The following is a 144,179-nucleotide window of genomic DNA, read 5'->3' as shown; positions in this document are numbered from 1 at the left end:
GGGGGGGGGGCAGCTGCCCCCCCCCTCCCCCCCCCCCCCCTGAAGGCTACGGCCCTGTGTTTTTTTTAATAAAGCAAACGTTTATTATTTATTTAATACTAATGTACCTCTATATCTATTTATTCGTGTCATTTCTCGGTATAAACTATATAGGACATGTATTACCAAAATGGTATTTGCACGATCTTTTCTGATTGGTAACTTGCAGGTAAAACTGTTCACTGTATAACTCACTCTGATTGGCCCACGTGAACATAGCTGAACCTGTATATAAGAGGGTTACATAAAATGAATCGTTCTCTTTTCCATTCTGACAGAAAACTATCCGGTGAGTGCTTAGAGATATTCACAGTCATTGCGTAAATTATTTCGATGCTTTTGCCCACTACCACGTCACTGAATTAGCCAGAATTTCTGCATAGAACTGATGTCAACACCCAGCTGGACTTTGGTGTAGAGAGTAGCCCATAATAAAGTATTGACACGAGGCAAAGTGGTTTGAATATTTGCCTCAGTTTTCAACCTTACCTTGTTCTGGTAAGGCCGAAACCTGAGGCAACCTAAATATAACGGTGGTCGGACTGTGCTCGGGCAGGACTGGGCAAAATAAGTTGTTTTTAGACGAAATGCAGTGTTTTCAAGTATATTTATTGACGGCTAGATAGTAACGAAACAACAACTCCGCATGTACTCTCAATGCTATATGTATTTACTACCTTCTCCATAAGTGCAGCTAGGGCTACGTTTCATTGTTCATACCTTTTAAATAGAGTACTCTTCGGTGGTATTCAATACGTGTAATTTATGTTGCCAGTACTGAAATATACACATTAAACTGTGCGGGTACCTGTCTGAGTAGGTCACTGTAATCACACTGGGCTGTCACCTTGATTGGTTAGAAAAGGATTGAAATATGCTTAAGATTGAGGCAGTTGACACCGGGTTATTTTAATAACCCGGTTATTTAAAAAATGCATATTAAGCGAGTGCCTGAATTATTGCCTTTAAACTCTACAAGCAAGACAACCCGAAAATACCACATGCTTTCATTTCATTATTTCCAAAAAATGATATTTGAACATGCTTACACAAGTATATTTGAATAATGTTTTCTCTCACAGTGATGAGATCTCTAGACTACCGTAAGTCTTTCTTAGGACATACATGTACATGTACCTAGACTAAGACACAACACGCGAGGTTTTTTTACACTTGAAAATCAAATAAATCTTGGATACATTTTTCAGATAATTTTACATGGCGAATAGAAAGCGCCCCAGTGGATTTGCACAAAATTTAGACTTGGTGCTGTCGGAAATCGATCTTTCCATCCGGGAAAACACGGACACGTTGCAGGATAGCTTAGAGTCAGAAGAGGAATGCGACAGAAACAAAGAGAGCACATCGACTTCGTCCAACTCTTCCAGCAACGGCGACACGGATAGAAAGGGGGTCGGTCAGTGGAAAAAATGGCCTTTTAAGTTAAAAAAAGAGCCCAAAAAAAGAAAAAGAAATAAAGATGTCGAGGCGGCGGAACTGGGAGAAATGAGGCTGACACGTGTGCAAACCAGATATAAGGCGAGACTGGCTCCATCACGAGATGTTAAAGTCACACAGGACAGTGAGAACAAAATCAGCTGCCCGAGCATTGCTGAGGGACAGGGGACTAACCAGTTACCAAACGAAAACACTGCTATAAGCAATTTCCATAATATTGACTTTGCAGACACTGACGCTTCAAAACCGAGAGTCAACGGTCACATTCCAACCGCGAAATCGTCGAATTTGCCCAACTTTGACATAGGGAATAACCCGTCAGATTCCCCTTTGCAGTCCCCAGGACATGACAACGCCAGTGCCTCTCTTCTGTCACGATCTACCAACGCCAGCCCCACGAGTAGTACAGGCCGCGAACGGGGAGACACAAACGGTACGCCACACCCTTCCTCCCCTCATAATGACACAGCAGAAATGGCCAACGGAACCATCCCAGCCTCGACTTCAAAACCAACTCCTGCTCTTCCCCATGCCCCTCCATTATCGTCACCACCACCACCACCACCACCGCCACCGCCACCACCACCACCACCTCCGCCGTCAACACCATCTAGCCATGACTGGTCACAGACTTCAAACGACCATACCGCGACGTCGAAGCCCTCAGATCAGCCCTCGGCGGAAAAGAACGTGGACGTGCCGGACTATCCCCTACTCACCAACACCACTTTTCATAGTGGGTTACCCAAGGATATATCCGCCACTCTTTGTCACGGGGAGACGTACTGCAATATAGAACCAGGGTTTCACTATGCCAGAGATATAAAGAAAGGGAGTAAGTAGGTTATTACCAATATGATGGTCAAGCTTCGTTTTATTTCAGTTTTCTATAACCATCTACAGGTACGCGTGCAATTCTAATTATCTCTCTCTCTCTCTCTCTCTCTCTCTCTCTCTCTCTCTCTCTCTCTCTCTCTCTCTCTCTCTCTTGCTCTCTGACTACCTAATATATTGTTCCTTCCTTTAAATCCATACGGGTCTTATAAGGCATTTTCATTTTGTGTGCTTTTTGTGCTTTTCTCGGTCCATCTTCTTGTCAGGTGACTTGGGTTGCACAGTATAAGTCTGTTTTGATGTAGAATAATTGAACGCTAAATACTATAAGCAACCCTCTGTATATTAATTTTATATATGCGTCCTCGATTGCTGCACGAGCGGCCCCCCAAGGCTAAAAACAACATCCTATATTTCAGGATTTGCCCTCTGCTGTGACTGTGCTTCGTCCTCAAGTTCTGAAGATGAAGGACCACAGCAACCTTCCCACCACTCTGTAGAGGGCAAGCCATTGGCAGCAATGATCAGCAGAGAAACCCTTCGGAGGGCGATAGTCGACGGGACGAACATGGACGAGATCAAGCGAGCACTAAAGCAGTGGTTATCCTTCTCAGAGAAGGATGTTAACTACATGTACAACCCAATGCTACAGGCAGCGATAAAAAACGATTTCCAGGTTTGCCTATTACTGAAGGAGGAGGCGCAGTTGAAAATCGCCGACCCTCACGATTATTTCTGCAACTGTTATCTCGACCGAAGTGACACGCTGAATCACGCGCTTTATCGTGTGAACGCGTATAGGGCTATGACGTCATCGGCCTATCTTCTCACGCAGGAAAACCCTGTAAAGACGGCTCTGGAGCTGAGGAAAAAGCTTTTCACCATGGCAGAACAGGATAAAGAATTCAAGGTACTTTGTGAAATAAATGGTTAAGGATGAATCATTAAATGCAAATTAAAGTAGATGAATGTGGATTTGTGAAATTATTTAATAATGTCGGATAGTAAAGATACATGGAACCTTTTGCTAGTTTAAATATAATCTGTAGTATTTGTTTCAAATACCGACCAAATTCCACGATATACCGGGGGTAGTTTCAAATGCATGTTGTATAACTTGTAGCATCCTTTCATTTGACCATTAAAATGAGATTTGAACGGACAGCATCTGCTTACTTGCTGTGCTGTATATAAGCACGTAAGACTCGGATATATTTGTCAGTTTACGACCAAACATTTGAAAAAAAAAACGTTTTAAAGCTCTTCTATGGCTGGTTGAGTGATTAACTCGGTTCATCCTTTGTCATGACAATCATATTGAGTCTTGTAGAAAACTAGCGAAAATGGGTTCCCAATACATGTAAATGAGTACTGGAAATCCACGCTCGCATGATATGCATTGCTGTGTGTGGGTATCAAAATGATGTGTCATGCGTGAATCGGAGGGCTTTCTGATGTCTCAAAACGCTAATCTTCAAGTGATAAAGAGAAGTAGGTGAACTTCAAATTGGTAAAATGTGATCACGCACACATACACTCACGCCTCCTTCCCTCTTACATACAGAAACGGAGTTTGTGTTTGGCAGTCGTGACCATAACTTATTCTGTGTCACTGTGATTATGCAGATTTTCCCTTTCACACAGTCAGAATACCTTGAACTGACCAAGAAATGCGAGATGTTTGCCTGGGAGATGCTGGACCTGGTCCGGGGGAGAGAGGAGCTGTCCTTTATCCTGGATAAATCGACCAATGAGTGTTCAGAATTAGCGTTAGTGCGGGAAGTTATGGATGAAGGACCCAAGAAGGTACAATGTAGGATGAGCTTTAGTCACGATTATAGCCTTTCCCCACCAACAAATAAATTGTCACTTGCATAAGGCGTTGCATTGTCTATCATAGTAGAAACTCGAGTCAGTCTGAAGAAGGCGTACTGGCTTACGTTCAGGTTGGCCGCAAGCTAACGATCTAGGCTTCGTTCACATGCAATGTCTATTTTCTAAATTCTATTTTCTATTCGCGCTATCTTATGATCACGGTCTGTGCACTGAATATCCCGCCGCGTAATTACTGGCAGCGCGAGCCAGTTACTTATAGTAACTTATAGTAACTGGCTCACGCTGCCAGTAATTACGCCGCGGGATATTCAGTGCACAGACCGTGATCATAAGATAGCGCGAATAGAAAATAGAATTTAGAAAATAGACATTGCATGTGAACGAAGCCCTAGACTTCTTTTCGTTTTGTGTTAAATAACTGTCACACATGATCCAACTTCTGAGCTTATGACCATTTTCACTTATTTATGAGAATAAACAAGCTAACAACTGCAAAGTGCAACGGCAGTTGAGTACAAAGTCACTTCTTTAAAACCGTATTTCAGATTGTAGCCCACCCATACGTCCAAAGGCACTTAAGTATGCTGTTTTATGGCGTAGATCCGAATATAAGACGCCGAATGCTGACCACACACAATTTTCTGAAGACGATCTTAATCGTGCTGGCGTTGCCAATTTGGATTATGCTGTTCCTGATTTACATTCTGTTCGGAGCCTTTGACACACTGGAGAAAAAGGTATGTTTAACAAGTGAATACGTTCGACTGATTAATTTTAATATATTTGGTCGAGCAATGATTTAATAATTCCTTTTGATCTTTAACATCGGACAGTGTACTCGAGGCATATATTATCTACCGTAACAGTAGCAATAAAAGCTTAATTAGAACGGTTCCGAGATTTAATTGCCAGCCCCGTGCAAGGATCGTACGTGTGGTAGGCGTGGAGGTCATTAGGGATTGTACGCCCTTGTTTTCAAGTGGGGTCGGCCATATTTAATCCGGCAACTAACTGCATGTTGTCAAAACGCATTTAGAACAGCGAACTAACACATCGGCGGATCAAATATGGCGACCCATTTAAAAAACGAGATCAATAGGTTCCCGGCGGGGATTACTCAACAACCATTCAAGTGGGTCGGTCATATTTGTTCCGCAGATAAGTTAGTCCGCTGTTCTGAATACGTTCTATAGTCTGCGGATTATCTGTTCTGATTGCAGCTTTAATTCTTTCTTTTTGTAGAGTAAACTTATCAAGTGGAACAACATGTTCTTGCAGACTCCTTGTGTCAAGTTCTACACCGGAAGTCTCTCCTATTTCACATTTCTTCTGATCCTGACGATGTACTTTTTGCCCCATGATAAAACGAACGTCGTCCATTCCACAGATTTCCGATGGTCCGAGTATGCAATATTTATCTACGTGATAGGTAAGGTACAAATGCATTGAAAGTAATTCCAACAATTGGCAAGGTGTCAATATATCAATATGTACCAGTTTTTTTATATACAAAATTAAGGGTATTGTAACCCTTCATTATCACCCAGATACCGAAAATGAGTTTTTTTTCCTGAATCTAATTATTCAATAATACACCTATCTCTGTGATGATTTAAAAAATTTATATTTTCTGTTAAATGTATAAGCATAGGAAACTCGACGTAGTAAATGTCAATTGAACAAAAATCTATTTTGATGTGAGATAGCAATCGGTAGAGCGTAATTTCACCCCTGAACATGATTTTATCAAGAAATTTAGCGTAATTGACCGTGCGTGTATCGGCTACAATCCCGAACCATTATATTGATTTGAATGTTTTTGTTAAGTTATGAGCCCCCAATTACGGATTTACATTAAACAAAGTGATAATTTTGCTTTATCAACAATAAACTCTGAATTGAGACTTTAAAAAAAGCGCTGGTGTCATTAAATCAGCGTTGCAACCGTGATCAAGGGTGACCAGGTAAAAAGAGAAATATGAAAAACCGATTTTTTTAGTTTTTATTTTATCGCATTTATGACGTCGCCTGTAAGATGACAGTATAATGTTCATTAATTTCGTCAGTGGACGTTGAAGATTTTCTATTACCCAAAAGAATGTATGTTAGGTAGTAAATAGGGAATTTTGGGTGAAGGGTGACAGTATCCTTAAAATACATCATGATTGTATTAGTCTATCAAAGTTCTGCTAAAATTTCAACAATTGAAGTATGTTCAAAACTACCAGTGCTTTCTTGCTATATATATTATGTCTTGAGTAACCTCTGAATAAAAATGCCATATTTCTTTTTATCAATCCTAACTTACACACATGTACCCATTGGATTTCTTTAATACGAATATCATAATAAAATATTTTATTTTATAGGTTATTTTGGGGCTGAGATGAAGCAGTTGCGTCACCAGGGAATACGTTACTTCCACAGCGCCTTCAACATTTTGGATATCCTCTTGATTTTCTTCTATTTTGCCTCGTTTGTCTGCCATTTAGTGTCGGTTGTCAAGACAAGGCAAGCTGCACTGGGTGGTGACCGAGAGATAACAGAAGCGTACACATATTATTACAAGAAAGGTTGGTTGGACTGAATTAATTCCATTATGCATGGCTCTAATTGTGTTATCTGCGCAGTACGTTTCAGCTTCGCTCACCCAAGTGATAGTGATAGTTTAAGTGATCTCTAGTCGATGCTCTTATTTTCCAGTAGTAGTAGTAGTAGTAGTAGTAGTAGTAGTTTTTAAACTGATCTATCTTGTATCACATTTAGTCGTGTCAGTCTCAGATTTTTTTTCTTATTTTAATCTAAGTTACTTGCTTCTAATATTCTATTTATAATTGTATAAAATAGAGTATATGTGTATTATTTAAGCCTTTGCTTTTGCAGGCCGGTTCGAATGGGAGCCAAATGATCCAGAAATAATAGCAGATGCCCTGTTTGCGTTGGCGAACACCATAAGTTTTTCAAGACTGGTATACATTTTACCGGCCTTTGAGTCTGTCGGTCCACTTCTAGTTGTTTTGGGTAAGTGCGTATACTTTGATTTAAGCAACAATGATTTTGTTACAAATGAATCTACATGCATAAGCATGGGTAGAATAGGCAATAAGGTAAATGAGGTCACGGTTTGGTAAAACAGTATGCTTCTCCTTTCTTTAACTCTATACAGCTAGTAAATGTTGAAAAATTTTGAAATCAGATTCGCCTTGTCTGTCAATTTTTTCTCGTTGTGACGTAATTGTGACGTCATTAGTGCTCTGAATAAAACGTGGCTTGACAATTTTTAGGCAAGATGATCAAAGATGTCTTTCGCTTTACTGCCTTGCTGCTGATTGTATTCGTTGCCTTCACGGTTGGACTGCACAACCACTACCACTTCTATGCGGGCCAAACACTCCCAGATGGGTCGGAGACTAATTCTGCATTTTACGGGTAACTAGTTACAAAAACCATGCTTTATAAATAGGCTCCCTCTAGTACATATGGGCAATGCGCTCTCCTCATATTTGCTCATCAATTCCCTAAATTATGATTATTATTCTCTTTTAAAGTAGGCATATGTTTAGTGTATATGGTAGAATCTTAAAATATCATGATACCGGTGTCACCCATGATAGAGAGCCGGCTTCCCATTCAGGTGAGCCTCGCCCTAAAGTTTGACCAACTTAGGTGAGACTATAACCCAAATCATTTTAACTATATGGAGGGAGGACTGTCTGTTACACGGACCCTTTGTTTTGTTTGTTTATAATTTGAGATAAAAACATTTACAAGGTACCATAGTTTTGGTTGACAGATGTTAAATTAATGTGTATTGTTAAATCAAAATGTTATATTGCCTGCAGAGCGTTGTCTAAGCTTAACTGTTGAACCTGCTTATTTGTTCATATAGCCCCAAGCGTGTTTTTGCAGGTAGTAGTTTCAGTTTTATTCAGTTTTTCAAGGCCTCCGGTCCATAGTACAAAATAATAATAATAATAATAATAATAATAATAATAATAATAATAATAGTAAAGTCCATGAGAAGTATTAAGTATTATTATTTTTTGTCAGTGACCCAAAATTTCTTTTCTTAATAAAAAAGCATTAAATATATAAGCAGCTAGATATAAATATATTAAATATTAAATTTGTGATATTAAATTAAATTTGATATTAAATTTGTGTTTTTTGTAGTCATTAATCTTAATAAACTTTCTTTAGTAGGTTTATTCACTGGCAGATATTTTTCTCTTAATTCTGTATATGCTACACGTGTCATCAAAAATGGTATTCGTCTTCAACATTATAAATATTATGTTTTTTACAGATTAAACAGAGTCTATTGCATCTTTCTATACCTCTCCATCTACCGTTCTCAATATTTAGTAGGTGATTTGTGCATCTGAATCTTGCTAGTGAGGTTCTATGTTTTACATTTTTAACGCTTAATAAGTAACACTCCAGTGTTAACGTACGGTGGCCCACAAGTGCACTCCAAATTCCAAACGACACTCCCAATTCTAAACCTCACACCGAATACTTAAACTTCACTCTCAATTCTTAAACCCCACTCCGAATTCGTAAACCCCACTCCGAATTTGTAAACCTCACTCCAAATTGAAAAAGCTCACTCCGAATTCGCAAACCTCACTCCAAATCCGTAAACCCCACTCCGAATTCGCAAACCTCACTCCGAATTCGTAAACCCCACTCCGAATTCGCAAACCTCACTCCGAATTGAAAAAGCTCACTCCAAATTCGCAAACCTCACTCCTAATTCGTAAACCCCACTCCGAATTCGTAAACCTCACTCCGAATTGAAAAAGCTCACTCCGAATTCGTAAACCTCACTCCGAATTGAAAAAGCTCACTCCGAATTCGTAAACCTCACTCCGAATTCATATTTTAATCCCGTTCACTGCCGTATAAAGTCGGAAGTAATATTCTAAGATGGGCTAGGGGATTTTGCCAAAAGAGGGCTTCGTGTGAAAACTAGTTATTTTTCATACTACTTGGTGCGCTGTATTCCCATTCACAAAATGATGACGTAGACGTATGACCCTTTTAAGCTCAAGGAAATAGAAGAAATGAAGAAAATAGGGATTAACATACATGTACTTAACAGCAAGTCACAATTAAAATATATTATGTTTACGTGTTTTCTTGTGTGTGTCGTTTTAAGGAATTATACATGTATTATGAATATGAGAACAGAATTACGAGTTGAAACAGCGTTGGAAGGAACAGATTTATGCACTACATGTATGTAAATAAACGTGCGTTATTTATTATTTACAACTTCAAGCATTTTCACATGATTATTTTGAAATGAATGTTTAATACAGATAACATGTTTCAGGGTGTCGACATTGGCTTATATTATTTATAAATGGGCAAAACAATCCGTATTATCATATACTGTAGGCCTACACATGTACCTGTTATAAAACCGAGTATACTTGATAATAGTAATTAGTAGCCCCTCACTCTTTTGCAGCTGAAATATTCATCTAAGATCATAGATAATCTAATAATTGAAATTAATCAGATTAATTACACTTTATTAATCGATTTCGAATGAATAACATGCAGTGGTGGATGGGGGGGGAGGCGTGTGAGGGGGGTCTTGACCCCCCTTTTGAATTCTGTAAAAAAAATCACACCAATGTTAAAATTAGAATTTTGAATAATAGTTCTAAAACGTACCAAATAGCACTGTTCGCCCTATAAGGAAGGGGGGGGGCAGCTCTGCATGTGCAGCCTGCCATTCCAAAAAAAAAAAAAAATCAAAACAAACAAAAAAAAAAACAGATCCCCCTTCAAATAATCCTGGATCCACCCCTGACATGTATGGATTATTAGTAGTATCAATCCTATGTTGAGAAAATTGGGAGCAGTGTCACTTAATTTGTCCTTTTATTTATAATGGTAAACCTGTAAATTGCTTCTTGCCCCCAATTTGTGTCCCTGGCGAGAGAGAGTGTGTGTATGTGTGTGTGTGTAATTGTGAAAAATACTGAAAATAGCTGGAGAAGTCAATTGACCTTGTGACGTAAACTGATTTCTCGAAGAGAACTTTGATGAGAATTGGCATAGTGGAATTGGGAGTGAGCTTTTTGAATTCGGAGTGAGGTTTGCGAATTCGGAGTGAGGTTTACGAATTCGGAGTGGAGTTTAAGTATTCGGTGTGAGGTTTAGAATTGGGAGTGTCGTTTGGAATTTGGAGTGCACTTGTGGGCCACCGCATTAACGTACTCTTAAATAATGAATAAGTGTCCAGTTTGCTGCCCTTACGTATGTCACTGTGCCATATTTGGCTAGCATTATCTACTAATCTTTCTCTGAAAACTTTAATAAATAAAACAGAATTTCCCACACCCTGAGCCTCCCAGAGATATACAAATCCATATCTGTATAACAGCATTTTAACATCTGTGGCCTAAGTGTGCCTTCCACTTGAATCTAATTTAAATAGCATATCATATACATGAGAGGACAGCGATCTTCATTCATATGTACAAGCTTTAACCAATATTTAATGCTATTACCATATAATTGGTACACAATTAATGGATATCTTCCGCATTCGCCTAGTACAGCTTCCGTCACAGTATTTGAACTAACACATAGTAAATATCTACAAAATTTTGCTTGGAAGATTTCAATACTTTCCACGGGCGTAACCAGACCTTTTAAAATTGTACGGACAGATTTTGAAAATTCCCAGGTACGATTATATTCCGTGAAAAATACACTGAATTTATGGAGAATAATATCATGGTTGGCTCAAAAAATTGTACGCACAGTGCATCCGTGCATATGCCTGGTTACGCCCCTGCTTTCTACTTGTTTATAACCCCATATCTCAGCACCATAGAAAAGAATGGGTGTTATCATTCTATCAAAAAGAAAGAAAGCTTCCTTAAAGGAAATGCATGCCTGGTTTTTTTTTTTCAAATATAACTTAACAACAAATAATGCTTTTTTGGCTTGGTTGATTTGATGTTGGATAGTTTTACCCCAACCGAGGAAGGCACCAAAATATGTTCCTAAGTATTTATATGCAGGTACTGCTTCTAATTTTTTGCCCTTGAAAAACCACCTTTCATTTTTCTTTATTTTCCCACCTCTCCTAAATACTACTATTTTTGTCTTTTGGACATTTACTAGCATGCCATACTGACTGCAATATTTTTCTAATTGATGAATTTGTTTCTGTAACCCCCCGACAGTGTCTGAAATGCATACAATGTCATCAGCATAAAGCAAAGACATGAGATTTGGAAACACCGCATTTATGTAAATACCCTGACATCCAGCCTTGTTCAAACAATGATAAAATTCATTTATAAATAATGTAAATAGAAAAGGACTTAGCATGCATCCTTGTCGAGTGTCCATGTTACATTTAAAATACTGAGTAAGGCCTAAATTTGTTAGAACACATGATTGCAGTTGGGAATACATAGAGAGTAAGACTGTGAAGACATGTCCATTTACACGATTTTTTGCAAGTACATACCATAATGATTTATGTTGAACACTATCGAAAGCGGCTGAGAAATCTATAAATACAGTAGCATCTGCCTTTTCTTCGACAAAAGTATTTTTGTACGCAACCCTGCAATGTAAAAATGTGATCGACAGTGGAGTAATCAATTTTATAGACAGCCTGAGCTTCGATCATTGTATTATTTTCCACTGCACAATTATTAAACCTGTTACTCAAGATTTTCATAAATATTTTTCCCATGACATTCAAAAGCGCAATTCCTGTATAATTTGTTGCCACATTTACATTTCCTTTTTTGAGCAATGGGTACAGAATGGCATTGCACCAGCTAGAGGGAAATTTTCCACTAAATAATACATTATTATAAAGATTTAACAACAGTGGTGATAAATGGTTGAAGCCATATTTAAACATTCCAATCACTAATCCATCTGGACCTGGAAATTTTCCATTTTTCATGGTGCGTACAACATTTGATAGTTCATCCATAGTGAATGGTTCATTTAGAGTATTGCAACTGTTTAAAGGCTGTATGTGCCCAAACCATTCAGTATACTGTTCGATATACGTTATGAAGCTCTTTTATGTCATTTACATTTTCATTTAATAACTTGTAAAAATGATTTTGCCATGTTTGTGGGCTGATATTATTCTTTTTAATAGACTGAGCACTTTTCAGAGACTTTATGTAATTCCACATTTCCTTTGTGGTTTTTAAAGCGTGCAATTGCTCAACTTCCTTTGCAGTGTAAGAATTTTTCTTTGTTTCACAGAGTGCCTTAAACTTACTCTTACCTTCCTCATATTTTTTAAATCATTTTGATTATTTGACTTCCTGAAATTATTGAGATATTTGAATTCAAGCTGTTTTAATAGATCGCATTCTTGATCCCACCACCTAGGTTGATTTCTTTGAACTTTGCTTTCCCTGGCTAACCCACTTTCCTTTGCAGGTTCTTCAACACATTTCGCACACTGGTGTGGTCCATCTTTGGCTTGGGTGACTCCAGTTCCGTAAAAATCCACATGAAGCACGAGTTTGTGGAGATTGTTGGATTCATCATGGTGGCTATATTCCATATTGTTATTGTTATAATGTTGATGAATATGCTCATTGCTATGATGACAATCTCTTTTGAAGCCATCAATGTAAGTAAAAGATGTTGAGTAGAATCATACATACCTTAATTGTCTAATATATTCATTTCAATAAACAGAAATAAATAAATAAATAAATAAATAAATAAATAAATAAATAAATAAATAATAATAATAATAATAATAATAATAATAATAATAACAACGCCTTGGAACAGTTCACATAATGCGAAAAGTGCTGTGTGTCTAAGTTGCATGGAGCAGCTGACACAGAAAAGACCCAAAAGAACATCTTAGAGCTGTAGAGATTCAAATAATAATAATAATAATAATTATAATAATAATGACAATAAACCAAGCGAAACAGCGTTATACATTCTCTGTATTCAAAGCAAAATATTTTTGTGCTTCCTACACCAAGCACGCTGAAATTCCTTGCTACTTTATATTTACAGGACGACGCAGACATCGAATGGAAGGTTGCCAGGACAAGGTTATGGTTAGAGTATGTAGGGGAAGGATCTCCTCTCCCCATCCCATTTAACTTAATCCCTACCCCCAAATGGTTGCTTTTTCTTTTTATCAGAAAGAAATGCAAGGGACCCAGTGAAAAGGTGCGTTATGACTGAACCAGCAATGTAAAATGATCGAAAATAAATGAAGATTATGATATTTGAAAGGGGTAGTGTTCTATCTTGAATCATATACCTGGATTTCACTGTCATATCAAGGTGAACATACAGTAATTTTTTTCACTCACGGTTAATATTGATGGCTAGTACTACCCCTAATATGTCGATGTCCCACAGAGTATCTTCATCAGACAAGGAGGCCATACCCAGGCGAATAGCCTCTATTAATCACCCCACACGTTCTGTCTTAAGAAAGCCAGGCATAGATCGGGGAGAAAGGAACCATTATATCTGTTGAGACTGACCCCTGTCTTCTGCATATGGCTTCCAGGACTTGCCTGCGTGTTCTCCCGGTTCACTGTCAATTAGCCGCGGCCATCGTTTATATTTTAAGGCATTCTAACATCTTTTTGCTTCAGGAAATTAATGGAAAGGATAAAAAACGGCGCCACTTCGACATTAGATATCGGGCCCTCATGGCTAAGCTCATAGCAAGGTACAGCAAGAAAGCAGCAGAGGGAGAGAAAAAAGATTATTTGACACCAACACAGACGGAGGGACCAACAGGTACTTATGAAAGAAAATATCGAATGGGGAATGAGTTTCTTTCTGCATGAAATCATCATGTCCCTGATTGCACGGGTGCTCTCTGGCAAATTACACGTTTCATGTTATACACAATACGCAGTATTGCAATTATGTGAACTGCTGTTACTTAATTTTGTTTCAAAATGGACTAGAATTTCGATCTGAAAGCCAAGTCCAACTTTTTGGTCGAAAGTTTTGTTGTAACATAGTTTCAAACTTATTCTTACTGTATAGTGTAGACATTTGCCGTAAAGTAAGGATAAATTATCTTGTGTAACTGACCACTACCATTTCTACCCATTTTTTTCTTTCAGCCAATGGAAGAGCGGGTTGAAGAAGACTCTATATCTTTTATGGTCAAAGCTTATGCTCTGCAGTTTTGATAATTAGCAAATTGTATTTACATTCGGATAATTGCTTTTAAGTATTGCGTTTATATCATCTGTAGATAATGGTCCAGTTTGGTTTAGATGACATAATTTTAATTTATTTTTATCTTTTCGTGAATATGCTCCTTGTGAAGGAAATTTTAGTTGTTTATGTAGCGATAGCATTGTATATTATCTGTCGATAACACGTTTCTATTAACATGCTTTCATGCTTTTACTTTATTGGCTGGAGTATTTTAGTGTATTCATAGTATTGGTTCGAGTAAATATCTGCTTTTCATGTATAGATGAAAAATTAAAAAAACAAACAAAAGCACAACCATTGAATGTGGAACTGCTATTTAAGTTTTTGAAGAAAGTTTCTACATGATGAAGATTTTGAAACTTTAGGCCTATACTTTTTAGTTCTTAGATACATATACGTCACATGTTACTTTTAATCAGAGGTCCTATTGTCACACTTGTGAGAGTGGACAGCAATTTGATCTTTAAGTGACCACAATCCCGGTCTCACAGTGGCTTCAAAGAATTTAATTCGGCCCGTTGTACGGATGGGGATTGACAAATTTTATACAATATATACATTGATTTATATATTGTTTTAAGCTGAATAAAAAATGTTGATTATTTTACCCTGTTTGTTTGTTAGTTTACACCATTTTATTGCTGTTTTATTCCGTAATTGCTTTTTCGGTACTTAATTTTAATTAAAAATATGAACATTAATTAATTTTAATATAAAAATATGAACAGTTGTGCAATTTTACTCAATCACTGGTGGATAAACGTTGGTTGAGGAACTAACACTTTTTTCACCGCATATGGTTCCCATTAGAACGTTTTTACTGAAGGTATAGTGAAATAGTGAAATATTTCTGACGGGAAAAAGGCTCATTTCATTTCATAAAGATAAGAAGTGGCCATCTGCAATAACAAGTGCAATAACAAGTGGGCGGATTATATCCGATATGTGGAAACACTAAAAACTCTATTCAAAATGAACAGCTTCACAAAGTAAGAATGAAAAAAAAAATTCGCAATGCGTACGCTGTAATACGATAATTCTCGTATATATATATATGTGTGTGTGTGTAATTCCTTTGCATATTAAATATTTACAAAAGGCAGTTTCTTATGTCGAACAACAGCATTTATAATCTCTCTTACAACAAAAACGTTAAGTTTTAAAATCTCAACGGTTCTAATTGGATGTCATTTCTAAATAAGAGAATTAACTTACTGTTCCCCGACCTATACTTTACCTGGCACGGGTCAGTGGCGACATATCGAAAGCTCTTGGTCAGAAGGTTTATTTAAAAAAAGGCTCAAATTTCAAAAATGTTGCATATATATAAATCCCGATGGTTCTATTCGTTGAACATTAGCACATTCCTGACCGAAGAACAGCCCCCCCTCCCCCCCCCCCCCCCCCCCCGGGCAGGCCTGCCGAAATCAATACTTTGCACAACACGAAACATCGATAAGACTTAATCAGACTGAACGATGATAATAATGGATATTGATACGTCTATATATCTTTTACGTCTTTGAAATTACATAAAAAAGTTCAGAAGACTGCATAATTTTACATTATTTTATGTCATTCATCAAAGCATTTCCAAATTTCTCAGTTAGCCCTTGAAATGTGTATTCTTTTTCGTCAGGTGATTATTATAGAAGACCCAGGTGCAACTGAAGCATTACACACCTTACCGAAAGTATGAAATGCTTTTAAAGTCTCAATTAACACTAATGTTAATCCCTGAGCCATTATGACTGTCTTTTGAAGGAAATGACAGAAGACATCAAAGGCAACCCAACACTATAACGTGTTGTGATTTATGGCATCCGATTCGTGATTTCCGTGAAATAATTAATGTCAATGTTAAATGTACTTCATCTTGTTCGTGTTACATTAAATAATAACATAAGTATTACCGATCAGATTGCCAAAGCTGGTATGTAGGACGCAGTAACAGAAGCACCATTGCAATAGAATCTACTGCGTGCCGACATGACATTGGGGGTGGATTAAACATAATTTTAATGCAGGAGTTATGTTTGTTAAAGTATTTTTTAGATACAAAAATAACCTTAATTTGATGGACACAACATGTGCTCGTGGTCTTAGGATTCATTCCCATTAAAAACACCGTTTTACGGAGATCGATTCAAATTTCGGGGACTCTTGCTGAATTACGCAATCAGATTGGAGATTATATCACGCCCCTTTTGTTCCTAATTTACATGTGTAATCACCAACTTTTTTATCATTCTACTCAAGGCCAGTGGAGGCTTGTCAATCTGTCAATCAGTTAATGTGATTGCATTCAGCGGCAAACCCTGCAGAAATGGATCTAGCTATGAAGAACAATAGTTTCATCGGCAATGAGCCCTTATTTGGAATTTAATCTACCATTTCCTCAATGCTGTAGTGTAGCATGAATCTGTGACTAACAGCTTTAGTTAGAAACATAACAGATCGCTAGAAACAGACAGTTCTTTATCAACGAAACAAATCGGTCCTTCAGAAGAGTAGATCGCCCTAATCCATTATCATACATGAACGCTTTAATCAGACAGGATTTAAGTCGTTAATCTGAAAAACAATTGAGCAACAAGTTCACCCGATAGGCTGTTTCCGTCATGCTGCTCACAGGACAGGGCGTTCTAAAGGGTGCTGTATTGTGTTTAGCCGTCCATGTGATGGTAGCAATGACCTTGGTTCAAGATCCTTGCTTGCCACCCTGTTCTTGTCAAAGCACCAAACTAGATGGGATACTGGGAATCCAGACTGATTGCAAAAATCTACAGACAATCCCAGTATTTGATAACAAAAGTGTTATCCTGATGCTCTCTATGTCCGGAGTTAAACTTGAAAACACGACAGCGTTGGCTGACTTGAAAGACCTAAGATCGCTCTCATTGTACGGCACTTTCCTCGAAAACGTGCCGCCACAGTTGAGAGGACTGGTTCATATTTTCTACCTTTCTCTCTCCATGAATTGGATACGCGATGTCGAACCTGGATTATTGCAAAATCTTCAGCGTCTTTATTCTTTGTTTTTCATGAGGAACAGACTCACGCAGGTGCCCTTTGATATTCGATACCTTACTAGTCTTCAGCGTTTATACTGGACCGGCAACTCGATCAAAGCAGTAGATCCACAAGCCTTTCAGAATCTCACCGTTTTACGGGATCTTAATATGGATGACAACTTACTTACAGAGGTTCCACCTGGAATAAAGTATTTAAGAGACTTGCAAAATCTGTTTTTAAGAAATAACTTCATCCGTCTTCTTAACTTTTCTCTTTTCCGCAGTCTAAAAAATCTTGAAAAGCTGTTTTTGGCTGGGAACATATTGATAAGCATACCGCCAGATATGTCACTGTTAGCACAGCTTGATTTGTCAGATCTCAGTCGTCAGGATTCAGAATCTTTAGATAAATGTCCACTATTTCAGATCAGTGTAAACTCTAAAAATACATTGTATCTAAACTTTGGACCCGGTGATAACTTGGACTGTCGTTGCAACGCGTCATTTTTGAAACACTTGGCGTATAAAGAGGAAGGAACGTGTGGAAACATCCATAATATTATCAAGAAAACAGACAGAGAAAACGGTATGCCAACAGTCGTGGTAGTTGGGGTGTTTTTAGCTGTGTTGATCCCCGTTGTGGCGGGAGTAACGCTGTTGTTCGTTTGCAAGAGAAGACAGGACCGATCTCGAAAATCTTCAACGGTACCAAACAGTATTCCACACCCGGTCCCCAGTATCAGTAAAGCAAACGATATTCCACCTCCGATTCCCAGTATCAATGACGATAATCCTGGCACTTATGATACAATATATGATACAATATATGATGACGGAGATAATGAAGAAGACATTTATTGTACAATTGATGATTTTATTTGAGTCCTGCTTGTGTTGACAATATAGTATATCCTTATCATCATTTGATATGCATACGCTGCCTGTTCGTTTTCATGGGTCAACGATACAAGACTCGTCGGGCAGCTAAAATATTTACATGTATGTAAGCCTTTCAGATCACCCGTCTTTTTGTTTTGTTCATGATTTCATTAACGGCAGTCTACAAAGACATACTGTACTTTGTACATATTATATTCTTTGTATTCATTTGCTCAAGTTAAACAACTGCATGTAGTTTGGAGTTGTAAGGGTGGGGTTAGTAAGATTTGCCCTTTTTGGCTGGCTAATGTCCACTCTCAATCAAAAATCTGTCTAGATTTTCTGCTATTTCTAAGGATGAACTATTAAGCAAAATGAACATTTGTTTCAGAAAAAGCCCCTGCCTTTTCAAATTGATTGCTACTGTATACCTGTACGACTGATGGATGGAATTATTTACAATGAAAAGGCGCACAGAAATCCTTTATTATTGTCTTTTATCGTGCTTGTTTGTTATATAATATGTGCATCTAATCTATACTGTGAATCAATCATAGTTTTGATACCCGAAGCGTCCATGTCTGGTGAAATTTACAAATTATACGCGAGTATCATATTCTAATATTCGTGACAGTGGTGCTTATAATGCGACGAGCAAAATCTATGGACAGCTATACTAACAAAGGTGTTAGCGACTGGTGGGGTTGGGTTGGGGGATTGTGTACATGCACCTTTATGTAACCACGACTTGTCCTAGTGTAAATTTGCCTTTTTAAAGTTCAAGCCCTCTCAGCTGCCAACACCTAAGGGTCGCAGATTGATTTTTTACTAGATTTTCACAGATCTTAGTCTCTGGCTTAATCATGACACGATTCTCTGCTGTTCGCACCGAAGAAAAATACACATAAATAGTCCGTGGCCTTAGCAGAGGGTTTATGTTGTATTAGGTCCTGTGTCATGTGCCGAGAAGTGTCGAGGCTGAAAACGTGTAATTACTGTCGAATTTCAAAAAGAACATTCATGTAAATTTGACATATCAGCATACCCAATCGATTTGTGGAGACGCCTAATATACGAGTGTGTGTGTGTGTGTGTGTGTGTGTGTGAGTGTGATCATTGCATCACTGTGTCTTTGGCAGTGATTTTGATATTTTTTAATCATGGTATGCATATTAACTGTATAATCCATTTAACAAATACACTTTAGATGCTGGTTATTAGGTTAAGAACACCTATGGTTTTCAGACTGATATTAACCCAAAGATTTGGGTGTATTATCATTCATATACCAGTAGCTTTGTATGTATCCGCAATCAATTTGTATAACGCAATGAAGGCCATCCATTTGAGCCCTAAGATTTACATTTGTTGTGCCCTTTGATGCCGTCTGTCATTTCAATACGAAAATCATGTCATATGAATTGAAATTAGTATAAGTGCTCACTGAACCTTAACATGTGGTTGTTATGTTCGATAGGACAATGGCACTGGATCTCTCCATAATGTTTTTTCTTGATGCACTGAATTCAAAAGCATAAAAAATAGATATGATACTGACCTAAATTATACCAACGCCCTTCTACACTGTGGAATATGCAGAACCCCATGAATATGAAGTGACCCCTGACATAATGACTTAATTGCTGTAGAATAGGCTGATGCAGTCTGTGTTATACTTAATAGTGTTTCAAAGTCCTGAGAACAGTACTAATGGTGATACACTAATACTAATGGCATTATTACAATCATAATTTTTTTTTTTAAGAAATCTTATCACAACCATTATGGAAAAACTCAAAAATTAAAACAAATGAAAAAACTATATTCTGTAAAAGATGGTGTAAAAATGATATTTTCTACATTAATGATATTATAAAATTGTTGGAAATTTCCTCTCTCTAGAGGAACTCAACGAAAAATTTAACCTAAACGGTAACTTTCTGGAATACTTGAGTATTCAAAAGAGCATACCATCTGAATGGCGTAAAACTATCTCCACTAATGGAAGAAATTACAAACCGTATTCCACGAAATAATTGATTCAATTAAAAAAAGTTACCAAACCATCCAGATACTTCTATAGAGAATTCCTCCAAGGACACACTATATCACCCAACAAAAATAAAAGTAAATGGCACGAGAATATTAAAAAATCCTTAAGTAATGATGATTGGCAATTAATATTTAGATCCCCCTTCCAAGAAACAGATGACACGAAACTGCAGACGCTTCAATTTAGAATAAATCACAGAATATTTAGTACAAATGTTTCTCTTATGAAAATTTCTAAAAAAGAATCAGAACAGTGCGAATTTTGTAATGCTGCCAGGGAAACAATTCTTCACGTTTTCTGGGATTGCCCTCATGTGCAGAATGTTTGGACGTGTGTCATTTGTTCCGTAAAAGATAATTTAGATATTGTAATTGAGAGATCTCCCGAGATTTTTATACTCGGACTTGTGCAATCATATGACATAAAAGGTTTTTATCTACTTATCTTTATCATCGAGAAATATATTAGTTTATGAAGAACGAAAACAGAAATCCCAACATGGGAAGGAACCAAACATTAATTATTACAGAAATATTTGTTTATACCCTTTATATATGTATACCGACAAAAAACAACAACATGTTAAAAATGGGAAAATGGGAAAATATTGATCGCATATTACAACTTAATTGGCAAGCAACAAGCTAACGATATACCTCTTAGAATTTTAATTGTAAGGTTAACAACATGAATTGTCAAGATCTACTTTCTACCCGTTTATGCAATACTGTAACTGTGCAACCTTTTTTTTACTGAGAGAGAAAGAGAGTCCAAGTATGTAAATGTAAATGTGTGTGTGTGTGTGTGTGTGTGTGTGTGTGTCCGGTGTGATTCATAACCAAAAAAAAAACGTAAGATTATATATTTATTTACTACTGAAGAAAAAAAAAGAATGCAATCATAAAATTGATAATAATAAACTGAACATTATTACCCATTGTTGGGGCAATTACCGTAGTGAAGTTCATGACAAGACACACGTGATGCATAAAAATCCTGTTATCGCAAGCAGCATTTCGTCAGCTTGGCTACATGCAGTCACCGCGTCCAAACGGAACTTATATCGAAATGGTGCGTGTATTCATAAAACTACTAATAACTACTAATACCAGTACAGCTGACACTGCATGAATCCACGTTATTTATGAACTACCCAAATATGACAATATGACAATGATTCAAAAGTTGAGCACTATTTAGAACTATAAACTGTGTTTTCTCTTTCGCATGTATAAATATTACCACAACGGTGCAATTAACATTCTTACCAGATAACAGCATGGCCCCTCCGTGCTACGTAACTACCCTGTTGGCTATAAAGTTGATCAAGAGAGATACATGTACAATAAAGAATTTAACAATAAATAATCCAGATACTGTCATACTATATCAACTTACGTTGATGTAGGCTATATAAACAAATGTCGCTATGCTCCAGAAATGTGGACTATGGAAAAGGACGTTACTTACTTATCCTGTTGTCCTCTCCACATTTGAGGCATCTTGTCAGTCGTGTATTCTTCTTCCCACAAATAAGGGTCCCTGCACACAGGACAAGGGCGATATCGAAGAGGCGCATACTGATATAGTCAGATTGGAATGTCGTCTCTGAATGAGCAGATGATATTTTATGTTGTATTTTATTTCCCGATTATGTTATCTCTTTGTTTTAATAATCTATATATCGTATTTACTTACACGTTGTTATGACATCTATTTTAATTTTTATCTATTATTTTCTCTACGTGACGGGGCGAGCTGGTCACTAGCGCCACCAAGTTTGTTGGAGGATTTTGTTCCACTTTTCTTGTCTCAGCTGTTGTTTATTACCTGGGCGTGGATTTCTCCTGTATACAGCTCTCCTCAGTTGTAAACGATTTGTCCTTCAGTGCTGTATATTCAGAGGAATTACTGCCGGTTATGATAGGTGCGATTCCTCACACATCTGTGGATTGTGATAGGTAAGATTCTTCACACATCTGTGGATTGTGATAGGTGAGATTATTCACACATATGTGGATTGTGATAGGTGAGATTCCTCACACATCTGTGGATTGTGATAGGTGAGATTCTTCACACATCTGTGGATTGTGATAGGTGAGATTGTTCACACATCTGTGGATTGTGATAGGTGAGATTCTTCACACATCTGTGGATTGTGATAGGTGAGATACCTCAAACATGTGTGGGATGTGATATGTGAGATTCCTCACACATGTGTGGGTTGTGATATGTGAGATTCCTCATACATGTGAAGGTTGTGATAGGTAAGATTCTTCACAAATGTGAAGGTTGTGATAGGTGAGATTCTTCACACATGTGTGGATTATTATAGTTGAGATTCCTCACACATCTGTGGATTGTGATAGGTGAGATTCCTCACACATCTGTGGATTGTGATAGGTGAGATTCTTCACACATCTGTGGATTGTGATAGGTGAGATACCTCAAACATGTGTGGGATGTGATATGTGAGATTCCTCACACATGTGTGGGTTGTGATATGTGAGATTCCTCATACATGTGTGGGTTGTGACAGGTGAGATTCCTCACACATTTGCGGGTTGTGATATGTGAGATTCCTCACACGTGTGGGTTGTAATATGTGAGATTCCTCAGCCATCTGTGGGGTTTGATATGTGAGATTCCTCACACATCTGTGGGTTGTTATAGGTGAGATTCGTCACATATCTGTGGGTTGTGATAGTTGAGATTCCTCACACATTTGCGGGTTGTGATAGGTGAGATTCCTCACACATCTGTGGATTGTGATAGGTGAGATTCTTCACACATCTGTGGATTTTGATAGGTGAGATTCTTCACACATCTGTGGATTGTGATAGGTAAGATTCTTCACACATCTGTAGATTGTGATAGGTGAGATTATTCACACATATGTGGATTGTGATAGGTGAGATTCCTCACACATCTGTGGATTGTGATAGGTGAGATTCCTCACACATCTGTGGATTGTGATAGGTGAGATTCTTCACACATCTGTGGATTGTGATAGGTGAGATACCTCAAACATGTGTGGGATGTGATATGTGAGATTCCTCACACATGTGTGGGTTGTGATATGTGAGATTCCTCATACATGTGTGGGTTGTGACAGGTGGGATTCCTCACACATTTGCGGATTGTGATATGTGAGATTCCTCACACGTGTGGGTTGTAATATGTGAGATTCCTCAGCCATCTGTGGGGTTTGATATGTGAGATTCCTCACACGTGTGGGTTGAGATAGGTGAGATTCCTCACACATATGTGGGTTGTGATAGGTGAGATTCCTCACACATGTGTGGGTTGAGATAGGTGAGATTCCTCACACATCTGATGGTTGTTATAGGTGAGATACCTCACACATCTGTGGGTTGTGATAGGTGAGATTCCTCTCACATGTGAAGGTTGTGATAGGTAAGATTTTTCACAAATGTGAAGGTTGTGATAGGTGAGATTCTTCACACATGTGTGGATTATTATAGTTGAGATTCCTCACACATCTGTGGGTTGTAATAGGTGAGATTCGTCACATATCTGTGGGTTGTGATAGTTGAGATTCCTCACACATTTGCAGGTTGTGATATGTGAGATTCCTCACACATCTGTGGGTTGTGATAGGTGAGATTCCTCACACATGCGTGGGTTGTTATAGGTGAGATTCCTCACATATCTGTGGGTTGTGATACGTGAGATTCCTCACACATCTGTGGGTTGTTTTAGGTAAGATTCCTCACACATCTGTGGGCAGTGATAGGTGAGATTCCTCACATATCTGTGGATTATCATTTGTAGATTATCGTCCAATTTGGTTTAGATAACGTAATTTTAAATTATTTTTATCTTTTATCTTTTCGTGAATATGTTCCTTGTGAGGGAAATTTTAGTTGTTTATGTAGCGATACCATTGTATATTATTTGTCGATAATGCACGTTCCTATTATTAACATGCTTTTATGCTTTTACTTTATTGGCTGGAGTATTTTAGTGTATTCTTCACATATCTGTGGATTATCATTTGTAGATTATCGTCCAATTTGGTTTAGATAACGTAATTTTAATTTATTTTTTATCTTTTCGTGAATATGCTCCTTGTGAGGGAAATTTTAGTTGTTTATGTAGCGATACCACTGTATATTATTTGTCGATAACGCACGTTCCTATTGTTAACATGCTTTTATGCTTTTACTTTATTGGCTGGAGTATTTTAGTGTATTCATAGTTTTGGTTCGAGTAAATATCTGCTTTTAATATATAGATGAAAAAAGAAAATAATAGACAAAAGCACAACATTTGAATGTGGAACTGCTATTTAAGTTTTTGAAGAAAGTTTCAACATGATGAACAATTTGAAACTGTAGGCCTATACTTTTTAGTTCTTAGATACATATACGTCACATGTTACTTTTAATCAGGGGTCTTATTGTCACACTTGTGGGAGTGGACAGCAATTTGATATCTAAGTGACCACATCCTCCGGTCTCACAAGGGCTTCAAATGACTTAATTCGGCCCGTTGCACGGATGGGGATTGACGTATTTTATACAACATATACATGGATTTATATTTTGTTTTAAACTGAATAAAAAATGTTAATTATTTTACCATGTTTGTTTGTTAGTTTACACCAGTTTATTGCTGTTTTATTCTGTAACTGCCTTTCCGGTACTTAACTTTAATTAAAAATATGAACATTAATTAATTCTAATATTAAAATATGAACAGTTGTGCAATTTTACTCAATCACTGGTGGATCAACGTTGGTTGAGGAACTAACACTTTTTTCACCGCATATGGTTCTCATTAGAACGTCCTTACTAAAGGAATAGTGAAATGGTGAAATGTTTCTGACGGAAAAAATGCAAAAGGCTTTTACGTTTCATAAAGATGAGAAGTGGCCATCTGTTTCAATAACAAGTGGGCAGATGATATCTGATATGTGGAAACACTAAAAACTCTATTCAAAATGAACAGCTTCATCAAGTATAAATGAGAAAAAAATCATACGGAATGCGCACGCAGTAATTCGATAATTTTCGATTATATATATATATATTGTGAAATTCCTTTGCATTGTAAATATTTACAATAGGCAGTTATTTATGTCGAACAATAGCATTTATAATCTCTCTTATAATAAAAACGTTAAGTTTTAAAATCTCAACGGTTCTAATTGGGTTTCAATTCTAAATAAGAAAATTAACTTACTTTTCCCCGACCCACACTTTACCAGGCACGGGTGAGGGGCGGTATATCGAAGGCTCTTGGTCCAAAGGTTTATTTTAAAAATGCTCAAAAAAAAAAAAAAAAAAAAAAAATGTATATATATATATATATATATATATATATATATATATATATATATATATATATATATATATATATATTTTTTTTTTTTTTTTTTTTTTTTTTTTTTTTTCGTGGCTCTGTTCGTTGAACATTAGCACATTCCTGACCGAAGAACAGGCCCCTCTGGGCAAGCATGCCGAAATCAATACTTTGCAAAACACGGAACATCGATTAGACTAAATCAGACTGAACGAAACTAATAATGGTTATTGATACGTCTATATATATTTTACGTCTTTGAAATTCCATAAAAAATATTTAAGAAGATTTGGCATAATTTTACATTATATTATGTCATTCATCAAAGCATTTCCAAATTTGTCAGTTATTCCTTGAAGTATGTATTTCTTTTTCGTCAGGTTATTATTATAGGAGATTCAGGTGTAACTGAGGCATTACACACCTTACCGAAAGTATGAAATGCTTTTAAAGTCTCAGTTAACACTAATATTAATCTCTGAGCCATTATGACTGTCTTTTGAAGGAAATGACAGACGATATCAATCACAACCCAACACTACAACGTTTTGTGATTTATGGCATCCGATTCGTGATTTCCGTGAAATAATTAATGTCAGTGTTAAATGTAATTCATCTTGTTCGTATAACATTAAAAAATAACATAAGTATTACCGATCAGATTGCCAAAGCTGGTATATTGGACGCAGTATCAGAAGCACCATTGCAATACAATCTACTGCGTGCAGACATGACGTTGGGGTGAATTTAACATAATTTTAATGCAGGAGTTATGTTTGTTAAGATATTTTTTTAGATACAAAAATAACCTTAATTTGATGGACACAAGATGTGCTCATGGTCTTTGGATTTTGGGGTCATTACCATTAAAAACACCGTTTTTCGGAGATCGATCCAAATTTCGGGGTCTCTTGCTGAATTACGCAATCAGATTGGAGATTATAACACGCTCCTCTTGTTCCCAATTTACTTGTGTAATCACCAGATTTTTTATCATTCTACTCAATATCAGGTGGATGCTTGTCAATCTGTCACTCAGTTATTGTGATTGCATTCAACGAAAAACCCTGCAGAAATGGATCTAGCTATGAAGAACAATAGTTTTATCGGGAATGAGCCCTTATTTGGAATTTAATCTACCATTTCCTCTATGCTGTAGTGTCACATGAATATATGACTAACAGCTTCAGTTAGAAACATAACAGATCGATAGAAACAGACAGTTCTTTATCAACGAAACAAATCGGTCCTTCAGAAGAGTAGATCGCCCTAATCCATTATCATACATGAACGCTTTAATCAGACAGGATTTAAGTCGTTAATCTGAAAAACAATTGAGCAACAAGTTCACCCGATAGGCTGTTTCTGTCATGCTGCTCACAGGACAGGGCGTTCTAAAGGGTGCTGTATTGTGTTTAGCCGTCCATGTGATGGTAGCAATGACCTTGGTTCAAGATCCTTGCTTGCCACCCTGTTCTTGTCAAAGCACCAAACTAGATGGGATACTGGGAATCCAGACTGATTGCAAAAATCTACAGACAATCCCAGTATTTGATAACAAAAGTGTTATCCTGATGCTCTTTATGTCCGGAGTTAAACTTGAAAACACGACAGCGTTGGCTGACTTGAAAGACCTAAGATCGCTCTCATTGTACGGCACTTTCCTCGAAAACATGCCGCCACAGTTGAGAGGACTGGTTCATATTTTCTACCTTTCTCTCTCCATGAATTGGATACGCGATGTCGAACCTGGATTATTGCAAAATCTTCAGCGTCTTGATTCTTTGTCTTTCACGAGGAACAGACTCACGCAGGTGCCCTTTGATATTCGAAACCTTATTAGTCTTCAGCGTTTATACTTGGCCGGCAACTCGATCAAAGCAGTAGATCCCCAAGCCTTTCAGAATCTCACCGTTTTACGGGATCTTGATATGGATGGCAACTTACTTACAGAGGTTCCACCTGGAATAAAGTATTTAAAATACTTGCAAAATCTGTTTTTAAGAAATAATTTCATCCGTCTTCTTAACTTTTCTCTTTTCCGCGGTCTAAAGAATTTGGACAAGCTGTTTTTGTCTGGGAACATATTGATAAGCATACCGCCAGATATGTCACTGTTAGCACAGCTTGATTTGTCAGATCTCAGTCGTCAGGATTCAGAATCTTTAGATAAATGTCCACTATTTCAGATCAGTGTAAACTCTAAAAATACATTGTATCTAAACTTTGGACCCGGTGATAACTTGGACTGTCGTTGCAACGCGTCATTTTTGAAACACTTGGCGTATAAAGAGGAAGGAACGTGTGGAAACATCCATAATATTATCAAGAAAACAGACAGAGAAAACGGTATGCCAACAGTCGTGGTAGTTGGGGTGTTTTTAGCTGTGTTGATCCCCGTAGTGGCGGGAGTAACGCTGTTGTTCGTTTGCAAGAGAAGACAGGACCGATCTCGAAAATCTTCAACGGTACCAAACAGTATTCCACACCCGGTCCCCAGTATCAGTAAAGCAAACGATATTCCACCTCCGATTCCCAGTATCAATGACGATAATCCTGGCACTAATGATACAATATATGATACAATATATGATGACGGAGATAATGAAGAAGACATTTATTGTACAATTGATGATTTTATTTGAGTCCTGCTTGTGTTGACAATATAGTATATCCTTATCATCATTTGATATGCATACGCTGCCTGTTCGTTTTCATGGGTCAACGATACAAGACTCGTCGGGCAGCTAAAATATTTACATGTATGTAAGTCTTTCAGATCACCCGTCTTTTTGTTTTGTTCATGATTTCATTAACGGCAGTCTACAAAGACATACTGTACTTTGTACATATTATATTCTTTGTATTCATTTGCTCAAGTTAAACAACTGCATGTAGTTTGGAGTTGTAAGGGTGGGGTTAGTAAGATTTGCCCTTTTTGGCTGGCTAATGTCCACTCTCAATCAAAAATCTGTCTAGATTTTCTGCTATTTCTAAGGATGAACTATTAAGCAAAATGAACATTTGTTTCAGAAAAAGCCCCTGCCTTTTCAAATTGATTGCCACTGTATACCTGTACGACTGATGGATGGAATTATTTACAATGAAAAGGCGCACAGAAATCCTTTATTATTGTCTTTTATCGTGCTTGTTTGTTATATAATATGTGCATCTAATCTATACTGTGAATCAATCATAGTTTTGATACCCGAAGCGTCCATGTCTGGTGAAATTTACAAATTATACGCGAGTATCATATTCTAATATTCGTGACAGTGGTGCTTATAATGCGACGAGCAAAATCTATGGACAGCTATACTAACAAAGGTGTTAGCGACGGGTGGGGTTGGGTTGGGGGATTGTGTACATGCACCTTTATGTAACCACGACTTGTCTTAGTGTAAATTTGCCTTTTTAAAGTTCAAGCCCTCTCAGCTGCCAACACCTAAGGGTCGCAGATTGATTTTTTACTAGATTTTCACAGATCTTAGTCTCTGGCTTATTAATGACACGATTCTCTGCTGTTCGCACCGAAGAAAAATACACATAAATAGTCCGTGGCCTTAGCAGAGGGTTTATGTTGTATTAGGTCCTGTGTCATGTGCCGAGAAGTGTCGAGGCTGAAAACGTGTAATTACTGTCGAATTTCAAAATGAACATTGATGTAAATTTGACATATCAGCATACCTTAACGATTTGTGGAGACGTCTAATACACTGTTGCCCAAAATGGTTGGTGCGCGGAAATTTTGGGGTGCATATCGCCCTGTTTCTTTCATTATTGTTGATATTATCAAATTAATACTGATTTTACCGTTAAATATGTGAAGCTGGAGGATTGGTAAAGTCAAGGAGAAACAAACAATGCAAATGTGATAAAAGCGTTAATCTATTTATTTTTTTTCTTTTCATGACCCCCAAAAGAGTACTTTTTTAACAGTAACAGTAACAGTACCAGGTGTTGTTTTTGTTTATTAAACCCTAACCAAGTCAACAGTGCGGCGGGCAGCACTGTCATGCTAAGGCCATGCCAATATCGCGCATGCATATTGGATAAAATTATTTTGAAAGATATCCCTGTGCCCCACGACGTTGACATTTTCATATACAGTGACCATTTGGCTGAAACCGATGGAACAAATAGCGCCCCAAACATGAACAGATCCGCCTCCAGCGACCTCGGTTTCTTGTACAATCAATTTCTTGTAACTTCTATTTTCCAGTAAGGCGACCCATTCGCAGACAGCCATCATATGGGTGAAGTAGGAATCTGTATTTATCTGTGAAGATCACATTGTTACAGGCACTACTATTACAATATATATATTCTTCATACATCAGTGGGTTGTGATAGGTGTGATTCCCAACACATCAGTGGGTTGTGATATGTAAGATTCCTCACACATCTGTGGGTTGTTATAGGTGAGATTCCTCACACATCTGTGGGTTGTGATATGTAAGATTCCTCACACATCTTAGGGTTGTGATATGTGAGATTCCTCACACATCTGTGGGTTGTGATAGGTGAGATTCGTCACACATCTGTGGGTTGTGATAGGTAAGATTCCTCACACATCTGTGGGTTGTTATAGGTGAGATTCCTCACACATCTGTGGGTTGTTATAGGTGAGATTCCTCACACATCTGTGGGTTGTTATAGGTGAGATTCCTCACACATCTGTGGGTTGTTATAGGTGAGATTCCTCACACATCTGTGGGTTGTTATAGGTGAGATTCCTCACACATCTGTGGGTTGTGATATGTAAGATTCCTCACATGTCTGTGGGTTGTTATAGGTGAGATTCCTCACACATCTGTGGGTTGTGATATGTAAGATTCCTCACATGTCTGTGGGTTGTGATAGGTGAGATTCCTCACACATCTGTAGGTTGTGATAGTTGAGATTCCTCACGAATCTGTGGATTATTATTTGTAGATTATCGTTCAGTTTGGTTTAGATAACGTAATTTTAATTCATTTTTATCGTTTCGTGAGTGGAAATTTTAGTTGTTTATGTAGCGATACCATTGTATATTATTTGTCGATAGCACACGTTCCTATTGTTAGCATGCTTTTATGGTTTTACTTTATTGGCTGCAGTATTTTAGTGTATTCATAGCATTGGTTCCAGTAAATATCTGCTTTTCATATATAGATGAAAAAACAAAAAAAGACAAAATCACAACCATTGAATGTGGAACTGTTATTTAGGTTTTTGAAGAAATTTTTACATGATGAACATTTTGAAACTTAAATTAGATTTTGATCAGGTATCCATTGCAGTGCTACCGTCACACTTGTGGGAGTGGACAGCAATTTGATCTCTAAGCGACCACAATCCTGGTCTCACAGTGGATTCAAAGACTTAATTCTGCCCGTTGTACGGATGGATATCGACATATTTTATACAACATGTACATATATTTATATTTTGTTTTAAACTGAATAAAAAGATGTTAATTTTTTACCATGTTTGTTTGTCAGATTACATCATTTTATTGATCTTTTTTCTTGTAACTGCTTTTCCGTATTCGGTACTTAATTAATATGAACAATTGTACAAGTTTTACTCACTCGCTGGTGGATCGACGTTGGTTGAGGAACTAGTACTACACCTTTACGAGCGTACAGTCATCCCAGTGCACGCGAAACTCCAATTTAACCAGACTTTGATCTTACCACGGTAGCTGCGCCGTGTTTTTTTTTTTTTTTTTTTTTTTTTTTTTTTTTTTTTTTTTTTTTTTCACCGCAAAATGAAAAAGGCTATTACATTTCATGAAGATAAGAAGTGACCTTTTTTTTCAAAACTATTGGGTGGATCATATCTGATGTTCCTGTTATCATTTGAAAACACTTAAAACTATTCAAAATGGACAACTTCATAAAGTAGGAATAAAAAAATTATCATTATTTTATTTGGTATATCACTACGCTCTATGTAATACGATAATGCCCGATCTTTTTGTATATTGTGTAATTCCTTTGTGTTGCATGAAAGATATAGTATTTATAATTTGTCTTACTAATACGTTAAGTTTTAAAATATCGACGGTTCTAATTGGCTGTCATTTATAAATAAGATAATTAACTTACTTCTCCCCGACCCAGACTTTACTATTCCGATGGCTTTATTCGTTGAACATTAGCACATATTTGACCGAAGAACACGCCCTCGCTGGGCATGCATGCCAAAATCAATACTCTGCACAACACGGAACAACTACGATTAGACTAAATCAGACTGAACGAAAATAATAATAAATATTGATACGTTTATATATTTTTAACGTCTTTGAAATTCCATAAAAAAAGCTCAGAAGACTTTGCATAATTCCACATTTTTTATGTCATTCATCAAAGCATTGCTAAATTTGTCAGTTATACCTTGAAATGTGTATTCTTTTTTTGGCAGGTAATTATTATAGAAGATTCAGATGCAATTGAGGCATTACCCACCGTGCTAAATGTAAGAAATGCTTTTAAAGTTTCAATTAACACTAATGTTAAGCCATTATGACTGTCTTTTGAAGGAAATGACAGACGATATCAAACACAACCCAACACTACAACGTTTTGTTATTTATGGCATCCGATTCGTGATTTCCGTGAAATAATTAATGCCATTGTTACATGTAATTCGTCTTGTTCGTGTTACATTAAATAATAACATAAGTGTTACCGATCGGATTGCCAAAGCTGGTATATTCCAAGCAGTAACAGAGGCACCATTGCAATAGGATGTACTGAGTGCCGACGTGACATCTTGGGTGGATTTAACATAATTTTAAGCAGGGGTTAAGTTTGCATGTTCTCTTATTTTTCTTGGATACAAAAAATATTCGTAATTTGACGGACACAGATTCTTTATGTGGCCTTGCAGGGATTTTCCCATTAAAAGCACCGTTTTACGGAGATCGATCCAAATTGTGGGGACTCTTGCCGAATTATACAATCAGATTAAAGATTATAACGCGCCCCTCTTGTTTCCAATTTACGTGTGTAATCACCAGCTTTTTTATCATTCTACTCAATGCCAGGTGGAGTCTTGTCAATCTGTCAATCAGTTATTGTGATTGCATTCAGCGAGAAACCTGCAGAAATGGACCTAGCTATGAAGAACTATAGTTTCAGTGGGAATGAGCTCTTATTTGGAATTTAATTTTTTATTTCCTTTATGCTGTAGAACCACATGAATCTGTGACAAACAGCTTCAGTTAGAAACATAGCAGATCGCTAGAAACAGACAGTTGCTCATCAACGAAACAAGTCGGTCCTTCAGAAGAGTAGATCGCCATAATCCACGATCATACATGAACGCTTAAATCAGACAGAATCTAAGTCATTAATCTGAAAAACCAATCAGCAAAAAATTCACCCGATAGGCTGTTTCAGTCATGCTGTTCACAGGACAGGGCGTTCTAAAGAGTGCTGCATTGTGTTTAGCAGTCCAGGTGATGGTAACAGTGACCCTGGTGCAAGATCCTTGCCGGCCACCCTGTTCGTGTCTCAGCACCAAACTAGATGGGATACTGGGAATCCAGACTGATTGCAAATATCTACAGACAATCCCAATATTTGATAACAAAAGTGTCATCCTGATGCTTTATATGTCCGGAGTTAAACTTGAAAACACGACAGCGCTGGGAGACTTGAAAGACCTGAGATTGCTTTCATTGTACGGCACTTACCTAGAAAAAGTGCCGTCACAGGTGAGAGGATTGGTTCATATTTTCCGCCTTTTTCTCTCCATGAATTGGATACGCCATGTAGAACCTGGATTATTGCAAAATCTTCAGCGTCTTGATACTTTGTCTTTCACCGGGAACAGACTCACGCAGGTGCCTTTCGATATTCGATACCTTACTAGTCTTCAGCGTTTATACTTGACCCGCAACTCAATCAGAGCAGTCGATCCGCAGGCATTTCGTAATCTTACCGTTTTGCGGAATCTGGAAATGGATAACAACTTACTAACAGAGGTTCCGCCTGGAATAAAGTATTTAAGAGGCTTGCAAAGTCTGGTTTTAAGAAATAACTTCATCCGTATTCTTAACTTTTCTCTTTTCCGCAGTCTAAAAAGGCTTGACCAGCTGATTTTGTCTGGGAACAAATTGGTAAGCATACCGCCAGATATGTCATTGTTGGCACATCTTGATTTATCAGATCTCAGTCGTCAGGATTCGGAATCTTTAGATAAATGTCCAGTATTTCAGATAAGTTTTAACTCTAAAAATACATTGTATCTAAACTTTGGACCCGGTGATAGCTTGGACTGTCGTTGCAACGCGTCTTTTTTGAAACACTTGGCGTATGAAGAGGAAGGAACTTGTGGAAACATCCATAATAATATCAAGAAAATAGACAGAGAAAACGGTATGCCAACAGTCGTAGTAGTCGGGGTGTTTTTAGCTGTGTTGATCCCCGTAGTGGCGGGAGTAACGCTGTTGTGCGTTTACAAGAGAGGACAGGACCGATCTCGAAAATCTTCAACGGTACCAAACAGTATTCCACACCCGGTCCCCAGTATCAGTAAAGCAAACGATATTCCACCTCCGATTCCCAGTATCAATGACGATAATCCTGGCACTTATGATACAATATATGATACAATATATGATGACGGAGATAATGAAGAAGACATTTATTGTACAATTGATGATTTTATTTGAGTCCTGCTTGTGTTGACAATATAGTATCTCCTTATCATCATTTGATATGCATACGCTGCCTGTTCGTTTTCATGGATCAACGATACCAGACTCGTCGGGCAGCTAAAATATTTACATGTATGTAAGCCTTTCAGATCACCCGTCTTTTTGTTTTGTTCATGATTTCATTAACGGCAGTCTACAAAGACATACTGTACTTTGTACATATTATATTCTTTGTATTCATTTGCTCAAGTTAAACAACTGCATGTAGTTTGGAGTTGTAAGGGTGGGGTTAGTAAGATTTGCCCTTTTTTGCTGGCTAATGTCCACTCTCAATCAAAAATCTGTCTAGATTTTCTGCTATTTCTAAGGATGAACTATTAAGCAAAATGAACATTTGTTTCAGAAAAAGCCCCTGCCTTTTCAAATTGATTGCTACTGTATACCTGTACGACTGATGGATGGAATTATTTACAATGAAAAGGCGCACAGAAATCCTTTATTATTGTCTTTTATCGTGCTTGTTTGTTATATAATATGTGCATCTAATCTATACTGTGAATCAATCATAGTTTTGATACCCGAAGCGTCCATGTCTGGTGAAATTTACAAATTATACGCGAGTATCATATTCTAATATTCGTGACAGTGGTGCTTATAATGCGACGAGCAAAATCTATGGACAGCTATACTAACAAAGGTGTTAGCTACGTGTGGGGTTGGGTTGGGTTGGGGGATTGTGTACTGTACATGCACCTTTATGTAACCACGACTTGTCTTAGTGTAAATTTGCCTTTTTAAAGTTCAAGCCCTCTCAGCTGCCAACACCTAAGGGTCGCAGATTGATTTTTTACTAGATTTTCACAGATCTTAGTCTCTGGCTTAATCATGACACGATTCTCTGCTGTTCGCACCGAAGAAAAATACACATAAATAGTCCGTGGCCTTAGCAGAGGGTTTATGTTGTATTAGGTCCTGTGTCATGTGTCGAGGCTGATAACGTGTAATTACTGTCGAATTTCAAAAAGAACATTCATGTAAATTTGACATATCAGCATACCCTATCGATTTGTGGAGACGCCTAATATACGAGTGTTTTGTGTGTGTGTGTGTGTGTGTGTGTGTGTGTGAGTGTGATCATTGCATCACTGTGTCTTTGGCTGTGATTTTGATATTTTTTAATCATGGTATGCATATTAACTGTATAATCCATTTAACAAATACACTTTAGATGCTGGGGATTAGGTTAAGAACACCTATGGTTTTCAGACTGATATTAACCCAAAGATTTGGGTGTATTATCATTCATATACCAGTAGCTTTGTATGTATCCGCAATCAATTTGTATAACGCAATGAAGGCCATCCATTTGAGCCCTAAGATTTACATTTGTTGTGCCCTTTGATGCCGTCTGTCATTTCAATACGAAAATCATGTCATATGAATTGAAATTAGTATAAGTGCTCACTGAACCTTAACATGTGGTTGTTATGTTCGATAGGCCAATGGCACTGGATCTCTCCATAATGTTTTTTCTTGATGCACTGAATTCAAAAGCATAAAAAATAGATATGATACTGACCTAAATTATACCAACGCCTTTCTACACTGTGGAATATGCAGAACCCCATGAATATGAAGTGACCCCTGACATAATGACTTAATTGCTGTAGAATAGGCTGATGCAGTCTGTGTTATACTTAATAGTGTTTCAAAGTCCTGAGAACAGTACTAATGGTGATACACTACTACTAATGGCATTATTACAATCATAATTTTTTTTTAAGAAATCTTATCACAACCATTATGGAAAAACTCAAAAATTAAAACAAATGAAAAAACTATCTTCTGTAAAAGATGGTGTAAAAATGATATTTTCTACATTAATGATATTATAAATAATGTTGGAAATTTCCTCTCTCTAGAGGAACTCAACGAAAAATTTAACCTAAGCGGTAACTTTCTGGAATACTTGAGTATTCAAAAGAGCATACCATCTGAATGGCGTAAAACTATCTCCACTAATGGAAGAAAATTACAAACCGTATTCCACGAAATAATTGACTCGATTAAAAAAGTTACCAAACCATCCAGATACTTCTATAGAGAATTCCTCCAAGGACACACTATATCACCCAACAAAAGTAAAAGTAAATGGCACGAGAATATTATAAAATCCTTAAGTAATGATGATTGGCAATTAATATTTAGATCCCCCTTCCAAGAAACAGATGACACGAAACTGCAGACGCTTCAATTTAGAATAAATCACAGAATATTTAGTACAAATGTTTCTCTTATGAAAATTTCTAAAAAAGAATCAGAACAGTGCGAATTTTGTAATGCTGCCAGGGAAACAATTCTTCACGTTTTCTGGGATTGCCCTCATGTGCAGAATGTTTGGACGTGTGTCATTTGTTCCGTAAAAGATAATTTAGATATTGTAATTGAGAGATCTCCCGAGATTTTTATACTCGGGCTTGTGGAATCATATGACATAAAAGGTTTTTATCTACTTATCTTAATCATCGAGAAATATATTAGTTTATGAAGAACGAAAACAGAAATCCCAACATGGGAAGGAACCAGACATTAATTATTACAGAAATATTTGTTTATACCCTTTATATATGTAGAACCGACAAAAAACAACAACATGTTAAAAATGGGAAAATGGGAAAATATTGATCGCATATTACAACTTAATTGGCAAGCAACAAGCTAACGATATACCTCTTAGAATTTTAATTGTAAGGTTAACAACATGAATTGTCAAGCTCTACTTTCTACCCGTTTATGCATTACTGTAACTGTGCAACCTTTTTTTTACTGAGAGAGAAAGAGAGTCCAAGTATGTAAATGTGTGTGTGTGTGTGTGTGTGTGTGTCCGTGTGTGATTCATAACCCAAAAAACCGTAAGATTATATATTTATTTACTACTGAAGAAAAAAAAAAAAAAGAATGCAATCATAAAATTGATAATAATAAACTGAACATTATTACCCATTGTTGGGGCAATTACCGTAGTGAAGTTCATGACAAGACACACGTGATGCATAAAAATCCTGTTATCGCAAGCAGCATTTCGTCAGCTTGGCTACATGCAGTCACCGCGTCCAAACGGAACTTATATCGAAATGGTGCGTGTATTCATAAAACTACTAATAACTACTAATACCAGTACAGCTGACACTGCATGAATCCACGTTATTTATGAACTACCCAAATATGACAATATGACAATGATTCAAAAGTTGAGCACTATTTAGAACTATAAACTGTGTTTTCTCTTTCGCATGTATAAATATTACCACAACGGTGCAATTAACATTCTTACCAGATAACAGCATGGCCCCTCCGTGCTACGTAACTACCCTGTTGGCTATAAAGTTGATCAAGAGAGATACATGTACAATAAAGAATTTAACAATAAATAATCCAGATACTGTCATACTATATCAACTTACGTTGATGTAGGCTATATAAACAAATGTCGCTATGCTCCAGAAATGTGGACTATGGAAAAGGACATTCCTTACTTATCCTGTGGTCCTCTCCACATTTGAGGCATCTTGTCAGTCGTGTATTCTTCTTCCCACAAATAAGGGTCCCTGCACACAGGACAAGGGCGATATCGAAGAGGCGCATACTGATATAGTCACATTGGAATGTCGTCTCTGAATGAGCAGACGATATTTTATGTTGTATTTTATTTCCCGATTATGTTATCTCTTTGTTTTAATAATCTATATATCGTATTTACTTACACGTTGTTAGGACATCTATCTTAATTTTTATCTATTATTTTCTCTACGTGACGGGGCGAGCTGGTCACTAGCGCCACCAAGTTTGTTGGAGGATTTTGTTCCACTTTTCTTGTCTCAGCTGTTGTTTATTACCTGGGCGTGGGTTTCTCCTGTATACAGCTCTCCTCAGTTGTAAACGATTTGTCCTTCAGTGCTGTATATTCAGAGGAATTACTGCCGGTTGTGATAGGTGGGATTCCTCAAACATCTGTGGATTGTGATAGGTAAGATTCTTCACACATCTGTGGATTGTGATAAGTGAGATTATTAACACATCTGTGGATTGTGATAGGTGAGATACCTCACACATCTGTGGGCTGTGATAGGTGAGATTCCTTAAACATATGTGGATTTTGATAGGTGAGATTCTTCACACATCTGTGGGTTGTGATAGGTGAGATACTTCACACATCTGTGGGTTGTGAAAGGTGAGATTCTTCACACATCTGTGGGTTGTGATAGGTGAGATTCCTCACGCATCTGTGGGTTGTGATACGTGAGATTCCTCACACATCTGTGGATTGTGATAAGTGAGATTCTTCACACATCTGTGGATTGTGATATGTGAGATTCCTCATACATGTGTGGGTTGTGACAGGTGAGATTCCTCACACATCTGCGGGTTGTGATATGTGAGATTCCTCACACATGTGTGGGTTGTGATATGTGAGATTCCTCACACATGTGTGGGTTGAGATATGTGAGATTCCTCACACATCTGTGGGTTGTGATAGGTCAGATTCCTCACACATGTGAGGGTTGTGATATGTGAGATTCCTCACACGTGTGGGTTGTGATATGTGAGATTCCTCACACATCTGTGGGTTTTGATATCTGAGATTCCTCACACATGTGTGGGTTGAGATAGGTGAGATTCCTCACGCATCTGTGGGTTGTGATACGTGAGATTCCTCACACATCTGTGGATTGTGATAGGTGAGATTCCTCACACATGTGTGGGTTGCGATAGGTGAGATTCCTCATACATGTGTGGGTTGAGATAGGTGAGATTCCTCACACATCTGTGGGTTGTGATAGGTGAGATTCCTCACACATGTGTGGGATGCGATATGTGAGATTCCTCACACATGTGTGGGTTGTGATATGTGAGATTCCTCACACATGTGTGGGTTGCGATAGGTGAGATTCCCCACACATTGGTGGGTTGCGATAGGTGACATTCCTCACACATCTGTGGGTTGTGATATGTGAGATTCCTCACACATCTGTGGGTTGTGATAGGTGAGATTCCTCACACATGTGAAGGTAGTGATAGGTGAGATTTTTCACACCTGTGTGGATTGTTATAGGTGAGATTCCTCACACATCTGTGGGTTGTGATAGGTGAGATTCCTCACATATCTGTGGGTTGTGATAGTTGAGATTCCTCACACATCTGTGGGTTGTGATATGTGAGATTCCTCACACATCTGTGGGTTGTGATAGGTGAGATTCCTCACACATGTGTGGGTTGTGATACGTGAGATTCTTCACACATGCGTGCGTTGTTATAGGTGAGATTCCTCACACATCTGTGGGTTGTTATAGGTGAGATTCCTCACATATCTGTGGGTTATGATAGGTGAGATTCCTCACACATCTGTGGGTTGTGATAGGTAAGATTCCTCACACATCTGTGGGCAGTGATAGGTGAGATTCGAATCCTCACATATATGTGGATTATCATTTGTAGATTATCGTCCAATTTGGTTTAGATAACGTAATTTTAATTTTTTTTATCTTTCCGTGAATATGCTCCTTGTGAGGGAAATTTTAGTTGTTTATGTAGCGATACCATTGTATATTATTTGTCGATAACGCACGTTCCTATTGTTAACATGCTTTTATGCTTTTACCTTATTGGCTGGAGTATTTTAGTGTATTCATAGTATTGGTTCGAGTAAATATCTGCTTTAAATATATAGATGAAAAAAGAAAATAATAGACAAAAGCACAACTTTTGAATGTGGAACTGCTATTTAAGTTTTTGAAGAAAGTTTCTACATGATGAACAATTTGAAACTGTAGGCCTATACTTTTTAGTTCTTAGATACATCATATGTTACTTTTAATCAGGTGTCCAACGCAGTGCTATTGTCACACTTGTGGGAGTGGACAGCAATCTGATATCTAATTGACCACAATCCCGGTGTCATGTACCAGAAGGTCCCCCATGACAGAAAGTCCGGGACCCGTTATTTCAGAAACCAGGGGTCCGTAGGACCCCTGGTTTCTGAAATAATGGGCCCCGGACCTTGTATCATGGTAATTGGATATAATATACAGGGTCCCCCGGACCCTGCATTTAACCGGACCCTACGTTTCATGACAGCTATCACGAAACACAGAGTCCGCCCGTCATACAGAAGAACTGGGTCTAAAAGCTAGGGTCCTACTGTAGAACAGTATATATTAGTAAAAGCGCTTTATATTGACAATATGGGTATAATAGAATTATAATGATGCAAGTAAATATAATATAACAAAACGGCGGTGGTTTGCACAACGACCTGGTGGTGTAGTGGACAGCGACACTGGTGATGAGTCTACTATGGTAACCAATGACATGGAAGTATGTAGTAATTTAACAATATGTTGGTTCGAGTCCCACACTGGAGCTGACTTTATGACGCCTCTATTTTCAATCTTGTTTTTTTTTTTTTTTTTTTAATTTATAGTTAAATATTCAAATTACTGTCCATTTATTGTGTTTCATTCCGTAATAATATGTTTTATACTCACTTTTTATTACATTTAATACCTTTTTTTAATTGGACTTACTTAAAATATATTTCACACATATCCCATTGCTTTGTGATGCTTAAGACTATATATGCATGTGACGTATTTGAATACCACTCGTATATGTGTGTAAGCAAGTGGTACACAATGAATCGATGCTAAACTGTGCAAAACGTTCCTTTTCTCTAGACTATACGCGTAACTTAGGCCACAATGACTACCACTCATAAATGTGTGACAGCTAGCGTTATACAGTGTATCAATGCCAAATTGTGCAAAATATGTATTTTCTGGAAACTGACGACATTAATTAGTTATTAAATATACATGCTTATGTAGTGTAATTGAAAATGTACTCATTTAATTTTGTTTAACAATTTATATAAAGTTTTAATTTAAGTTGCATACCCTAAATTAAAATGGAATCAACCCAAAAGGAATGTATTCCATGTTTCTCAATAACATTAGAAATCTTAATTAAAGTTTTTTCCATTGTGTATTATATGGACAACAATAAAACAAGATTGTATCAACAAGAAAGGATTTGATATCTACATGTACTTAAAAATATATTTATAATGTGAAACTATGGATTATATTTTTCTAATTTTAGACGAAGCACTGGCACAGATGTTTTATCAAGTTTGCATGATGATGGAAATGCGGGTGACAACGGACAATTAGGAGAAAAAACAATTACTATACTGATTAATAAATTAAATTTATTTGTAAAATCAGGAAGTTCACCAAAGGCACTTTTGTATTATGAATAAATTTATATTTTTTGAGTGATGTTCTTTCTCAATTGCATACAAAAGATAATCCTGCAAATTAAAGTTTATGAAATGCGAACAATGCACATTTTTACTCGCGTTACACTTTAACAGAGTTTATTAATGTTTTTTTTTAACCTTTAATTCTTATAATTCTTCCCTCCATATCAGTTAACATCATGTTCAATTTCATTTTTAAATTGCAAGTTTTAAGTGTGAGATTTCATTATTGCTCTTCAATGCGGACTTTCAGTATTAAAACGTAGGGTCCTAGGACTTTCCGTACTGAAATAGAGTGTCTAGGGGGCTCTACATTTCAGAACATAGAGTCCGGGACCCGTTATTTCGAGACAGGGAGTCCGCCGGACTCTCAGTTTTAAAACACCGGGTCCGCCGGACCCTAGAATGGTAGGACTCTGTGTTGCTTGACACCGGTCTCACAGTGGCTTCAAAGACTTAATTCGGCCCATTGTACGGATGGGGATTGACGTATTTTATACAACACAAACATGGATTTATATTTTGTTTTAAATTGAAAAAAAGATGTTAATTTTTTACCATGTTTGTTTGTCAGTTTACATCATTTCACTGATTTTTTCTTGTAACTGCTTTTCCGTGTTCGGTACTTAATTAATATGAACAATTGTACAAGTTTACTCATTCGCTGGTGGATCGAGTTGCTTGAGGAACTAGTACTACACCTTTACGAGCTTGCCGTCATCCCAGTGCACGCGACACTACAACTTAACCCGACTTTGATCTTACAACGGTACCTGCACCGTTTTTTTTTTTTTTTTTTTTTTTAATTTTTTTTCACCGCAAAATGGAAAAGGCTGTTACATTTCATAGAGATAAGAAGTGACCATTTTTTTTCAAAAACAAGTGGGTGGATCATATCTGATGCTCCTGTTATCATTTGAAAACACTTATATAAAATATTCAAAATGGACAGCTTCATAAATTAGGAATGAAAAAATTATCACAATTTTATTTGGAATATCACTACGCACTCTGTAATACGATAATTCCCGTATTTTGTGTATATTGTGTAATTCCTTTGTGTTGCATGATAGATAGTATTTATAATTTCTCTAACTAAAACGTTAAGTTTTAAAATCTCAATGGTTCTAATTGGATTTCATTTCTAACTAAAATAATTGACTTACTTTTCCCCGACCCACACTTTACCTGGCACGGGTGAGTGGCGGTATATCGAAGGCTCTTGGTCCGAAGGTTTGTTTTAAAAATACTCAAATTGTACAAAATTTACACACATATATATAAATTTCGATGGTTCTATTCGTTGAACAAATTTAGAACATTCCTGACCGAAGAACAGGCCCCCTCTGGGCAGGGATGCCGAAATCAATACTATGCACAACACGAAACATCGATTAGACTAAAGCAGACTGAACGATAATGATAATGGATAATGATAGGTCTATATATCTGTTACGTCTTTGAAATTCCACAAAAAAGTTCAGAAGACTTTGCATAATTTTACATTATATTATGTCATTAATCAAAGCATTTCCAAATTTGTCAGTTATTCCTACAAGCGGGTATTCTTTTTCTTCAGGTTATCATTATAGGAGATTCAGGTGTAACTGAGGCATTACACACCTTACCGAAAGTATGAAATGCTTTTAAAGTCTCAATTAACAGTAATGTTAATCCATGAGCCATTATGACTGTCTTTTGAAGGAAATGACAGACGGCATCAAAGGCAACCCAATACTATAACGTTATGTGATTTACGGCATCCGATTCGTGCTTTAGGTTCCGTGAAATAATGATGTCAGTGTTACATGTACTTCATCTTGTTCGTGTTAAATTAAATAATAACATGAGAAGTACCGATCGGGTTGCCAAAGCTGGTATATTGGACTGCGTGCCGACATGACACACACATAATCTTAATGCAGGAGTTATGTTTGTTATCGTTATTTTCATAGACACAAAAATATCCTTAATTGTGTCTGTGGGTCTTGGGATTCATTCCCATTAAAAACACCGTTTTACGGAGATCGATCTAAATTTGGGGGACTCTTGCTGAATTAATCAATCAGACTGGAAATTATAGAGCCTTTTGTTCCCAATTTACATGTGTAATTACCAGCTTTTTCTTATTTCTGCTCAACGCCAGGTGGATGCTTGTCAATCTGTCAATCGGTTAATGGATCTAGCCTTGAAGAACAATAGTTTTAACGGGAATGCGCCCTTATTTGGAATTTAATCTACCATTTCCTCTATGCTGTAATGCCACATAAATCTGTGACTAACAGCTTCAGTTAAAACATAACAGATCGCTAGAAACAGACAGTTGCTCATCAACGAAAAACATCGGTCCTTTAGAAGAGTAGATCGCCATAATCCACGATCATACATGAACGCTTTAATCAGACAGGATTTAAGTCATTAATCTGAGAAACAATTGAGCAAAAAAAAATCACCAGATAGGCTGTTTCCGTCATGCTTTTCACAAGACAGGGCGTTCTAAAGAGTGCTGCATTGTGTTTAGCCGTCCAGGTGATGGTAGCAATGACCTTGGTGCAAGACCCTTGCCTGCCACCCTGTACTTGTCTCAGCACCAAAGTAGATGGGATATTGGGAATCCAGACTTTTTGCAGTAATCTACGTACAATTCCAATATTCGATAACAAAAGTGTCATCCTGATGCTCTCTATGTCCGGAGTTAAACTTGAAAACACAAAAGCGCTGGGTGACTTGAAAGACCTCAGATCGCTCTCATTGCACGGCACTTTCCTTGAAAAAGTGCCGTCAGAGGTGAGAGGATTGGTTCATATTTTCAGCCTTTTTCTCTCCATGAATTGGATACGCGATGTCGAACCTGAATTATTGCAAAATCTTCAGCGTCTTTATTCTTTGTCTTTCATGAGGAACAGACTCACGCAGGTGCCCTTTGATATTCGATACCTTACTAGTCTTCAGCGTTTATACTTGACCGGCAACTCGATCAAAGCAGTAGATCCACAAGCCTTTCAGAAACTCACCGTTTTACGGGATCTTGATATGGATGACAACTTACTTACAGAGGTTCCACCTGGAATAAAGTATTTAAGAGACTTGCAAAATCTGTTTTTAAGAAATAACTTCATCCGTCTTCTTAACTTTTCTCTTTTCCGCAGTCTAAATAATCTTGAAAAGCTGTTTTTGTCTGGGAACAAATTGATAAGCATACCGCCAGATATGTCACTGTTAGCACAGCTTGATTTGTCAGATCTCAGTCGTCAGGATCCAGAATCTTTAGATAAATGTCCACTATTTCAGATCAGTGTAAACTCTAAAAATACATTGTATCTAAACTTTGGACCCGGTGATACCTTGGACTGTCGTTGCAACGCGCCATTTTTAAAACACTTGGCGTTTGAAGAGGAAGGAACGTGTGGAAACATCCGTAAGAATATTAAGAAAACAGACAGAGAAAACGGTATGCCAACAGTCGTGGTAGTTGGGGTGTTTTTAGCTGTGTTGATTCCCGCAGTGGCGGGAGTAACGCTGTTGTGCGTTTGCAAGAGAAGACAGAACCGATCTCGAAAATCGTCGACGGTACCAAACAGTATCCCAGACCCGGTCCCCAGTATCAGTGAAGCAAACGATATTCAACCTCCGATTCCCAGTATCAATGACTACATGTAATCTGGAGACTTAAGATACAATACATTATACAATATATGATGACGGCGATAATTGTACAATTGATGATTTTATTTGAGTTCTGCTTGTGTTGACAATAAGGTATCTCCTTATCATCATTTGATATGCATATGCTGCCTGTTCGTTTTCATTGGTCAACGATACAAGACTCGTCGGGCAGCTGAAACATTTACATGTATGTAAAGCGTCGGTCACAACCGGACGCCTTTTGGAGGCATATTAGAAGCTGAATTGAGCAAATTTTGAAATTTGTGAAATGATGTACACCTTGCACAAGCGACGTTATTTGCCTTGACATGAGCATGTATCGGGAGGACGCCTTTTATACTCCTGGCGTAGGGGCGACGCACTTCCGCGGTGCTTTTGTCTTTGTTAGCTGTGAGGGCGCGCGCCGCACTCAACACGCAACGGGCACTTGCTCTTTCATTGCTTGCGACGTGCGTCTTGGACCACGCACGTCTCACTTGCGAACTTCTCGCCATGGTCACTCATTATGTCCACGTCTCGCGAACTCCTTGCGAGTGAGTAAGTTGCGTTTGCGGCCTCGCTGTTCGCAAATTATTCGTAGAATCTTTTGGACATGTGCAACATCCTCCGTACGTGCTTACGGGCTGTCTGCGGACTTAAAATTACGCAAGAATGACTTGCGCGGCACTTGAGATTCTGCGAAAAATTTGGACGTAACCAGGCCGTAAGAGCCCGTGCGGCCGGTTGTGACCGAGGCTTAAGCCATTCAGATCACCCGTCACTTTGTTTTGTTCATGATTTCATTTACGGTAGTCTACAAAAATAATGCTGTACTTTGTGCATGTTATATTATTCGTATTCATTTGCCCATGTTAAACAACTGCATGTAGTTTGGAGTTGTAAGGGTGGGGTAAGTAAGGACTGCTCTTTTTTGCCGGCAAATGTCCACCCTCAATGAAAAAACAGTCTAGATAATTTTCTGCTATTTCTAAGGATGACTTATTGGGCAAAATGAATCTTTGTTTCAGAAAAAAAAGAACCCCAACTTTTCAAATTGCTTGCTATCACTTGCAGAACTGATGGATGGAATAATTTCAATGACGCGCACAGAAATTCTTCATTTATGTGTTTTATCGTGCTTGTTTGTTATATTATATGTGCATTTAATCTATATTGTGAATCAATCATAGATACCTGAAGCGTCGATGTCTGGTGAGATTTACAAATTATACGTGAGTATCATAGTCGAATATTCGTGATAGTGGTGCTAATAATGCAACAAGAAAATCAATAGATAACTGTATCTTAACAAAGGTGTTAGCGACGGGTGGGTTAGGGTGGGGGATTGTGTACATGCACCTTAACGTAACCACGACCCGTGGCGTTATATGTCGAAGTGTAAATCTGACTTTTAAAAGCCCAAACCCTCCCAGCTGACAACACTTAACCAGGGCCGCAGATTGATTTTTTACTAGATTTTCACATATCTATGTATCTGGCTTATTAATGACACGATTCTCTGCTGTTCGCACCGAAGAAAAATACACATAGATAGTCCGTAGCCTTAGCAGAGGGTTTATGTTGTATTAAGTCCTGTGTCATGTGCCGAGAAGTATTGAGGCTGAAAACGTGTAATTACTGTCGAATTTCAAAAAGAACATTTATGTTTTAACATTTATGTTTTAAAATTCGACATATCAACAAACCTTATCGATTTGTGGAGACGTCTAATATATGCTTATACGTTTTTTTCGGGGTTTTCAGACTGATCTTAACCCAAAGATTTGGTTGTATTATCATTCAGATACCATTAGCTTTGCATGCATATGCAATCAATTTGTATAACGCAATAAATGCCAACCATTTGAGCCCTAAGGTTTACATTTGTTGTGCCCTTTGATGCCGTCTGTTATTTCAATACGAAAATCATGTCATATGAATTGAAATTAGCATGAAGGTTCAGTGAACCTTAAAATGTGGTTGTTATATTCAATAGGGCAGTGACACTGGATCTCTCCATGTTTTTTCTTGATGACATAAGGAATGCTCCTCGTTTGGAAATGATAACAATTGATAGATAACGATTTTTTTTTTTTTTTTTTTTTTTTTTGCTAGTCTCGCTGTGGCTTATTTCGTTTTGTTCTTTTAAATATAAGAACACGAAACCTTTCTTTTTAATGTTCAATAATTTCCTCTCGATCTTCATTCTATGTTAAGGACGTTGTTAATTTCGGACTATCTGTTGGAAAAAAAAAGAATGAAACTTAACTAAAAGTAACTAGACTTTATTGTTAATTCAGGAATACATAATGCATACCGCTTTGTTTGACAAAAAGAAAACATGTCTGATAGATGCCGATGTATTCGACTCCATTTATCGCGGTTAATACGACACAGACAGAGGGTACATTTACTGCTGGGGCAAAGTTTCACCCTCTAAGAAAGCGTAGAAACATTCGTCATTCCTTGGGTTTTTACAAATTCCTCGACAACCGCAGCCGATACTGAAACGAAAAACCACACATGTGCAATGCCATTAAACGATCATAATAAATAAATGTGTGAATAAATATTAGAAGCGGAGAGACGGGGGGGGGGGGGGGGTACTTATTTACTGAATCATTTTCGACCCTTCACTACAGTTCAGTCATATTGCCCAAGCCGTCTCAGATACTACTGTCTACTTTTTTTCGGCTGCTTCTACATGTACTACTCAGGGGCCGTCTTCTGGCCTGCGAGGGTTTTCCGGAAGCCGGTCAGAATTTTAAAGTTTACAGTGTTGGGCATCTACTTTTTTTCTATAGGAAGACAGTCAAAAATGGGAGATGGATCAACAAAGATAATTTGGCGGACTGTCATAAAATATCTCTGGATCCGCCCCTGCTCACCCTGAGCTTCAGAGCTACCTTGACACTAACCTTTTATCTGTAGCCTATCTCCATCGTGTCAAGTAACCTCTGACCAGATTCGAGTGCCCCCGCGGCCCGCCAATCAAATTTAAAGCCCGCACTCAATGACTCATTGAACGATCTAGCCAATGAACGCGAACGAGTCAAAGCGCGCTTTGTTCAAATCCGGACCAATCAAAGATAAGGCTGAATATCAGGGACTTGCCGTAACCTGTGGGCAGCACGCAAAATACATCATCCCTCATCATACTGCTCTGGTTTCAATTCCGATATACTCCATGCTTTCTTTGTGTACGGTTATGCACTCGGAACCACTCGGCACTACTCGGATGTCTCCGCACTCGACAATAACTTTGTTGTTAGTATGGAGCTTGCGGAATCAGCCGAGGATTGCCGATTGACGATCAACCAATCAGCGTTTTCACCAAACTTTGGTGAAAAATTTTGAAACATGGATTCGATTGGCTTATATAAACTAGGTCAAACTATTTTCGTCAGAGGTTACTTGACACGATGGAGATAGGCTACGGTGAAAAGGTTAGTGTCAAGTTAGCTCTGAAGCTCAGGGTGCCCCTGCTACTTCTGGAACCAAACCGTAATTTGGATTTTTCGGAGAACGGACTTACATGCAATCAAACCCATCGTCAACGCAAATGTCCTCCACAATGGTGTAGTGACATTGATCAATGCTGCAGGCACCTTCCAGTCGCTGCCATCCCTGCACTGAAACGATAGTCATGAATTCAAAAGTATGAAATGACGCAGTCTCTTACTGATCTTAACAATACCAAAATCCTTCTACACTGTGGAATATGCAGAAACCCATGAATATAAAGTGACCCCTGACATAATGGCTTAATTGCTGCAGAATATACTTAATAGTGTTTCAAAGTCCTGATTACAATACTAATGATCATACACTAATACTAATGGCATTTTTACAATCATAAAATTGATAATAATAAATTGAACATTATTACCCATTGTTGGGGCAATTACCGTAGTGAAGTTCATGACAAGACACAAGTCATGCATTAAAATCCTGTAACCGCGCGCAGCATTTCGTCAGCTTGGCTGCATGCAAGTCATCGGGTCCAAACGGAACTTATATCGAAATGGTGCGTGTATTCACAAAACTACTAATACCAATACCGTTATCACTGAGTCCACGTTATTAATGAACTACCCAAATATGACAATTTGACATTTTAAAGTTTTTGCATGTATGAGTATTACCACAACAGTGCAGCATTCTTAGCAGACAACAGCATCCCAGCAGGCAAGTGACATTGATTCTACGTTGATTCAACGTTGATCCACCAAAATTAACGTTGATTTAACGGTGAATCAATGTCGTTTGTCTGCTGGGATGGCCCCTACGCGCTTTGTACTTACCCTATCGGCTAACAAGTTGATCAACAGAGATACACGTACAATAAGGATATTAACAATAAACAATCCAGATACTTTCACATTGAATCAACTTACGTTGATATAGGCTAGATAAACAGATGTCTATATACCCAATAAATGTGGACTATGGAAAAAAGGACCTTGTGAAATCACTGCGTGGTGTCAGGCGACAACCGGAAAATGTCCTTATCCTTATTTAAAACCTCGAACAAAGAAATAAATTCCTTACTTATCCTGTGGTCCTCTCCACATCTGAGACATCTTGTCAGTCGTGTAATCTTCTTCCCACAAACAAGAGTACCTGCACACAGGACAAGGGCGAAAACGAAGAGGCGCATACTGGTATATAGTCAGATTGGAGTGTCGTCTCTGAATGAGTCACTACGTTGAGATTAGTTCATTTTTTAGGCATCGTAGATCCGGGAACGTTGATGGGAACATTTCTACATACCGGATATTGCATATTGTTTTATTTTTTTCGGATACCTCCATTATAAGCAGATGATATTTTATGGTGTATTTTATTTCCCGATTATGTTAACCCAACCAACCAACCATATTACCTTCCCTGCCTTCCACAATAAATTTTATGAATGTCTGGATCTCGGCGTCTGTGAGGTTGAAATTCGTCGAATTCATGTCTGGGACTGGGTGTTGTTCATTAAAGGGATAATCACTCTTTGTTTTGGCCAAAAAATGAATTTTCCTGGAGTAAACAACAATTTTCCCATACTTACCAATGGTTAATGAATCCATTTTTGCATTCAAAGTTAGCCAGTTGTTTTTTTCTAAAAAGTTTGGTTTTTCATTTGGAAGTGATTCTGAGAATTTCATTCATCTGATTTACAAACAAACAACAGCAGGATGAAACCTTGGGAGTTTTAAAAGGGCAGGTGTACTGAATCTGAGAGTGAGCCAAAGTCTGCTTCTATTTTATTTGGATTTTATAGATTATTTTTGGAGATAATTGATCTCAAGCTTTCTTAAATTTATGGTCTATATGGGCGTATAGCAAATTTATGAAATTCATTTAAAATGTTGTTTTTTTGCGTTATGGTTGCTTAAAGTATGGTATTCTTAAGTCGTTTTTTTAAGTTGTTTTCATGTTTATTTGTCAATCAATGTACTCGTGTATTTCTTATGCTCAATAAAGGAACATACATTTATATATATGGTAATGCAAAATTAAGCTGGTTATTGAAGCACATTATTCATCAACTACATGTACCTGTATTTTTAGTGCATACCTTGGTTCTTCTAAGATTCTCCTCAATGGTTTCCATAGCTCGCTGATGTCCTAAAGAAGGTGTTACCTTTGGTGCAAAATTATTAATATGCAAAGCAGCCATCTTGTCTCTGAAATTTATTGGCGACAATATAATAATAATAATAATAATAATAATAATAATAATAATAATAATGTTTATCTGCAAATAAAATAGGGTGTGCTCATGCATATCTTATAACATGTGTTTATACCGTGTACTGTAGTTATCTCCTGTAGGCGACGCAGCTTGCCTTCACAAAAGTAACAATTCTGATTTGTGGGAATTTGTCCCAAATTCCCTAAAGAACTTGGCGAAGTTGGCCCAGTTTCGTAGGAGGTCAAATGCACACCCTAAAGCTAATTGTGAGTAAATTTGATGAATTTTGGTAGTGTCTTTTCAATTTAATGAGAATTAAAACACAACCAAATCTCAGTAAAATATCGGATTTGAGGAGGTTCATGTAATTTATTTGAATGCATGGTATAAAATAAGGATATTTTAACCGCTTTTTTTTGTATTTCCTGCACCATTAATCAGGTCAAATATGGTATAATAAATTTAATAACACGTGTGATGTGAACATTTGTAGATAAAAGCATATGAAAATTTTGGTGGGACAACCTTATAATGACCAATGGTGTGTGTGTGTGTGTGTTAAGTTCGCTGCTTTCAATACCTGAAATATAGGCCTAAGACCCCATTCCCAGAGATTAGATCGATCCAACTAGATCGACCTAACTCCCTGGGGGTTCACGCTAAATAGCTGTCTGCCGAGCGGGCACGAAAGTTAATTACGCCCTTACAGCTTGTAGTAGGCGGGACGGACATTTAAGCCGGATTATCTGACAGTAATCTAGTGAGACTCCCCACGGGGATAGATCGATCTAAAATATATGGGAATGCGCCCACACATCACCGTGAATTAATACACATCACCGTGAATTAATAGCGCTGCCACAGGAAGGTGCGTTTACAATTCAAATCTTCACGAACTCTTTATCCTAACTGCGGGCCAAGCCCAGATATATAGTATGGAGCTTGCGGAATCAGCCGAAGATTGCCGATTGGTGCCATAACCTATATAATACACAGAGCCTAAACCTGCGAAACTATTTTGCTTCGACCCTTATATGGGGCAAGCAAGCCTTTTGTGAGGCTCCCATAGGGTATTTTTGTTTCCTGTGAAAGCCTGTATATAAATGTTTCCTCCAGAAACGTTCATTTTCTTTTTGCGTGATTCGTGGAAAAACCCATTCTCGTGAATCGTAAATGCGGCTTCTTATTCTTCATCTTTTGTGTAACGAAATCATTATACCCGGTGATTCTTGATTTTCAGGATTATTGACGCGCATTATCAATGAGATATTATTTAAATTTTATTTCCCGCGATTTGTGAATTGATTATTTAGTGCCCGTGCCCTGTGACCACTACCCCCAATGGGACCCTCTTTTGTCTGCCAGATACGAAACAAAAAGCCCACAGAAAAAAAACCCAAGGCATTGAAGTTACAGGAAAAGTGACGCTGAGTCATGCATTTAACCTGGTTTTCCAGACAACGAACTTTTTTCAAGATTTGCCTCCCCCAACCCAAAGCATTAATTTCTCCCGAAGGCCTTGAAGATATAGAAAACACTATTCAAATTTACGACGGACACTAAACCATATAGCATTCCAACCACAGTAATACGATATTGATTTAGACGAAAAAATAAATTGTACATCCGTGTACAGCCTATATAACGTGTTCGGCTTTGAAATGGATTTTTTTTCAAATATCTTTGCATTAAAAAGTGCATACGAAACGAAAAGCCCACATAAAAATTCCAAGGTATAGTTGTAGAACAAGTACTGCTGAGTCATGCATTTAACCCGGTTTTCCAGAAAACGGACTTTTTTATAGTTTCACTTTCAATAACATTATTCGTGCCATTATTTCAACTGTAGTTAATGGGCTTGCTGATCGCTACAAATGTAAACGAACATCTGGTCAAGTACTTTGTACGGTGGAATTATAAATCAGTCGAAAAATATACAGGCTATTGAAAATCAGTAGTTTTTCTTTTGAAAATCAACAGTTTTTCTTTTAAGCAAAAAACGCTGGCGACTGCTGATAAATAAATGCATTTACCATCATTGTCAGGAAGGCTGGGGTGTAGACCGATACAAAAGAAAAGCAGCCGCCCTAAAAATATTTATTGCCTCATACAAAAAATTCAAAATATGACACTGAGCAAACAGTTTCTCTTCTCTCTTTCTTTCTTTAACGCCCACTTTGTTTAAAGACCAGAAAAGAATCTCTTTAATGGTGAAATCTAGCAGGGAGCAGTCCTATTCTGTATAAAACTACACATTTTTAAAATACTGAATGATTTGGTGTACTTATAGGGGACAGTTTGTATATGCAGTGGAATCACGGGTTATAAAATAGTCGCTAGGTGTACTTATGAGGCATTCTTTTTTCCAAAAACCCAAAGTTCAGGTACAATGTATAAGTATTTGGATGAACCAACCTCAATGTGGCAGATAATTAATATTGCTCATTATATTGAGGGCCTAATACACTATAATAACTTTTTAGATAACAATACTATTACTTCTGCTACTGGGCCACAGGTATCAGAGAGGGAGGGCGGTGGCTGGGGGGAAATTCCTTATCCTTTGTCTAAGCTCTTCGAGAGTCTCAAACACAGCACCTTGTCTTCAGTAGGCGTCTACATGTAGACGAACGTCATGTACAGTAGGTACTAATTGTCAGCATGCATTGTACATACCCCCCCCCCCCCCACACACACACACACACACAACACCAAGAATTAATTTCGCCTAAGGCCCTAAAGATTTGGAAAACACTCTTCAAAATTACGACGAGCACTTAAATATAGGGGCCTATAGAGTTACAAGCATAACTATAGGTTGTTGATTTAGACGAAAAAAAAAATTGTTCGTGCATATATTGCCTATGTAAAGTGTTCGGCTGTAAGATGGATTTTTTTCAAATTATCTTTGCATTAAAAAGTACATACGAAACGAAAACCCCACAAAAAATCACAAGTAAAAGTAAAAGTATTTATATATCGTTGTAGAACAAGTACTGCTGAGTCATGCATCTAAACTGGTTCCACTTTCAATATCATTATTCTTGCCAGGATATCAACTGTCAGTTCTAATTCACTACTGTGCGTCTATTATGGCTTCCCCAACATCTTCTATGGAAGGTACATAGTTGATGGAATCTATCACCCCCTCTTTGTAGAACCCTTGGAGAGCTTTCACGCGAAAGAAATTCTGAAGCAGTTGGACAGACTTAAGCCCGAGATCTCTTTCTACAATTTTCTCTTCGTGGGTGGTCCATTGGAAAAGACCAAAGACAGCGCTGTGATTCTTCTCCGTGACGATCCTCTGCGGGGCGATCTTGAAGTCCATTTTGTACAGGACGTACATACAGTCGACGGACTGACCGTCAGCGGACTTTCCGAAGGCCACCATCCCGTACCTGGCTCCCGACTGATCTTTCTTGTTGAACTTGAATTCCATGATCTTGTAGTGCCAGTCTTCGGACCAATGGATTCCGTTCATTTTCTCCCGCATGTCGGCGTCTATGCCTGTAGCAATAGAAAGATAAAAAAAGGCACATAGGCCTATTTAGTCTAAAAATGTTTTTGCAAGATCCATATTCATAAGCACTCAGCTATTTAGCTTGGCTACACGTACGAGAACAATTTATTTATTTATTTGTTGGTTTTCAACTACCTGTCCATTTATTTATCTGAAAACTTTTTGCTTGACTGCGATCTATCAATTTATCTATCTATTTAACCCCCCCCCCCAAAAAAAAAAAAAAAAAAAAAAAAGAAAGAAAGAAAGAAAAATCTGATATCACTGCTATGGCAGACGTACCTTCGTAGGCTTTCTGCATATGATCCAGATATTGAGTGATGTTCGCAATGGCAATGTTTTTGGCTGCCATCACCTCACATCCCTCTTCCCACTTTTCAAACAACTCTCCTTCGAGTTTTCTTTGCAGCTCGGTAGCATCCGTCTGGGAGACCTATAAAAGAAAGGATTTAGTCTGTAAATAGTAAATTTGCAATCACATGATAATTTATATCATTCTAGATTATTTACTATGATATGAATACTTGTAGAATTTATGTTATGAATTAGAATCGGCTTATCAGGCACCTAGAATACCCGTCGACGTGTCAGTAAGTTTTTTTTTTAATAAATTATTTTTCTTGAATTTTCTCGGCAGTTTCAATGTTTTGTCAACATTTCATCAACGTCCTCTTTTCCTTGATTGTCATATCAATAAGATTATGCCATGTATACAGTGAAACAACTGATATTGCTCAGGGAGGATTCACTGCCAGCGATGTTACAGGTTTTAATTTTTAACTTAAAAGACCGCGCACGGATGCACTGTCTTTATACAACGAATTAATATATTTGAATATTCACGAGTAAGCTTGGCATTTAAACACATTATTCAGCAATAGTCGGATTCCGCTATAACGTACCTTGACTTGATAAAGGCCTTCCTTGATGTTCTGCAGAGCTTTATTTGCCTCAGACAGAGCTGCTGCTGTACTGACAACAAAGTTAGCTGCCATCTTGGTCCTGTAACCCAATAGTGATCGTTTCAGTAAAATTAAAAAAATTAAATAAATAAATAAATACAGTAATAGATGAAGACGGTAATCACTTTTTACTCTATTGACTAATTCCCTATCCTGTCAATAAAGTACTGGGTAGTACTGTCACACCTTAGAAAAGACTTGTCAGCTTAAAAGATGGATCGATCGACGTCCGCCGCCCTCCCCCCCCCACCCCCGCACATATCCCCCCTCCCCCCTCCCTCTCTCTCTCTCTCTCTCTCTCTCTCTCTCGGCACCACCCTCAGCTGTGGGTCCCGATAGTCTACGCACAGACTGGTAAACCCTTCTTTCTTCTCTTCCACCGTCATCTCAACCGGTGGCACACGCCCGATTACATAGAAGGATCGACCTATGTTCAATGTAAACTCACCTTACTATTCAATGTCTTATTTTAGCAGTTGGTCGTACAGGTAGGTCTACTACGGGGTAATATAGCTTAGCTATGCCTTAATGTAGACCAACATTTACATGTAACTTATCAAATATGATCAGAAATGAAATGTTTAAATTGTAAGTTGTCATCGAACGCATAACGTATCAGTAAATAGCAAAATAGTATACCAAAATATGTGCTTACAGTGGACGTGTCGGTTTACGTAGGCCTACTGTTTAGATCGAATGTCGATGTCTATCCCGTTTTCCTTGTCTGATGACTTTTACTAATAAGGCCTATACATGCACTGAACTTATACCCGTATGGCTAAAACAAGCCTTTTGTCTGTCAGATACGAAACGGAAAAACCCACATGAAATAGAATATTTATTGACCTGGTATTTCCCGACAAGTTTTATTTTTAGTATCACGTAACTACTGAGTACATGTAGGCCTACTCATGATTGGATTAAAATATCTGTATTGTTAATATAGCTACGCCAAAGAACATTTGCTCAAATTAAACCTGAAGCAATGTGGACTGATACAATTATAAGCATGTTTTTAAAATGTCCCTTTCTGGAAACAGGCTTATTATATTTAATAAAATAACGTTTTATTTATCAATTAATTTGTATTTTATTATATTTCATTTTATTTTAAATACAAAACGCATCTGTGATATAAACTAGTGTATCAGCACTAGGGCAAGTACCCCCCCCCCCTCCCCCACAGACTACTCTGCTAACTAGCAGGGGCGGATCCAGGATTATTTGAGGGGGGAGTCCGGAACGACAGGCCTCTGATGCAAAACCGACCATCGCCCCCTTCGTTGGTGTGGGGTTCTGCTCGAGGACCCCGAGATTTTTTTGATGTTTTGGAGAGCGGTTTAGAACTATAATTTAGAACTATAATCAAAATTCTAATTTCAAGAGGGGAATATTGGTGAGATATAATATTTAGAAACGCCCCCCCCCCCCCCTCTTAAAATCCGCCACTGACGGCATCACCGCTGGGTACGTTAACGTTGTAGGCCGACACAAAAGAAAAATAAACACACGGCCTCATACACACCCTTGAAAACAATCTTTAAAAAATGGCACTGAGTAAACATTCCATTTTGCCTGATTTGTTTAATATGTATTGTTGTCCTTAATTAAGTGACGCGGTATGAGGTTATTACGGTGACCCTGCATCACAGAACCAATCACGACAGCGGGGAACTAGCTTAAACATAAACTTCCGGTTTGAAGGTCGCATTGATACTCGACCCACACATTAACCTGGGGTAATTGAAATTCTCACAGTCGGGCTGACATAACGTCTTAATCAGCGATTATATATAACATGCTGCAAATCTAAATAAAAGGGACATTAAACCGTGTAGGGAACTGAAGGTGAGCACGTAGACAGAGTCGTACAGTGAATGCAATAGGTAGGTGCTACTACCGCTCTCACAGTACTACATGTACATTTACACTAATACACTAGTGCATTTGTATTTGTACAGCCTTCAGGTGATAAAACTTATAGTCATGGCCTTACTTTTTGACTTTCTCTCTGCATTACCACGGGATTTAATGCTTTATCATTTCTGTATGCGGTCTCCGATATGCAGATATGTAAGTAAATAGAAATTGCAAATTAACGCATACAGTACATTTTCTTGCTTGAATTCCAAATTGTATTTATAAGGACATACATTCTTAAAACTGATCAAGCAACTAAGGCGGGAATTTGTGTGTTTGGTGTCTGCGCATGCATGTTTGGTGAGGGTGTGGCTTCTGGTTTTCTGATTATGCTGAGTGTGCATGCAAATACAGTACACATAATAATAGCTTTATGTGGGTATTTATAAATATACAATTAAGCTCAGAAAGAACGCTCTATATTGTTATCTGTTTGTTACCTTTTGTTACTAGAGCTGACACCAGTGTGGTCACAGTCTGTTTAGACAGGAGATAACACCCCATATGCTGCAATGAATCACCAAACCATTGTCTGTTGATAACGCAGCGAACAAACATGCATTGTGTTCATGTTACACAATCTGTTCAAAAAAGAGGGGTGGTGTTGTAAAAAGTTTCATTTATGTTATTCTAACACATTAATGAACACACAAATACAATGAAACAATAAATAATGTATAAATAAACATATAAATAGCATTTTGTACGTTCAACTACTAGTAACTATGGAAATATAAAACATTAATTACATACAAGTATAAATACTAGAATGCATATACAAACTAGGACGTTACTCATTATAAATGAGCACAATAGAGTTAAACCTTTAATTAGCTTGACTCTAGTGTTACTTCTTCATGATGGTCAGTAAATTAAAGTAATATCACCACAAGATTTTTAAGATATGATGTCCAGTGATTTAAGTCTCTCTCAAATTCAAAGTACATGTAAGTATTCACCGCTACTATTTTACCATCAGAGTAACATCAAGTGACACATGAGTCCCAATTCCTACTCTGCATTTAAGTGCCAGTTTTTTTAAGCACCAGACAAGTGCGGCAAGGTGGGGGTTCACAGAATTTGACCTTATTGGGCTGAAATACTTGCCTGAGGACCCTTTTAACTTCTGCCAAATGTTATGCCATAAAACTGTATTTCAAGGGATTTATGCCCAATTTTCTGTTTTTCCAGCTTTCGAAGCAGATTTTCAGTTATCATACACGTCACTCATATATATGCTTATTATACTCTTATCTAGCAATATATTTACTATGTACATGTATGATGTATTTTGTTGATCAATATTCTTCCCCCCAAGACTTTCAAACTAAAAATATAACCCACCTTGTCCACACTGTACCCACTTTTTTCACCCCACCCCCCAAAACTAAGTTTAAGCATGGCAATTTTCAGAGGGTCATATACCCACTAGTAGAGGTCCGATGGCTGTCAAACCTGTATGGGTTTGTAAAGGAACATTAAAAATATAAAGTACAAAAGAGATCCTCGTGGCCTTTTCTTTTGTTGGCGATATATTTTAATATTAAAATATCCGAAAATTGTAAAATTTGAATGGGTGTTGCTCTTGTCTTGGCCAGTAATACCTGCTCAATTACTCTAATCACGGCAGACATGAACAATAGACTTTACAAGAATAGGCAATTGCCCTATAACAGAGCCCACCTTTGGGATTTAAACCGTCATATTCATATTTTGATGACTTGTGATCGAAACTTATGTAGCTTTGGTTAAGACATAAACCCTTTTCAACCTGCTACTTGGCCTCAAGTTTTTACCCTTTGCTCAATAGCTTCCAACTCGATTGTACACCTGGGAATGGTATTCCCTGTAATACTATAGCTTACAAAATTAATTAAAAATACTTTTAGTCTAATAAATTTAATTATTCAGAAAATAAAACAACAAACAACCCACATTTTTATTACATTTAATCATATAAAGAAAACTGTTTTCCTTTAACTTTTCTTTTCATCTACTACTTCAACAATTATTGGACACAAGTGGGCACCAATCACACACACAGCTTTAAATCAATCAACAATGTTTCATTATGCATAATCATCTCTTTATTGGATCTTTAAAGTTTAAGTATAAATAAGCAAATTATTTGAAAGTGTAGCAAACAATTGAAATCTTCAAACTGGAAAATACTTATTACCAATAACTTAATAAATGGGTGGAAGGCATTGTAACTGCCATTCAAGACTACTCCTGTCACCCTTAACTGAATAAGACACCGACAAAGTTTTGACTCAAGATTTAAGTGAATGTTTCAAAAAAAAAAAAAGTACACTTCATTTTCATTCTACAAAAACATCAAAGTAATGCAAATCTATATTATCCAACTGAATCCCCTTCCTGAGAAGAATGAAGAAATAAGTTGAACTTATGTAATGGTGTAATTCATGGATTATTTTGCACTACTCAGGACCAGGAACATATATTGCTGCTTTCAAATATATAAGTCAAACTGATCTTTTGCTCCAAGGAATAAAAATATGATATTCAATATCAATATTTAAACCACGGCTAGCGCGTAGAACAAAAGACTCTGCCGTGCTGTATTCGACATACAAGCACGTCATGTACGAGTGCGTTCCACGGTCTGTTGCACTACTAGTGTAGTAGCCTATCAGAGGCCGTGGTTTAAGCCAGATACAACACTCGTCGCCGAGCTGTACGTGAAAATTACTCGTGTATTGTCTCGCCTGCGGCTCGCCAATACACTCGTAATATTTCACGTACAGCTCGGCGACTCGTATTGTATCTATCACCTCAGTAAAATCTTATCCCATTTAGAGGTGGCATTCACGGATATCTTCAGTAAAATGAAACAGAAAAAAAGCAGCCATGATCCTAGGTTTCAAAAAAAAAAAAAAAAAAAAAAAAAAAGAACTCCGAACATTTATCATGGGACTCAACAACTAAGCGGCCAGAGGTCCGGGACACCTTGAATTGAATTAAAAAATGCGGAATTCCACGTTTCTGGGGCAAAAATTCATGTCTGAAAAGCTCCTTGTAAAAAAAGGTCATCTAAAAGTGTCAGTTTTCATCATTTAATGAAGCTCCCATAAATTACTTCCTCTTGGGGGATCTCCTTGCTACTTGCTTGGATCATCATGGCTGACATTAGCTATCTGTCAGGTCATTGGTGTCCTTCCACTGTAGATACAAATACTTGTTCAAAGTAGATAAACATCAAAAATACATTTTAGTTTGTTGGCCAGTAAGTCAATCCTCTTCACAAAACTTCTTTTTCGGGTGCTTGGATTAATCACTGTTTTCTTTGCCATATATATCTGATTCCTGGCTGCATGCTCTTTCTGACCAGTCTCCAAATTAACATCTTCTAGCTAAAATAACAACAAAAATTTATTCTTTAATCAACTGAATGGTTTTAATTTTCAACCAACAAAATTTACCATGAAACCCCATTTTAGGCTACAACTAAACTTTATTTCATATATATATATATATATATATATATATATATATATATATATAATTCATGTAATTGTGATATGATTGTTACCCTTTTAATCACTAGCAATGATCTATAAAAGCAGTATTATTTAGTTGTGAGGGTTCTGTAACTTGTTGCTCATCCAAAAAAAAAGTTTACACTGCTAACATGTACAGTACAAACATAAGCTCTTTTCACTTTACGTAATAACAAATTTGCTGTGGTTCTGAGGGTCAGAGATAGCAGTATTTAGATGATGACTTAGCTTCACTTGTCTAATTACTATGCATATTTAATTCAAACAACACAGATATCATACCATTATCAACCTTCTGTCTGTATGAAAATTCGGTGTGTTAATTAATTATAAAGATGTGACGAATGTCAACTTTTTAATTACCTGGGCCCAACGAACTGAATATCTTGGCTTTGTCTTGATAAAAATTTGGATACACTGTGCATGAAAGCTCCCGCTTGGTCCGAGCAAGGAAAGTCCTACAATAATAACTTGGTTCGAAGAAGTAGTTGACGTGTTCTTGCAGCTCCCCAAAGTATCCATAGCATCTGACAATGCGCTGGACACACGACTGAGTCGAGCTCACTCTCCATTCCTCTGATCTGATGACATTGCCTCTCATTAGCCTCTCACTCTGCATGTAACTTTTAGCATCGGGAGGTGACCCCAATCATCTCAGTCGTATCTCCTGAGTATCGCACAACCTTTCCGTCTTTGTAACGGTCTACAGAACAACAAAGTATGCGCTTTGCTGCTTGAAATTCGGAAAATCTGCAGTGCATTCATCGCACGTTTTCCACCACTGCTACTTGAAACTGTCATGGCCGCCTACACGAATTTAGTTTCGAATGCATGTTTACCCCCATATTTGAACTTAGCATATACTTAATATCCAGGAATCAATAAATAAAAAGTACAGAAGACTATTTAAGTTAATTAGTCCCTAAGTAACGTTGAAATTAACTTAAACATTCTTGAATGCAAATCGAAACTGTGGGAAGCAAAAATGTTTTACGATAATGTAGCCAGAAAATAGAAGAATTTGCGTCGCTGTTGCAAAATTTGTAGGGAAAAGGCCACGCCAGTGTTTTAATTTATGGTAGGCCCCTTGTCCATATTTTCAGTAAATATCAATGATATTATCTAAGGTGCTCTACTAGTGGAGATATAAGGCTATTGACAGGGTGGGTATCTGCGGCAGTCATCAAGTGACCCCAAATAACCTCGGTAGTTTGTAACCATAGCAACGGATTTATGATATAAATCTCTGTCGTTATAAAGATTATATATCCATCTTTCAATTGTGGTATTGACCGAAGTAATGTACTGATCACTTGATGCACATTTGTGAAGCAAACTTCGATGAAAAATACACCACTCACACAGCTGAAAAGTGAGACGGGAGCCACGCGAGGCAGTGAAGTATGAATATGGCTGTATCTCGACAATAACGCAACGGAAAGCTTTAATATTTTACAGTTAAATTAAGGTCACAAAGGTGATTAACTGTGGGCAAAATGAGTATATTCTGTGAGAACCCCACCTTGCCGCTTTTTGGCTGATTTGCCTGGTGGTTAGAAAAACTTGCACTTAATAATTTTTATTGGCTGGCTTTTAGAGTCACTTTTCTATTTCAGGATGAAGCGTGGATTATGCTGCTGTTGTGTGGTGATCCCCATTGCTGTTTCCATAGCAACCACCCTTTTGTTGACAGGTTTCTATGACAGCGACCCTGACCCCCCAGAGATTCCAGATGGTTGGTGGGGAAAAGGCGAAAAGAAGAAAGAAGATGACCCGACCTTAAAAGGTATCAAGATAATGGTGTCAGACGTGATACTTGATGACTTGAAACAGAGGCTGAGCAAGACAAGGTATTTTGACGGTTTGGAAGGTGCCAATTTCCGTTACGGCTTTAATGTGGACTATATGAAAGAGGTAAGATAACCCACAGATAATGATAAATTCAAATCTCAGATTGCCCACCCCTACACACACACCATCACCACCACCATCACCATCAACCCCTCAGTTTTAAAGTTATAACAACTTTTCATATGAGATTCAAACTTCCACAATAAACGCATTAAAAAGAACACATAGAAATGTTATACATTCCATTTTTCATCAAAACATGGCTTTTCACAATAATTCTGAAATCTGTGCTTGCCTCTGGCTACCCTCTGTTATAATCTCTTGGGAGGTTTTATAAATAGGCACACTTAGATAAATGACTAACTTTCAATGCTGGTAAGGATTCATTCATCATAAGTATGTATGAGAACAGCACAGTTTAAACCCTTTTTTATGGCACTATGCCTACTAAAATGAAGAGTTGTTATCTCTTTAATTTTAATTACTAGTACAATATCAAAATATTCAATTTCATTCAGTCTCAATTGATGCTCTGTGAACATTCCGAAATACTTTTTATTTTTTTTTTTTTTTTTTTTTTTTTGTATAAAATAGCCATAAATTGAGAATTATATCTTTAAAAGTACTACAATAAGAAAAGTAATTATGCCATCAAGATTTTGTATGAATTCGACTGTTAATTTGTGAATTTATTGTTAAAATTTTGTAATTTTATGAACTTGTTTATTTGCTCTTTCATTCTTTCATTCTCCATTAATTAATGTATTTATTGATTGATTTTCTATCATCTACCATTCTATTATATTTTCTTCCAGGTTGTCAAGTACTGGAGAGAGGAATATGACTGGAGAAAAACAGAACAGAAGCTAAATGAATACCAGCACTACAAGACTCAGATTGAGGGGATATTTGTCCACTTTGTACACATCAAACCTGATGTCAAAGATAAAGGTCAAATTATTTAAAAGAAATTAAATGTGGAGGCACAACAGACATTTAATTAAGCATTTTTTTTTTCAGTTTTACTTTCCTTAGATTAAACTTGAAAAAAAAAAGAATTTTGTTTAAAAATATTTAATCTATTGTAATTACTGTACACGGTACACGTCATCATAATAGCCATCTCTGAAATTGTGAATGAACACAAGTAATATTATTTATCATCAAGATATCAACATAATAGTTATCATATATTTTTTTGAAACTCTTTATTCATGCTGTTAAAACTTATAAGCACATATGCATAAAATGTTCTGCAAGTAAACAATATTTTTTATTAATTTTTTCAAAATCTTTCTTCTTTCAGATGTTGTTGTTCGCCCCCTTTTGCTGGTTCATGGATGGCCAGGGTCATTTTATGAGTTTTACAAGATGATCCCACTGCTAACCAAACCTCAAAATGGGCTTGTCTTTGAACTGGTGCTACCATCTATCCCAGGATATGGCTTGTCAGAAGCTCCTAACAAGCAAGGTGAATGGCTATTTATTTCTATCATTATATGTCCCAGATCTGTAACTAGAAGGCATTAAAATTGAAGAGTTCTTGAGCCAATTTGAAACATGGGTCTTTCAAATTCTCCCATGCCTTCGAGCTCATTTTTGCCACTGACTTCCAGAGTGGACATGATTTATTTAAATTGTGTTCAGAGAGTTACCTGAAAATGATTGCATGGTAGCATCAGGAGGTGGTGAACTAAATAATTTTAATTTTGTGACATTATTTCACAGAATTTATCTGTTAAGATATATCTGTGATCAACACATATTGCTAACCTGTGCTCAATTAAGCTCTAATCAAGATGTGGTTTATATGCTTATGATCTGCCATTTAAACATGTTACATTCCTTCACTAGGCTTTAATCAGGTAGCAGCAGCAAGGGTATTCCACAAGCTGATGACGCGTCTGGGACACAAGTCTTACTATGTACAGGGAGGAGACTGGGGAGCAGTCATTACTCGGTTTATGTCTATCTTATATCCTCAGTAAGTTGTATTACTATATTATTATTATTATTATTATTATTATTATTATCCCTTCACTTTTGGGATAAAAGTAGGGGACCATGTTATCTTGCCCATTGGGAGTCTGTGCCTTAGTAATTACTGCTAACTCCTTGTCACTAGAGTTTGAAAGATGAAACTTAGGGGTTTAATAGACCTATTGTCAGGAATGTGTATGGGCATTTCAGAATTTGAGTGCAACAGGGGGAAGGGAGGGGGAGTTGATTCCTAACTCATTTCACATTGTTTTTGCTGTGAACTCCTGCAAGAAATGTAGTTTGGAAGTTGAAACTTTGGTGATTGGTAGAGCTGTCATCATGGATGTGCAAGGACACTTCAGAACTTTACTTTATTATGTCTGGGGGTTGAGCTGTCCCCCGGGGGGGGGGGGGGAATTCTAAATTCATTTCACACTGTATTTTAAGCTTTTTACTCCTAGACCATAGAGTTAGGAAGCTGAAATTTTGCTGATCATTAGACCTGTCATCAGGGATGTGCATGGGCATTTTGGTACACATGCATAATGTAACAGGGGGTTGGGCTGACCCTGGGGGTGGTGGTTGATTTTAACTTCTTTTCTTAAACCTTAGTGCTGTGTTCAATTCACATATCTTGAGAGGGTGGCAGTGTGTTATTTGACGTACATACTGAGAGAATAGTACATTCATCTCACTGAAAAACTCCCCTAAAACCCAAATAAAGCATATATCACCATAGTCACAGTGTGTACTGCTTCAACTGAATACTGCAAGAACTTGCAAAACTTTTTCGAATCCATACAGTGAATTATTATCATTTGTATTTTTATTACTATTTTGCTTGTAGTGAATGAATGAAAAAAAAATCCTGAGCAGTGTGATGAATATATCCCTTGAAAAAGTATTTCTGTTTAAAATATGAAAACAATTATATTGATATACATTATGCAGATCAGTTCAACATGATAAATTTATCCCTTTAAACACTAGTTATCTTTAAAATTAGTAATTTGTAAATTATTATATTTATCATGATGAATTTATCCCTTTAGAGAGAAGTTCCCTTTAAAATTTGTAAATTATTATATTTATCATTAAACATTTTGCCAGGTCAGTGCTAGGCTTGCATTCCAATTTCTTCCAAATGGACCAGGATACAAAAACACCCCTGAAGTTACTTCTTGCTGCAGTGGCGCCATCTGCAATTTTGGACGAGCAGGATATACCAAAGATCAGCCCTATCTGGGATAAGTTAGTGTACCTCATCAATGAGGCAGGCTATTTCCTACTTCAGCATACCAAGCCTGACACTGTGGGTGAGTCTTAGGAGTGTTATTATGGATGAAGTAAATAATAATAATTATATTCCCCAGTAGGTCTTGCAGTATGTGTCAAAGATGACTCCCCCCCAATTGGTATTTAATGATGTTAATGATGAAATATGATTTTCTGTTATATTTAGGAATGGCCATACAGATTCCCCAGTAGGTCTTGTCACATATATCTTGGATACCCCCCCTCCCCCATACTGTCTTTAAGTATTTTCTTAGCCTTTGCCAAAAACTCCTTATTTACAGCCTTACATACATTCATTGGGATAACAGAAAAATCATTAGTGACTTAATTAATGAACATTTACAAACATATCATTGGACCAACCTAGAATAGTCTTTAAGGATAATGATATATGATATTCTGTTATATTTAGGAACCGCCCTCACAGATTCTCCAGTAGGTCTTGCGGCATACATCTTAGAGAAGTTCTCCACCTGGACCAACCCTGGGTACCGAGACCTTCCTGATGGTGGTCTGACAAAGAAGTTTACCCTAGATGAGCTACTGACCAATGTGATGATCTACTGGACCACTAAGACCATCACATCTTCCATGAGGTTCTACAAGGAGATGTCTTTTGATGAGGATTTGGACAGGTATTTATTTATGTATTTATTTATTTATTTATTGTTTCAATTTATTTTTGCTTCTTTCAAAGAAAAAAATAATTTGACAGTTGTTGTATTTATTTACTTACTTTTTCTCAAAATGCTAAACTTTAAAAAGTGCCATTTTACTTAAATTTTATGCCAAAAAAATATATGAAAATTTGGAGTCAGATTAAATTATTTATGCACTTTGAAAACATTGTTCCAAAATTATATATATATATATATATATATATATATATATATATATATATATATATATATATATTCTTTTGACGAATTTTTACTTTTTACTCAGGTACAAAATACGTGTACCGACAGGTGTAGCATGTTTTCCCCATGAAATAGCTCTGGGCTGTCCTCCTCCTCAGTTCGCCACCAGTGCCAAACACCTCATCCACTATACCAACATGCCTACTGGCGGCCATTTTGCAGCCTTTGAGGAACCACAGTTGTTGGCTGCAGATATCTGGAAGTTTGTTGAGAAAGCAGAAGAGTTTCATAAAGAACGCAATGCAGATTCTGAATCCTAACATTTTTTACTGTTATAATATTAACTGTTACCATTAGTTTGAAATCTTAGCATAGCTTCTTAACTTGAATGAGAGTAATTTTTAGAAGAGTTTCATAAAGAAGGTAAATGCAGATTCTGAATTGTAACATCTGTAATTCTTTTCTTTATACTGTTATAATAATTGTTATTAGCATAATTTTGTAATCTTAGCCTTTTTAGCTTGAAGGAGAGTAATTTTTAGAATCCCGTTTTTATTGTTAATTTTTGTTAATAGTGGATATCTTTGAAGTTATTGAAAAATCATGAAAGTCTCATAACATTTGTGATATTGATGTGCTGTGATTTTGATTTGGGAGACATAACTTTGTTTTTTTTTATAACTGTGTAATACTGAAATAACTTATGTGTCATATTTTAGTTTTACCAATATAATTAATAATTTCAGTACTAACTAACCAGAAAAATTAATAATTAATTTATTATCACATTGGCCATTATTGGAATTGCCCAATCATTGTTTGAATAAATGGATTATTGAACTTGTTGCTATTTTTCACTTATCAATGGATTACCATAATCTGAGAATATCTTCCTTCTTCATTAATAGATGGATGGATGAATGGGTAGAAAATGAAATGTTTTCATGAATCTAATGAAGGTTTGATAATTCAACAGAAATAATGTGTCCGACATAAAAGATCAAAAAGAGGAGTTGCATGGAGACATACTCATATGTAGCTACCGAGCGTCGTCGAGTAAATCGTTTTACTGGGTATTATGTGGACTTGGGGGGGGGGGGGGGGGGTTCTTTGTGCGACCTTATATAAATCTGACACGAACCGTGTTTGCGTTATCCACTAAGTAGGTCGAAAACGTAATGTCCTGTTTCGGGTCCACGCTTGAATTAAGCGTGCTTAATTTACAAAAGTTAAGTACATTCTTAACATATGTTTAAAAAGGTTCATTACACAATTTTACATGATAGTTCTTTGAATGTCGTTAAATGTATTTGGATAAATCTTTATTAAAAGATGTTAGTACCATCATGCTGGTGTTTATTGATCATTAATTTTTACTGATTAATATTTTTATACCATTAATAAATATTAGCATATCTGTGTACCTTGTAGACAAGGTAACTGCATTTATTTATCAGTACTTTCTAAATCATGGTTTTACGTAAAATTTATATAGACAAGTAAATAAACTATTTAAAATGCATTAAAGTTACAGTTCTGAAATTCATCTAAGCAATATCATGGAGATGTTTCCTCTTCATATGGAATAAAAGATAAACTGGTATTGTTAGATGTAGTATGTTAGCAGCATTCTTGAACACTTCCGGTGATGGATGTTCGCAATGCATGGTCTTCTTCATGCACATGCTGCAAAAAATATTATTTGATGTAAATAATGCAGTCAACATTTATGGAAGTCAAAAGTGTCAACAGTGTAAATAAACTTGCACTGTAAGTCTGAGAGCCACCCAGTTTAAAAATGTGAATTTTCCTGGGGTGTTCTAGGCACAAAGTCAAAGTGAACTCGTATATTTATTTATTCATTTACCTATTTCTTTATTATTATTATTATTATTATTATTATTATTATTATTATTTAGTAGGCCTAAATATTGCTTATAAAGTTCGACCCTGACTGGAAATGCCCTACGGAAGTGGCTGTACCAACCTTTTGAGTGTTCAACGTTAACAAAGCCTTCGGGAGAGTTACACAGGTCCTTCGTTATCAACTTCTTGGCTTTCTTGAGGATGACCGGTGCCAAAGTGGGTCGACGGCTGTATATGAGGAAGCTTTCCTCTTTTGAACACGTCCCGTCGGCTTGTTTTCCGAGGCAGAATCGGTTCACCAAATAATGTGTGTAGTCAGTGTCCAAAATCATGTATACGTTGCTCTCGGCGTCTTCAAGGGGTACACCGATGTGCTCGTCGAAGGTAATGTCGCCAGACGATTCATTTTGGAAGACTGTTCATTAAAAAAAAAGAATGGCTTTTTGATTTAATGCGGTTCATTCTGTCTGTTTTTATGGCTTGTTTTCACAAACACGACGTGTGCGAATCGAGTTGTAAGCAAAATACAAATATCCTGTTTCGAAACTGTACATGGTTTTTCATAGTGAATTTGCCTTGCTATTATAATTGTTTCTTTTTTTTTTTTCATTTATTTATTATTTTTTTTATTTATTTATTTATTTATTTTTGACGTGTATTTTAATTAAATGTCAAAACTGAGTTTCATTTTATGGAACAAAAGAAACAAGATTCATGAACAGTTTAATTAGCATATTTTTAGAAATCTTTCAATTAAACTGTGCATAAATTTTGAAACCTAAAAACAAGTAAGAAATCCAACTCACTAAAAGCGTATTCTCCACTTCTGGCAGTTGGAACCAGGCGCTCAAAACCACTCACTGTTGTACAGTCGGTGTGGTTGGCATTTTGTCTAAAATGGACATTAAACACGTGTATGATTAATGCCTAAATTATTCTGTTTGATGTAGGACTAATGCACATGAGATATGCACATCCAGTATATGGGAAGCCTGGTGTAATATAAATGAATTGTGCGATTGATTTTGAATCTGAATTTTGAATTTTTGATTCCGAGATACTGTTTGAAAGTTTATCGTTGTCTCTGTCATCTAATTTCTAATTAACTTTCATGTTTTTCTAATTCTCTTAAATTAAATTATGTTTTTTTTTTTAATTTATGAAAAAACGTACGGTCTTCCTTCCATCTTAATTGACAAGGTCCCGTCTTCATTCTGCTGTATATCCAAATAAAAATCCGTGAAAATCAGTTCTGGGGCCACTGGAGGGTCGATCACGAAGGTTATTTCATACCACACGCCAGTTAGCTGTAAAACCAGTAAAAAACATCTTGAATATCACGTGTGCAAATTAATGCATTTAAGGTACACTCCTTGGGGTTGAAAATCCCACAAATGTTTATTTTTGCCATCCACAGGTTCTTACAGAACATTACATATGTAATGTTCTGTAAGCATAAAAAACGATTTGACCCCTTGAATATTTTTTTCTGGAGCGTACCTGATGTTGATACTTCCATTAGAGCTTAGGAAAATAGTCGATGGTTCTAATGACTGACCAGTCATTTTAAACTAAATCATCCTTTATAAATTTAAATATCAAAATCGAACCCAAGTGCTGAGAGGGATAGTAGTTGATTGCTTCTTGTTGATCGGCGAACCGAATGCTGAACCTAACACGAGTACATGCATAGTAATTTTTTTTTTTTCATCCTGATAACCTACTTTTCTTGTGCGATGTTACTGACCCAATTTCACGTTGTTTATGCAGTCAGCTGTACCTCGCGTAGGTCACATTTATTAGCTACGGGCAGAGGACACCGACAACTCACCTGTCTAATCTTCGCATCTCTCTGCCGTTTCAAGTAACACCCTGAGTTTCAGAGGCTTTTTTTTACCTCACCCGACCACTCTTTGCATCTCTCTAAGTATACTGTTTCCAGTGACACCCTCTGGGGACAATGAGAACTCGCCTTAACTATCGACCCCTTCTGCTGTAGAGACAGGTGCCCCCCTAACAGTAATATCCTCTGAATCACAGGGTACCAGTACGTACAAGTACATGCGGGCGGTTTACACGTACATAAGGCCCATCTACAATATTTCATTAATATTGAAACAGCCTTGGCGCATACCCCTTCTATGTACAGTATATTTTTGCTCACCTTGGCTATGTCCAGGTTCCTCATCCCCCTGGGTTCTGCGCATCTTTCTGGGGTTTTCCAAAGCCAGGGGAAGATTCCATATGGACATATCGACCAAAACCCTCCTCCCACGTGACCCAGAAGGACAGCAAAGAAAACAGCGCGCGTCCAGTTACTCATATTCAATCATTAACTATACCGTAACTTGTTTGTTAACTGTACGTTACTCTTCTGTGTGGTATCAGGAACGCTGTGGTGAAGTACAAGTACGTAAAACACACCAACCGACAACAGCCTGCATTCAGCGAAGTACAATGCGGTTTAGTGTTTGATGTCTTGGTGAAAAAAATAGTGCAGAAGGCTTTAATATGTCATAAACTTGTGTTGCGTTCAGCCGTAATAAGCAATAAATTAGTGGATGAAAGTCTACTAGATATAAGGCTATATAAATGACACATCACAAGCACATCAAGGTACGTTACACGTCAACAGTTCAAGACCAGATTTCGGACAACATACAGCAAGTTTTATCACTGCTAACCTTACATAGTACAGGCTTGACATTTAATATGGAGTATTTCAGTTTTAAAGGTATACCTAGGTAAAAATGCCTTCTTTTTTCAAAAAATTCAGATCTTATATAAGACATTGACTGGAGAAGTGTGAAGTCAGGTGTGTCGCTGCCAATTAACTGACTACCAAGTCTGTTGCTCTGTGGCCTTGTGTAATATGCATTAATTTAATTGGGGAGTGCTCCTTTGGCTGGTCAAAGCTTGGCTTTGGCGAAGCATGGTTCTGTCAAAAAAGTATCCATATATTGGCAACTACTGCATAGAAGAAATTGAAATTTTGTATGCAAGCGGTCGGTTTTGCAGTGCGTAAAATGAAGTAAGCAGTGTTTTACAAAATTGTTAAGCTGTGCCAGAATGGCGCGAAAAGCACAGACATTGCCAGACAGATTATTGTGTCAAACGGAATGGTCTATACAGTTTTATAGAGTAATGCCCAGACTAATGTAGCTACACAGAGACCACGCCCAATGCATTGACGTCTTACCACCAGGGTACAGGACTCACTGTCCTTCAGGATATGCTGCTGCAATTAAACCAAAACCACCCAGTCCGTTTTGAATGAGGGGTAAATTGTCACCAAAACGCGTTTTTCAAGGCTCTTAGCTAACACCAAACTGGTTTCATCAGGTTAAGATACCAGATGACCTCTGAGGAAGCCACTGTAAACAGCAAAGCAGCGTAGTCTGTTTCTCTAATGAATTGGGGACCATGACCGTTTCTGGGTAGAACACTGAAACCGCGTGGATTTCTTTATTGGGGTCAAACTTCACCTGTCCCGCTAAACTGGTCAAAACAGAGTTTACAGACATCCTGAAGAGGCCTACGACGAAACGTGTGCCACTTCTTACGTGACCAGGGTCATTGACAGTGTCAGTATTTGGAGTGGATACCACATTGGTGCCAAAACACCAATGGTAGTCATCGATGAAAACCTGAACCAGATCAAATAAATGAATAATCTGGGAACCACTTGACTATCATTTGATAGGGGGCAACTTAGGATCAATTTTAGGTTGCACGATGAGATTGCCGGTTCACACAGAGCACTTTTAATAGCAGATAACTTACAGAACCAAGGGAATGAGTAGTTACCTTGGTCATCAAAATCACCATAATTGAACCACATAGACAATATGTCCATAGGTCATTACTCGCCGTATCAACGGCCTGCATGTCCTACAACAAAACCGAACCAAATTGGACAAGTTTTAACCGTTGCCTGGAATTTTATTTCAGATTAAACTCTAAAAACCTATCATAAGGAATACCTTGCGGCTTGAAACCTCTGGTAGCAGCAAGATGAGGTCAAGCGTAACAGCGACTGTTGCTGTGACTAGACACTGACATGGGGGGCCTTTGTGGGACGTGTAACTCTTTTAAAGACAATAATTTGGAAAATATGGAGATCCAAAATATCGCTTTCAATGGTTGTCGTATGACTTAAAATAGGCAATGTATTTTTGTATGCTTCACTGGCGAATTCAGTTAATGAACTGATGTCACACTGACATCGAATAGATTATCAAAAGTTATTAAAACACGATTTTAATCCTTATTTTCATTTATCAGTCAGCAAAATAGGAAAAAAACTGATGAATTATGATTTGGAAAAAATATTCCATATTAAATGTCAAGTCTGTATATCATTTCACTAAAGACCTGTCGTCTAATGTCAACCCTTTAAACCCCCTTTACACTGGACGGCGTCCGTTCTGTGTCCTTTGTGCTACCATGAAACTGGCATCCCTGTGGTCATCAAAAGGAGGCGCAAGCATCGCTTTGGATGCTAAGTTAATCCTCAATGATCAGCCAGTTGTCGGCACGTAAAGTATTCTTATTTCTTATTCTCAAACGGGGCCGCACTACGTGGACGCAGAAAGGACGCCGTCCAGTGTAAAGGGGCCTTAACAAACATAAGGGCTGAATGACATCGTAGTGGGCTGCAGAGACGAGAGGGGTTTAGAGGGGGAAATTGCTATCCCTAAGTCAGAAGTCAGCCAGGTAGATATGTCATCAAAAGGAGGCGCAAGCATCGCTTTGGATGCTAAGTTAATCCTCAATGATCAGCCAGTTGTCGGCACGTAAAGTATTCTTATTTCTTATTCTCAAACGGGGCCGCACTACGTGGACGCAGAAAGGACGCCGTCCAGTGTAAAGGGGCCTTAACAAACATAAAGGCTGAATGACATCGTAGTGGGCTGCAGAGACGAGAGGGGTTTAGAGGGGGAAATTGCTATCCCTAAGTCAGAAGTCAGCCAGGTAGATATGTACCCGGCATATCACGTTTTTTCCGACAATTTCATATCAGAATTATAAAAGAATGGACATCAAGTTTCCACATGTTTCATAGTATTTACGCTTTTGAATCACGGGGTTACCTGATATTTTGTGAAGCCATAATTGCTGAATTGCCTCTCTAACACACTTAAACATGGAACTTAAAGTTTCTTAAAATGTATGTGTAATGCCTTGTTTTAACCGAAGTCATAGCCGCCAAACTTCTGGGACATAAGAGCTCGTGGGCGTTACAGTACTACTACTGTGGTTCACAAACTGTAGTGTACCAATGAAACGTGAGAGGCATGTGTTCCTAAATCGTGAGTTACTTGATCCTCACAAAATAATAAAAAGCATGCTCATTAAACAGATAATAGTTAAGGTTTTCTCTTCATTATTTTTTTTCTAATGATGAAATAGAAATAGGAATTCCGTGGGGTAGTGTGAGGCATAAAGCTATTTATGTTTTAATCAAGCAAACACGGTTCTTTTTATCACAGACAAAATTAGTAAATGGTGCCTTTTTTTTTCGATGTACACGTGTAGCAAACATATCTTGTATACATTGATACAACAAAGCAATTAAATGAGAAATCAAAAAATATTCCAAATGGATTGGGATAAATGCATATATTTCCATGTGTTGACCTCAAATTAAAGCCAGCAGACCAAAACACATAAACGAAGTATCTAGTACTTCGCTCTGGTTGGTCAAGCCACAACTCCTAGCATGGCTGTCTTTATATACGCCGTTTTTTTCGCGATGAAAATCCTTGCCGTAGACGGGGGATTGGGATACCCTGGGTTAGGCAGGCCTGGAAGACTTGACCCAGGTGCAGTGGCCGTGCCGTGGGGATGGAGCCGACTGATAGGATGGGGGTATAGAAATACCAGAACACCTGCATTACAACACCTGAATGTAACTAAAGTACGTGTATGCTTCGATGCAGGGACTATTTTGAGATGAATTGGCAGTTCATATGATAACATCCTAGATAAATAACCATTGTTTCTATAAAAATAGCTTTTCCTATACTTCAAGCACGTTTGTAATCAGTATTAAATAATTCAGTTAATACCCGTTTATTCTTTTTAGGGCTGTTGTCTAAAATTTACTGAAGGGTAATCATCTTCAGTGAAAACTGTATTCAATATTATAATTTTTTAAAATTTTTAGTAATTAAAATTACTATGCCGGTGTATATACAATGTTAATTTATATATAACTGCACAAAATTATTTAATAGATAAAAATAATAATAATGGACCCCTGAAATCTTATACCAAGTACTTGCATATCATTAACATTATCTTTCTAGCTTCAAGGTATCTGGTATTGTTATCTTTGGCGACAGAACCCCATGGTCAAGGACGAGGATGTTTTAACGGAATACGCTGCCTACGTGACCATTGGTGAAAACGGGACATGGGCCTTCCCTATCAAAGGCTTGCCGTACGCACAGTGTTTCAGCATGATGACACACACATGCTTACACAGCCACACACACACACACACACACATTGACCCACGCACACATGTTCATTCAACCGTACACTGTAAAAAGAGTATACATATTACAATAGTAATAATGAACTGACATTAATGATGTGATACGATAATGATACGACAACAACATTACATTACAAACTTAAAACAAATTTGCTTATCTACACCAAATCCTCTCTTAATGCTAGCATAATATACGTAAGCTGACAGTTTTTTCCTGTAAACAAACATAACACTTTCAGGCAAAAAAAAAAAAAAACGCAACAAAACTGAACTATATAAGTAGAGCTCGTGCATAATAAGGGATCTGCACGTTGTTATTAAAGCATAAATATTATTAAGTTGTGCATTTGTTTTCAACAGAACACCTCACCAAACAAATACTTATATCACCCCAAAACGTGTATAGTATTTTAACCGTCATAATTACTTTAGTTAATAAAGCTTTTTTGTAGATAATAAAATTAATTTATGGTCATTTAGTTATATGCAATCAAAAGACATATGTTCTATTTCATTTTGTTAAGAGTTTATTATGCTAACAAATACGATCAAAGGTGTATCTGCATGTTTTGTAGTTTGAAGCAAGAGCAGTTTTAAAATGCATAGAAATGCGTATGCGGTATACTAATACCATAATGATTTCCTCATTTTAGGATAGGAGCCCAAGGATGCGTAGAGCTAAATGATCTGTCTAGACTGGAACCTTCAAGGCAACAGGGAATATTCTCGTTTGGCTCATTGGAGAGTGAGCTCTTTTTTCATTATTTATCATAAAAAACTCTCTCTCATTTATATATTATTCATTAAAAACGTGCCATACCTTTAAAGTTTACACTATGTATATTGCCATAAACTCTCTCTCTCTCTCTCTCTCTCTCTCTCTCACACACACACACACTCACACACACACACCATAGCATCATTCAGCGTAGATACCTTAGTTTTAGTTCACAGAACTACGTGATAGATACAACACTCGTCGCCGAGCTGTACGTGAAAATTACTCGTGTATTGTCTCGCCTGCGGCTCGCCAATACACTCGTAATATTTCACGTACAGCTCGGCGACCAGTATTGTATTTATCACGTAAATGGTGGGCTTGCATGGGTAAGACTCATGGGATAGATGCAAGATACCGCCTGTGAGAAATTGATACTGGGACGTCTCGCTAAAAATTGTGACAAGCATCCCGAGTTGGACTACTATTAAAACTAAAAAATGCTTATAATTACCAAAACTATTAGCATATTGTCTAAACTGTTCAATTTCATTCAAAAGGAAGAGATGAAATAGGTGGCCTTTTAAAAATGTGAAGCACGTTGGTTGGGCGTTAATTATTCAAACTTAACTCAGACCAATCTTCCACATTATATCTTTCAAGGCACAAACCCCTTTTTCTCATAACTTTACAGGTAACAACAACTTTAAGATAATTGACACGGACTACACTAACTATTTGCTGGTCGTCATCTGCCAAGGTGAGGATACTACTGGGAGTTGTCAGACAGAAACGATCCAACTTTGGAGTCGCCGTGTGTACCTTGAGCCTACTTACGTGTACTCCACAATGAAGACGATTGACCAACGCCTGTGTAAGACTTTTGAAGGGTTCCGTTTCTCGGAACACGAATACGGTAAATATCTTTCCCTTTGGGCATATGAAAGAATCTTGTATGTTGCCGCCATAAGGGTTCATGAATATTTAACGTCAGAGTAATAAAATTTAAGTTTAAAGCCCGAAGGACATAAGGAAAAGCTTTCATAAATTCGAAAAGCTTCAAATATGAAATAATGTGAAATGGAATGATCTAATTATGTTTTCATGAAATGGCACTCAATTACATGATGAGTCTTTGGAATGAAAACCATACTCGCCTTCTCCTCGGAAGTAATAAAACAAAGTGTTTGCTGAGGGTACTCGTACATATATTGGTGTTTCAATGATAATTTTTGAAAGCTTCTGTGTACGTAGACTAAGCTCTTATCAATTTGACTCACAGCTGCACTTGTCTTTCATCTAATATGTATATATTCTTTACTAAATCTTTATTTGCATCCTATTTCAGCGTGCCACCTTCGAGAACAGGACACCAAGAAATAACCCGCATTGAGTCTCAAAGCCAGTAGCATATTATTTTCCATTGTGACTCTAAAGCGAGGCAAAACCGCATGTACGCAACTTATTTTGTGGATATTGTATCGGTTGGTCTTTTCCTACATCTTTATATATTCAATCTCTGTTTAATGTGTGGCAGTGTATATAATTTCTTTAATAAACCAAAACCATTGGAAAACGTTTGTCAAATTTGATTATTTATTTGGAATATCATTTCGGCTTTGAAATAAACACATCTTATTGCAATTTTCTAATTTTAATTATCATCTTTAGGGATAAGAAAATAGTCAAGATATTTGTAAGATGGTTGTGGCAAAAAGCGTATATTAGAAAAATCTTAACAAGCATATGGAACTGCCAATAAATCAAAACTGAATTTTAATTTATTTATCTATTGATCTTAATTTATTTGCACTTTGAATTGATCATTTTTGTCTTAATAATTCAATAGTTTGTCCTCTCTGATGTACTATTTTTTAGTCAAAGTGTGTACCACAATTACTGGCCGATGTCAATGTTGATCTTATGTTTGGAATTCCCTTTTCACTTTTTAATAAACAGCTAATTTCAAACCCCGAATGTTTTGCTTACATTTAAAGTGGTAAAAAAGGGCCCTCAAGCTTTTAAGTATAGCTGTTTTTAGCTTATTTTTATATGAGTGAAACAAAAGCATCCAATGCATGTACAGACATATCAAAACTAAATTTTCATGGACTTCATACAAGAAATGAAGCAGTAAGAAACGATACCTTCAAATCAAAAGTGTATTTGAAGTCATCATGCAGAACAGCGTCTTTCACAGACTTGTGACTTAAAGTTCGATAAACGCAAGTGATAATAACCACAGACTTCCGGCATCTGATTGCTAGTAGTGTAGTTATCAAGCCTTGTAATTTTTAGGCCGTTTGTTAAAATCGTGAACGACAGACTGCCTGGTTTATTTAATAATACGAAACAAAAGCCTGTTTATCAAATCAAATGACTCTTAAGTATACCCTCAACAGTCCTGTCAATACCTCGAATTATTTTTTAAAAAGAAAAAAGTGGGCCTCCTGGCCTTAAAGAGGTGTTGAACTATCTCTTTATTTTATTTTATTTTATTTTATTATTATTTTTCCTTTTTGGTTCACTTAAGCTCATACAGTTTCTTTATTGCTTCGGGTTTCATTTGAAAAAAAAAAGCTAATGCTGTTTTATTGTTTTTTTTCCTATGTATAACTTAACCTGTACACAACAGATATTTCTTGTTAAATATAAAAACCTGAGAACTTAAAGATACATGGAGTCGGATCTACACGTACAATTTTATTGCCTAGCCTCAGGTTCAATGCCCAGCCGACCATAGCAAATAAACGCGTTTTTAGACCGACGCTCTCTCTTCTTAGGCGGAGTCACAAGTCCAAGAATGACTGTCTTGGTATACGTTATTTTCTTCGCAATGAAAATCGCTGCTGTAGACGGGGGATTGGGTTACCCTAGCTTAGGCAGACTTGGTATGTTACACCCAGATACAGTTCCCTTGCTTTGGAGATGGAATAAGCTGGCAGAATGGTGGTATTGGCAACCCAGAAGACCTGCATTACGGAGCTTTGATGTAACTAAGGCAAGAGCATGTCTTTATATGGAGAGATAAATATTGCCATTCTCTGTGTCTGCCTGAAACGGGGGCCTCCCCGTATTTGAGGTTATAAGTAAATAAAGCATCACAAGCATCTGTTAATAAAACCAAAGCCAGGGTTGTCAAGGGAAATAAGCAAACGATTTTTGGTATCACTATACGTCGTTATTTATTTTTTTTAATCCGTGGGGAATGCAAAAGCTATCTGATTTATATGTAGATAGATTGCTCACTGTATAAGTTGTATGCTCAATAACATATTCCTTCCTTGCGACTGAAAACAGCCTGTCCGTATATCTCAAGCTTAATATTTTCCATATTGGAGTTATGTTACATTTTTTCCAGCTCTTGTGTACTTTTTACAATATGCAGTCAAATTCACCTTTTTTACATCTTCTTTGCAATTTTGTCTCAGCATAAGACATTTTCAATATCTGTATATGTAGTGACTGTAAGTTTACAATGTACACGTGATGATGAGACAAAATTCATAAAATGTAATTTCAAATGAGCATCGACAGAGATAAGGACCTTCTGCACACCTACATAAAGTGTCGCCCTCTGAATCAGAGTAATCAAAGTTATAATGCCTGGTCTACTTATAATGTGACTAATGAGTATAAAACCGCTGGTCTTTTTGTGAAATTTGATGTTAATAAAAAGATACCAGGAGCATAACATTCCGCAGTCATTTATCTCCCCCAAAGTATTGGTTCAGTAGGTTGACACTTCTATTGTCCAGTGTGTGTACATGCTGTATACGCGTGTCATTTATGTTTAATTTCTAGCTTCAAGGCAATTGGTACGGATATCTTTGGCGACAGTATCCCATGATTGAGGACGGGGATGTTTTTACGGAGTACTCCGCCCACGTGACCATAGGTGAAAACGGGTCATTGGCCTTCCTCATCAAAGCATTGCCGTATGTAAAAATCAATGGAATCGAGAGGAAGACATAACACCTTCATGAAATTTATAACGTAGCATATAGTAAAACAACAGCTTGGACATCATAAAGAGAGTCCCACGTTTATTGTTATTAAGTGTATATTTTGTTATCATAGTACTAGTACATATGTGTTCCAATCTGGATACCACTGTAAGCACCTGTTAAAAACATTAAAGCAAAACACGTGTACGTATTTAGAGTGACATTAAAGTGGGGCTTCAGATACCTGTTAAGAGCAGCAACCACTTCTTGTTGTACTGTATATGCTTTGATCAAATTTTTAGGAAAGGCGCTCGAGACTGCATAGAGCTCGATGAGTTTTCCAGACTTCGTCCTACACGGATGCCAGGGGAATTCTCGTTTGGCCCATCAGAGAGTGAGCGTTCTTCCCTTCTTCAACTAAGATTGTTTCTCATCTAGTTAATATTTATCCTTTTCACATTTCTTGTTAACACATCTTAAGAGCTCAACAATTTTAAGGGTTATGATAGCCCGGTACACTTAAAATTACCAGAGGAGATCCTTTTCTCTGTCTAAGTAACACACACACGCCCGCGCGCGCATCAAATCTTACTTACACGTAGACAGGCACATGTCTGCAAGAAATACTACTGTCAATGGGATGAACCACCAAGCTGAAAATATGTTGTACGTTGAAAACAAAGACGGGTCTAGCAATTACTCTCTTGAACACCACCTGGCTTCCTTTAAATATATCACAGGTAATGATCTTACTTATGGTGTATTTAGAAAATCATCCCCCTTACTTCTCTGTGACGAACACCCTGTTTCTCCTTTCTTTGCAGGCAACAACAAATTTGAGATTGTTGAAACGGACTACACGAACTACATGGTGATCGTTATCTGTCGTAGAGGAGATGTAACAGGAAGGTGTCAGAACGAAGGCGTTGAACTTTGGAGCCGTCGTGTTGATCTTGAGCCTATTTATGTCTACTCCGGAATGAAGACAATTGCGGAAAGATTGGGTAGAAGTTTTGAAGGGTTCCGTTTTACGGAACACGAGTTCGGTAAATATATTTCCTTTTAAACAAAAACAGAAGTATATTTGTCAGATTTATTCAGGTTATTGATTATAGGTGAAAACAATTAAAAAATAAGCTTTCAGAAACCTGTTCTTCCACAGTATGACTTTATCAATACTTTGTCACATCAAAAGTATCAGGGTATACATGAATATGTGTGTGTGTGTGTATGTGTGTGTTTGTATGCTAATTTTCCTTTTTCCTAATTGTTTATTCATTTATTTAATGACTTTTTGGTTAGTCAATTTTGACTTGTTGGAAAATTCCTCATTTAACATTATGTGCTACATGGATTGCTCTTTGAATTAAGTAAAAGTCATACCCGACTTCTCGGACTTGATCAAATACATGAGTACGAAGGGTGCTTGAACAGGCATTGATACTTCAATATTACTCTAAATTGTATAAGTTGCATTCACATTGGCTTATAAACGTTCCAAGAAATATACACATGTTAAAAGCATTGTAAATTGGAATCCTATTTCAGCCTGTCACCTTCGAGAACAGGAAACCAAGAAATAATCCGCATTGAGCCTCAATGTCAGTTCCATGTGATGACCCACGTTTTCGCCAAGGCGACGCAAATTCGAGTATGAATCATTATCATTAGTATTATTAATATTAATTTTTTTCACAAAAATCGAGCATGTATTTCTGAGTTCAACACATTGTTCTACCTGCTGCACACGGTGAAGCCTAATTAATAAATTCAATAGATGTGAACTAAGATCCATGAACCGTCAGTAACAATTATGATAATGTATTAGATTCCAATTCAGATTTAAAATAAACACACCTTACAGCAAATGCGGAATGTTTGCTTTATTCAGGATTTCAAAGACGAAATTTCATTTTTTATATATAATCTAGGTGCTTATAAATTTTGTTTTTGTATAAGTGGCACTTAAGCATGCATTAGAAATCCCTGCACATTGGCGACATCTTTATCCAAACAGAATAAAAATGGACCCAAGAAAAATTCTTGCAAATTTTATATCCAAAGATCACACCGCATTACCTTTCAAATTTGCTCTATTGAGTTTATGTTGCAACTGAAACATGGAGGTATATTTAAGTTCACATTCTGTTTAAATATATGTCAGGCAAATCACTCAGTCGTAAACATCAAATGTACAAAGCACCAGTAATTTGTTCCGCTTCCTTAACGTTCACAACGGGTCTGCATAGTCATAGTTTGTATAGTGAGGTATTTGTGAAAGTTGACACAGTAGAATGCCAAAAAATGGACTCCATTTCCTGAAATATATGCCATACTGATGTAGCAAAAACGTGCCGTCTGGCATCATTTTTGCAAACGTATTTAATGCATGTCCCTTATTCAACTGTAGTTAAAGCCTGCAGGCCAAGAGTACTTATATAACAATAACAACAGTAATAATGAGCTGGCCGTCATCAGTCATCAGCAATTTCATAAAGCACGTTTTTATTTAAAAATTGGGTTTCTAGTAGAGATACGTGTATAACGAAAGAGAGGAAGACCAAAAGAAAAACAAGTGTCTCTTTCTATAGAGAAAGTGGGCTGTTCTTCAAGGTCTTTCATATTATATAGTAATTACAGTTTAAATGATATTGTTATTGTTAAGTGTACAGACGCTGTCGTTCTCGGTCTTGGTGGCCCTAGCTGTCCACATGTTCGTTTCCCTAGCCCCAGTCAAACAAGTTTTGGTCTCCGGCTCACAATGCGCGCATGTACATTGTCTTTCACAAACAGGCTGGAACCAAAATATATATTTTGAAAATGAATTACTAGGCTTTTTGCCTTCCTTATTTTGGATTATAATGATATATACATGTAGAACATTATACTAGTTTAAATACTTGGGTTAGAAGTTCAATTAAAAATAAAGCAGTCTATGTTTATTAGATGTTGAACCCTTTCGTTAAAACGTGTTATAGGTAGTAAACGTAAAAATGCATTTGATAATGAACACACACTTGGGTTGTAAGACAAATTAGGTTTAGATATCAAACGATGAGTGCCGGTAAAACTCAAGTAATGTCCATACCATTGGATTGCTCGTGATTCAGAAACCCCACAAGACTTCTACACAGCACCTTGGCAACCACCTGCATGGCATTGTACAGGTGGATGGCCTCCAATACAGGATTCCGACTGGATATTGCCACACCCTCCAATTTGGAACACGTCCCGTCTTTTCTCTTCCCAAGGCAGTATTTGGTAACCAAAAAGTGGGCGTAATCGGTGTCGGCTATAATGTACTCATTGACCTCTGACTTGTCGAAAGCAGTGGTGAAGTGGTTTTCCAGGATGTCGTTTGCAGGACCTAGGAAATATAAGATTTTTTTCATCTTTTTTATAATAAAAATGGCCCTTATATCAATCTTTACGGAAATGCAAGTCAAGTTGAAACAGTATTGAGTATAATTAGAAAACTCAGCGAAATAAGGGAACCTACCTATATCCATTGTATACCTCCCGTTCATTTGAGTGGGGACCAAGTGTAAACGGCCAGTTTCCAAACATTTTTGGTTATCGCCTCGTTTTCTACAGTAATAAAGAGACATTGAATACTTAAATGTGCAATTTAATGACTGTGTGAAACACATGTTAATTATGTCCTTAGGAACGGAACGGGCACCACTTTAATGTCAAATAATACTTCACTATGTTTAAAAGATGAAATGTATTTTTTCATCCACGTGTTAAAAAAAGGGTTTGAACAAAAAGAATGGAACGTGTCATATAAAAATGACCAGAACACTGCCCATGAAAGTGTTTGTTTATTTTCAACGCTAAATATGATCATTTTGTTATGCGGAAACTTACAGTAATTCCCCTTTCTACTCTATCCCATATATAGCATTTTATATTCCACATATTTAATAATAGTTTTTAAATTGTCAAACTAACCGTCTTCCTTGCATATCGATGGACAAACCTCCGCCATCTTTCTTCTGTATATTCAGCACAAAGTCGTCCAGAAAGGAATCATTAGAGAAAGGTGGCATCTCCTTTGACATGATTTGATACCATTTTCCAGATACCTACAAAGACGACAACAACAAGCTGTTAAGCTTTTCCTTATACTTCAAGCATGTTAGTATTATAAAATTCAGTTAATCCCTTTTGCATTTTTCAGGGTTGTTGTCTTAGAATCATCTGCCCCTAGAGACACCTCAAACCTAAGGTGATCTTAAGTCTGAAGTGCCCATGTACCCTCTGTGTTGACGAGTTTCTCCATCGACAAAGTCTGAATTACCTCACTCTAATGGTCTAGAAGGCGTTAGGAGAAATAACCTTGTGAAAAGAATTAAGAATCAACCATGTGCAACGTTGTCTCTCCAAGCACAATCGTGCTGACTTCAAATGACATTTTCGGCAACCAAGTTGATAAATGATAAAACATATAATCATAGCATTTTTTTCTTTTTTTTGCAACGCGCAGATCTATATCTTAAAAAAGGCATTTTAGCGTATAAAGTGCTCTAGGTATTTACATGTATGAACATCTTTAACGGCATTTACCTACCTTGGTTTCATTCAGGTTTGATGATATAGGCATTGTGGGATACCAGTACCATCCTCGTCGCCTGTCCCACCTCCAAATTAAGGCGGTCGTACCTGGGATGAACTCCCCCGGTTGGTCTGATTTTGGGTATCCAACTATCCCGTCTACGACGGAGACTGTCATAGCAAAGAAAATTACTAGTATTAAGGCAGCCATACTAACTGTCCTGACTTTCCTTAAAGTCAGTGATGTTCTTAATTTTGAGTTTATGCGCTATGGTCTGCTGATAATGTATTTAGGGAGAGCCGATGAAAACCTTTGTGTCTGTCTGACTGCCTTATATTTCATTTCGTGTATGGTTTGATACCACGTTGTGTTTGTACCAAAGTCAACTGTTATTCTTAGAAAATAAAATCGTCCAAAATGGAATTATAATACCCCAGCAGTTCACAATAAACACGAAGAAATCAAACAAATGTTTAAACCAAAAGCGGAGAGAAAGAAAGTTTTAAGCCCCTAACAACCACGAAAAAAATGCTCACGTTTTCTTTTGAGAAGTTGCTACGGAATGGGCATAAGGGGTATTCAATATAATGCATGTGTATTCATTATAAAATATTTTATACGGCAGGCTATGTACACCAAGAATTACTAACATGTGGTCTGTACGTTTTTTGGTCTCTAAGGCACGTACATCGTATTATTAATGTCCCAACACGCATGCACAGTTAAATCTTAGCAGACACTCACCTATTTTACCCCTACCAGGGCCACAGAAAAAATAATTATGTCACAAGATATTTTCATTTAGGCTCTTGGTTATTAACTTGCTAGGTACATTTTTTTTTTTTTTTTTGTTCTATAAGACACTGGAGGATTTTAGAACGATTAAGCCAGTCGACCTTTCTGAGATTTACCACTGTACATTTGTCATGTAAGCCCACATATGTTAGATATAGATAAATAAATAAGTGCACAAAAAAGAGTTTGTGAGTTATAATTATATTGACAGTTTGCTGCAGTTCGGCATATGTGAAGTCATATTGTGTAAATTATCGCGGTTACAACTTAGCAAAAAAAAAAAAAAACTCTTAGAGATTTGTATAGTATTAGTCATAAAAAAGCACTTCTGAGACAATAAAATCACGCGTTACTTTCTTGTTAGACTGAATCTATGTTAATCTTTCTCCATTCTGCTTTGACAGTTGTCGAAAACAATTTAGAGCCCCGAATGGGTTTAGCAAGGAACATTAAGGTAGGGGAAGTGGAACACATAATGTGATTAGTGCACATTTCAGCTGTGTTACTCGCGTGAAAAATACGAGCTTAAGGATATTGTGACCCTTTATTATCATCGATATACCGAAAATTAGATTTTTCCTGCAGCAAATTATTAAATAATGCACCTGTCTTTGTGCTGATTCAAAACAATAAAAAAACTAGAAAATATAAAAAATCGGCGTTTTTATTTATTTTTGCAATGTATTAGCATAGGCAACTCGAAGCTTTAATTGTCAATTTAACACCTTTCTATTTTGAAGTAAGATAGCAATCGGTATTGGCGTAACTTCATCCCTGAACAAGATTTTATCACGAAAATTGGCAGAGTTGACCACTAGTGTATACGCTACAATCCCAATCCCTAATTACAGATTTTCATTAAACAAAAGGCATTATTTTAATTTATCAACCATAAAATCTGAACTAAGACTATAAAGAAAAATCGGTGGCAGGGTTTTGGAGTACTATTTGGTGTCATTAAATCGGCGATAAAAATATGATCATGGGTTCACAGCTAAAGGAAAAATTTGAGAAACCGATTTTTCAGGTTTCACCCCAAAATCGCAATTATGACGCCACCCTTTAAATCGCATATGTGTAAATATTAATTAATTTAATCATTGGACACTAAGGATTTATTTATTAACTACTAAGTTTTGAGAGAAGGCTGACAATACCGTTAAATATACTTCAATATTTCACTTGCAATTTTTAAATTAAAGGGATAATAACTCTTCGTTTTGGCCAAAAAATGAAATTTCCTGGAGTAAACAATTTCCCCATACTAACCAATGGATAATGAATCTGTTTTTACATTCAAAGTTAAGATCATAAGAGAGTACAGCCATCAATGGAGGTCACGTGGTCTTAAGACAAGCTCAGATATCAGAATAATAACTATAACTGCCGTCTTTGTTGATACAACAGAATATATTATATATCTATGAGTTGTTCTTTTTTTTTTTTTTTTTTTTTTTTTGTAAAATATAGATCTCATACGAAGATATTATCCCTTTTAGTTCAAGAAATAAGAAGGGTGCAACTTAAGAGCTGGTATAATATTGCTAATTTACTAAGTACAGTCACTGCATTGATATACTGTTATTGTATTGAACAACATCTAAGCAAGCGTGTAATATGAAAAAAAAATACACCCAATCCCAAGTCATGCCTAAAGTCCGTATTTTTATGAAAACACGCCACCACACGCGCCGTCGCTACAGGGGTCTAGCAATCAAACCTCGGAGCCGAGATTCAATCTGTTTAATGAGAGTTTGGAAAGTTGCAAAGTGTGGTTCGTGGTGAAAAGGAGGTCATAGGTCAAATTCAAGGTCATTGCAAGATTCCCAGTATATGACTTCCTATTCAAGTTCAATAGTAACTTTGGACGTATCTCTGCCAGTTTTTGTAACACAAGGATTGGAACATTTGTAAAATGCAGTTCATCACGAAAATGTGGGTCAAAGGTCAATTCGCCAGTGCATGACTTCGTATTCAAGTTAAGCAGTAACTATGGGCGCATCTCTGCCAGTTTTGGAGCTAAAAGGGTCGAAATATTTGCAAAGTGCAGTTTATGGTAAAAAAAAAAAAAAAAAAAAAAATATATATATATATATATATATATATATATATATATATATATATGTCAAAGCTCAATTTCAAGGTCACAGTATTGCCAGTATATGACTTCCTATTCAAATAAAAAAAGAGAATTTATGGGCCCATCTCTGGCAGTTATGGAAATACAAGGGCTGGAAACTTTGCGAAGTGCAGTTCATGGTGAAAAATGGGCCCAAGGTCAATTTCAAGGTCACCATTAGATTGCCGGTGTATGACTTCCCATTGTAGTTCACAGCAACTATGGGTGCATCCCCGCAAGTTTTGGAGATATAGGGCTAGGAAAATTTGCAAAATGCAGTTCATTATGAAAAGTAGATCATAGGTCAATTTACCAGTGTATAGCTTCCTATTCAAGTTCAATAGTAACTATGTGCGTATCTCTGCCAGTTTTGGAGATGAAAGGGCCGAAAAGATTTGCAAAGTGCAGTTTATGGTGAAAAATTGGCAAAATGTCAATTCAAAGGTCACAGTTGGCTTGCCAGTATATGACTTCCTATTCAAGTTCAATAGTAATTATGGGCCTATCATTGCCAGTTTTGGAAATGCTAGGCTGGGAAATTTGCTAAGTGCAGTTCATGGTGAAAAATAGGTAAAAGGTCAATTTCAAGGTCAGTTAGATTACCAGTACATGACTTTTTATGCAAGTTCTATAGTAACTATGGGCGTACCTCTGTCCATTTTGGAGATGGAAGAGCCAAAAGATTTGCATGTGCTGTTATTGGTGAAAAATAGGTTAAAGGTCAATTTCAAGGTCACAGCTAGATTGCCGGCATACTACTTCCTATTCAGGTTCAATAGTAGACCGGTGCACCAACAAAGCCCTAAATTCACGTGGGTCGAGTTGAGTTTATGTGACCTAAATCCAAGAGTTGGGTACGCAGGCTCTTGTAGACTAGAAGAAGTGGTAATGGTTACATGGCGGCGGATACGGCGGATTATAGGAGTCGAGACTAAAACCATGTGTACTGCCAGCGGCGCACTGGTGGTACAACAAGAAATGCAAACAAACAACCAAACTCTACAGTTTGCGACAGTTTTATTTGCATTAAGAAAGATACCCTGTTAACCAAAACATTGAACAAGTGAAATCTCACAAGATAATGAAATTAAGGAAATGCGAACGATTTATTCCTAATAATTTATACTTTAAGCAAAAACACACTTAATATGAACTTTAAAAATATAAGTGAAACGTCAAGAACCACCACCTGAAACCATCCAGACTACTTATCATAAAATCACTAAACCAGACTACTTTTAATTATAACCAAAATACTTTTATCATATAAATTAAAACATCACATCACTTTAGTAGATGGAAGATAACTATTCCATTTGGAGTTGCCCACCAAAAAGGACATCTAAATATTATAATAAGAATACACTCTGATTAAGTATTTAAACAATGAATAAATAAAGACAATTGGAGTAGGTACATAATATAGCTTAAAACAACCAAGACATATGTCAGATCTGTGTCAAGTTGAGAGGAAAACTAAGGTAAAGTATATTGTATTAAAATATTATTCAAGCAAAGCTGCGAAAGTTTTTTCCCAGTGTTTTATGATTTCATGTAGTTTTTAATCGCGTCAGTAACTACCACCCAGTGAAAATAGTAAATGTTCAATGGAAAGCACAAGCAAAGGATGATTGTCAATGTCCGTTTTTCACACTGTCAACATTATCATAGCCTTGGCGTTCCTCCGCTTTTGCTGAAAAATAAAGAAAACACATATACAGCATTGGTCAAAAAGGTTGTCCCACCCCCATTTCCATGTACTTTTATTTACAAATGATCACCTCACAGCTGTGAACTGTTAAAAATAGTGCTTTTTATTACGGATATCATGTCTAACATGATTAATGGTTTAAAAAATACAAAATAGTGATGAAAATATACACATTTCATACCATTTAGTAAAATTTATAAGAGGTACCCCCTCAAATCGACTGTTTCACTGTGACTTCTACAGATGTAAAGAAATGTCTATAAAATTGAAAAGACGCCATCAAATGTCACCAAATTCACACACAATTAGCATTAGGGTGTGCTTGTTAAAGATCACGTGCCTAACAGCGTGTGCGTCTACCGCGTACTGCAATTATCTCCTGTAGACGGCGCGACAAGCCTTCAACACGGGTAACAATTCTGTTATGTGGGATATTGTCCCATTCATCCTAAAGAGCGTGGCGGAATTGGTCAAGATTATTTAGGAATTGGTTCTCCTCAACAATGCACATTCCAATTTATGCCACAGGTGCTCAGTAGGATTAATATCAGGGCTCAAAGACGGTTGTCCCATCCTCAGAGCCCTGTGTTTCTGCAACAAATCCTTTGCCAGACGAGGGCGGTGAGCAAGCGCGTTGTCACAATGAAGCCAGTAGCATCCCTGAAGTCACCTCTTGCAAATGGAGTGAGATTTCTGTTGAGAATATTACATTAAAATGCCCCTGTTACGATTTGTTCCAGAAGGAACAATGTACTAATACCGTGGGCTTGGAATGTTCTCCAAATGCGGATTGATCTAACACCTCAGGCGATATTACCCTACACACACCCTTCCAAGAAGCATTTTTTAACATGTTTATGGACCCTCTTTGACCATCGATGGGATACAAGAAATAATTTGATTCTGCATCGAAACCGACTTCCTTCCAGTGATGGATGGCCAGGTTCAGGTGCCTGTGGGATCACTGAACGTAGCATTCTCAGCTGATATCTCATTCCATCTTCAAGAACTGACTTTGGGGTTAACTCCAGGCTTTATCATGACTGCACACTTGCTCACACCTCTCGCCTGGCAAATGTTTGTTGAAGAAACACAATGGTCTAAGGATGGAACCACCATCTTTGAGCCCTGATATTAAACTTACTAATCAACTGTGACATGAATTGGAGTGTGCAATGCAAAGGAGAACCAACCCCATAGAAACGTGGACCAACTCCCCCAACTTGTTTAAGAAGAATGGGACAATATCCCACAAAACAGAATTGTAACCCGTGTCTTGTCTTGTCGCGCCGTCTACAGGAGATAATTGCAGTACGCGGTAGACGCACACGCTGTTAGGCACGTGATCTTTAACGAGCACACTCTAATGCTAATTGTGTGTGAATTTGGTGACATTTGATGGCGTCTTTTCAATTTTATAGACATTTCTTTACATCTGTAGAAGTCACAGTGAAACAGTCGATTTGAGGGGGTACCTCTTATAAATTTTACTAAATGGTATAAAATGTGTATATTTCACCACTATTTTGTATTTTTTAAACCATTAATCATGTTAGACACGGTATCCGTAATAAAAAGCACTATTTTTAACAGTTCACAGCTGTGAGGTGATCATTTGTAAAGAAAAGTACATGGAAATGGGGGTGGGACAACCTTTTTGACAATGCTGTATATGTATTGTATAAAAATGGTGAAATTAAAAAAAAATGAAATGAAGTGTTCTTAAAGGAATATATCCTTCAGGATACCAAAAGACAAAAAAAACTTCTTTTTAAAAGAAAATCATGACTTGCATTCACGTGATTTCAAGACTCAATGAAAAACTAATTTAAACATTATTACTATTTGTTCCATTAACAGCTTTCCGCTAAGAATAAACCTCTTTTACTTTTAACACTCACCACTTAGTACAAGACATCGCAACACGTGTAGTTTATCATGACGACGCAAGGGCATCCATAAGGAGCAGGGATTGTCACGTGACAGACTGGAGACAAATAGTCGACACATTCTTCTGTCACAGCAGCCTGCACTGCAGCAACATAGGTTTCATCTGGAATATTATACAACATAAAATTAATAAAATATATATGCTGATTCCACGCCTGGATTTGTATTACTTTTTAAAAGACAGAAAAAAAAACTTAGGTCCAGACAATATATACTTTAGTTTTACAATTAAAGCAATATTTACACACTACGCCTTTTTTTTTTTTTTTTCTTTTTTTTTTTGTTTATAATTACTAAAGATATATACTTTGCATACAAAACGCCCTTGATCTTACGCTTACAAAATGAACTCAAACAAACTATTCAGTGTTTCAACATAAATAGTAAAACAATGTTAAATTGTTGCTTCTAGTGAGCGAAAAAAAAAAACAATATAAAAAACAGAAAAAATATATATTTAAAAAACTGAAGAAGACCCAATTGATATCATCTTACCGTAGTTTTGGATACTTTCAATCAGAACAATTCCGCATTTAAAGGTGACATACTTCTCATATGTGTTAGCTCCATTAAAAACGACCTTAACATCATGAAGCCTATTTCCTAAAAAATAACAACATAAAGCAACTTATAAATGCAGAATAGTTTACAAAAGGGGAAGCCTTAATTTCTTGTGTTTCATATACTCATAAATTTGAAAGAAAAGTCTAGTGGCATTAGATTTCAATATTTTTCTTATAGGCAAACGGATGTGCGCTAACGATTCAATAGTGATATTACATCTCAATATTGCTTAAAGCCACACAATACACGTTAAAACATAGAAGCAGGCTTGGTTTATTCCACATAAAATGAACATTTGGGTAACGTCGGTAGTAACAACCTGGCCTTCTCTGCTATATTATAATGTATATACATGTACCCTCGAGTATGAAAAGAAACCAACAGTAATTTTATTATAGAACCATCGAACAAAAGATACTTAAAATGTGCGCTTCACTGTAATGACTTAGAATATTTACCACTGTCGTATTGAAATGAAGACGAACTTTCCGTTTCGTTCATCTTTAGACAGCATGGCTGTTGGGTGCAGTTTTCATATTCAACCGGAAGCTCGCCACAGTCATCACCAGGGCATTTTGGGTCGGGGTATATACACTCCTTGGTGCGCCACCGAATCACCGTACCTGGCAGTCCACAGGTAGCAGAACAAGGAGACCACGGTGACCAATCACTCAGATAACCGTCAACTGAAACGTACGCATTAAAAAGCCATTACCGCCGCCAAATAAGGTTATGTTTCCATCGGCAGTGGCAGGTCCTTATGTTAGAGGACAAGATATATGAAAAAATGAACTGATACAGTTTGATAATTTAGGACCGTCAGTTACATGTACTCACCAGGAAAAGAAGCAAAAATGTTTTAACCGAATCTAATTGTTAATCTTATTGTTAATCTATTTCTTTTAACGAGGGAAGGGTGTGCACTCTAGGAGTGTTCCCTGGGATTGGTTTAGGCCAATAAGCATTTTGCTTTGCTCTACAGAAGAGAGAGAGAGAGAGAGAGAGAGAGAGATAGAGATTGCCTTACCTGGGCAACAAGGGCCGGTGCAAGTTCTAGTCTCAGTATCCGAACCTTCACAGTCGACGCCACCATAGGAGGGTCCGGGACATTTGCACACCCTAGATCTTGCCTGTTTACCAGTCTCACAAGTAACTGAGCAATCACCCCACTCTCCATATGGGCACCAGCCGCCATTGGCTGGAGGTAAAGTTATACATTTGTGAACAACAAAATATTGAATATTTAGATGCAAAAAGAAAGAATTAACGCCTTTTTTTGTAATTTTGTTTTCAGCGAGTCACCTTCATAAAAAATGTCCAACTGATAGTGCACATTTGGAAGCAAACGGAAGGGTTTTAATGTAATGAAAATACGTTATTAATATGGAAGTTGGCAATGGCTCTTTCTAGTAAACTGGTAGAGACAGTGGTAGCGATGACGTGGGAAGACAGAATGGAATAAATCCTCAAATGTAATAAGCCTTCATAATTCCCATGAACTTCATTTTTCTATTCGTATACATTCTAGCGACAACATTAGAAAAAAAGGGAGTGCAATGCCAAAAATATACATATAGATTTTATATTAACATAGATAATCAGTTTTGAAAAGCATACGTTTTGTAAAAGGCATGAGTGCTTAATAGTATGTAAGTTATAAGAACGATTGCTGGACCCTTTTCACGAGTTATTATTGATTTGGGAATAATACTGTGCGTACTGGCTTCAAATTTCTCGAAATGTCTTCAAATTACAATGAAAATCAAAACAAATATCTTACCTCCTACTTGAATTGTATCACATTGGTAAGGTCCAGGACAACTGTAAAAAATGTATATATAATATATAACTATATAGTCAAATATAACCATTCTCATTGCACCATTTTGACACGAACTGACACGTGTCAGTACTTAATAAATGTTACTTTGGTCAAATTCATGCACAGTCTACTCGTATATCTGACTTATAATACTTGACCGCTTATTGTACAATAAGCCTGCTTTCCAAACTGGATGCTGAGTGCTACTAAATTTGCAGTGGGTTTACATGTACAATTTTTAACACATGAGACAATTATTGCCAGATAGACGCAAAATAAGTGGCAATAACACTGGTTATTGCCAATAATTACCTAAGTTCCCATTAGGTTTCAACACCATATTTGATAGTTTTCAATTGACTTTTCCTATTCTTAGATTTTATATAGTGTATAACAATACTTGTAAATCACGAATTTACGAGTATATATGCAATGCGGTATCAAGAACGTATCTAAGTACACCATGCCATTGTATTACTTGAAACAAAAATCAAATTTCCTCAGGACGACAGGTTTTGCCCCTGATAACAAAAGCCTCTACTTACCCGTCACCGCCAATGGCTTGGTAACAAAGCAACGTCTCTCCCAGCTGTGCACTGGTCGGGGTCCAGCTAATGCCCACCGAGACAGTGGTTCCATTTACCTTAACCATTGTACCCACAATAGCACCGGTAGGAGGAACCACGTTGATTGCACTCACCCTACATTGGTAAAAAGAAGTCGACGTTACGGAGAGAATATATATTATCCAAAAGAAAGGAACCACAATTTTTGTTTTGTCTATGGTTTTATGAGGCATTCTATGGCAACGGCTTTAGATGGCCATAGTCAAGCTTATCAGTACTCTACTGCAGGACTGAGATGGTGCTCTGTGACTGCACTCAGTGACCTTTATAACATGTGCATTTTTGGGCGTTTTGAAGCACTGTGGTCAATACAATAGCTCACTATTTTTTTTTTTTTTTTTTTTTGGCCAGTAAACATAGGTGTGGATAATGAATATTTAATATTGATATTTTAAAGGTTTTGCGTCAACCGAAATCATATGACATGGTTATCTAATACCCATTTTATGAAAGGAATATAAGATATATATTGCATGGTAAAATAGGTGCATGCTGTGGTATAATGAAGGACACCAAATGCTTTCATACCCATAGGAAGAAGTTGCCACAATGCCTTTCTTGTAAGTCGTTCCTAGAAGGAAGTTAACTGTCACTGGTGGATCTTGGAAGGCTGGCAAGTTGTCACAATCGCAGCCATCCATTATTTTGGCTAGATACTGAAATGTTAATTTTTTATGGCACCATATACATTTGCACATTTGCTGCGCTGAAAAAAGGAAATAAAAAAAATTGGTGATTATCCGATGAGTGTTTTTTAGCGCAGGGTTAAAGGCCCATGGGAATTCAACCTCACCCGCTGAAAATGCAAATTTGTTTAAAATGAGAATATCGCAAAAAATATGCATGCATCTGTACCTGTAATTCCAAAAACAAGGCAGCAAAACTGTCATGCACAGACAAAAAATAAAATAATGCACAAAGTAGGTCATAAATTGTGAATTTTGATGGAAAGTCAACACTGAATTAGTATTACAGGGTATGCACTATATGCAACTCTGCCAAAAAGACAATGCAGTGACTTCAGGCTCAAAAGGGACCAATTTCACACAATGAATTCCCCGATAGGTGAATAACGATGGAAGCGTACAAAATGCTTGATGCACTTTTTGCATAAAGCTTAACAGCATAATCACCACCAGTTTTAACGATATACTATAAGTACTGATATCATTTTAATATTCAAAAAATAAAAGTAGAAAAGGTCTTCATGCGTCGTTCAAATATTCCTGACCCTAAATATATATTTTCGTTTCTGTTTATATATATCCATCGCTTAATAACCTTACCTGCAATGGGACCTTTGACAATGGAGTTGTTTCGTCTTTCTGGACTCCACCCTGTGTTATACTTCCTGCCGGGAAATCTTCAATGGTTACTGCTATGCCGTATAGCCCATTAGTATAAAGAGGGCGGGCAGAGGCTGGGATGATAAGAGTGCAGTTCTGAAATGAAGCAAAGGTTTACCCAGCAAGTCATCCTGTCCATATTTGTATATACCGTGTGCCCTGTTCGAGCAGAGAACGGCATATCATGCTGCTGAGAAGCTTGTTCACTTTTTCCGCGACTTGGCGGCTTGTAAAAATTCCCAGCAAGCTTTATTTGTAGGCAGCAGTAAAGGTAAATATATTTACATGTGGTCACTTCTCTCTCTCTCTCTTTCTCTCTCTCTCTCTCCCTCTCTCTGTGTGTGTGTGTGTGTGTGTGTTTGTGAGCGTGCGAGGAGAGAGAGCTTTCGTGCTGTAATAAAGTAGCACCGGTATTGGCTGTGCTTGCATGTGTGTGTGTGAGTATTGTGTTTCAGAGAGAGAGAGAGAGAGAGAGAGAGAGAAACTTACTGGATATAAAGTTGACCCAGGCAGTGGCCCACAGATCCCTCCACACTCGTCGCCTGTTGCCCAGCGGCATCTTACAGTATCCCCGTCTGGGTCGGCATACGGGATGTCAAACCGATATCCACAGGAAACAACCATGCTGATAATAATAATAATAATAATAATAATAATAATAATAATAACCTGATGAAAGTTAATCTGTGTATAAGTGTTACTCATAATGATGAAAATTAAAACTGCTCATTTTCTACACAATAGCCTGAAAGCGTACCTAGTCTATAACTGGCGAGTCTATAACTGTTTTGTTACAATAGCTCGGATATTTAATACAAGACACATTGGAAACTGTTATTCAAAGCGATTGCTCTATGGGATTTACAGTAGTAACTAGCGTAAAAAACGTTGCAGAGCAATTTCACATGTGGGGACATATATTGTAGTACATGTACAAGTACAGCAACACCAATATCCGTTTAAACCCACATGCGCATTTACAGAACACTTACTCAGTGATTGGAACTGTTGCCGTAACAGGACTAGCATTTGGTTTTCCCGTGTCGCTTCTAACACCGGCATTGTATTGGGTATAGATATTCCAGCCATCCCCTCCATTGACCAATGTTGCCCAGCAGCAACCTGAAAATCTGAGGTGCCAAGATGCAAATCACGCGTCGCGTAAATATAAGTACTTACTTAATCCAATAAACAAAAACACATGTCGTTCGGTTGACTAAAAAATACGTCAGTACTATACCGAATGCGCTGTCCGTTTGTAATAAACGAAGGTACTATTATTTCTTCGTGTTATTTGTGTTTAAGATCCCATTTCCCAGTAAGGCCCCGTAGACACCATAGGTGTCAGTGGATCAACTCAGCTCTGTGGGAGCTGTGATATGTACAATTTGCTTAACTGAATGACTCGCCTTCAGGCTAAAGTGATTTTGTGAAACGGGCCCCTAACATTTCCTACATAATACGCTAACCAAATTATTTGCACTTTGAATATCCTATTAACATATAAACATTTGGTTTGGATTTCAATGCTGCCTGCGATTTGGCCAACTTAATTGCACACATTCTACAAAGCACACTTAATAAATGTAAATGATATTAAATAAATGCCCCTTACGAAAAACCCCTATAGGACATTCTATACGTCTCAATGGGACTCTAAGAATAATAGCATACTATGATCCTAGTAACTAGATCAATGACAGATGTTTAATGGGTGTAATGGGATAGACGAAGACTAAAAACAGACTAACCCAAAGTGAAACACACCAGGACCTGGCCAAGTGTAAAAGAAATCATTCCGGCCTTGTTGGTAATCTTCAATACTATCTATGGCTGTAAGGTAGTATTGATGAGGTGCAATGTTTATTGTGGATCCGCAGCCTATAGTGGAAGATAAAGGGGAAAAGTATTATATTTTGACGTCGCCTCCTAGCACTCGGCTTTCACCAAACTTCATGAAACTTTGGACGTGCTGAAACCATCCGGGTCCAGTTTCACAAAAAAAAAAATTAGAATAAATAAAATAATAAAAAATAAATAAATAAAATAAGGCAGATCCCCTAAAAACTTAATTACCAACGTTACACGGTCACATGCGCAAATCTTACCCTATCAGGAACAGCGTTACATCACTCTCATGGTGATCCTAGTCAACTAAGACAGGGAGCTGACTTTTAAACTTGGGTCTGAGCTAGCTAATCTGTGAGCATGCGTGGTATTGTACTTACCAAAAGAACACTCCCACTGGCCATAAACCCCATCGGTAAGTAGGCCGATTTTATCCTGCGTGCAGGGATAATAACATGGCCCACTGTTTAGGGCCCATGCAGACCGCCACGTGCAGACTACCTGGATAAACGGGAACAATGGAGAAAAATTATAAATATTACCTAGGTAGATTGAAAATCTGCCTGGATTTCAATCTTGCTTGTGACATACATACAGATAGATAGATAGATAGATAGATAGATAGATAGATATGGGGTTTGAAACTTATTCACCATTAATGAAGTTACAATCTGTGTTTGTTACAACTGACTAATCCATGAAAACAAGGTAACGTGCAACAACTAACCTGGAGTGCATCAGCTGGATGAGGCCTGCAACTGATTGTGGCGAATTTGAAATGGTCCCCTGAAATAATAAGTACATTCTTTTACATGATAACGAATTTTGATGCTCAACCGACCGGTCGACAGCGGTGAAAGGTAGGTCAATATCAGGTAATATTTACCTCCCAAACGGCGAATATAAATGTTTTGTATTTTTTATGAAAACACCTTGCATATGATGATCGAACCCGGGACCTCTCGCTAATTTCTGATGGCAAAGACATATATATTATTTGCGAGATCAAGGTATATATTCTGTTCATCTTTTATAGGTAAGTATACGTACCTTCCACCTGTGAGTCCAGCAGGAGCAACACGACTATTCCAGCATAGAATTGCAGTGACCACATCGTTGATAAAATCAAACCTTTAACATAAAAGTGACAGTAACCCATGATTTTACATTTATATTTGAAGCATTGTGTTACGAAATCAACGAAGAAAAAATGCCTGGATGTCTAAAAATATCATTTTATATTACTCAGGTGTATCCCTTGTGCATGCTTATACCCTATCCACAACCTTTGAGAAAACCAGGCTCTGTAAAAATATTTTTTAGTTCCAAATTTTTCATTTGTACCGTCATGGGTGAAATCTCTTAGGGACCATTCAGAATGAGTATGCATAGAGTATGCATAACTTCAAAACAATCTGAATTTATTAAATATACCGAGAAAAAACGAGCATTATGAAGGAACATATACCCTGTTTTTAGCTATCGGTATGTCCTTGACATCTGTAACCTTGTCACCTTGGAACAAAGCGGTTAAATATTCTATACGTATCAATAAGCATGGCGTGATACCTTTTGCAATCTGACACCAGCATTTGCGCAGTGAGAATGTATAATGTCTTCAACCAGCATTGACACATGCTAAAATATGTAAAAATGAAGAGAAGAAATCTGTATTCAGAATACCATCTGGATACCACCCACGGGAGAGGAGAGAATGACAACAGCCAGTGGCGCAAAGGTAAGTACTGAAGCACCAAATCCTCCTGACACCACAACGAAAGAAAACCTGCAATTGCTCTAAGTTTGGTGACGTAGAGGACGCAGTGTTTGTTTTCACAGAATGCTCACAAATTGGCATTTTAAATCAGGGCTATATCAGGTAACTAGGCAGTATGGTAGATGCTCTTCGAACTTGTAAAAAGTTGATAAGTTTATTTTCCCAATGCATCAAATGGGATATCATTATTCGATGGAAGGAGTTTGTATATTTCATCGGCTTTGGCTGGCCTTCTATATGCCTTTCTGTCTAACAGAAAGTAACAAGATTTCTCAAAATCTCACTCACAAAAGCATAGGAGCAATATCCATTGGATTAAATTCTGACCTAATACATTAATGATACATACCCTGTAATTTAGAGAAGATTGATTTCAAGTGCATCAAACTTTCCCTCAGAAAACACCTTCTAACAAAATATTTTAGATTTACTCTGTTCTTACAAAACTAATTTGGTGTAGATGCCAATCGGTTAGTGAGATAAATACGTAATTGCTGCAGATAAATCACCAAACTTGGTGTAGTAATTGACAAGAGTAAAGATTACGATCCTTTGTAACAGATTTTTGCTATAATTTTTGCTCTAAACCATTTAATTGTCGTGTGTACTTGATAGCCAAGATCCTGGGCCCGGTTGCATCAACGGGGCGTAAATTTGCTGGGATACGCCTGGCATTCCTGCGCCAGGCACCCGTATCTCGAAAGCATCGCGTATTGCGAATCGCTATATCAAATAGAGGCTACAATGTATTATATGGGACGAGTATGGAGGAGTTATGGAATCGAGACGCTTGCGCACTTGCGCAACGTAGCGAACCTTTCGAGATACGGAGCCCAGGTTTACTCTCCCTGTTCACGCCCGTTGCACTAAGACAAAAATGATCGTCTTAACCTCGCCCGAGTAACGTGTCTTTGTATCACTGCCCAGCAATACGTGGATGGTATAATTGGGCAAAATGAGGAATTTGCAGCTACAGGCATAATAGGATGACGCCATAGATAAACAAAACATTAGCATTTCAGCGATGGGGAAATTCTGAAGTTACGTTATTCCATTTCGATTAAGAAATTAAAAGGTTAAATTATGTTAACATTGCTGTTCCCGGGGATATAAAGCAATAAAATCGTTAATATAATCCGAAGCAAAATGTTCATCAAAATAATATGTTGAAACAATAAAGCTTTTATCGATTGACACCTCTTGAACATGAGTAAAACGCGTTGGAGGCAGTACGTATTCCAATAAATGGATTTCAACAACTCCACGTTTTTTATTCAAACTGATGTGTCTGAAAATAATGCCAAAAAAAATGCACTTTTAACGATGTTTGTTATTTTCTATTTTATAATTTTACCACAGTGGCAACAATTTCATGACATACTTATCTATAGTAATACTATGTGATATCATTTAAATTAACCGAGCTTTCATTATGTAGTTTTGAAATACAAGAACCCTAATACATATAATTTAAGCCTTATTATAAGTTTTCGTCTTTATGCTTCTATATCGTAAACTATTAATAAAATATAATGTGAAGAAAAAAACGCTATTGTTAATTAAAAAATGGGAAAAGAAATAAAAAAATCGAACTGCCGATAGCCAAGCTTTACCGACATGTGCGTTAAGATTTAACTTGAACTTCATACACGCAAATACATGGCTACATACTCCTACCATATAAATGAATTTTACATTTGTTAACATTACTGACATTACCTCACAATTTCTTCAACTAATTTCAACAAACAAAATTTACCATAGGAAGTTTGCATGAAAAAATGTTTAGTAATCAACATATATATATATATATATATATATATATATATATATATATATATATATATATATATATATATATATATATTAATGTTTTAAAAATCAAGTCAGTGCCAAATTATAAAGACGGAAGCTTTGTAGAAGAAAAAACGAATAACTACACACGATATTTTTCACCAATCTCTTTCTGTGCCAGCCTATAGCTATATTGGAAAACGGGGTTGACCGACATACACCAGGCTTTGATGCTTGCAGTACTCTTTAATTATTATAATGCTTTTTTGTGTTTAGGGTGTCAACGGACTCCAAAATAACTGTTTCTCTATCAGTGTTACTTTTGAAATATTTCGAAGGTATGCATCGCACGTTCGATCATTATATGGCATATACCACACAACTTGCGCATCCCGTATACTCTGCAAAATGCGTCTTAATAGAGATTTATTACATATGTGTTATTAGAAATATCCACATACGCATACAAAAAGATAATGGTCCAAGCATTGTATACACTACACATAACCAATCCATATATGAACTAAAAGAAAATACACTTAGATGAATAAAATTATGATATTTATGGATAAAACTTGAATTTTGCTAACAAATAACCCATAATTTACATGCAAACCTTCCGACTGAGCACAATTTGTAGAAAACCGTGAAACCATGTACCAAATTTATAAAATGGACACTTACCGAAAAAGTTATTTTTGGTCTAAACTTCTGGCTATATGTTGATGAGCCTGTCTTTTCTGCGTTCTGTCTTAATTGCGCTATCTACCCTTCTCAATGAGTACCTGACTCGTGACAAAGTGCGAATAAGTGAGCTGTCACCGACCAGTAGATTTAAGAACCATCTCAAAACCAAGCGGACTCTTGATCACGTGGCATCATCGTTGGCAGTTTTGACGTTTCAGCAACCCACGCTGAATAAAACATAATTATACAGGTTTCAGGTCCCAAAGGCAAAATACGAAATTCCAGAACCGGCATAGCCACTCTCAAGTGAATTTTAAGGACTCGGTTTCGAAAACGCCACAACACTAGGAAAAATGTTAAAAACTCCAATTTATAACTCATAATTTGTCAACGGTTTTGATACCTTTATAACGAAAGGAAATGCGTTAAAATTTCCAGGTATATTGGATTTTGCTACAAAGGTCTAACGCTCTATAGCACAACATGTTGTTAACAACTGAAATAATGGACTCGCTCAATTGAGTCGACATTCTAGGTCACATAACGGCGGGTTTTGTTTATTCGTGACCTTAAGGTCAGGTATGAAATGGCAGCTTACCAAGACACACGTCATGTATCTCGAAACTTCTTGGCAATTTCAATAAAAATGCAATGCAAATATGTAACATATGTTCTCTCCGTTTTATTGAGATATGCGCATATCCTACGGGTGGGATATGCGTGGAAGAATAAATCAAGCTAACCCCAAACAAGCAACAGGTGAATACTTTAAGATTATTCAGATAGGAAGGGTGATTCACCTTAGTTCTACATGTATGAAACCGGATAAGAAATCACTATTATAAACTGAGACCAATAAATAAGTTGCCAATAACATCTCTAATCCATGTATCCCCAAGAAAATATTTCTTCTCTTTGCTTTGTAACAGATAAATATTTATTTGCATTCAATAGAGGTATTCCTACAAAACAAACAATATGGAAAAACAATACTTTTTGAAATTCCTAGCCAATTAAACCTCCGCTGAGACCATCTCTGACTGTTGCACATCATGTTCATATTTGCCATCCATTTGTTTGAGTCTTAAAGAACTTCTTAGGCTGCATTCACAACAGAAGTTGATCCGCTGACTAACACATCTGAGATCAAATATGGCCGACACTCTCGAAAACTCGCCTCCCAGCGAGACATCTATTCAGGGTCTCTCAGGAGACTATGCAGCACGCTTTCAAGTGGGACGGTCATATTTGATTCACGGATCTGTTAGTCCGCGGAATAACATGTTCTAAGTTATAATCTCAGTTATAATATCAGTTTGTTAAGTCTTGGATATTTAATTTTCGGTATCAATATAAGTCTCGATATCGGTTTCCTGTATCGGCTAACATATGTACCAAAATGAGACTTCGCCGAGGGTAAAATACATCCACCAAGACAGCTTCATCTGATATTCCTGGTATACCTGAGAGTATTTGATCTGCTAAACCGTTCATTTAGAAATTAAAATGAAAACAAAAATTGTAAAAGACGAAGCTTCGTTGTTTTCAAACACGCTACTAAGGCTGAGGTGAGGTATGTTTACAGGTATAGCTATACAACAGACTGCTATTTCTTGCCATCTTGATGTTTTACAATTTTTTCCAGTAGACTTCTCGTTTATCCTCCAACGTCTTATATAATATTGCTTATCCAAACCTTTAAATCTTCAAATAAACATACAAAGACGGATACAAGTATTCCATCGTTTCGTTCCTAAATTATAAAGAGATATACTGGCCTCTGCCTATTTTCTTCAGGGCCGTGAACCAAATGAGTATTTTATTGATAGACATTTTAGTAAGTAAAAAATATGATTATTATTTACAAAAAATCACTTCTTCAGCCACTTCGTTTCTGCTCACAAGCGGTTGTATTATACAGTCTTGTTAAAATATTTCATAGTTACCCGCTACTCTCATTTGATATCTATGGAATTATCTTAACTGAATTCAATCAAATTTTAATCTAAAATCTTACACAAATTTCCCAAGCTAAAACTCAGAGCCCAAGCCTATTGACCTCTTGTTATTTATTCGCGTTATGCACCCTTGAGCATTGCACAGGAACTGCTGACTTCTCGACAAAAAATTGAGTAATCATGCCAGCGCCCACGTGGTCGTCCACGTGACAGTGCATCAACCATAAGCCCGGGTCGTCTGCCAACATTGTGGCAACTTCAAATATACCGGGAAATACCTGTAAAATGGGAGAGCACCTTAATTATGATTAATAATAATAATAATAATAATAATAATTTTAATAATTTCTAATCTCACTGTTTGATTTAAGTAATAACCGAGAATTACATTTTTTTCGGTACCAGATGATTTCAGTTGGAAAATGGACGCGTCTTCGTACAATGTATTATGTGATATTGTAGATGAGGATTGAAAGAAAAGTACTGAACCTTTTTATTCAAGGAATTTTGAGCAAAGGCCTATACATTAAGATAATGACCAAAATACAGTAAGTTCAAATCTGGCCTCTTTACGTTTACTTGAAATTTAAACGGTGTGACGTGAATGGTAGTCCTGTGAAAGATCGTCTGAGATCCCATATAAAGCATAAGAACACGCACTTTTCCACAGATAACGATGCACATGCGCCACGTTATGCGTGTTGCATTCTGGTCTAGATATGTGCACTGCTATTTCCGGTCATGCAGCCATGGCTTTCAAGCGCTACTGAAAGTATGCATGCACACACCGCCAATGGAAATGGGTAAACCGTACATATGCACCATTATTTGTGGTAAGGTGATTCTAGGTTTGCAGTATCAGCTGGGTCAGCATAAAGGCCGAATATCTAAAATATCTAATAACAAACGAGCCACAGATCGAATAGGCGGACTACCATCCTTGTTGCACTGGTCATTTTATGTAAACATATACGAAGTATTACCTCAAGGGTATCCCCTCTGTGCGCGCTCTCCGTGTTCCAGATATACGACTGCGCGTGAAAGTGCACCGTGTGGATGTCTGCGCGACCCCCGAAGCTAATGAAATACCAGGCCACGAGGTCGCATTCTTTCATGTTAAACCCTGAGTCTTTGGCGGTAATATGTCCGTTGATAACTACGATGAGGTAAAGACAACGTTGAATCAGAAAGCTTTGCTACAAAATCAACACCATCTCCCAGGAACTACATGTAACTAGTCATAAATAAAAAATTCCTTCATGGAATACATAATCCTATACGACTAAATAGAAAATTGTTCCAAAATCCTACAGGTTCTTGTAGTACTTATGCCATAAAGAGATTGACTATTACCATGGAATTTGTAGAATTCTCGAAAGCATTTGAGTCAAATTAACAAACGGAGTGGTTTTAATTAAATTCAAATTAAGGGGGGAATACAGAAAGAAAAAACAAATATATAATTACATACCGTGGAATCTGTTGCTTTCTTGGAATTCTGCATCAGTCTTGTCTGGCAAATAACCGGGATACTGTGGATGACTCATGATATTTTCGTCAAGATACCAACTATCGTTCTCATCGAATATGGTCCATAATGTAGCGATTTCTTTCTCCACATCGCGACGCTTGTTACCAGAAAGTGTACCTGTAGCAATGTTAATTTATTTAGAGACAAAATTAAAACAAAATCTTGATTGGATTTAGCACAACAGTCTCGCCATTAAATAGCATTCCACCGGCCACTGGATACTGTCTTCTATACTTGTTGTTATGACACACAAATAAGGTCGGTTAATGTGATATCCGGAAATTCCAGTTGCATGTTCAGTCACTTATTTCCTTCCTTAATTTGACTTATTGCCTTTAAATAAATGTACCCCGGTATACCGTTTAATAAGATCACTCCGATGGAATGGTTGAAATTATATGACAGCCAAGTGTGTGCCTGTTGCCCCAGCACTGATTAATTTGTATTTTTACGTGTTTCATCCCTGAGTGGTAACATATAGATAAATAAATAAATAAATAACATTTAAGCAATTACCTTTCTTACAAATAGCCATAGGTCCAACCAAACCAGAAGCAAAGTCTTTCTCCAAGTTAACGGCAGAACGGTAGGCAGAACTGATGCAGTTTGGGTCGTTTTTGCCAGGACCAGAGGATTTCGGTACTTCCCATCTAAAAGAACATTGGCAATTACTAGTACTTTGTATACTGTGTGTGTGTGTGTGTGTGTGTGTGTGTGTGTGTGTGATTAAGACCAGGCCACCGTTTCAGAGAAAAAAAACATAAGTCAGCTTCCCTGATTAAGAACATAATTACCAACGTTACATAGTTAATTGCACGCGCCTTAATCTATCAGGAACAGTGTTGCAGCACTCGTATGGAAATCCTAGTCAACTAAGCCAGGGAATTGACATAACTTTTTGTTAAACCAGGGTGATGAAGCTTACGTGTAAGTTTTTATTCCACCAGGTGGCACCCCCGCTGCCTCATTGACGCCATCTTTGTAGGCGTGGCCTTCATCTGTCTTGGAATACATCACAAGGTTGGGGTGAATTGAATACGGGCGCGACGCCATGTTTTTAAATACGACCTAAAACAGGAAGAAGAAAAGAAAATCCTTAGGCTAACATTTGTATGTATTTTTAGCGTCAATGTTTGAAGTGAAGACAGAATTAATGAATTGCATGTAAACCTCATGTTACTTATCAAATGTTAAAAACATTCTGCTTTTGCTTTAACGTTTGCAAAATACCTGTATATATATATAGTTACTGATTTAATACAGGAACAATATTACAAACACCCGTGAAAGTGCGTTTCCAAGGTCTCTCGTATTTTTAAAGTAAATATATTTCATGAGATACAAAAGATTGAAACAACAGAAAATTGTGAAGAAACGAACCTTGATGGTATCTGTGACCTCTGCTTTTATGAAAGGCCCCATGATACCCAGGTGTTCTTCCTCGGGACTTCGAATATTTTCCATGGTGAAGGTGGCGTCCGTGAACTCTCTGTAGAGAGCTTTTTTAAAGCGGGTACCAAGGAACGGCCAGTCAGGTCGAGCGAACGTGTACATCATACTAAATATATGAACAATTCAGAGTTCAGTTTTTCTCCTTTTAATTTCAGTTAAAGCAACAGAAAAAATTGGCCTTGTCGAGTGTAATTTAGAACGGGCGTATATTCTTTCGAAAAAGATTAAATATATTATTTATCATCAACTGACACTGTTCATATGAAAATAAGACTGAACAAAATATATCGCTATTATTTTTGATATTATTTTTCTCAAGATCATAATTACCATTATCATTACTGACGTAATTTTAATTATGTTAAAACATTATTACCATTATAAATATTATTGCCACTATCGTCCACATCAACAGTGATATTAAGTCATCATCATTCTTACCACAATTAAATTGTCATTACCATCACTGCTATTACTTGTACTATGACCATCATTATTATGACAAACAACTTACTTGGAAGGGTCTGTAATACTTCCTCCGACAATCAGGTCAAATTTCCAAGGCGCAAACTCCCACATTCTCTCAACCGCAGCTATATAGTACGTATGAGTGATGCCTGTAACACAATGTAAATATGCCGGATATGAGAGATAAGTAAGGCCTACGAGATAATACACTGTCACCCAAGCGATATATGCCAAAACACTTCGACTTTCAGCGAGACAGGTGTTCAAGACATATATCGAGTTTTGTTTAAAAAATGACTGTGTTAGAATTGAAATTACAGTCGGAAGTTGGTAAAATATTAAATCTATAATACCAAACACGCCTTTAACATACCTGACCCTGAGCTATCAAGAGGAGGAGTAAAGAAAAAATTACACTGATCCACCTTGTAGAGCGCCACCATTCCGGCCACATTGTTGTCGTCGCTTGCGTCCATTAGACTCCATGTGCCTACATAAACCAAGGGTAATATATACCGGTATATATATATATATATATATATATATATATATATATATATATGTTGCAGTTAATGAAAAACTGGGGCATATTGGGAATCTACCTACTAATAAACAAAATGCTCATTGGAATCTCGTCTAAGTGGATGAAAAGTAAATTGTCACTGAAGGGTCGAATATATAGTATGCTGTTTTCGTACCTTGACAGCAACAATATCAAACATTAACCCCAACAATTACATCCTGAATAACTTATTCATTGTTTTTAATGAATTTTATTTTAAAAAACTTAACTAAAACTTAAATAAAAATAGGTCTGAAACAATGAACTTTAAATTACAAGTAACATTTCAATTTACCTTTATTTACGGTTGTCATAGTGAGTGTCTCTGTAGTTCCAGGAAACAGGGACACGGAGTCTCGTGTATTCCCGTCAAATCTCGTGAACGTGTTGCCACTGAAGGTAGGGATATGCATGTCAATGACGTTTCCTATTGCAAGCAAACGCCATGTTACTTCATCTCCTAAACACATAGTTGGTTTAGGTAGGTTGCCATACGAGTATCCGTTGATGCCTAGATAAGGAAAAAAAAGGATTTTTGGTTCCTTTTTATTTATCAAAATTATAACCAAAAAGTTGGAGAGGAAGTCCTCAAGGTTCGTCGTATATTCAAGGTAAGCACATAAAGTGGATGGCTGATTCCTAAGATAAGTGGATGTATTAATGAATAAATCATCGATAAAATGTATAATCTTTTAAGTAAGTTGCTTAACCACATCACCTGCACACAGACCATTACATACCCTGTTAAATTTATTGATAGAATGTAAATACCATTATAACGAATTTTCCGGGCTGTATTCATATGAAATGTGATTTATAATAAGACCTTACTTTTAACAGTAGTGGAAAACACTCACTGCTCATGATATTTGACTCTTCAAATCCGGGCGAGCTCGGAGCCGCAGGGGAGGCAAACTCCAAGACGTTCTTGTCTAGTAGCCATGACAGGTTTTCGTTGAAATTGGCGAAGAGCAGAGTGAATTCATTGCCTCGCTGTATGGTAATTCAAAAGTTTTTTTTTCTTTATAAAATGCATGTTTGTTATCGCGCAGTGGTAAAACATATCATTAACTGAAATCGACATACAAATATTAGAAAATCTGCACAGGCATTTTGACATATGCTCATATATGTTCCGTTCTTTGTCTCTAAATTACGTGAACATAATATTAGGTACAAACGTATCTTATCTGCATCTTTTTTGCATCGAAACGTGGATCTTGCCGTTTGTACAAAAACGGCCTCTGCTGTCAGAACACTTACCCTTGCCAGTTCTCCTTGTCTGCAAACAACCAAAGGACCAATCAAACCTGAGAACACATCTCTAACTGGGTCAATGGCGGAGTGATACATATATGTAATACATTTTGAATCTGCGCGCTCAGGTGCGTAGGAATTAGGCACGGTCCACGTGTAGGTGCGGGTTTGTTGATAGCCCACTCCACCGTCTAGAATGAAAATTAAGAAAAAAACTCACCATTCAAACAGAAATCCAAGTATCTCTTTCTAGTCCATAAGGTCTGGTTGGAAAATTTACTTAGAAATGAACATGCTATTCCATATTTGAGAGTGTAAATATTTGGAGAGATAAATACCCCAAATGTCCCAAAGAAATTATTTTTGGGTCCGTTAACTTCATATTCCTTGCCAATATACCATGATTTGAACATTTAGACTGGAAGTTTTTTTCCCTGTCAGTGGGGTGAGTTGACACCTACTCTCTTGTGACCTTGACCTTTACTATCATAGGAACAATTTCTACACCATCAAGAGATCAGCAAGCATTGTGGGTAAAGGGCAAACGCACATTCTATGGTGAAGGGACTTTTAAAAATATCCCAAAGTTATGGAATACATTGCCTACTGATAAAAAACTGCAAGTAACATATAAAGAAATTGAGATTATTTTAGGGTGCATTCCCAGAGATTTAGATCGATCCAGAGATTAAGATTTAGATCGACCTAACTCCTTGGGGGTTCACGCTAAATTGCAGTCAGTCAAGCGAGCACCATAGTTAATTACCCACTTACAGCTTTTAGTAGGCGGGACAGACGCTTAAGCCGGTTAAGCTGACAGTAATCTAGTGAGACTCTCCAGAGGGATAAATCGATCTAATATCTATGGGAATAGGGTCTTAGAATTACAATTTTAAACAGCAAATACCGGTAGTAATTGATAAAGTTATCCTTTAAATAAACATTGATTATACATGTAGTCAGTGTGCCTTAGATTCAGACTTTAGACTTTTTTAAAAATAAACAATCGGTAGTTTTTCGCTTTTGATTTGTAAGGCCCATTGGGATTTTGCTGAAATGTGACATAGGCAAAATTCACTATTTTAATAGCGTAGTCCAAATAGTACTCAAAAACAACAACAACAACAACGCACCTGCTGTTCCATCATTGTAATCCTCTCCCTCGTTTTGTTTGTCGTACTTCACTCCACGTGGATGAATGGAAAATCGTCTTCCCGAGCTGGGGGCAAGGTTTCTGAAAACTACCTGTATACACGGCAGGAAAGGTGTGAGAATTAATGTGATTTTTTGTGTTTATTTATTTATTTATTTATTTATTTTTGCCGGTAATTAATCTGGATATTACGATTTGAAAATACTGACACTAGTCTTGATCACAGTTAAAATGTTTATGCACATATCCAGAGAGATCAAAGGTATAAATATACCTTGCACCTGTTTCACAAACAATTTTTGGTTTGGGGCTTAAGAACACAATGTCACCATTGATATACAGTCTTCGAGCTCTTCAGAAGGACTGTAAATGTATTGGACACAACCAAATGGTTTACTGTCATTACTAAGAGTAAAACTCTTTGTCACAACCAACACAGTTTGATCGTTTTATCCAGAGACTTAACAATAAGCCCGAAGAAAAAGAGATAAGCAGACTTAAAGATGATTTGCGAAACGTACGTGCCTCAGTCGACTCGTTGCTAGCAGCCTACTACTGATTTTTTTTATCAAACAAACATCGGTACTAAAGTCCATACCTTAATGGTGTCTCCTATCTGGGCAGCAATCTCGGGGCCAAGAAGACCATAATGGTGTTTGGACAGTGGTCTTGGTTTTACGGTGGTAAATGTGCTGTCTGTATGCTCTTCATATAAGATCTTCCAGTAAGTACCGCCTGTGCGGTGTGCATTTTGTGTAAAGTATTTGCTGGACTCTCTGTAATTGCAAACATATTTAAACTTAATGTTTGTATTATACATAGTACAAGTAGTTGTTGCCCTGACTTCCTGTCGCTTTTGGTCCTATAATAATAATAATAATAATAACGATAACACAAAATAAAATTCAAAAATTCATAAAAATGTGATAAAAGTTGATCAACGCCAGCTTAAGTGGGTTTTTTAAGGTTGACCTTTCAATGGTTTCAGTGAACCTATCTCGTTAGCGTAACACAACTGTGAGGGGATATTGCTTTAACAGTGCATAGGTAACGTTACTTTTAAGTCGTTTAATAAAGATTTACAGGTTAGAATAAGAGCTATAAATTGTTATTTCGAAGAAAAAATGGACATTTTCATCCTTCTACTTGATATACTGTATATTTGACTCATTTACGGTGATATTTATTTTAAAAATTATAAATTTGCTGGAGAATCGCTGAATGTGCCTCCCTATCTGTTCTACACACAATGTACAATAGAATTTTCACCCTCTGAATCAGGTTAATCAAATAAATATCTAGTAATCAATAAATAAATTAGACAGATCTTGAATAGTTATAATGCCTTGTCTACATTTTTTTTGTTGTTAAATTTGATGTTAATAAAATGATACTAGGAGCATATCATTCCACAGTCATTTATCTCCCCTAAAGTATTGGTTCAGTAGGGGTGACACTTCTAATGTCCATTGTGTATCATAACGCATACAGAGCACCGTTCCCTTACTGGCTTGGATCATTCAGGAAAGCCAATCCACGTTCGTATCCGTTCAGCCCGGAACCCCCGTCGTAACTCCATCGCTTCTCCACCGCTGCGATGTAATAAGTCCGGGTCTGGCCATTCAGGGAATGGTAAGGAGGGGTTTTGCCACACGAGGGGTTCACGTGAAGGAAGGCCTGCTCTCCCTCTGAAATGACCAACGTGATGTGTTCAGCCAAAACTCAACTTGGTAATCGACGTTCTACGGCATGATAGAGAGTCTTATTAGGCTGATTGAAGGTTCTATTTTGCAAGGCATACTCGTACAATGGTTCTGTACCTTGTGTAACACAGCCAAGTGGATATGAAAAAAGTGTTTTTCCGTTGCTAATTTGGACAATAATAAGATACGAAACGCATGCCAGAGCGACTTTTATATGCATGTACATGGTGTGTTGCCGTGATTACCAAAATGATGATCAGCCGTTTGACATTTGATAATCCACTTTCCAACATCTCCCGCCGTCATATACGCTGCAGAAAATTTGGCGGCAAACAGCGCAATTACATCGGTTCTGAAAATAACGAAAACTTACATCTTTATAAAGTGTATACATGCTATAGTTCATACAATGGTATAGGTGCATGACCTGTATACAACAGTTTGAAAGAATACTGAAGCGATAAAAACGGACGAAAAGAACACACGTACGACAGGTGAAATTTTAAGTAAATGAAACAAAAAAGGATAAGCAAATAATTAAACTAAATGAGAAGTCTACCGATACAGCTATATTACTCGTAAAGGTAACAAAGATCGATTTGCGTTGTGTTGAGACAATAAGCCCCCCCCCCCCACCCCCCAACCACCACCACCACCACCACCATCGTCAGGGCCACGAGGCTTCGAAGACTGTCTCCCGTGACGATTTCCACCTGCCACCAAGATTGTGGGTTTGGGGGTGGGGGTGTTCTTATGATTTCAGATGGTTGAAATCAAGAGAACACCCCCAGATGTTTCGAATCTTGAGAACCCGCAAAAACCACTCCCAACCCCCCTCCCCTCGAACCTACTCCCTAGCCCCCTTCCTTACCTGTGATGATTATACTCCAGTACCTGACCGTTGATAGTCAGGGGGTGAAGATCGTCTTCGTTGCCCAATCCTATCATGTACCACGCCACTTTGTCACCAGAGCAAGCCTCCAAGCCGGGGACGTTCCCGTAGATGTAGCCGTTTATAGTGTGGAACTTGGTGGCGAACGATGGAGAATTCTGGTCAGCATGAGGTGCGAATCTGCAAATGAGTAAGAATACTGAGAAATATGTGACTAAAGTGAATATAACAACTGTAGGTTTTCACATCGCGTGGCATGCAACGCGGGCATCCCTGTTTGAGAAAGGTTGGAACCATGTACAGGTAGCAAATAAAACACAAGAACAAAAAAATAATGTGAAGGTGATAACAAGTGACGTCATATATGACGTCAATTAGTGACGTGTACACACCGAGTATCAGCTTGCGCACTGCACTGTGCCAAACCACATACAGAAATTTAAAAGTAAAGGCCCTAAGTGAGTTTTAACAGTTTTCATACAGATGTTTTATTGCTGTTTACTTGCCTGGCCACATTCTCCTGGAAATACCAGCTCATCGACTCGTCTATGATGTGTGATAGCAATATGAACTCCTTGTCCACGTCACGCCGTACGTTATCCTCGTCCAAGGTGCCTTAAATGATTTCCCAAAATATATGACATTACATAATAATCATGACAAACATTCACAAATATTTGAATGAAAGTAAATTGATAAATGAATAAAAACGCCATCAGATTTTTTTTTTTTTAAATTTGTTTTTTTTTTTGTCTCTCTCTCAAAAACCCCATACAAAACAGAAGTACATTTTATGAACAAGTGAAAAAAGAAGTACAGATTACCGGCAAATGACAGTTACCTTCTTTACATATCAACAAGATTCCCATGAGGCCCGACTGCACGTCGGCAATGGGGTTCAAGTGACCGTGATAGGTCCAGGGAAGACAGTTGGGATCCCCCGTGGCAGGAGCGCCCCTATGCTCCTTAGACAGCAGCCAGTCCAGAGTGATGGTTTGTCCTGGATTGACCATGTCGTCCAGTTTGTCATCTCCTGACGTACCGTCCGTATACAGCGCCCCTAGTGGTAATAATAATGTTTAAATAATAATGCAGTAATAACTTTTATCAAAATCATTGGTACCCAAACGTTCAAGTTGTAAAAGTATGTAAGTTCACATCAAAATTAAAAATTAACTATGAACATGAAGAAGCCTCAAATGTTCTGTTAAAATGGAATACAAGTGTTACGGATATATATAATTTACAAATCATATACCATAAATTGTACAATAGGTTAAATTCTGATAATTGCTGGCTTGCCATATAACGTACGACTGGTGTTTTGCGGCAAGAGAAAGTTATGGTGTAATTATTTAGCGTTCTAACTGTTATTGCTTCTTCATGGTCTCTTTTTGTCATCGAGAAAAGGGCATTCTAAGGATTTATACAAGATGAAGCTCTTTTTCGGTTTTAAGCTGCATTCAGAACACTGTAATAACTAATCCGAGGGTCAATTATGGCCGACCCTCTTGTATACGTCCCCACTACACGGGGAATCTATTTAATGCCTATTAGCGAATTAACCGGCAAGCATATATATAAATGGTCACCATTTTTGACACTCAAATTGTTTAGTCCATTGATCTGAATGCGGCTTTAAACATGTGCATACCTTCGTGTTTTTTCACATAGGCGGCGCCGTGGGGATGGACGGTGTAGGGCCGAGTGGCCATATTTCTAAATTTGATCCGCATGACCTCGCCGACATTTCCACGAATAGTAGGACCCAGTAGACCTTAAACGTCAAAAAATAAGATTAAATTAAAAAAATATATTTAAAAATTACAGCGTGTTATAATAATAATAATAATAATAATAATAATAATAATAATAATGTACAGGGTCGTTGTGACAATTTTGTTAAATATATGTAAAACTATTTCGTCTTAGTTTAATTATGAACCATAATCACAACTTTCTCAACTACTACTGTAAGACAGTGGCGGATTTAGAGGGGGGGGGTTCAAGGGGGTCCTGACTCCCCCCCCCCCCCCCCTTCCGTTTTCTGAAAAACATATCACACCAACATTCCCCTCTTTGAAATCAGAAATTTGACTAGCTAATTCATAGAAGCTAAACCGTACTAAAGGGCATAGTTTGCTCTCCAAAACACAAAAAAATTCGGAGCCCTTGAGCAGGCCCCGAACTCCACACCAAGGGGGCGATGCCTGTCGTTCCGGACCTCCCCTTCAGATAATCCTGGATCCGCCCCTGGTATAATATCCCCTAATTCCTCCACCATCCCTCCACCCTCTGCTTTGCATACGATGCACAACATAGTAAACGTACCGAGATGGCTCGGCTGCGGCTTCTCCTGTGTGAAGGTATCGTCCGTGAATTCCCTGTATACGGCTTTCTTGAACACCTTCCCGAAACTGTTTGGATCAGAAGTATCAAGGTACTTGGCGGCAAAACTGAAAACACGTGTGCGTGAAGTCATATGGCACAATGAATAGTTGTTACATATTGCGTCAATCCCTGTTAAGCGTGATAAATTTTTTTTTCTTGAATTCTAGACAAGATGACAAGATGACAAAACAGTTATTATTGAATTGACGACTTAATAATAAGAGTTATACACAAGTAAATTTAGATTCACCATTTATCAGCCATGCGTGCTAATAATGCGTGTAATAAAAATTAAACCTATATATCTACGTAACTTTAAAATCCAACCTTTAGATAATCAAAATCGTATCATTTCAAACTTAGGTCAAAACTTAGCAGTCAACGACCAGGGTTGGAAGTCCAAAGGCCCTATACCTGTCTAGACGACTGTGTACTTGATTTCCCAGCGGGGCGTAGTCCCAGTCTATCTCCTTGACTGCTACATAGTAATGGCGGACATGGGCAGCTGCAAAATGCATGACAGACATAATTTTAAGTTTTCAAATAAATGTGGGTGTGGCTTTCTCCCAATAACTTTAAGTTCACCTAGTATAAACGTTTGGTTTTCGTAAGAACGTTTGACGAAAATTATTGGCCTAAAACATAAAAAGACGTTAGCATCATCCAAAGCTATTGAATGATTAGTCCAGGGCCCAAGTTTCCATTTCTTCCCAACACATACATGGTCTGTCAATCACTTATGTTTTCCTTATTTTTAGTTAATAAAAGATATTTAAAAAGCTCGATTGTCAAAACTCGACATAGAAAACCCACTGAAAAGTTTTGCAAACGCAATCAAAAATTCTGTGTGCAGAAGTGAACCGATGTTACAGGAATTGTAGTCAGCTCGGAACCGTTGACCGTTCCTCATTACTTTGTAGAGGTGGCACTCGTCCGACTACCTCAATGATCCGACAAACCCTCATCTGTACTAATCATTTGGGCCCCGGACTCCTAGGGCTATCATTCCTGTCACAACAGGACTGTACAAGTAGTTATCTTCTTCGTTTTTAATAGTCGTACTGCTTACTAATTAGGGCACACACACAGGTAAAAAAGTTGCAATAATAATAATAATAATAATAATAATAATAATAATAATAATAATAAATGTATAAGATATAAATATTGTCATTGTCCTGATAATTGTTCATGTGTTTTTATTACAAAAACTCATTAAAACAGACAGTATACGCATCAGACAATTACAAATATGCTATGTTTTATTATTACTACTATTATTATTATTATTATTATTATTATTATTATTATAAGATCAAAATGAACAAGTGTCTTCATACAAACATACTAACCGCTGGCTTGTACACCAGATGGAAAGGCTGCTCCTGAAAACGAATGACAGATTTCAAAACACGCACAACATCCTTACATCGCTAACATTAATAAATAATTAAGCTGTGATCAAAGTAGTATTTGATAATAAATTGAAATATATAGTTATTTTATAATTACAAACTGCGTTTCTTGTCAATACCTCACTTTAATTACGTTTTATTTGTAAAAACTGAAACTTAAGAAATCGAGCTTCGGTGTACCGGTGTTAGGAGCCGCAGCGGAAGGAGGGTTCCCTTGCGGACAGAACATTGGCGAAAACGCACACAGGGGATTATCACCTGGAAAAAATGGCGATCAGATATTTTGTACGTGAAGCGGACTTCTGGACTGCTATACTTTTGCATTTCAAACGACAAACGTGGGCGGGATGCGGTTATGTAGCTTACGGGTTTTGATTGCGATTCCAGTATACACACTATTGCCTATTGCCAATTGAAAATAAATTACATAACTGAAACGTAGTCTTTCTTTCTATTCAAACCTATTACCATTTGCAAAGATTTCAATTACACATACTGTGATCAAGCAAACCACTCTTCCATTTGTCATACATTTTTGTCTGTGTGGCTTAAGAAGATACCTGACGATAATGTACTATTGCATGTTTGTATTCCAATGAAAATTAGTTTGCTTTTATTTTTATGAAGTACATTCGTATAATTATGACACGGTGCCAAAGTAAGCATGAGGTATGGGTATCACCTGCCGTTGTTGGGGGCGGGGCGGCAGTTGTTGGAGGGGGCGTGGCACCGAGTGTTGAGCACAGCCCTGGGGACAACCAGCACCATGGATTCCATGCGGCACCACCCGGAGCTGAAAGTGGAATATATCAATGTCAGTGCTTTCTCCGGAACCAATGTAAGTTAACAATGCCATGTATCCGAAGATGACATCATTGAAATACCCCCATCCTTTGAAAGATACTGACTTGGAAAAAAAGTATTACTAAAGCAAAAATGGATGAGGTAGAACGGCTCAATCAATATACCGATGTGTTCAATTTAATATATCCTATCAGATACCTACCTGTTACAAAAAGGTAAATTTGTATAGTGGATGTAAAGATTCAAATCGATTATTGGGTTCAATATTATTTGAAATAGAAAGGTCCATTTTAAAATGGAAACTTTCAGTAAGTTAAAAACTCTGAAAGTGACATGTCAGAAGTGTTCATGCATGACGTGTAGGAATGCATACGTGTGCGTGCGTGCGCGTGTGTGTTATGTTCAGGCTCATGCATACCTTGGGGTGGAGGTGTAGTTGTTGTAGACTGGGGAGACTGCGTCTGTGACGGACACGTCCATGGAATTATAGCACACAGCGAATTCACTGTAGGTGGCTCCGTTGTCGATGGAGCAATTGCTGTAATGAAAATCATCTTCACTGGAAACACATCACTTCAACAGTGTTTTGCATAATGATATTTGTTAATAGTGTTCCTGGGCAGAGCATATAGTCTTCATCTTATTATCCATTACGTCCAGCAAATTTGTTAACGATACTAGGAATAATATGAAAAGGTGTTTGAGCACCGATTTTAGCGCGTCTATATTGACTAATCATGTGCATGTACAAATGAGGATTTAAAAACAAGTGCAGTAGGCCTACGTATGAGACGTAATCAAGAGGAACAAGCGAACTAGCCTAAGAATCGGCGAGGATTATAATGGATAAGAGGACAACCATATTTACAGCTAAAGGTGATTGCAATTTAGCGAGAATTCCCTCGGAGATAGATCGATCCACAGTTAGCACGATAGGGTCTGGGAATCGTCCCTTAAATGTTTTTCCTACCTATGGTTGTTGGTGGAGGGGCAGCAGTTTGGCCACGACACACCCACGGGTTTTGCTGGCAAAAACTTGGCGGCGGCGGAGGCGCTACTGTAGACGGCGGCGGTGCCACGTTTGGTCCTGAGGATGGCGGCGGATTGGTACCATGACATAACCAAGGGAATATCCCACATGCTCCACTAGATGGCGGTGCCTGCCCTGACCGTGGGGCCGAGGTCGTGGGGGAGTTGGGTGAGGCAAATATCCAGGAGGGCAAGCCACCAGTGTTAGGACCGGGGTTGCTGCACGAGGAACTGCTTCCACTAACACACGGTGACAAGAAGTTGGGGGCCTGCGCTGCTCCCGCATTGAAGAAGAAATTGCCCGAGTTCCCCGCTACGTTTGGAGACCACGGTTGCTGGTTATAAATATTTGCATGTGCAACTTCGCTAATTAATGCCACTGCCATTACCATTCCCACTAAATTCCTGAAACATTTGAGAAAATAATCAAAAAGATAGCTAGATAGATAGCTAGATAGATAGATAGATAGATAGATGTGTTTTGCATGGATTCTAATATATTTGTCTTGAAAATATTTGTATCATAACAAATCAAACAGTCAGGGCCCAGTTTCATCAACAGTGGACAGCGCTGTCCTCCGTATAACATTTATCTATTAGATGGAATTGTTATCCGGTGGGTTAAGTAATGTTTTCTAAACACTAAATACTTATTTTTGTCTCTGACATAACTACCCGGTGGTGAAAAATGGCTGCTATCCTCATGATAACTTTGTAGAGGATAACAATTCTATCCAGTGGATAGTGTTATCCATAGGATAATGCTATCCAGTGTTGGTGAAACTGGGCCCTGAGTGCTGTATGTCTGGGATATGGACGTTTCCCTGATTGAACTAATTATACGAGAGCGCTCACGTTTATGCACAAGAATGTCAAGGACTAGTTTAATCTTGCTGTCGGCTTGTGATAGTCAACCAAGACGGATACGCCAGTGCTCCTTGCTAAAGTAAAAGCTTTGAAGGATGCTTGTTAAAAACTTATAAAACGCGTTAGATGCGTCATTCATTGTAATAAAGGGATGTATCGAATCCACATAAGATTTTCAAAATCATCATAACAAATAGTCACATGCTACACTCCAGAACAAATCCATAAAAATTCCTCTGGTCATCCACTGGCTGTTCACCTTTCTGGACTGTTTTTTTTTTCCATGAAATGACGTCATCCTCAGCTGACCTGGGGTAGAGACGAGCCCTATGCTTCTTCATGTTGCCTTGACAACGAATGATATGTCTTCCCCAATACTAGTATAAGTAACCCATTCTTAGGAGGACAACGAGGCATACCACCTTAATTCCCTTAAACAGTTGGCGCGTTTCTTTGCTTTCAAACAACCAGTTTGAGCAGTTTGCTTAAAATATATCCAGGCTCTATGTTGATCATTTGTCAAGATTGGAAAAAATTAATTTCTCAAGGCCAACAAGGAAAAGTGCTAAAAATGAACTCTCTATTAATTTGTTTTTGTAATACGTGCGTGCAAGGATTCAATTTATTTAACAGAGACACTTCCACCGAAAATTGTTCTTCATTTCAATACAAAATAATTTAAACCCATGAAAAACGTCAGTCATCACTTTACTTTTTAAAAGCTCAATGTCAATATAAATGAGCACCTTATCACCTTATCTTTGATAAATGAAGACAAAATGATTTAATATAAAAGTTTTAAAGCCAGCTTTAGGTCATGGGTTCTCTTGCCTAATGGCGCTAAGGACAAAAACTTCGACCCTGGTGAAATTTCTTGCGTTTATCTGACCCCACACATATTTTAACAATTTCAATAAAATTTTGTTCTGGCCCTACCAGGCGACATGCAGTCGTCCTGTCCTCAAGTTATGCGAGAGTCTCCCACAGTTACTATGACAAAATTAAACAAGCATGGTTCATACATTTGAACTAATTGGCCAATTTAGGCCTACTTCACATCAAATGTTTCAACGCTGGGCAAAGTTCACATTGGTATTGCTGTTGAAGTAAAAATATGATGTATTTTATGTATCACGGTCCATAAACGCCTTTTACCCCCAGTTAACGGTGTCTTAGTCTATTAATTACATGCTTATAATGTGTCCCACCGGTTAAGGTTGAGATGTAGCTACATGCGCCACCTCACGTTTAACTCTCCAACGTTAACGCTTCATGGAATTTGACAGCTATGTAAATGTTTTGTGCAGAACATCTGGTGTAAAAAGGAAATTACAAAGATTATAGCAGTTACAGTAGTTTTATTCATTTACCTACAGATATATTAATTGAAGAAAAGCAGTGACATATTCTCACTACACAACACCGCTGATGATGCCCCTTATTGTATTGACAGCGGTATACGACATATATTTCACGACTAGAAAAATTAAATTACTCAGGGCAACCAAAGAATAATGCTTAAAATGAATATTCATTAAAGTATTTTCTTATACGTTAAGGATTAACTTTATTTAAAGTATACGTTCTTAATTTCAATTCATGATATGTCCATGAGAAGCGTCGACCATCACTTTCTTTTTCTCTTTTTCTCACGCTTAAGTAAACTTGTTTTATTAACTAAAATAATGCTCGCATGCGCACATGGCGTGATTTGGAGCTCTGCGGACTAGTAATTGCAATTGGTATGAATAGTGGAATAAGTATCAGCATCAACCTTTGGTGGGGTACATTATAGTGTTACAGTTGACAGCAAGGTCGTTTTGCCAGGAATGTGAAGTCGTGCACAGCATCAAATTGATTAAAAACTCAAAAAATAAGGGCTTGAATAATAATAATAATAATAATAACAATAATAATAATAATAATAATTAGTTGATCAAAAAGTGATGTAGCCACTTGAAATAAGTTCTTTCGAGAAAACAGCAGGATTTGACTGTTCATCGAATGCCCATTTTTTACTTAAGATAAAACTCAAGTAGTTTTATTTTAAAACGGAAAAGTTTTTTCTCTCTTTCAAGCACAAATACCTCAATTTTTTTCTGATTCATTGCAGTATTTTTGTTCGACTTTAAAACTTTTCTCCATGAGATGAAACTCCATTTTTTCATATTATTATTTTAAAGTTCTATACTGCGACAGCATTGACGATTTCAAAACTGTTGTGAACATGTGAACATTGGGAAACCTGAATATTCTGCTCACAGGCACACAACCCTCCCCCCCCCCCACACACACACACGCACACACAAACACACACATTTGCACACACACACGTGTGCACATGCTCGGATACTGAAGTTTCGAAACAACCCAGTCTTGTTACGTATTTGCACACGTTAATTTCTTTGCTTAACTTTTCATCAATAAACAGTTGAAAAATTCTAGACTCGAATCACATTAAAAGACTATTAAAGGCAAGGGCACGAAATAATCATTTTACAATGATCGAGGAAAAACCTTTCAATAATTAATGGTAGAAAATGATCAGCTGCTTTGAATAAAGGAAGACGACAAAGTCGACATTGTGAACTTAAGAACAATTATCAACTATGTAATCAGCATCCGCGTTTATGGATAATCCTTTGAATGGTGTTATAAAAAACCAAGATTGTTAATTCACTTACATTTTAGTGGGGTGCTTCCTTACGGTTCGCTCCATTCAGTTCTCCCCGAAGACAAAAACAATACTGGCGTGTATCAACCACGAACTAAAGGGAAAAACTGTGGCGGACTATCTGGGTATTTTCATTGGTCCTGGCTTGTCATTAATTTAATTAAAATTTATTTGGTGTAATAGATGACGGGGTTTATGGTCTGCAACGGTGCGTTGTTGTACAGTCATTATTAACACCGATTTTTCTCTCTGCACTGGAGAATTTTTACTGCGGACATATGGACTTCAAATAATGGGATATATGAGCACCGTGATTTAGCAAGGCTGCTTTCATTCCGCCGTTGCCTCCTTGTCTTTTTCCCCTCGGATTCACCCCTGAGTTTCATTTCTCAATTCCTTCAACTCCCCAGACATTATGCACATTGTGCAAACCACAAAACATTTCCACATGTTAACTGATTTTAATGAAGTCGCGGACAAGGGCACGCGGCTCGTATTAGCATGGTAATTGCTCTTATCTAACTTTAATTGGTCTTATTTAACGTCTGTGCAGTTATTGCACTTAACTAATATTATTTATACTTGTCTAACTTAGATACTGTACAATCACAGTGCTATCACGCCGATGTCTTGTATAAAAACAGGCAACGTCCTGGGAATTAAAAAGAGTTTTGATTTTTTTAACTAAGCTGTGATGTGGAGTTGCTTCTCTCTCCAGGCTAAAACACAAGTCCGGAATCCTGAACCGGATCTAGAAGTTTCTGTAGTCGGATTGGAGTCCCTTATACCCGGCGGAATTATTAAGAAGTCAGTACATATTTTATATTTTCATCAGAATTAAAACTTCATCATATTCTGGTGAGATACATTCAAAGCAAAAACAAAGCAATAATACTCATTATCGTAATAATAATAACCCAGTTTAAATGGTAGTTAATGCATCTAATTTCATACTTCTAAATTTTATATAGAAGACTCGTTATATATATATATATATATATATATATATATATATATATATATATATATATATATATATATATATATTTTTTTTTTTTTTTTTTTTTTTTGGTGTCCAGTTCACCCAACTCCTACCAGGCAAACCTGAGAGGGTAGCCGGAATAAGTCGCATTACTGCAGGGGCGGATTGAGACCGTCTCCTGGGTCTTCTGGAAGACGGTCAGATATTCAAGTTTACATTGACAGGTATGTAATTTTTCTGTCGGAAGACGGTCAAAAAATAAAGGATTGACCAAAAAAATTTGGAAGACTGTCAAAAACACCTCTGGAGCCGCCCCTGTTGCTTGATGGTTCTTTTGTGCCATACATTTTTGTCTTTCCACAGATTTCAAAAGTTCATTATCCGGTCCGTTTCTGTGTCGTAGTGATGTGTGTGTGTGTGTGTGCGTGTGTGTGTGTGTGTGTGTGTGTGTGTGGAGGGGGGGGGGTCTTTCCTTCCAGAATCGTCACCCGTCGTAGGACGTTGGCATAACTGATCGTTTGGATATAGAAGATAAACCGGTCCCGTTTCATTTTTATCAGTCATAGATTTATATTATTAAGTAAACGGGTTACTGTTATATGGTGTTAGGAATTTAGTTTAGGTTATTTCTCCTCAGTGGACTAATTTCAAATTTGAATTTCAACTCTGTAGTCTTTTGCGTTATAAAGTCAATGTTTTAGGTGCATTAGAAGTTAAAGGGATACCAAATGTTTGTATGATAGCCATATTTCACAATCAATACATTGTAAACAACTCATAGAAATTAAATAACTTCTCAGCGACACATTACGTGGGGTCATACAATGTCCTCGCGTAAGACACACTTGAAAGATTATCACGTTGGACTTGTAAACCCACATGTACTCCTCTGTAGCCACACACTACTGGTTGCTTTCAAAATAATTCACATGCTGAAAATCGAGAGATAATTATTTTAAGAGAGGGGCTGAGCTTCCAGTAAATTTTCTTTTTGTAATTCACACCATTTAACAGTAGTATTTGAAGGGTTGATATTTTTTACGATTAGATCTTTATGCATTCGACAGAAGTATTCTACGCATTTTTATCGATTTATTCAATCTTCTACTGTTGCACATCATTTTAATACTCAATTGCCATCCATGAATATTGCTTCGTTTTTTAGTCCTAAGCTTGTCACGATGTCAATTTCATGTCTCTGCTTATATAGGCACAAAAACGAGACCATGCCGAGGAGTGTACTATACTTCATCTGGTATTTCTGGTATACTAGTACCTGAAAAGTACTTACATTTAGATCTGCCAAACCAACCAATTTTTAAAGTTTAAAGGAACTAAAAAATGAAAACAAAGTTTGAAGATGAAACATTATTGTTGACAAATACACCACTTGCGGTGATTTTGCGGTGATGAGGTACATTTTTAAGTTTATCTACTGTGGTACACTACTGACTGGTGTTACTTTTCACCTTAATATCCTCCATTATTTTAACAATGGGTTCTAAGTTGTATATCTGTGACAAAAAGCCTCTTAACTTTTATAAAATATTGCAAGTCCGAACCTTTCAGTATATAAACAAATTTAGCCTGTTGCAAGAATTTAATCGTTTTATTTATAAATTATAATAAGGTACGCGCGGTTCCAATCCACGTACCTGTATTGTATTCAGAGCTGAAAAGCCCATGTCAACTAAATAAACTACCTTCATTTAAATTGATAAACACGGAGTAGACATTTTTGTGATAATTAACCATATTATTATGTTATATAAATATATGTGCATGCATATCCTTAGTTTCTGACCTCAAGCAAGAGAACATTATTGATACGACTTCATATGCATGCCCAGCTGTATCAGATATTACTTCTCTATTTTGATAGAGGGGGTGTGGATAGGGAACTGTCCCTCTGGCCTCCGGAGCCCCGGATGAATTGCTTGTTTCACAAAAAAACTAGGTCGTTAATGGTTTGTTCATTTAACTCTATTGTATTCCACGTTAAATCAGCCCAGTCCAATTTTAATTTAAATGAACTAATACTGCATGGTTACATTTGCTTTATTCCCTTAAATTACTATGAACTAATCTTGAGTCGAATTCTATCATTGTTTTTCATCTGAAAGCTTCCACAAATTTTCGTACGAATGTTTTTGTTAAAAAGGCCCTCGTTGCTGTAATGGTCTGGTTATGTATCCTCATCGTCCACACTGGAGCATTGCACAGGATCTTCTGACTTCTCGACTAAATACTGGGTAATCATGCCAGCGCCCACGTGGTCGTCCACGTGACAGTGCATCAACCATGAGCCCGGGTCGTCTGCCAACATTGTGGCAACTTCAAATATACCGGGGAATACCTTTAAAAATGGGAGAGTACCTTGGATTAATAATAATAATAATGATAATAATATAAACTTTTATGTCTGTAGACTTCAATTTACGGAATAATACATTATTTTTTGCAGATAAATTATATTATAAGTCTAAAATTCTTATACAGAATATTTAAAATATTACACTTGAGGGGGGCTTTTGAATAAATTTTTAGAAAATATTTGAAAAAAAAATTAAAACGTCTTTAAAAGATCAGTCTTGAGTTCCTTCTTAAAACAATGGTTTATAAGACGGAATAGCAAAGGCAGTAGATGTTATTCTCCTGATGCTGCCACACCAAATACTGAACGTCAATGCCTTGGAAAACCTTTCTCTTTATTCTCTCTCTCTCTCTTTCTCTCTCTCTCTTCATCCTTCTATGTGTCCCTCAGTGTGTGTGTGTGTGTGTGTGTGTGTGTGCCTGTGTGTGTGTACGCGTACACAAATGTACCGAATATCGATCTATGCATCTGACAGTCGAAAATGCACAGCTTTGCGAAGACAGTAGTTGTTGCGTAAAATATTAAGTCCCCACAATAAAACACGTGGTGAACAAATGTTCACAGTATTAATAAACGTTTCTACTCTCACTACTGAATAATTTAGGAGTAACAGAGCATGCAATGTGGAATTCACTATTTTAAAATCATAAATAAAAACAAAATATAGGAGAGGAATTCTTTCTGGAAAGAACTGCTCCTTGGAACAACGGTTTACAAGAATGTTTTATGTGATTTGTAGATCAGCATCAAACAATTTTTTCAAGGAATATTGAGCAAAGGCAATTACCCGCTTTTATCTTTGGAGAATGGCCAAATACCTTGCTTGCTTACGGTTTCGCAGGAATGGTAGTCTTAAGTAAAGGAAGTCCAAGATCCCATAATGCATTAGCACAGGATATGGTTAGAGAGAAGTGTCTGAGTCAGTATGACTAACGTCACTTGTGATGAATAATATAGAAACGGACTGCGGTTCTAAGCGGGCTTTGATTCTTGTTATACTGAAAAATTTATGCAAACATATACTAAAATATTACCTCAAGCGTATCTCCTCTGTGTGCGCTCTCCGTGTTCCAGATGTACGAGTTCGCGTGAAAGTGCACCGTGTGGATATCCACGCGACCCCCGAAGCTAATGAAATACCAGGCCACGAGGTCGCATTCCTTCATATTAAACCCTGGGTCTCTGGCCGTGATAAGCCCGTTGATAGCTTCATCATGGAAAAGACAACATAAAAATTATTCAGATACATTGTTAAATAATCAACATCATCGCTCAGGAGCCAAACATAAACAGAAACATTTACACACTCTTACGGAAATTTTCTATAGCGCCCTGTAAAACCCCAATTCAAAGAAGATTGGTCCAAAATCATATAGGACCCTATAAGACATTTTTACATAGGGAACCTATAGAACGTCCCATGGACTGATTTAATTCCTATATAGACCTGAAGGTTTCTTGCGGAGTCCCGCAAGGTTCTATAGGAAAGTCCCGTAGGGAAAAATCTACCGTGTAAACAAAGGAAGCGAAGAAGAAAGAAAGGTAAATAAATTGTCTATTATCACGTTATACGTAGAATTCCTAAGGTATTCGGGTCACATAAACAAATGAAATGAATAAAATAAAAAACAAGGAAAAAATAAGTTACATACGATGGAATCTGTTGCTTTCTAGGAATTCTGCGTCAGTCTTGTCTGGCAAAAAACCGGGATACTGTGGATGACTCATGATATTTTCGTCAAGATACCAACTATCGTTCTCATCGAATATGGTCCATAATGTAGCGATTTCTTTCTCCACATCGCGACGCTTGTTTTCGGAGAGTGTACCTGGAGCAATGTCAGTTGATTTAAATTCGTAAAAATCTAAACTAAAGTTTGATTTTATTTTTAAAACACAACATGCTCGTCATTAAAAGCATTCCAATGGATGCGGTTTTCTGTTTTCGCAGTGCGAAATGACAGTCGTTCTCATTGCACACGAATAATCACATTACATATTTACTTCCTTAACTTGACTTGTGGCTTTCAAATGTATTTACACCGTTCATTCAATAAAACTGATGAAATGTTTTAAATTATATGACTGCCGATATTGTGGTTGTTGCCCAAGCACTAATTTTAATTGTGAAGGGTAACGATAACTACTGTACATATGTTCTTTTTTAAGACTTTCATTTTTAAGGCGGGCATTAATTACCCGTAGTTTATTAACTAATAAATTAATTAATTTAATTCATGCATTTACCTTTCCTGCAAAGAGCCATAGGTCCAACCATACCGGATGCCAAGTCTTTCTCCAAGTTAACAGCAGAACGGTAGGCAGAGCTGATACAGTTTGGGTCGTTTTTGCCAGGACCAGAGGATTTCGGTACTTCCCATCTAAAAAAGGTAGTATTTATTTATGTTATTTTCCTCTGGGCAAGCTTTCTTTTCTTACTTGCCTTAAAATTTTAATTGCTATTTCTCTTATTCAAGAAAAATGTTACATGAACATAGGCTGCTCATCTTGGTTAATTATATGGTTATATATTAGTATTATATAATCATATTGTAGTGTAGTGTCATCTTGTATGGAGTGCCCGGTATATACACTGTACTTGGATACTAATATCTATTCAGTTTTGCCATTACATACTGCTCCATATTTTACAATAAAACAGATAATCATTCATTCATTTTACTATCTATACTCTCTGGGCCGAGATCTGTTAAGACTAGGAAGCTTACGTGTAAGTTTTTATGCCACCAGGGGGCACTCCCGCTGTTACATTGACCCCATCTTTGTAGGCGTGGCCTTCGTCTTCCTTGGAATACATCACAAGGTTGGGGTGAATTGAGTACGGGCGCGATGCCATGTTTTTAAATACGACCTGAAAACAGACAGCAGAAAAGAAAAGACATATGAAGAACGCTGGCATGCGAATAGGACAGCGTTTTCAGCATAAATGTTTTTAGAGACGACAGAGTGTATGTTTACCTCATATCAAATGTTAACAAAATAAACATTGCTTTATCGTACTATATACTGTCTGCAAAGAACCTACCCATGATTATGGATTACTTTTGGTTTAGTAAAAGAACAGTTTTAAAAACAGGTGTGATAGTGCACTTTCAAGGCACTTCGTGTTTCCTTAAAGGGATAATAAATCTTCGTTTTGGTCAAAAAATGAATTTTCCTGGAGTAAACAACAATTTTCCCATACTTACCAATGGTTAATGAATCCATTTGTACATTCAAAGTTAGTCCCTGTCTTTTTTCTAAAAAGTTTGGTTTTTTGCTAAAATCTCTTAAGAGATTATAACAGAATATAGCCATCAATGGAGGTCACGTGGTCTGAAGACAAGCTCAAATATCAGAAAAATAGCTATAACTGCTGTTTTTGTCGTAAAACAGAATATATTATATTTCACAATGTTTTAATTGTGACATATAGACCTCCTACATAGAGTTATTATAGTAAAGTTTGTTTGAGGTAAAGAAAAAAGAAACAAAAAAGCGTGAAACAATAGTAAAAACAAAGAAACAAACCTTGATGGTATCTGTGACCTCTGCTTTTATGAAAGGCCCCATGATAGCAAGGTGTTCTTCCTCGGGACTTCGAGTCTTTTCCACGGTGAAGGTGGCGTCCGTGTACTCTCTGTACAAAGCTTTTTTATACCGGGTACCAAGGAATGGCCAATCAGTACGAGCGAACACGTACATCGTACTGGAAATAAGAAACCATTTCCAGACCCTATCGTACAAACTTTGGGTCGATCTATCTCCTAGGGGATTGTCGCTAAATTGCAACTAACTTAAGCGGCTTAAATGGCTGATAGGGGGTAAATAACTATCGTTTAGCCGCTTTAGTAGGCGTACCAGACATTGAGCCGCTTAAGCTGAAAGCAATTTAGCGAGAAACCCCTTGGAGATGGACCGATCCTGTTTGATCGATCTAGTTATGGGAATCCAGCCACTCAAAAGTTAGATTTGCTTGAATCCAAGATATAGCAGTAGAAACAGGAGTAATTATTTTATCTTTTTTTTTTTAAGAAAAAGTAGATGTATTCAGCCCTCTATTTAGTCGGTCAAACATAAGGAATGCCACAGTACCTGGATCAAATGGATCAAATTTTGATTGAAAGCGGACATTCAGTCATTTTGCTCTTATTTTAGATTCCATATAGGCCTACATATTTTTTATTACTGAAAATGTTTATATCGAGATAAGATTTACCAGAAATTTCGCCATTATTATTGTTATTATTTTTTCAAGAACATGATAATCATTATGATCATTATTGACGTTAAACATTATTATTATTATTATCATTATTATTATTATTAATAACGTACCTTGAAGGGTCTGTGATACTTTTTCCGAGAATCAGGTCAAATTTCCAAGGCGCATACTCCCACATTCTCTCCACCACGGCTATGTAGTACGTATGAGTGATGCCTAGGACACAGAGAACATATGTCGGGTATGAGAGATTAATATGAGATAATATACTGACACCCAAGCGATATATGCAAGTCCAGCTCGACTTTCAGCGAGACAAGAGTTCAAGCTATATATCGCCTTAATATTGACATTTACAAATGCAGTTATAAAAGAAAAAAATATTAATTTAAACACGCATTTTACAGACCTTTCTCCGAGTGTGCAAGAGGATGCTTAAGGAAGAAATGACACTGATCCACTTTGTAGAGCGCCACCATTCCGGCCACATTGTTGTCATCGCTAGCGTCTATCAGACTCCATATTCCTACAGATAGCAAGGAGTAGATAAATATATCACAGTGAAAGACAAACTGGGGCGGATTGGATTTATATCTAAGCAAGATGCTTGTTGGAATTTCGGCTAAGTGGATTCAAAGTAAATGAATAGTTTGTCACCAGTGCGTCGAATATATAGTATCATACTATGCTTTTTTATGTTTGACAGCAACAATTTCAAACGTCATCTCTAGCAACCATGTCCTGAGTATCTTAAATATTATTTTAATGATTTTCTATTTTTCCCAACTTATATAGACTAATCGGTCTGAAACATTGAAAATTCTCGCTGTTTGAAATTGACAAGTAACATTGGCGTCTACCTTTATTTACAGTTTTCATAGAGATTGTCTCTGTTGTACCGGGAAACAGGGACACGGCGTCTCGCGTATTCCCGTCAAATCTCGTGAACGTGTTGCCACTGAAGGTAGGGATATGCATGTCAATGACGTTTCCTATGGCAAGCAGACGCCATGTCACTTGATCTCCTAAACACATTGTTGGTTTAGGCAGGTTGCCATACGAATATCCGTTGATGCCTAAATAAAAGTAATTATTAGGAAAATAATTCGAAATTAAAGTCAAAAGATTGTAGATTCACCTACAGCAGAGTCCATCAAACGGTAAGACAATAGAATATTAAATGGTATAAGAGAATAAGAACTAAAATGATTATATTACATAGACTGATATGCGTTTTCTTCAGGACAAAATTCGTCGGCGTAGGTCAATTATACCGTCTTCGGTTCCAACACTTGTATATCCCCGAGGTGAACATAATCAAAGCCAATTATTGTATATTCATATGTTATTATAAATCAAATAAAGAGGTTAGTCAGAAAAACACTCACTGCTCATGATATTTGACTCCTCAAATCCGGGCGAGCTCGATGCCGCGGGGGAGGCAAACTCCAAGATGTTCTTCTCCAGCAACCATGACAGGTTTTCGTTGAAATTGGCGAAAAGCAGAGTGAACTCCATGCCTCGCTGAAAGGTAATTTAGAAGTGTTCATATACAGTAGAGTTGGTTATATTTGCTTTTTTTTATGAAACCCTATTTAAATATCACACATCAGTAAAACACAAAATGAACTTATTAAATATGCGAAGACTACATAAATCTGAACAGGCATCGTGACATATGCTTTTTTCCCTCAAAATAATGTGAATATAGAATTAAAAATGTGTCTTAAGAGTACATCTTATTTGTACCAAAAACAGTGATCACACGGTTAATAACTACTAGTACAAAAACCGCCTCTGCTGTCAGAACGTTTACCCTTGCCAATTCTCCTCGTCTGCAAACAACCAACGGACCAATCAAACCTGAGAACACATCTCTAACTGGGTCAATGGCGGAGTGATACATATATGTGATACATTTTGAATCTGCGCGCTCCGGTGCGTAGGACTCAGGCACGGTCCACGTGTAGGTGCGGGTTTGTTGATAGCCCACTCCACCGTCTAGAATGATAATAAAAAATAACATCTTCACCATTCAAATAATAATTGAGGTTTCTCTATCCCTTGATAGAGTTGATCGATAATTCTTGTAGAAAAAGATATGGCAAGTCTATTTCGCTAAGGCCCCTATTGCACACCGACCACGAATCCCACGAATCGCCAGGAATTGACAAATTTCAGGATTCGTGAGGATTCGTGAGATTTTGCCAATTTTCTGGTCTTATTCGACACGCTCTACGATTCAGTTACGATACAGGTGCGATAGTGTAACGAATATTCGTGGGATTCGGCTGGAATCGCACGAATATTGTCCAGAAATTCACTACGACTTTTTGGAATCGGGAGTTCGTGGCCAAAACTTTGAACAGCTCAAAGTCTTTGCCACGAATTCCCGCTTGATCAAGAATTGCAAAAACTGACTACGATTATATACGAATCTGTTAAGAACTTCACGAACTGATTACGATTCAACCACGAATCGTGAAATTTGTCAGTTCATGGCCATTCGTGGGATTCGTGGTCTGTGTGAAATAGGGCCATAATTTGAAGTAAGTGGTCAGATTAAAATGCACAGTAACAAATGTGTAAAACCAGGAAACAAAATGGTAAAGCTATAAGGAATTATTAATCAAACTAGCATATATTTAATGGGTTTTAGATTTTGCAAAGAAGTCGTATTTGATTGTTTTTGCTCTAACTTCTGGGAAAAGGAGCTTGGTTGTGCCAAATAAACAATTTATGCATCATTAGGAGATCAGTGCTGACAGTGGGTGAAGGGCAAATACAAATTGTTTGGTAAATGGGAATTTTACAATATACGCAACAAAGTTACGAAGTACTTTACCTACTGATGTAAGAACTGCAAATGTCTTGTAAAATTTTTGGAGACCTTATACTTAAATTTAAATATATAGTAATTGATAAAGAAACTTTAATTATTTTAAATATTTCTTCCTATAAATATATATTCATTATAAATAGTGATTCGTAAAATTTAGACTAATGATAGGCAATTTGTAATTTTTCGCTCTTGGCTCGTAAGGCGCATTGAGATTTTAATGGAATGCGCCATTGAAAAAACTATTATAAATAGCTTGGCCCACCTGGTGTTCCGTCATTGTAGACTTTTAATAAACAATTGGTAGTTTTTTGCTTTTAATTTGTAAGGCCCATTGAGATTTTGAGGGAATGTCACATTGGCAAAATTCGCTATTTTAATAGTATAGTCCAAATAGTATTCAAAAACATTGACCACAGCAACAACAACGCACCTGGTGTTCCATCATTGTAATCCTCTCCCTCGTTTTGTTTGTCGTACTTCACTCCACGAGGATGAATGGAAAATCGTCTTCCCGAGCTGGGGGCAAGGTTTTTGAAAACAACCTGTAAACAGAAAGCAGAAAGGCTGTGACAATCTAGCTTCTGTGTTTATTTTATTTATTTATTTATTTATTTATTTATTTATTTATTTCTCGCCATCAATTTCTCTGGATATCAGATTTTGAAAATGCTGAAACTGTAGATTTGATCACAGTTATAAGTAGGTCACCGTCATATTAGGCTACATCCAGAGAGACCAAAGATGGAAAATTACCCTGTATCTGTTTCACAAATAATCTTAAGTTCTGGTGTTCTACGTAAACTATGCAATGTCGACATTACAGTATATATTTACGAGATCTCCAAAATGACTGAGCCACAATAAATGTATTAGACACAACCACATGGATTACTGCAACTACGAAGACCCAATTCCCATACAATCCATCGGACTACATTGATCGACCCACCTTTGGGGGCATTCACGCTAAGTGCAATATGTGAAATCGGTTCAATTGTCTGTCACGCTCCCTCGAGCAGCTGGGGTGTATTTAACTGTCGTGTTTATTGATGTTAATTGCCCCCTAGCTGCTCAAAGCCCGACTAAAAAGAGGTGAGCTGCCTTTAAGATCATTTTTTGAAACACCTCGCAGTCGACAAGGTCCTGATAACCCAATAAAATAGACTCCAGACGTTTTATGAAGCAGGCCTTGCAGGACTAAATTCCATACCTTAATAGTGTCTCCTGTCTGGGCAGCAATCTCGGGGCCAAGAAGACCATAATGGTATTTGGACAGTGGTCTTCGTTTTACCGTCGTAAATTTGTCGTCTGTATGCTCTTCATATACGATCTTCCAGTACGTACCGCCTATGCGGTTTGAATTTTTTGTAAAGTATTTGCTGGACTCTCTGTAATTAAAGAAATATTCATACCAAATGTTGTTCTTATACATTGTTCAATTTTTTTATAACAAAATCTATCAACATAAATTGCACTTGCAATTATGGAAACGGTTTGAGACTATTTTGGGAAACACCACAAGACCACTTACTGGCTTGGGTCTTTGAGGAAAGCTAATCCACGTTCGTATCCGTTCAATCCGGAACCCCCGTCGTAACTCCATCGCTTCTCCACCGCTGCGATGTAATAAGTCCGGGTATGGCCACCCAGAAAGTCGTAAGGAGGGGGTTTACCGCACGAGGGGCTCACGTGAAGGAACGCCTGCTCTCCCTCTGAAATGACCAAAGTGATGTATTCAGTAAGTGGATGAAGGGATAGCCATTATTCAACATGAGAATCGAAGTGTCATAGCATGATGGAGCGCCTTCGGGGTGTCACACATTGATAATAAAATAACGGTTTTATTTAGCAAAACGTACCAGCACAATGTTTTTGTACGTTCTGTGACACTGTGGTGTGGATATAAAAAGAGTGCTTTTCCCCTGCTAGTATTGACAATATTAAGATACGAAGCATGTGCCTTTATATACATGGTGTGTTTCTGTGATTGTTTACCAAGATGATGATCAGCCGTTTGACATTTGATAATCCACTTTCCCACATCTCCCGCTGTCATGTACGCTGCTGAGAATTTGGCGGCGAACAGCGCGATAACATCAGTTCTGAAAATAACGAATAACTTTCATAATGATATTGATATTGTGTTGTCGTACAAGGGAATTTGTTACAAAGGATATGACCTTAAGGGTGTATTCCCAGAGCTTTTAGATCGATCTATCCCCGCGGGGAGTCTCACTAGATTACTGTCAGATAATCCGGCTTAAATGTCCGTCCCGCCTACTACAAGCTGTAAGGGGGTAATTAACTTTCGTGCCCGCTCGGCTGACAGCTATTTAGCGTGAACCCCCAGGGAGTTAGGTCGATCTAAAGTAGATCGATCTAATTTCTGGGAATGGGGTCTTAGTGTCTGAGCTGTACAGTTATACTGGTAGAGCAAATAACATGATAAACAATTCAAGCACTATAAGAGAGATATGCATAGAGTTATACAGGTGAAGACATGTACAGTCCATACATTGCTATAGGTGTATAACCTGTATAATACATTCTGGAAGAATTATGAAGGGATATAAAACGGGTGATACGAGCCCACGACAAGTCATTATTTAAGTAATGGGACAAATAAAAAAACAAACAATTAACTTGAATATAAAATCTATAAATACGATTATATAATTTTTACTCAACAATTTAACAAGGGTTGATTTGAGTTATGCTAAGAAAATTAAGTCATTGCCGACCCCCACCCTCCACCCCTATCCCGTCATGGCCACGAGGCTCCAGCAACTGTCACCTGTGACGATTTACAACAGTCACCAGGTCTGGTCAACGCAATAATTTCCAAATGTTGGGAATCATTAGAGTACTCACCCCCTTGATATTCCAACCCTACCCCCAAAATCCACCTTCCCCCCTCACCTGTGATGATTATACTCCAGTACATGACCGTTGATAGTCAGGGAGTGAAGATCGTCTTCGTTGCCCAGTCCTATCATGTACCACGCCACTCTGTCACCAGAGCAAGCCTCCAAGCCGGGGACGTTCCCGTAGATGTAGCCGTTGATAGTGTGGAACTTGGTGGCGAACGATGGAGAATTCTGGTCTGCTTGTGGTGCGAACCTGCAGATGGTTTAGAATACTGTTAAATGTGTGGCAGAAGTGGACAAGACAGCAGAAGATTCCTCATCATTATGTGGCACGTGTGGGAGCCTTCTTTTTTTGAGAAAGTTTTGGGACTAGGTAGAAAAAAGGCTACCTCATTCCATAATTATCGTAACGCATTTAATGCTCAAAAAGATATCATTCCCAATACTATTATTACATGAACTCTTGTAACACTGAGATTTATCTTCTCTGGACCGTTACCTTTTTGTGGTCCAAACGTGTTGCAAAACAGGGAGTTATTTTCCCCAAGACCAAAAAAAAAAGTTCGCTTCTTGATGTTTAGACCGTGTCGAAAACGAGGCTCCAGGAGGTGACTCTCTTACGCAGTAGACTGGCGATTGGCTTGTAAGTTTCTCAGAATGGGCCGGTGTAATCGTTAAACGTGGCAGAGAGTCCACCAAGACAGAGAGTTCGCTTCCCATCGATTTGTACAGGTAAGATTAGCCTTAGATTTTGGGCCACTTAGGGCAGGCTAACTCTAACCGTTATAACTAAATGGAGGGCAGACCCTCTGTCACTCGGTTCTGGTTTCGTTACACTGGTCCGGTTTATAAGTGTACCGCTCGATTCCGAAAGGCCCTAAGTGATTTCAAACAGTTTTTACACACATTTTCAGGTGGTAAAGTACTTGCCTTGCCACATTCTCCTGGAAATACCAGCTCGCTGACTCGTCTATGATGTGTGATAGCAATATGTACTCCTTGTCCACGTCACGCCGTTCGTTATCATCGTCCAGGGTGCCTAAATGTGTCAAAAATACAAATATATTATTGCAAAAAATAACAATAAAATAAAAACCTGAAGAATATTACCAAGTATTTGACAGAAAGCAAAATCTGTACTCATAAAAATAATACAAATTCGTATTGAGAAAGTTGTCAACAGTTCAATATATCAGCAGCATGCCTAGAATATCTAATGTAGTCACTGTAGATTGGAATTATATATAGTATACTACGGAAGTATCCCAAAGGCATATTTCTCTACATGCTCTGCATTGCTACTTGTTTCTCACGATTTCACACTTAAAAATGATAAAATCCCTCAAAGGTAATACATACAGACTTGACATTTAATATGGAATATTTCAGTTTTAAAGGTATACCTAGGTCAAAATGCGTTCTTTTTTTTTAAAAAAATCAGATTTCATATAAGACATCTGTCTGGAGAAGTGTGAAGTCAGGTGTGTCGCTGCCAATTAACTGACTACCAAGTCTGTTGCACTGCTGCCTTGTGTAATATGCAGTGATTTAATTGGGCAGTGCTCCTTTGGGCTAGTCAATGCTTGGCTTTGGCGAAGGATGGTTCTGTCAATAAAGTATCCATATGTCGGCAAATACTGCATAGAAGAATTTGAAATTTTGCATTCAAGCGGTCGGTTTTGCAGAGCGTAAAATGAGTTAAGCAGCGTTTTACAAAACTGTTAAGCTGTGCCAGAATGGCGCGAAAAACACAGACATTGCCAGACAGATTATTGTGTCAAACGGAACGGTCTACACAGTTTTATAGAGTTATGCTCAGTTTGAGGCACTACACAGAGACCAAGCCCAATGCATCGACGTCTTACCACCAGGGTATAGGACTCACTGTCCTTCAGGATATGCTGCTGCAATTAAACCAAAACCACCCAGTCCGTTTTAAATGAGGGACAAATTGTCACCAAAACTTGTTTTTCAAGGCTCTTAGCGAACACCAAACTGATTTCAGCAGGTTAGGATTCCAGGCGACCTCTGAGGAAGCCACTGTAAACAGCAAAGCAGCCTAGTCTGTTTCTCTAATGAATTGGGGTCCATGACAGTTTCTGGGTAAAACACTGAAACCGCGTGGCTTCTTTATTGAGGCCAGATTTAACCTGTACCGCTAAACTGGTCAAAACAGAGTTTACAGACATTCTGAAAAGGCCTTCGACGAAATGTGTGCCACTTATTAAGAGGCTAGGGTCATTGACAGTGTCAGTATTTGGAGTGGATACCACATTGGTGCCAAAACACCAATGGTAGTCATCGATGAAAACCTTAACCAGATCAAATAAAGGAATAATCTGGGAACCACTTGACTATTATTTGCTAGGGGGCACCTTAGGAACAATTTTAGGTTGCAGGGCGAGGTTGCCGGTTCACACAGAGCACATTTAATAGCAGATAACTTACAGAACCAAGGGAATGAGTAGCTACCTTGGTCATCAAAATCGCCATATTTGAACACCATAGACAATATGTTGGTAGGTCATTACTCGCCGAATCAACGGCCTGCATGTCCTACATCAAAACTGAGCCAAATTGGACAAGTTTTAACCGTATTCTGGAATTTTATTCCAGATTAAACTCTAAAAAGCTTATCATAAGAAATGCCTTGCAGCTTGAAAGCTCTGGTAGCAGCAAGATAAGGTCAAGCGTAACAGCGACTGTTGCTGTGACTAGACACTGACATGGGGGGCCTTTGTGGGGCGTGTAACTCTTTTAAAGACAATAATTAGGAAAATATGGAGATCCAAAATATCGCTTTCAATGGTTGTCGTATGACTTAAAATAGGCAATGTATTTTTGTTTGCTTCACTGACGAATTCAATTAATAAACTGATGTCACAATGACATCGAAGAGATTATCAAAAGTTATTAAAACACGATTTTAATCCTTATTTTCATTTATCAGTCAGCAAAATAGGAAAAAAACTGATGAATTATGTTTTGGAAAAAATATTCCATATTAAATGTCAAGTCTGTATTTCCTTCCGAAATAACTGGAAGACGTGGAGGTCTAAATAGACCACAATTCTTTAGGTACCAAGTTATATATCATCTGCAACCGTACAAAACATCGATAATGATTTAAGAACAGACAAAAACTGCTTCTCTCTCGAGACAAAAAAAGGGATCTGGCACGAAACCCCCATCTACAATACCTCTTATACAAGAGGAAAAAAAACAGAAGCACAGATAAACGGTTAATGACAGTCACCTGGTCTACATATCACCAAGATCCCCATCAGCCCCGACTGCACGTCGACAATGGGGTTCAGATGACTGTGATATGTCCATGGAAGACAGTCGGGGTCACCCGTGGCAGGAGCGCCCTTAAGCTCATCTGACAGCAGCCAGTCGAGAGTGATGGTTTCTCCCGGCATCACTCTGTCGTCCAGTTTGTCATCTCCTGATGTGCCGTCTGTATACAGCGCCCCTAGTGGTAATAATAATAATAATAATAATAATAATAATAATAATAATAATTTCTTAGTCTCATGTGGAGAATATGGCGTAATTGCTTAGTCGACTAGCCATTGCTGCCTCTGCCAGGTCTCTTTTAGTCAAGAAGCAAAAGTTTTCCACGGATTTATACAAAATGAACCTTTTTTGTCGTTTCGTACCTTCGTGTTTTTTCAGATAGGCGGCGCCATGGGGATGCATGGTGTAGGCTCGGCTGCCCATGTTTTTAAATTTGATCCGGATGATGTCGGAGATATGGCCTCGAAGGGTCGGACCCAATAGACCTTGAACGGCAAGAAATATCAAAACGTTTTTTTTTTTTCTATGACAGCGTGTAATAATAATAATGTACACGGTCTTTGTGGTAATTTTAGTTAAAATGTAAACCCCAATAATCGGTTATAAATAATAACCACCTCTTTTTAGTTCAACTATACACCACAATCGCCACTTATTCAACAACCATTGTTTAAGACTTTGCCCACCCCCTAACCTCTCCTGCCCCCCCCCCACCCCCTGCTTTGCATACAATGCACAGTGCATTGAACGTACCGAGGTGTTTCGAATGGGGTTTTTCCTCGGTGAAGGTGTCGTCCGTGAATTCCCTGTATACGGCTTTCTTGAACACCTTCCCGAAGCTGTTTGGATCAGAAGTATCGAGGTACTTGGCGGCATAACTGAAAAACAATGAATGACTGTGAAATTTTCTACAGATAATGCTAGCTGAGTAAAGCTCTTTTCATAGCGTCTAGATAAAATTTTGCAACAGCGATTATTGACTTGACGGCTAAATAATGAGAGTTAGACACCATTAAGGTTAGTTCCACCTCTATTCTTTCATGTATATCGCATTCAGACAGTAAACAATCATTTTCGAGATCAAGATCCGTAGATGGCGGGCAACAACGCAGTGAATGACAGACCTTATTAAGTCTGGAAATAAAGGAGATGCCTGTTTTTTTTTCAACATTCGTCTAACTTTTTTGTAGCTGTAATTCATATCACTCGTCACATCAATATTTTCATGCTTGGAAAGGCTTATTGCTTTGTGAAGAACAATAGTATAATTTACAACTATTTTAGGGAGGCATAACCCCCAAGCAGACAGGAATGATCCGGCCCTGTTTGATCTGCAGATTTGATAGAATGCATTCAGAACAGATGGTCCGCGGACTAACTGATCCGCCAACTTAATATGGCCGACGCCCCTAAAAAGCGATGCTGCTAATTCTCTGATGGTCTCCCCGCCAACACGTGCGCCATGAAACGGTTTAAAACTCAGGTCCTAGGTTTAATTTGTTAGGCCCGTGTATGGAGGCGGGGAGACCATCAGGGGATTAGTCCGCGCTGCTTTTAAGTGCGTCGGCCATATCAAGTCAGCGCTGCATTGGGTCCGCGAATCAACTTGTTCTCTTGTTCTGAAAGCGTTCTTATTCTGCAGATCAACTTTGGTTGTGAAAGCGGCCTCAATTGGCGCCACTGTGCCCAGTTCTGCCTCCAGGCCGCATTGTATGAACACGACATAGATTGACAAGCAAGTAAATTGCAGCTTACCACTATCTTTTTAGAGACTTGATAAGAATGATCAGCCCTTATGTACAGCATATGTTATTAAGTTCAGCTTGCAGTACTTGTCTTTCTAATTGTACAATAAAAACACGTCCGTAAGGCAGTGACATGTCGAGTTATCAAAGCTGTGGTCACGTTAAACCCCTTCTGAGCACTAGCACTATTCATTATTATTATTATTATTATTATTATTATTATTATTATTATTATTAATTAATTTATTTATTTATTTCTATTTTTTATTCTTTTATTTTATTTATTTATTATTATTATTATTATATATATATATATATATATATATATATATATATTTTTTTTTTTTTTGTTTTTTTTTTTTTTTTTTTTTTTGGTAACTGCTGTGAATACACGACCCCATGTCCCAAAAAAAATCACGAGGAAAACAAAATAAAGCTGTTAGGCTGTGACAATGTAACGTATGCCTATGTTTTGTCTTAGGCTCTATTCCCATAGATTTTAGATCGATCTATCCCCGCGGGGAGTCTCACGAGATTACTTTCAGATAATAATTAAATGTCCGTCCCGCCTACTACAAGCTGTAAGCGGGTAATTAACTTTCGTGTCCGCCCGGCTGACAGCTATTTAGCGTGAACCCCCAGGTAGTTAGGTCGATCTAAAGTAGGTCGATCTAATCTATGGAAATGGGGTGTTAGACCCCATTCCCACAGATTTTAGATCGATCTATCCCTGTGGGGAGTCTCTTTAGATTACTGTCAGCTTAGCCGACTTAAATGTCTGTCCCGCCTACTAAAAGATGTAAGGGGGTAATTAACCACCGTGCGCGCTCGGCTGACATCAATTTAGCGTGAACCCTCAGGGAGTTAGGTCGATCTGGATGGATCGATCTAAATATATGGGAATGCAGTCTTAGTTTGGTGATGTCACGGGGTGGGTGGGGTCTGTCGGCAGGACAACCCTTCGACCACGGGTACAAGGGGGTTGAACCCCCAAGACTACAGTACATTGCGTTGTTTGATAACCCTGACATTTTTTTTTTCTTTTTCACACACACACACGGTACACTTAAAATAAAATTTGAACCGTGTAACTACAAACCTTGGGTTTGTTTGTCACAAATGTGTCCATGAAATTAAGAACATGTGTTGAGCTTACTTAAGCAACATTAAAATCTGCACAGCGTGTGTGAGCATAAGCACACATTTCTTGTACAGATGTCACCTTAATTAATTAAAATATGAACTGAAATTGTAGTTTATTTTAGTGAACTGAGTTCATCTTGGTACATAAAACAAACTGTTTGACACCGTGCCCTGATATATTTGCACTAATTAACGAACATCTGCCACTTGCAGAGGTAAAAATAGATTGATAAATTAGACAAGGACAGCTTATTTCCAGACCTGGATACGCAGATTAGCACAGTAAATGTTTACTGCAATGATAAAACAGTTTGTTTCATTGACCGCAATGAAAATGTATTAATTGTCTCTATCTGCAAAGAATTCCATACAAGAACCTTGACTGTGTCAAAATGAATGATGAAACGGTTTGTTAATATTACCGTTGCCCGTGCCATCCAGTAGCATCCAATTAAAATGCATTTAGTGTCTCTTCAGGCAAAGAATATCACATAAAAACCTTGGCCGTGTCACTACGACCAGAAATATATACATATAAATGTCAAAGTAAAACCCATAATTCAATTTAGATAAAAAGTGAAACGCCCCTTGGAAAGTCTAGTGAACATAATTATATACAATGTTTTTATGCTTTAAACACATATTATTTTACTATATAATTAAGTATTCCAAAAATCGCTTCTACGTCTCCTACGAAAACTCCGTGTGCTTTTAATGAGTGTAATATTAATATTAACCTATCTACGCACTTTTCAATCTATCGTGTGGAAAAATCCTAACTGAATATTTCCACGCAAAAGGCCAAAAGACACTGGTCACCGAGCAGGGTTAAAAGTCCAAAGATCATATACCTGTCTAGACGACTGTGTACTTGATTTCCCAGCGGGGCGAAGTCCCAGTCTATCTCCTTGACTGCTACATAGTGATGACGGACTAAAGCATCTGAAAACAACCAGAAAAGAGATCAAATTAGTTTTCAAAGAAAACCTACGTGCAGATTTCGCCAAAGAGACGTATGTTGACCTTGTGTAAAAGATTGGTTTTCGTAAAAAAAGTTTGACGAAAATAATTGGCCTGAAACATATAGATGGACGTTTACATCACCCCAAAGACTTTTAAAAAGTCAGGGACTCAAAGTTTCCCTCTTTTTCAATTACATACATTGTTTGCCAATTGCTGGTGTTTTCGCTATTTGACTTCATAAAATATGAAGAGTAATTAAAACTTTCAGTTGTCAAAACTTGTCATAGGAAATTAATGAAAAAGTATCGCAATCGCATTTAAAAAATTCGTTTGCTTGTGTCCCACGACAATAGTTATCTTCCTCGGTCTTTGAATAGATGAACAATTCGGTGTCATTTGTCACCGTGGACAAGTTGATGTTTTTTGTTCCTTTTTCGGTGTTCAGCTCAGAACAGGACTGAGTACCGGATTGCGTGTAAAAAAGAGATTTGAAAAAAATGCTTATTGCCCTCCACGTGGTTCAAACACACAACCCTGTGTTCTCAATGCTGCGGCAGATGTCTCCATTATCCGACTACTGGAGGTTTAGGAGAGACAAAGGTCCTCTTCACATGGAGCGTTATATCTTTGTGACACTGTAGTGACGGCATGCTTTAAGAGTTTGACAACTTCATAGCCTGTCAAAAAATATGATGATAATAATAATAAAATAGTCGTCTACACTCTGGTTCAAACCCGACTCGAGAAGTTGTAAACTTCTTGCCCGACTTAACATAATCGCCGCGCTCGACGAGGCCAATATCAGTCACGTCCACTCAAACAGTAAGAAGTTAAAACACAGAGTTGTTGGGAAAGGAAGAAAAAATTACCAGAAAGAGCACCAGAATGGCCTGGTAGTGTTTTTATTTTAGTTGTCTGCAAGTCTATTTCTGCTGTCAAACCGTTGCTGTCAAAACTGTCGGACCAGATTCGGTAACTCTATGTGCTTTTATAGCAATTAGGATTTTCAGGATTAAAAGTAAATGGTTTAGAGCTTTTGTCTAGTCAGGCGTAGGTTTTTAATCTCTCTCTCTCTCTCTCTCTCTCTCTCTTTTATTTCAGGGGCGGATTGAGGCCGTCTTCTTGGTCAGATTTTCAAGTTTACATTAACGGGTGTCTAATTTGTTTTCTCTGTCGGAAGACGGTCAAAAATGGAGGATGGATCAACAAAGATAATTTGGAAGACTGTCAGAAAATATATCCGGATCCGCCCCTGTTTTATTATTATTTTTTTATCATTCATAATTCATACAAACGTTTGCTATATATTTGCAAGTTAGCCTATGAAATAAGGCCTTATAAGGAGGAAGAAATTGTTCTTCGAACACTGGCAGTTAAATAAATATAAACAATACACTACGGTCATTGTCCATGCAGATTTCAACAGTTAAATCCACTAAACTTTAATTATCCTAATTTAATACTATGTTAAAACTGGATCACATTTTCACTTTTTTCTCTTCCTTATTTACTGCTTGCAGTAACACAAGCAATAAGAAATGGTTACATATACTGTAAACCAGTAGACAGCTAATACAAGAACGGAAACAAGATCGCTTCCTAAAAAACAGTAAAGCCATTGAATTGCAATGATACAGCAAGATTTTTTTAAAAAAAAGAAAATGAAAAATTGGCAAAATAAATGGCAGTACTTACCGACTTTCGTGACGGAATTCAAGCCTATCACCGCGAGACACAGCAAGACGATATGAGTTTCCATTACATTGGCTGCACCAGTCTCTTGGGTCTTCTGGGATGCTGGCTACGACTTATATATATATGTATACATATATGCAAATTACCAATAATCCAACAGCAGGTGGCATGAGCAATTCCCTTAGTACCCTCTGCAGCAGAGATCGAATTTAGCAGTAAATTTAGTAATAAAAAAACGCACACGCAAACACACTTTATTTTATATTTTGTGGTTTGTTATATTGTCAGATTTGTACGCCGTGGGTGGAGAAACGTTGGTGGTGGTGGGGGGGGGCGCAGTTAACAAACCGCCTTTTTTGCTGAAAAAAAATGTTTTCAAT

The 144,179-nt window shown here is 37.4% G+C and overlaps 11 protein-coding genes and 2 long non-coding RNA genes across 17 annotated transcripts; 3 read left to right on the top strand and 10 right to left on the bottom strand.

The window, feature by feature from the left end:
• The first annotated feature begins 223 nt into the window (after window positions 1-223).
• On the top strand, window positions 224-14,508 carry LOC106154054 (short transient receptor potential channel 7-like). 3 transcript variants are annotated; one of them, XM_086994254.1, is made up of 13 exons: window positions 224-328; window positions 1,248-2,332; window positions 2,751-3,241; window positions 3,976-4,137; window positions 4,713-4,904; window positions 5,446-5,596; window positions 6,537-6,740; window positions 7,051-7,188; window positions 7,452-7,596; window positions 12,613-12,808; window positions 13,213-13,371; window positions 13,809-13,956; window positions 14,292-14,508. In XM_086994254.1, exons 2-13 carry the CDS (start codon window positions 1,258-1,260, stop codon window positions 14,309-14,311), a joined length of 3,081 nt encoding a protein of 1,026 aa, XP_086850380.1. In that variant the 5' UTR covers window positions 224-328; window positions 1,248-1,257; the 3' UTR covers window positions 14,312-14,508. The 3 variants fall into 3 exon arrangements, with proteins under 3 accessions (XP_086850380.1, XP_086850378.1, XP_086850379.1); XM_086994252.1 differs by having other exon boundaries at window positions 5,410-5,596; window positions 14,292-14,507; XM_086994253.1 differs by lacking the exon at window positions 224-328 and adding an exon at window positions 454-475 and having other exon boundaries at window positions 5,410-5,596.
• A 33,042-nt stretch (window positions 14,509-47,550) lies between these two features.
• LOC147760405 (uncharacterized) lies at window positions 47,551-49,990 on the bottom strand. Its single transcript, XR_015330878.1, has 3 exons — window positions 49,833-49,990; window positions 48,817-48,913; window positions 47,551-47,785 (listed from the first exon to the last, which is right to left on the bottom strand). It is a non-coding gene; the product is annotated as an uncharacterized LOC147760405 (long non-coding RNA).
• A 3,089-nt stretch (window positions 49,991-53,079) lies between these two features.
• LOC147760404 (uncharacterized) lies at window positions 53,080-56,249 on the bottom strand. Its single transcript, XM_086994705.1, has 4 exons — window positions 56,105-56,249; window positions 55,390-55,489; window positions 54,770-54,920; window positions 53,080-54,474 (listed from the first exon to the last, which is right to left on the bottom strand). Exons 2-4 carry the CDS (start codon window positions 55,480-55,482, stop codon window positions 54,044-54,046), a joined length of 675 nt encoding a protein of 224 aa, XP_086850831.1. The 5' UTR covers window positions 55,483-55,489; window positions 56,105-56,249; the 3' UTR covers window positions 53,080-54,043.
• Window positions 56,250-57,127: 878 nt separating this feature from the next.
• Window positions 57,128-67,717, top strand: LOC147760402 (epoxide hydrolase 1-like). Of its 3 annotated transcripts, none has more exons than XM_086994108.1 (8): window positions 57,128-57,297; window positions 62,507-62,804; window positions 63,557-63,692; window positions 64,048-64,212; window positions 64,596-64,725; window positions 65,832-66,037; window positions 66,430-66,652; window positions 66,963-67,717. In XM_086994108.1, the coding sequence occupies exons 2-8, from the start codon at window positions 62,508-62,510 to the stop codon at window positions 67,195-67,197; spliced, it is 1,392 nt and encodes a 463-aa protein (XP_086850234.1). In that variant the 5' UTR covers window positions 57,128-57,297; window position 62,507; the 3' UTR covers window positions 67,198-67,717. The 3 variants fall into 3 exon arrangements, with proteins under 3 accessions (XP_086850234.1, XP_086850233.1, XP_086850235.1); XM_086994107.1 differs by having other exon boundaries at window positions 57,128-57,335; XM_086994109.1 differs by lacking the exon at window positions 57,128-57,297 and adding an exon at window positions 61,871-61,968.
• Window positions 59,251-61,777, bottom strand: LOC147760403 (uncharacterized). The gene is made up of 2 exons (XR_015330802.1): window positions 61,254-61,777; window positions 59,251-60,743 (listed from the first exon to the last, which is right to left on the bottom strand). It is a non-coding gene; the product is annotated as an uncharacterized LOC147760403 (long non-coding RNA).
• Window positions 67,718-68,290: 573 nt separating the features above from the next.
• Window positions 68,291-71,349, bottom strand: LOC147760401 (retinol binding protein 4-like). The gene is made up of 5 exons (XM_086994110.1): window positions 70,908-71,349; window positions 69,917-70,050; window positions 69,550-69,635; window positions 68,865-69,158; window positions 68,291-68,563 (listed from the first exon to the last, which is right to left on the bottom strand). Exons 1-5 carry the CDS (start codon window positions 71,064-71,066, stop codon window positions 68,553-68,555), a joined length of 684 nt encoding a protein of 227 aa, XP_086850236.1. The 5' UTR covers window positions 71,067-71,349; the 3' UTR covers window positions 68,291-68,552.
• A 3,140-nt stretch (window positions 71,350-74,489) lies between these two features.
• On the top strand, window positions 74,490-77,656 carry LOC147760400 (uncharacterized). The gene is made up of 5 exons (XM_086994707.1): window positions 74,490-74,663; window positions 75,055-75,188; window positions 75,899-75,990; window positions 76,658-76,879; window positions 77,312-77,656. Exons 1-5 carry the CDS (start codon window positions 74,499-74,501, stop codon window positions 77,344-77,346), a joined length of 648 nt encoding a protein of 215 aa, XP_086850833.1. The 5' UTR covers window positions 74,490-74,498; the 3' UTR covers window positions 77,347-77,656.
• Window positions 77,657-81,766: 4,110 nt separating this feature from the next.
• LOC106154058 (uncharacterized) lies at window positions 81,767-84,702 on the bottom strand. The gene is made up of 5 exons (XM_086994375.1): window positions 84,484-84,702; window positions 83,865-83,998; window positions 83,410-83,498; window positions 82,999-83,277; window positions 81,767-82,704 (listed from the first exon to the last, which is right to left on the bottom strand). Exons 1-5 carry the CDS (start codon window positions 84,676-84,678, stop codon window positions 82,694-82,696), a joined length of 708 nt encoding a protein of 235 aa, XP_086850501.1. The 5' UTR covers window positions 84,679-84,702; the 3' UTR covers window positions 81,767-82,693.
• A 3,680-nt stretch (window positions 84,703-88,382) lies between these two features.
• Window positions 88,383-93,769, bottom strand: LOC147760399 (netrin receptor UNC5B-like). The gene is made up of 6 exons (XM_087018764.1): window positions 93,742-93,769; window positions 92,635-92,805; window positions 92,066-92,293; window positions 91,539-91,646; window positions 90,995-91,146; window positions 88,383-89,075 (listed from the first exon to the last, which is right to left on the bottom strand). The coding sequence occupies exons 1-5, from the start codon at window positions 93,767-93,769 to the stop codon at window positions 90,998-91,000; spliced, it is 684 nt and encodes a 227-aa protein (XP_086874890.1). The 3' UTR covers window positions 88,383-89,075; window positions 90,995-90,997.
• On the bottom strand, window positions 93,653-96,520 carry LOC147760398 (uncharacterized). The gene is made up of 5 exons (XM_087018851.1): window positions 96,394-96,520; window positions 95,891-96,026; window positions 95,342-95,497; window positions 94,584-94,711; window positions 93,653-94,130 (listed from the first exon to the last, which is right to left on the bottom strand). The coding sequence occupies exons 2-5, from the start codon at window positions 96,023-96,025 to the stop codon at window positions 93,971-93,973; spliced, it is 579 nt and encodes a 192-aa protein (XP_086874977.1). The 5' UTR covers window position 96,026; window positions 96,394-96,520; the 3' UTR covers window positions 93,653-93,970.
• A 6,756-nt stretch (window positions 96,521-103,276) lies between these two features.
• Window positions 103,277-118,508, bottom strand: LOC147760397 (hephaestin-like protein). Its single transcript, XM_087018763.1, has 25 exons — window positions 118,064-118,508; window positions 117,512-117,631; window positions 116,972-117,082; window positions 115,289-115,379; window positions 114,815-114,939; window positions 114,138-114,260; window positions 113,325-113,543; window positions 112,990-113,098; window positions 112,463-112,663; window positions 112,228-112,341; window positions 111,837-111,943; window positions 111,396-111,576; window positions 110,487-110,664; window positions 109,869-109,980; window positions 108,742-108,926; window positions 108,336-108,471; window positions 107,774-107,989; window positions 107,290-107,406; window positions 106,963-107,065; window positions 106,377-106,554; window positions 105,922-106,064; window positions 105,513-105,646; window positions 104,937-105,113; window positions 104,449-104,621; window positions 103,277-103,743 (listed from the first exon to the last, which is right to left on the bottom strand). The coding sequence occupies exons 1-25, from the start codon at window positions 118,506-118,508 to the stop codon at window positions 103,573-103,575; spliced, it is 3,969 nt and encodes a 1,322-aa protein (XP_086874889.1). The 3' UTR covers window positions 103,277-103,572.
• Window positions 118,509-123,993: 5,485 nt separating this feature from the next.
• LOC147760396 (hephaestin-like protein) lies at window positions 123,994-135,331 on the bottom strand. The gene is made up of 16 exons (XM_087018762.1): window positions 135,006-135,331; window positions 134,082-134,188; window positions 133,618-133,798; window positions 133,297-133,474; window positions 132,517-132,628; window positions 131,061-131,245; window positions 130,633-130,768; window positions 130,105-130,320; window positions 129,654-129,770; window positions 129,358-129,460; window positions 128,551-128,728; window positions 127,749-127,891; window positions 127,267-127,400; window positions 126,672-126,848; window positions 126,054-126,226; window positions 123,994-125,001 (listed from the first exon to the last, which is right to left on the bottom strand). Exons 1-16 carry the CDS (start codon window positions 135,080-135,082, stop codon window positions 124,831-124,833), a joined length of 2,388 nt encoding a protein of 795 aa, XP_086874888.1. The 5' UTR covers window positions 135,083-135,331; the 3' UTR covers window positions 123,994-124,830.
• Window positions 135,099-143,872, bottom strand: LOC147760395 (hephaestin-like protein). The gene is made up of 6 exons (XM_087018761.1): window positions 143,800-143,872; window positions 141,993-142,083; window positions 139,007-139,131; window positions 138,210-138,428; window positions 135,880-135,992; window positions 135,099-135,206 (listed from the first exon to the last, which is right to left on the bottom strand). Exons 1-6 carry the CDS (start codon window positions 143,861-143,863, stop codon window positions 135,099-135,101), a joined length of 720 nt encoding a protein of 239 aa, XP_086874887.1. The 5' UTR covers window positions 143,864-143,872.
• Window positions 143,873-144,179: the final 307 nt, after the last annotated feature.

The sequence above is a fragment of the Lingula anatina genome, chromosome 8 (assembly GCF_051362555.1).
Source record: "Lingula anatina isolate TDL-2025a chromosome 8, LinAna3.0, whole genome shotgun sequence".
Lineage (NCBI taxonomy): Eukaryota > Metazoa > Brachiopoda > Lingulata > Lingulida > Lingulidae > Lingula > Lingula anatina.
This window is presented reverse-complemented; position numbering and strand designations above follow the sequence as displayed.

Bases quoted from the DNA above. Each gene is read 5' to 3' on its own strand.
- LOC106154058 (XM_086994375.1), bottom strand. From the start codon at position 84,678: ATGGCTGCCTTAATACTAGTAATTTTCTTTGCTATGACAGTCTCCGTC. The intron at 83,499-83,864 runs GTTAGTTTGACA...TTATTACTGTAG, and splicing joins ATCGATATGCAAGGAAGACG to AAAACGAGGCGATAACCAAA. The intron at 83,278-83,409 runs GTAGGTTCCCTT...TATATTTCCTAG, and splicing joins GAGGTATACAATGGATATAG to GTCCTGCAAACGACATCCTG.
- LOC147760397 (XM_087018763.1), bottom strand. From the start codon at position 118,508: ATGGCAGTGGCATTAATTAGCGAAGTTGCACATGCAAATATTTATAAC. The intron at 112,342-112,462 runs GTAAGGAAGGGG...TGAAATCATAAG, and splicing joins CTGGAGTATAATCATCACAG to AACACCCCCACCCCCAAACC. The intron at 106,555-106,962 runs GTAAGTTGTTTG...TCATATATTTAG, and splicing joins AGTATTACAGACCCTTCCAA to TATGATGTACACGTTCGCTC.
- LOC147760402 (XM_086994108.1), top strand. From the start codon at position 62,508: ATGAAGCGTGGATTATGCTGCTGTTGTGTGGTGATCCCCATTGCTGTT. The intron at 62,805-63,556 runs GTAAGATAACCC...ATTTTCTTCCAG, and splicing joins ATGTGGACTATATGAAAGAG to GTTGTCAAGTACTGGAGAGA. The intron at 63,693-64,047 runs GTCAAATTATTT...TTCTTCTTTCAG, and splicing joins ACCTGATGTCAAAGATAAAG to ATGTTGTTGTTCGCCCCCTT.
- LOC106154054 (XM_086994253.1), top strand. From the start codon at position 1,258: ATGGCGAATAGAAAGCGCCCCAGTGGATTTGCACAAAATTTAGACTTG. The intron at 4,905-5,409 runs GTATGTTTAACA...TTCTTTTTGTAG, and splicing joins TTGACACACTGGAGAAAAAG to AGTAAACTTATCAAGTGGAA. The intron at 13,957-14,291 runs GTACTTATGAAA...TTTTTCTTTCAG, and splicing joins ACAGACGGAGGGACCAACAG to CCAATGGAAGAGCGGGTTGA.
- LOC147760399 (XM_087018764.1), bottom strand. From the start codon at position 93,769: ATGGTGTTGAAACCTAATGGGAACTTAG. The intron at 92,294-92,634 runs GTAAGGCAATCT...CGTACGTTTCAG, and splicing joins CACCGGCCCTTGTTGCCCAG to TTGACGGTTATCTGAGTGAT. The intron at 91,147-91,538 runs GTAAGATGATAT...ATAATATTCCAG, and splicing joins TGAAAGTATCCAAAACTACG to ATGAAACCTATGTTGCTGCA.
- LOC147760398 (XM_087018851.1), bottom strand. From the start codon at position 96,025: ATGGTTGTTTCCTGTGGATATCGGTTTGACATCCCGTATGCCGACCCA. The intron at 95,498-95,890 runs GTAAGTTTCTCT...GCTTCATTTCAG, and splicing joins CTGGGTCAACTTTATATCCA to AACTGCACTCTTATCATCCC. The intron at 94,131-94,583 runs GTATGAAAGCAT...TTACCAATGTAG, and splicing joins GTGGCAACTTCTTCCTATGG to GGTGAGTGCAATCAACGTGG.
- LOC147760404 (XM_086994705.1), bottom strand. From the start codon at position 55,482: ATGGCAGCTAACTTTGTTGTCAGTACAGCAGCAGCTCTGTCTGAGGCA. The intron at 54,921-55,389 runs GTACGTTATAGC...TTTCTTTTATAG, and splicing joins AAGGCCTTTATCAAGTCAAG to GTCTCCCAGACGGATGCTAC. The intron at 54,475-54,769 runs GTACGTCTGCCA...CTATTGCTACAG, and splicing joins TATGCAGAAAGCCTACGAAG to GCATAGACGCCGACATGCGG.
- LOC147760400 (XM_086994707.1), top strand. From the start codon at position 74,499: ATGAAAATCCTTGCCGTAGACGGGGGATTGGGATACCCTGGGTTAGGC. The intron at 74,664-75,054 runs GTACGTGTATGC...TTATCTTTCTAG, and splicing joins AACACCTGAATGTAACTAAA to CTTCAAGGTATCTGGTATTG. The intron at 76,880-77,311 runs GTAAATATCTTT...ATCCTATTTCAG, and splicing joins TTTCTCGGAACACGAATACG to CGTGCCACCTTCGAGAACAG.
- LOC147760396 (XM_087018762.1), bottom strand. From the start codon at position 135,082: ATGATAGGACTGGGCAACGAAGACGATCTTCACTCCCTGACTATCAAC. The intron at 129,771-130,104 runs GTAGACGCCAAT...TGCTATCTGTAG, and splicing joins TATGAAAACTGTAAATAAAG to GAATATGGAGTCTGATAGAC. The intron at 129,461-129,653 runs GTCTGTAAAATG...TCTGTGTCCTAG, and splicing joins TCTTGCACACTCGGAGAAAG to GCATCACTCATACGTACTAC.
- LOC147760395 (XM_087018761.1), bottom strand. From the start codon at position 143,863: ATGGAAACTCATATCGTCTTGCTGTGTCTCGCGGTGATAGGCTTGAAT. The intron at 142,084-143,799 runs GTAAGTACTGCC...GGTTGTTTTCAG, and splicing joins GAATTCCGTCACGAAAGTCG to ATGCTTTAGTCCGTCATCAC. The intron at 135,993-138,209 runs GTGACTGTCATT...TGACACATTTAG, and splicing joins CTTGGTGATATGTAGACCAG to GCACCCTGGACGATGATAAC.
- LOC147760401 (XM_086994110.1), bottom strand. From the start codon at position 71,066: ATGAGTAACTGGACGCGCGCTGTTTTCTTTGCTGTCCTTCTGGGTCAC. The intron at 70,051-70,907 runs GTGAGCAAAAAT...CTGGTTTTACAG, and splicing joins GGAACCTGGACATAGCCAAG to CTAACTGGCGTGTGGTATGA. The intron at 69,636-69,916 runs GTACGTTTTTTC...TGTCCATTTTAG, and splicing joins ATTAAGATGGAAGGAAGACC to ACAAAATGCCAACCACACCG.